Genomic DNA, 114399 nt, shown 5'->3' with positions numbered 1-114399 from the left:
TCCCTAGGCGGAGCAAAATCTTCTCCACAGGGCAAAATTGCCAAATGGCAGTGATTAAGAATGCTGCTATTCCTTGGTAATCAGTTTTACTTCTGAATCCCAAGAAATTTGAGTTTGGAAATAAGCAAATTATCTTCATCTTCACAATTGATAAATGAGAACACATGAAACAACTTTGGAGAAAAGGGTAGAAATGATAGGAAGAGCAGAATGGATCTGGGGGACCGCATGCCCTCAGCTCAATGGCAACTACTAAAAGACCAGCTGGATGGACTGACCTTCCCCAGGTTGACCCAGCCTTTTGGGTGTAAACCCCCCTCCCCCGGGCACATACCACGCTGATGCTTGTCCTCTTTCTTCTTCCCTCTTTCTCAGCATTAAAAATGGAAGAAAGATAGATCTTCACATAAAGTGTTCAAAGTATGATAATCTGGTCATTTGTGGCTCATATAAGAACTCTGTGTTGTTTTGTTTCTTTTCTTGGCTATCCATGCTATTCTTGGTCATCTTCTCCATCACAAAAGTTCAAAAACATAAAAAGGCATTTTTCCTGCATGTTCCAAGATCAAATTTTGCATCCATACACAATCTTCACAGCTGCTCTGCCAAGGGCTAGTTTGTGGTATAGGTAGTCAATCAGATCAATCAATCAGAGTAGAGCTGGAAGGGACCTTCAAGGTCTTCTAGTCCAACCCTCAGCTCAAGCAGGGGACCCTCTATCACAGTGATGGCTAACCTTTTCCAGACCGAGTGGCCAAAGCACGCATGCATGCACCAATGTGCGTGTGCGCACACTCCCAAAATGCAATGCGTGTGCAGCCCTCCCGCATGCCCTCTCCCACGCATTTGCGGCAGAGACCCGAAGACCAGCTGACCGGGGGGAGGTGCACGCACATGTGCAGCAGAGCTGAGCTAGGGTGAGAGGGTGGCTCTATCATTTCAGACAGGTGGCTGTGCAATCTTCTTAAAACCTCCAGTGATGAAGCACCCACAACTTCTGAAGGCAACTTCTGTTCCACCAGTTAATTGTTTTCACAGTTAGGAATCCCAAAGATGCTTTTTCAAGAGGCAACTGAACTTTCTGCTTTTTCTTTGAAGACGTTTTGCTTCTCCTCCAAGAAGCTTCTTCATCCAAGAATTCCTCATTCTTCAGAGCTGAAGAAGCTTCCTGGAGGAGAAGCAAAACGTCTTCAAAGAAAAAGCAGAAAGTCCAGTTGCCTCTTGAAAAAGCATATTTGGGACAACTATGACTTGTATGACTGAGAATCTCCATAGTCATAGTTAGGAAGTTAGGTTGCTTCTCTCCTTGATTAGTTTCCATCCATTGCTTCTTGTCCTGCCCTCAGGGGCTTTGGAAAATAGCTTGTTCCACTCCTCGGCCCCAGCCATGCGTTTTCAAGCCCGGACTGCTTGGAGTGAAAAGCTATTGCGATAGCCTGGGCTTAAAAATGGTTGGGGCCGAGGAGTGGTCCTCCTTAACAGCAACATTCCCCATGGGCACTGGCTTGCCTTCCCCTCTGCCACCAGCCGTGGGAGGAAGGTAAGGTCGAGAGCCCCGTGGGGACGGTGGGCAAGGGCGCAGCAAGCTCCGGGGAGGGAGGGGCTAATGCGACTTACCTGTAGGCAGGAGGAGGCAGCTCATTTGGGGCTCAGGGCAGGCAGGCACCACATGGGAACTTGGGAAGGCAGCTTAGGCAGGCAAGCTGCCCAGGAGATGAGGAGTGACTGGGCAGAGTGGGTGGGTGAGGCGAGTGAACGGGCGGTGACCAGGCAACTAGTTCGGAGGCATGGTCAGCCAGCGGTCGCTACCAATTTGCCGACTCAGGCCAAATTATCGCTACCGGTTCGCCCAATCCAGTGTGAACCGGTAGCAAACCACCACTGCTTCATGTGGTTTTGATTGTATGCTTCTGTTTATACAACCAAGAATTGTATTAACTTTCTTGGCTGCTGCCACCCACTATTGGCTCATGTTTAAGTGATCGTCCACTAGGACTCCAAGATCCCTCTCACTGTTTTGAGCCAGGTTTCGTCTAATCTATACTTATCTTTGTTTTTTCCTGCCTAAGTGTAAACCTTGCTTTTCTCCACATTAAATTTTATTTTGTTGGATAGGGTTCATTGTTCAAGTCTGTCAAGATCATTTTGGATCCTGAGCTTGTCTTCTGGGGTCTTCTCAAGGACGACTCTTGAGTATGATTTTTGTCAGCCAGTTACAAATCCATCTGGTGGTGATATTGTCTATCCCCAAGAAGTAGGTTGTGGTCTACCTTGTCAAATGCCTTGCTGAAGTCTAAGTATGCTATGTCCACAGCATTTTGCTGGTCTACTAATTTAGTTACTTTGAAAAAGAATGAAATAAGATTGGTTTGGCATGATCTATTTTTAACAAACCCATGCTGGTGTTTTAGTTCACTTTATTTATTTCTAGATGTTCACAAATCTGTTTTTTTATGATCTTTTATGATCTTTTCCAGTATCTTCCCAGGTATTGATGTTAGGCTGATTGGTCTGTAGTTTCCTGAGTCATTTTTTTTTCTTTTTTGAAGATGGAAACCACATCAGCTCTTTTCCAGTCCTCAAATAATTCCCCAGTATTCCAGGATTTTTGAAAGATATGGTACAATGGTTCTGAGATAACATCTGCCAGCTCCTTCAGAACTCTGGTGTCAACTCACAAAGCTTTCCTGACCTGCTCCCGAGTTGCCATAGGCAGGGGGATGGGAAATCATGCCTCGCAGCTGCACCATGAAATTTACACCTCAGTCAAGACACATCCTAGCCATCCGAAGTCAAGGCCATCTCCACAGAGACCCGCAATGGCCAGAGGGAGTGACTTCTATGACCCGCAAAATTGCTTCATTGGGGAATGTGACTGATGACACACCTTGGGGGAAATGGGCAACAGGATCAGAGGCAAGGCACAAACTGGATGAAGTCAGAGTTGGCTTCACTTAGTTTGTGCCAACATGGCCCTCCTAATAAACAACTGGATTTTTCTTGCTAAATGGCTTGGGGGTCCTGCTTTTATTAGGTCATTGGTCGGAACCCTGACATCTGGGATGTAATCTGTCAAGCCCCAGTGATTTATATTCATCAAGGTCTGATACCGTGTTCCCCCCACAAAATAAGACTGGGTCTTATATAAATTTTTGCTCCAAAAGACACATTATGTCTTATTTTCTGTTTAGGTCTTATTTTGGGGGAAATGCAGTACTAAACGCCTCCATCTGCTGACAATCTTAACTGGGGCTTATTTTGGGGGTAGGGTTTATATTATGAACATCCTGAAAAATCATGCTAGGGCTTATTTTCCGGTTAGGTCTTTTCGGGGAAACAGGGTAGGTGTTCTCTTACCATTTTCTTGCTTATTTTAATTTTTAGTTTGTCTTTTACAGTAGCTTTATTGGTACATTGGGCTATAATTTCTTTTTGCGTGAAGACTGATGCAAAGAATGAATTAAGCAGCTCTGCTTTCTCTCTACTGCCTGTTATTTCCTTGCCATCTTTTCTTTTAAAGGGACCTACTGTTTCCTGGACTTTTTTCTTGTTATTTATATGTCGAAAGAAACTTTTTTAAAAAAAGTATCTTTCACTTTTGTTGCAAGTCTTTGTTCATTCTGAACCTTTGCTTTCCTGATTTCATCTTCGCAGATTCGGGCTATCTGCTGATACTCTATGCTAGTTATGTGCCACTCTTTCCATTTTTTTACTTGTCCTTTTTGTCTTTCAGTTTATCAGATAAGTGTTTGTGCAACCATGCTGGTTTTTTCTTGGATTTTTTATTTTTCAGTGGTATTGCCCTGGACTGGGCTTTTATGATTGCATTTTTCAGAGTTTCCCATGCTTCTTGAGTTGTTTTCCCCTTTAGGATTTTCATTCATGGAATCTTTCCTAGGGTCTCTCTGAGTTTGTTAAAATCAGCTCTTTTAAAGTTTAAGGCACTGGTTGGATTATTTTCTATTGCTTGTGTTTTCATTATATTGAATTGCAATATGACATGGTCACTTTCACCCAAGGTTCCGTCAACTTCCACTCCCTCTAGCACATCTTCTCTATTAGTAAGAATTAGGTCCAGTATAGCTTTTCCTCTAGTTCCCTCCTCTACCTTTTGGACAACAACGTTGTCAGCCAAGTTAATTAGGAATCTGTTCAATCTCCCACTTGCTGCAAAGTCTGTTTCCCAGTTGATATCAGGGCAGTTAAAAGTCTCCCATTACTACTGTGGTATGTTTCCTATAAACATTTGTTAGTTGCAGCCACCCTTCTTTTCAATAATAGTCATGAGTCTTCCATTCATGGAGTCTGTCAGTTTCTTGAGCTGTTGACAGTCAACTTTTTGTGCAGCAGGAACCATAGCCTCCCAGACACTGTTCAGAGAGATGTTCTGTTTTCCTTCACTGTAAATCTCCCATAGAAGAAGGGCCCACAAATTCTCAATAGGGTTTAGGTCAGGTGAGAAAGGGGGCCGTGTCATTATTCTTTCATCTTTAAGGCCTTTTACTGGCCTGCAGTGGAGTACTTCTATGCATGCTATGGAGCACTGTCCTGCATAAAAATGGTTGTCTTGAAAGATGCAGACTTTTTCCTGTACCGCTGCTTGAAGAAAGTGTCTTCTAAAAACTGACAGTAGGTTTGGAGGTTGATTTTGAGTCCATCTTCAACCCAAAAGGATTCAAGTACCCCACCTCCACCTTGCTGGCATCTTGAGTCAAAGTGGAGCTCTGTGTCAGTTACACTAGCTGGGCTGGCTTGAGCTAAATTTTAAATTGATTTTAAATTGGGTTGTTTTAATTACGGCCAAAATATTTAATTATTTTAATACTGTTTTGTATGCTCTGTTTTTACTTAGGCTGTGCACCGCCCTGAGTCCTATTTGGAGAAGGGCGGTGTAGAAATTTAATTATTAAATAATAAATAAATACTGATTCAGCCACGGGCCCACCCATCTGGTCCATCAAGAGTCACTCTCATCTCATCAATCCATAAAACCTTTGAAAAATCTGTCTTCAGATATTTCTTGGCCCAGGCTTGCCGTCTTGTTCAGTGGTGGTCGGGTTTCAGCCTCCCCTTACCTTGGCCATGTCTCTGGGCACTGAACACCTTGTACACCTGGGCACTCCAGGTAGGTTGCAGTTCTGGAATATGACAGCACTGGAGGATAATGGGTTCCTGGTAACTTCACAATTGATTCTTCTCAAATTTTTGGCAATTAAGGTGCTTTTTTTTTTTCTCGACATGTTTCTTGGGACCCCGTTGACTATTTGCAACAAAACATTTGATGGTTCTGTGATCACGCCCCAATATCTTAGCAATTTCAAGAATGCTGCATCCCTCTGAAAGACTTTTTACAATTTTTGACTTTTCGGTCAGTTAAATCTCTCTTTTGGCCCATTTTGTCTGAGGAAAAGCAGCTGCCTAATAATTATGCATATCTTGATATAGAGTGTTGATCTCCTTAGGCCACACTCTCCCTTATTACAAATACACATCACCTGATATGCTTATAGCCAAAAAAATATTCCAGTTTATATAGCTTGGAGGTGGAAAATATGCATAAAAATATGGTCAAAATACCCACTGGCTTAATAATTGTGCATACAGTGTATTATACAACCATTTTTGTTAGGTCCGTTTCTTTTCAATAGTTTGTATCCTTCCATCAGAACATTCCAGTCCTGAGTTTCATCCCACCAAGTTTCAGTAATGGCAACTATATCGTATCTGCCTTCATGTACTAATACTTCAAATTTACCCTGTTTGTTCCCTGAAGTTTGAGCATTTGTGTATAGGCATTTGAGTCCTTTATGGGTCTTGGGTAGGTTTCTTATATCTCCTGCTTTGTATCTGGGTTTTCCATCATTTCCATCACTCTCTACTTCACTGTGCTTTTTCCTCCTCCTCCTCTCCCCTCTTCCCTCCCCACCTCCTTATATGACTGATTATCTAGTGGTTTTTGGTTCAAATTAGGTTCTAAAGGTTTTGAAGCTTGCCTCCCTCCCCCCTCAATTTTAGTTTAAAGCCCTTCTGAGAAGATGAGCCAGTCGTTTCCTTGACTTACGACCACAACTGAGCTCAAATGTTTTGTTGCTAAGCAAGACAGTTGTGAGTTTTGCCCCCATTTAACAACCTTTCTTGCCACAACTGTTAGTAGCAAAACTGTTAAGTGAATTGGGCTTCCTCATTGTTTTTGCTTGTCAGATCACAAAAGGTGATCACATGACCCTGGGACATTGCAACTGAGATAAAAATGAATCAGTTGCCAAGTGTCTGAATTTTGATCACGTGAGTGTGGGTGTGTGGGGTGCTGCAACACTCATATGAAAAATGGTCAGGTCACTTTTTTCAGTGCCATCCTAATTTTAAGCAGTCACTAAACAAACTGTTAAGGCGAGGACTAGTTGTATGTTTTTTGACAGCCTGTTCCTTGACAGTTAATGGGTGATGCTAAAAGGCACAAACTCTTCAACCATTTCAGTATCTTCATTTCAACCATTCCTAAGGTTGGTTGTTCTAATTGTTGCTAGTGTATCAACTTGTATCTTAGTCTCATTTCGTCCCTGGGCTTCTTGATTTTTTACTTTCATTACTAGATCTGGCAGTTCCTTTATGTCTTCAGCTGTCCGTGTAGTGTTATTAATCCAGCCCAGGTTAATGTTTTTTCCTCCAGTTTTAAAATCCCACAGCTTCTTCCAGTCCAACTTCCCTTCGTGTATATTCAGCATATAGGTTGAATCAAGAGAGAACACACTGCCTGGCCTCGCTCAGTGGGCAACCTGGAGCCATCTTCCACCATGTCTATGGAGATTCTCAGTCATCCCAATCATGGGTGTCCTAAAGGTGCTTTTTTTTAGAATTTTTTTTCCCCTTGAAGATGTTTCACTTCTCATCCAAGAAGCTTCTTCAGTGCTGACTGAATGCTGGGGAATGGAAGGAGTTACATTCCTTGCATTATCTGGTCCCCAGCACTCTCTGAGAGTCGTTAAGGACAGGGGAGTTTATCTGTGCCCTTAGGGTCACAGTGCAAATGGGTGTGGATCCTTCTTGGAACAGCTGGGAGGACTGTGTTGTAGATAGGAGATAGATGGTGTCGTATTCCTCCCCCTCTGTGGAGTTTATTTATTTATTTATTTATTATTTAAATTTTTATACCGCCCTTCTCCCGAGGGACTCGGGGCGGTGCACAGCCATACTAAAACATGTTTATCTATAAAATTTAAAAAACAGTTTAAAACATATTAAATGATTTGGCCCTATATTAAAAACTAAAACACCCATTAAAATCCATTCTTAAGCCAGCCCAGCCTGTTGAAACAGTAGATGGCACGGCGAAAGGTGCGAAGGTCGGGGATCCGACGAATCTCCGGGGGCAATTCATTCCAGAGGGCAGGTGCCCCCACAGAGAAGGCTCTCCCCCTGGTGGTCGCCAGTCGACATTGTTTGACCGACGGCACCCTTAGGAGTCTCTCTCTGTGGGAGCGTATTGGCCGGTGGGAGGCTATCGGTGGCAGAAGGTGATCTCGTAAGTACCCAGGTCCTAAGCCATGGAGCACTTTAAAGATGATGACAAGCAACTTGAATCACACCCGGAACACCACCGGGAGCCAGTGCAGCTCGCACAGGAGCGGTGTTACATGGGTGCACCATGTCGCTCCCATAAATCACCCGTGCAGTGGCATTCTGGACCAGTTGGAGCCTCCGAGTGCTCTTCAAGGGGAGCTCATGTAGAGAGCATTACAGTAGTCCAGACGGGAAGTGACGAGGGCGTGTGACCGTGCGTAAAGCATCCCAGTCCAGAAAGGAATGCATCTGGTGAATCAGGCGAACCTGATAAAAAGCCCCCTTGGCCACAGCCGTCACATGATCTTCTAAAGACAGCCGGGGATCCAGGAGGACGCCCAAGTTACGAGCCCTCTCTGGGGGGGCCAAGATCTCACCCCCAATAGTCAGCGATGGAGCCAGCTGGCTATACCGGGACGCCGGAACCACAGCCACTCGGTCTTGGAGGGGTTGAGTCTGAGCTTGTTTCTCCCCATCCAGATCCACACGGCCTCCAGGCATCGGGACCTCACGTCAAGGGCATCATTGGGGTGGTCCGGGGTGGAGATGTACAGCTGCGTATCATCAACATACTGATGGCACTTCATCCCAAAACCATGGATGATCTCACCCAGCGGCTTCACATAAATGTTGAACAGGAGGGGCGAGAGGACCGACCCTTGCGGCACCCCACAATCAAGGCACCTCGAGGTCGACCTCTGTCCCCCCACCAACACAGATTGTGTACGGTCAGAGAGGAAGGAGAACCACCGCAACATGGTGCCCCCCATTCCTAACCCCTCCAACCAGCGCAGCATGATACCATGGTCGATGGTATCAAAAGCAGCTGAGAGGTCTAATAGGACCAAGACAGAGGAACAACCCCTGTCCCGAGCCCTCCAGAGATCATCAACCAATGCAACCAATGCCGCATTTCATTGCAGCACGTTTCCGTGCTGTACCCCAGCCTGAAGCCCGACTGGTACGGATCTAGATAGACAGCTTCATCCAGGTACTGAGCAAGTTGTCGCGCCACCACACTCTCAACAACCTTCACCACAAAGCAAAGGTTGGAGACTGGACGATAGTTTGCTAATACAGCCGGGTCCAGGGAAGGCTTCTTGAGGAGGGGCCTCATCACCGCCTCTTTCAGGGCAGAGGGAAAGAGGCCCTCACTCAAGGAAGTGTTAATAATCACCTGAAGCCAGATTCATGTGACCGCCCGGGAGGCCAGCACCAACCAGGAGGTGCCACAGGTCCAATAAACATGTGGCAGCACTAAGTCTACCCAGAATCCTGTACACGTCCTCGGGAATCACATGGTCAAACTCCTCCCAGATAACATTCTGAAGACCCACCTCCATCACCCCATCTGAACCTACCCAGTCGGAGTCCAGACCTTCCTGAATCTGAGCGATTTTATCATGCAGATATTGCACAAAATCCTCAGCCCTATCCTGTAAAGGGTCTTCCCAACTGAAGTAGGGGTCACCCTAAACAGGGCGGCGGGGCGGTTCTCTGGAGACGCAATAAGAGCGGAAAAATAATTAGATTTCGCTGCTCTTATCGCCACTAGGTAGATCTTAATATGAGACTTCACCAGTGTTCAGTCAGATTCGGAACAGCTGGCCTTCCAATCGCTCTCCAGGGGTCTTTTCCGGCGCTTCATCTCCCTCAGCTCCTCAGAAAACCAGGGAGCCAATTGGGATCGGCACCAGGTCAGAGGCCGCAAAGGCACGACGCGATCCAAAGTTCCAGCAGCCGCCCTATCCCAGGCGGCCACCAGTTCTTCAGTCGAGTCGTGAGCCAGAGCCTCAGGGAGTGGCCCAAGCTCCATCAGGAACCTATCTGGATCCATCAGGCGCCTAGGATGGAACCACCTAATCAGTTCCGTCTCCCTGCGATGGAGGGTAGCAGCTCAAAAGTCCAGTCAAAGGAGTGATCTGACCATGACAAGGGCGTGATGACTATATCCCCTATTTCTAGATCATTCAATCACTGACCAGAGACAAAAATCAGATCCAGAGTATGTCCCCCCCATGTGAGTGGGGCCTTGAGTGGGTCAGGTCCATGGCCGTCATGGAAGCCATGAACTCCCGAGCTGCCTCTGACATTTCACCAACAGATGGCAGGTTGAAATCCCCCATGATTATAAGTTGTTTTGTTTCTCCAATGTACAGATCTGTATGTCTCACTGCATTGTATTGTACATATCACATTGCCCAGTTTGTGCCTGGGTGTTTTATGCTTGGAGTGGACAAGCTTCTTGTGTATTGTCTATTCCCAAGTGTATTCTTGGGTTTAAAGTGTGCATGTACGCTGTGTTGGTTGAAAATCCTCCTGAGCTTTTCAGATATTTCTGCACGGCATGGAATGACAATGTTGCTTCATTTGTTGTTCTCTTCTTTATCTGTTATGGAGGCGCTCCTGCTGGCTCTTTTTCTGGATTTGATGAAATCCCAGTTGGGATAGTCACAAGTTCTGAAGGTTTCCTTGATGTGTTTTAGTTCTTTTCTTTTCCCTCTTTACTGGTAGACAAACTTTCATGCTGGTGGTGTAGGGTTCTGAACACTCCCATTTTGTGCTCACCACCCACTTAGATCTCCACCTCTCTTCTGTACTTTTCAGTACCCTGCTTCCATCTTTCTTTCAAACAACCAGGTCTGTCTGTCCATTGGTGTCCTTTACTACACCAATTTGAGATTGGAATCTCCTTCTGAGTTGAAAAACCTTCTTCCGTGTCTGTTTCTACCTTCAGTGTTGTTATAGATGTAATATTGTGCCTTGTCTTTTCTACCAGCTTTCTCAAACTGCTAAGTCTTCCCAAGTTTTTTTTCCTTCTTGACTTTGGCCTCTTTTTTCCTTCTTGACAATTTCCAGTTTGTTCTAACATCCAGCATGCCTCCTTCTGTTTCTTCATCTTTAGCACTTTATTTTCACTTTCACATTTGATACCCTTCCATGGTTCCTCTTTACACATCAATTAGTTCAGAACTCAAAGCGATTCCTGGTGTTGTCTTTGAAAATGGGAGTTATAAAGCCATGGTGGTGCAGTAGTTAGAATGCAGTACTGCAGGCTACTTCTGCTGATCACCGGCTGCCAGCAGTTTGGCAGATCGAATCCCAGCAGGCTCAAGGTTGACTCAGCCTTCCATCCTTCCGAGGTCAGTAAAATGAAGACCCAGATTGTTGGGGGCAAGAGGCTGACTCCGTAAACCGCTTAGAGGGCTGTAGAGCACCGTGAAGCGGTATATAAGTCTAAGTGCTATTGCTATATGCTGAAGAGCATATTGTGGAAACTAGAAATCTTTATTCTTTTGCTTTAGTCCGATTGGGAATTTGCACATGAGCAGTTTGCAATCTGTCCCAGTCAACCCAGTCCATGTTTTGCTATTATAATTGCACTTTCTCATCTCTCAATATAGTCAATATGTATCAATATAGTCAGTTTGATTTCTGTCGGGATTATTTTGATTTGAAGAATATGTTTGTTAGCAATGAAGAAATCATTGTCAGTTTGATATAAAATGACAAATTGTTTTCTCGTTTATCTATTCTAAACCATTTGGTCTAGCAGTTTTTCTCATTATTTCCAACTTTGGCATCATTCAGCATTATATCATCAATCACCTTAAATTGTTTAGCCACATGGTAATAATTGGTAAAAATACATTGATCATTGTTTTCTCATTACAAGATGCCTTTGCTTTTGGTGTCAAAAAAGATGGTTTGCCTCCCGCATCTTCCTGTGTCGCAGCTGCCCATAGGGATGTCTACCTCTTTAGCTGGAAAGACTTTGGGCCTTGGCTGACCGCACTGGGTGTGAAGAGCTTTCCGCCACTTTGGCTCCTCTTTCCCAGGAGCAACACACACATCCCAAGGCAGTTTAGCAGGGCTTGGAAGGAGAGATGGAAACATCTACTATGTATCAAATTCTCACAGGATCAAAATGGGTGACAAAAAAGGAAGACAAACAACAGGTACATGTTGCATTTCTATTGGGTACAAAGATACATAGAACAGAAAGTCTATTGTACAACAGCATTAAAAATTGGAAGATTTTCTTGACACTGCAGAAGACAAGAGAAAAGTATGGGCAAAGATGATCTCCCCATCTTACAATCTGTGGGGCCCATTTGCAACAGTTCATTCTCTTCTTGCCAGCTGACCGAGTGGAGGAAAATTTCAGCAGCAATTGAACCCCACAGAAAACAGGGCCCCCAATCTTCCACTTGGGGCAGGGGTTACATTGTACAAACTGTAGTAGTAATTCTCATTTCCTAAAACTCTGGTCTATTTTTCCCTCAGAACTGCTATCTGGGAGGGGGGGGAGGGAGAAGAGGAACAGGGCGCGTCGGGAAGATGGGCCTTGCACTCAACAGTGAGCACCCCTCCCAAATCTCTTTCCTGAAGTGGAAAGGAAGCTACTAGCAACAGAAGAATTTTATATTAATACTTAAAATGGCCCTGATTTAGCATCTATCTAAAAAATTTAAGTTTATGATTGCTTTTAAGACCCAAAGTGGCACAAATTAAAATAACGAATTGGCTATAAGTGAAGAAGGGTCCAAATGAACAAAATTACCAAAAAACCTCCGAGGACACCTCCTCACCACACGATTCTGTAGACAAACGATCCATCAAAAGTGCTATTAGGACATACTTCAGGCAGCCAAAGAGTTGGACCCAGGTTGTTCTAGTTCCTGGGCCCATCGCCTAGGTGGTCTGGACTGGGAGGTTAAGCTTTGTCTCCTTGAAAGTTACACACAGGAGAATTAACTTTGCCACCCAAAATTCACCAGGCACAAACACAGACAGGAATGCTTAGCATGTGCAAAACAGTTAAGGAAGCAAAACCTTTGGATTAAATCTTTAGTACATACATACACTTGCTTGTGTCTGTGTGTTTATGTGCATGCACATATATAATTATAGAGGCAACTGTGAAGTCATAAGGCTATTGAGACATCAATTCTGGAAGTAGCAAAGTCCTGGAGATGATGCCTCCTCCATCCACACCCATGAAGGGGGCACCTTGGTCTCTCTCCCCATGTCACAGTAACACATCAGCTTTATTCCCCACCTTCTCTCCCCCAACCCCACCCACCCCGCCTTGCAAACTACAAACTAAAAAGAATAATCTACCACATTATCAAACTCCTGAGTCTCCAGCACTGGCTTTAAAGGGCAGATCTGGTAATTTTTTTAAAAAAGAGAAAATTTCAGGAAAAAAAAAAATCAACCCTCAAAGTCTCACTGGGATTTTTGCTTTGCATCTGCATTAGTATGGCACTCACTGAGAGCTACAACAGCCAGATGTTGCAGTGGGTGGAGGTCAAAATTAGCAAGCTTCCCCAGCTTTGCTTCCCACCTTTTAAAAGGATCATGGCTGGATTTGCCACACCCCTAGATGTTCACACAGCACCACGCGGAGAACAGAGTCAATCTCATTTATAGATCTAAATATAAAAGGTGGATGTTGCTGCTGTACATCATGTTGGATAATAGAGATATTATTTTAAAAGCCAAAAAAGCATTCAGTATTGTCAAAAGCTTTAACCTGAAAGCCCCGGAACAGTTTTCATCTGAGCACGGGGCTTCAAAAGAGGAATAGATCCACCTGGAGAAAGCTGCAACCTGCCCACATTTCCTTCACCTTTACGGAGCAGAGTTAGCAGCTTCCTCTGCTGGCTGCCTGGGTGCCAGGCCTGTGCTCAGTGCCCCAGGCTGCTCAGGGGGCCCTGGGTGGCCCATTGTCTGGGCCAGACCACAGCCCTCTCCTGCCTGGGGGCCCTGCAGGGCCAGCTCCTCCGGAATGCCATGGGGCTGATCCTTGACCTCTGTCCCCGTGGTCAGAGACGCAAAGGCACACAGATCCTGGACCTTTTTATTCAGGTCATTGCGTTCGGTTTGCAGGGCCCGACACAGCTTCTCAAGGCGCTGGATTTTCACTTGGAGCCCTTCCAGTTCTTTGTCCCGTAGGGTTTTCTGCATAGGAACAGCAGCATCAATTTCAGAGTCAGTTTTTGGAAGGAAGCATCTGAAGGAAGTTCAGAAGACAAGCCAATGGCCAACAATCTCACCCCAAGTGGGCTGGGATTAGCCCAGCCCACTTACTTCAGCAGACCCCATTTGTCAAGGGATTTTGGTTGGAGCTGTCAAGGAGAAGACCCTTTTGCACTGTGGCCCCTGCCCCAAAGAACATCCTACCCTCAGAGGTAAGATCTGCTCCCCCACTCAGCCTTCCAGAGGGGCCTTAAAACTTGCCTTTGCCGGTTGGTTTGGAGCGCCGATGGAGGCACTCCTTGCTGTAGATGGTCGGCAGGATAAGTCCTCAGCCCTGCACCATCCATCTCCTTGGTCTCAGATTTTAGGTAACTTTAAAAACTTTTAACTGTTTCTAGATTTACCTTTATTTTTATTGTTTTTAAGTCTTTTGTGAGAAATAGATGGCTTAAATCTCTATTTAGGAAGGCTGTCCTGTTTAGCTACGTTCCATCCCCACCCACCCCCCAATGCGAAAACCTCGGTCTCTCCAGAGGAGAGGGCCACATTACCTCTTCCGCCATTTCTAGAAGGGCTTTGTTGCTGCTTTCCCACCGGGATCTGTACATCGTTGTTTCTTTCTCCAGCTTCTTGATCTTCTTGGTCATCTATGCAGTGGCAACAGAAACAAGGAAAGAGCAGTTACAAAGCGCCTCCTACTTTTCCAAGACTCTGTGAGCTGAGCCTGTCCTGTTGATCTTCAGTAAACCAAGAACTGGGATTATGGAATATTAAAGACTAGATTGAGTGATGTGGTTCTTGCTCTTGCAATCAAAGGCAGCTGAATATGGATCAAATCACTGATTTCTTTACAAGGAAGATAGCCTTGTATGGAAGTATAGAAACAAACAAGAAATGAAAATATTTCACTGAGTCCTGATAGGTACAAAAACAGTGGCAATGCTACAAACTTGTCTTATGAGGAAAAAAGCACTTTTCTTAGAAACGAGGAAGTGAACACTCCTAAGTATTTATCAAAAGCAGCTCCAAGCATGATAACGAATTGTCAAAAGAATTTAAATTTTTCTGACATTGATAATGCTGCAAATATATTCAAAGTGAGAAAGTACTTACAGAGAAGCAATGTGCTAGAAAGCAGGAGATGGCGAGTTCTAGTCCCGGCTTAGCTGTGAAAGCCAGCTGAGTGGCTTTGAGCCAGTCTCTCTCAGCCTAACCCACCTCACAGGGTTGTTTGTGGTAGGGAAAATAAGAGGGGTGTCTTTTGGATATTTTTGCTGTCTTATTTGTAAAAATAATAAAGGTGGGATATGACTAAATAAATGGATGGATATATCTTGGATGGGATGGGAATATAAGATTCTGCAAAACATTTCTAAAATTTTAACGTCTTCATCTACAAGAATTGGCACCGGTCAATCAGAGACTCCCCCCTATCCCACCCCGCTCCTGCCCCAATAGCCTTGATCCACTGTATACCTTCTCCATTTCTTGCTTGAACGTGGTGAACACTTCACTGCTTTTGGAAAGGGTGTTTTGAAACTCTTCAAACTTCTCTGTATAAAGAGCCAGCTGAATCAGAGAAAGCAGAGAGGAATGATTGCTTGGAACATTCATGTTTGCAGCTGTTCTATAGGGTCAGGTGGGAGAAAGGAAACTAGGATGGCACCACGTGCTGGCAGGAGGACAAATTCCTCTTCTCCAATCCCCGAGAGCAGTGGCTGTAGCCAAGTCCCATCCCAGGATGCCTATGGGTTCAGGCGGTGTTCAAAAAGTCAAGATGGCAGTTGCAAGCAACTAAGTATATAAGAGCTCTGGTGGCGCAGCAGACTAAAGCACTGTTATTAACATCAGCTGCCTGCAATTACTGCAAGTTCAAATCTCACCAGGCTCAAGGTTGACTCACCTTCCATCCTTTCAAAGGTAGGTAAAATGAGGACCCGGATTGTGGGGGCAATAAGCTGACTTTGTATAAATATATACAAAAGTATGAAGGCTATTGCTTAACGCATTGTAAGCCGCCCTGGGTCTCCGGAGAAGGGCAGCATATCAATCAAATAAAAAAAAAAAAAAAAAAAAAAGTAAATCCCTGATCCTGTTTTGATCCTGCACCACTACCTAAAAGCTACCATTTGGACGTCTGTCACAGATGGCTCAGATCCATCCCAAATTTGGTTTGGGAAAGACAGTGTCTCATTTCTCAGAGCCTTGCAACCCCAAAATAAGTTCCAAGCTCCCTTTCTGGGAAGTGACAAACATCCCTTAGGCTAAAACAGGGATCTCCAACCTTATAAGACCTGTGAACTTCAACTCCCAGAATTCCCCAGCCAGCCATGTGCACAGGTCTTAAAAGTTGCCAAGATTGGAGATTGCTGGACTAAACCAACTGAACCAGAGCAAAGATGCCCCCTGCCACCCCACCTGCTGCTTAAGATGCGCCTCCTGTTGCTTCATCAACTCACACATTCTCTGGGACTCCACGGCCTCTTTCAGCAGCTGCAGGAGAGAAGGAAGAGGAGAACAAGAAGGAAAGTTAGTGCCACCCCTGGATGAGGAAAAAGAAAGTCTCACTGACTGGCAGGGACTTTCCTTCCATAGAAGGCCTGCTTCTGCTCCCCCCAGCTGCTCTTCAGCCTCTGCTCCCAAAGGGTGGAATCCAAGGATGAAGGCAAAAGCTTGGCATCTGCTCCTTCTAGAAAGTTCTTTCCAAATCCGGATCTCCCTGCTTCACTGATAAATGGGTCTGATGAGGACAAGATATGCTGCCACCAATAAGGAGATCTCTTTGAACACTGTGACTGCATACAGGCAGTCCTCAGCTTAGGACCCCAACTGGGATAAGAATTTCCATTACTAAACAAGGCAGTTAAGGGTTAAATGAGTTGTATCTGATTTTATGACTTTTTTGCCACAGTAGTTAAGCAAAACATTGCGGTTTTGCAGGGAACCACACGGTTGTTAAACAATCTGGATTTTGGCCACTGATTTTGCTTGTTGGAAGCCAGTTGGGAAGGGTGCAAATGGCGACCACGTGACCCCGCAACCATCCTGAATGGATGCCAGTTGCCAAGCACCTGAATTCTGATTACATGACCATGGAGATATCGCAACGATTGTTAGTAAGAGAACAGGTCATAAGTCACGTTTTTCAATGCCCTTGTAGCTATGAACAGTCGCTAAACAAGCAGTTGTAAGTCAAAGACTACCATAACTGGTTATTAGAACTCCTGACAACTCCACCAGTGTCTCCTGGGATTTTCTGCCTCGGCCTCTTCCACGGCAGCTCAAGATCCTTTCTCCTTTTCTTAAGCTGCCCCAGAATCTGCTCTCTCCTAATACTTTCTAAGCCTGTTTGAGGAGGGCAACGTGGCCGTCCCTGGGCTTTCTGTTGGTTAAACAAAGACGCAACCATGCAAAGCCTCACAAAGTCCTTTTCCCGTTGGTGCCTCTCCTCCGCCTCTTTCAACATCTCCTGAGCCTGCTGGAGTTTGGCGTCCACCAACTGCTGCTGCAGGTCCTTGTGTTTGAAGACCTTGTCGATGTGCTGCCAAGAGAAACACAACAGGCATCAGCCGAAGGCAGCCGCAGCTGAGCTCAGCGCCAAACTCCCAAGCCTGATCCGAAGGCAAAGATCCTTCCCCAAAGGGAGCCTTGCTTGTACCAACACTGATTCAGACCTGTGAGAGAAAAGGCTGAGATATTTTCTGGGCATGAAATGGTGCATTTGGATACACACGGATAGAGTCATCCATGACAACATGGAGACACAGAAAGGTTTTCCTGAAGGGGGCAACCAACTAAGGAAGGGCAAAGCTTCTTTCAAGCTATGCTCAGTCCCTGGTGACCCAGGCCTCCTGTGCGAATGGCAGCAGTATGGGGGAGGCTGGCCCCTGCCTTCGTCCAGCATGGCTTGGGAGCTCCATAACGGAACCTGCAGCCCCAGCATCGCTGCAGAAGAATGCCGCAGAGCTCGCATTAGCAAAGCAAAGCAAAGCAAAGCAAAGCAAGGTGCTCCATTGCTGGGCTCCGCAATATGATCACTGAAGCAGTCGTCTTTTTTTAAGCAGCCACAATTCAATGGGGCCCTTTGGAAAATGGCAACTGCTTCCAGAATTGTGCCATGTGGCCCAGCAACGGAGGGGCCTGACTTCCCCTCCCCTGACCTCCTGAGATCTTCAAAGAGTAAGTGAGAGGGAGGGTGAGGGGCCCAGTGGAATGGGAAGCAGGCCCAAGAAGTGGAGGGACCCCAAGGGGTGAGAAGTGGAGCAACGGGTGTCTCAGGGGGTGTGGGACGGCCTCCCCCACGAGAGGCACCCCATGCTGCACTTAATGACTGCATCAGGGAGAGCAGGGATGGGGAAGTCACCATTTGACACCGTAATGGGTAACCTGCATTATGGCCATAAGTCAAGGACTACCTAGACACTCTCATTTCTAGTGCACAGAAGAGCTGTGGAATGACCAAGGAGCCAACCAAGTCTTGCAGGAAAAGGCTTCTCTGAGAGAGGAGACCCATCTAAGGGGCTGGTGGTACAGATGAAGAGCAGGCCGAGGAGTGGGGGGGTGCCACCCCTCAGCTTTTCCCTCCCTGCTGCGCCTGCTCACCTCCTCTCGCAGTTCATATTGTTCTATGAGCTTCTTCAGCCTTTCGGCCAGCTCCATGTTCTCCTGGCGCAGTTTGGAGTTGCGTTCATTGTGCTGTTCCATCTGTAGCTGGATGTCATTGAGCATCACCTGGAAGTGGGATGTTACCTCCTTCCTCTTCTCTTCCTCCTCCCGAGCTCGCTGGACACCCTCCTCCTGTGGAGGCAAGTTGAAGAGCCTCACAGAGCAGAACAACAACTCCAACAATACGACTTCCGGTCGGCACCGCAGGCTCCGTGGACGGTCTTTTAAGACTGCCAGCCCTGCGTCTTCGTAAAAGCCGCTTTTACAGCGCAAACCAGCTGTCTGGCGGCTGAAAAACCTCCCCTTTGGGAAAAGAAGGAGAGGAGAGCTGGTGGGAGAGAGTAGAGCTCCCCCAAAGCCCTCTGGAATATTTCCAGAGGCTTGGAGGGTGAGAGCTCCCCAGCCAGCCCGCCAAGAAGCTCTGAAGCCAGGATGACTCTGCAAAAGCAGAGCGAGAAGCTGCGATCTGATCCTGCTTTCAAAAGTGAGTTTGACTGATTACAAGCGCAGGCAGAGCGGAAACAGGAGAACAAGCCTTAAAAGTACAGAGCTTAACTCCGAAGTTACTTTGTTTCAAACTGAATTTCATTGAGCTGGAGGCTGAAGATGGCGTCTTTGTTATGGTTTTGAAAGTGAAAGCCAGAAACGAAAGTGCTTATTGAGAACTTTGCGCTGGGAGAGTGGATTAGCTCCTTATTAACTGCTGGGAAGTGAGAACTTGTGGAGAGAAAAAAAAAAAAAAAACCTATCCTGCCTGATAAATTTGAGACTATAAATTACAAACATTTTAAAGTTGTTTAAGGGTCTTTGTGGCTTTGGAAAAAAAAAAAGATCTCTTTAGAAGGGGAAAAAAATGGCTTCTAAACAAGTGAAACCAGGAGTTGTTAAAGGAGGGGGAGGTTCTCCAGTTGTGTCAGTGGTGACACAGAAAGCACAACTTCCGGCTGATTCACAGAGTCAGAGTCAGGAGGCAGCACTTAATGATTTTAAAGAATTTATGAAAGAAGCCATGAATAATCAAGCAACAGCAATGAAAGAAGCTATGAATAACTTAACATTACTTGTGGAAGGGAAATTAAAGAAAGTTGAGGAGGATATAAGTTCAATTAAGAAAGTGGTTGCAGAGAAACACGATGAAATAAGAGATGATATTGTTTATGCTGTATCAGGATTGTCAAACCTTGTTATCCAGCTTGATGGGAAAGTTGAAGAAATTAATCAAGCCAATTTAAATTTGGAAAGCAAAATGGGAGATGTTATGACCAGAACAGAGAAAGTGGATGATGAATTGGTAATGTTACAATACAGGTCCATGGAGTTTGCTTTGAGATTGAGAGGCCTGAAAGAAAATAGTAAAGAAAATTTAAAAGATATTTGTGCTGATGCTATTGCAGAGATAATTACAGAAAGACCAGAAGATGTGGCAAGCCAAACTGATAAAATTTACAGGGTTAATTCCTGGCTGGCAAAACAAAGACAGCTGCCAAGAGATGTGGTGATCTATTTTACAACCAGGAGGATCAGAAACGATATTTTACAAGCTTCCTACAAGAATAAAGTTCAGGTGGCTGGGCAAGAGGTGGTGGTTTTGAAAGAGATTCCTCCAAAGATGCTGAGAAGTAGAAAAGACTTTGGCTTTTTGGTAAATGAGCTGAGAAATCAACAAGTGGCATACAGATGGGACGTTCCAATTGGTCTAATAGTGACTTATAATGGAGAAAGATACCGGTTAAACACAGTCTGGAAGGCAAAAGACTTCTATGTAAATGTTTTAAAGGCTGGATACCCACCCTCACGGGGGGGGGGGGGAGAAAATGGAGATGTTACAACAAGAAAAAGATGGAAAACAGATACAAACCTATGCTGAAGTTGCAGCTGGAGGAATTATCATGGAAGAAGATTTGGATCTTGGGGGCTTACCTCCAACTTTGGAACCACCTAAGAAGGGAGACCCGAAAGTACAAGGCCTGACCCGATCAATTTATAAACTTCAAGAACAACAATCAAAAAGGCAACAATCTCAAGATTTAGCTCAAGAAGTTCAAAAAACAGAAGCAGGGGGGGGGGGCTAGGCCGAAGAGTAAGGTGGAGGAGGAGCTTCAGCTGATGCTCATATGGCTCCAAAAGGCTAAAGATGGCAACTAAATTCCTAACTTGGAATGTCAGTGGCCTAAATTCACCACAAAAAAGAAAGAAAGTATTTCACTACTTGAAACAATTTAACAATGACGTTATTTGCTTGCAAGAAACACGTATTAGATTATTAGATCAAAAATATTTGATAAATTAAAGATTAGGTACACATTTTGTGGCATCAGTGCCAGAGAAGAAAAATGGGCTAGACATACATGTAAGGAAAGGACTATCAGCTAATCTAATTGAGGCAGATGATCAAGGAAGATATATTGCAATTGAATTATCAACACAGACTGGAAAAATGCTTTTTATTGGAATATATGCCTCTAATCAGCAACAAGACAAGTTTTATAAATTTCTACATACTAAAATAATACAATGGGATTTTATATTTTAATAATATAAATATAACCTTTTATATTAATGGGTGACTGGAATGGAGTAATAGACACACAGAAAGATAAAAAAAAGTTTATCAAAGACTTCAGCACGTGCAAAATTACCTAAATCTTTTTTTGATATGATGGAAGATATAGAACTGAGAGATATTTGGAGAGAACGTAATGTGGAGGAAAAAGATTTTACTTTTTTTTCTGATAGACATCAATCCTTCTCCAGGACTGATTTTATACTAACCACAAATGATTTTATTTCCAGGGTGAAGAAGACGAAGATATGTCCAAGAACTTTAACTGATCACAGTCCGGTTTGGTTGGAATTTGAACAGGAGAGTGGAGAAAGGAGGTCTTGGAGGTTACATGAAAATTTATTTAGATATGAAGAAAATGTGAAGGAGCTTAAAAAACAAATGAAAGAATTTTTTGTAATTAATATGAATAAGGGAACTTCCATGGAAATGGTCTGGGATGCTAGTAAGGCCTATATGAGGGGTATGTTAATACACATGAATAATAAACATAGACTAAAACAACAAAAGAAGCGGAAAGAGATAGAGGAAGAAATAAAAAAGAAAGAACAATTATTTATATTTAATCCAGGAAACAAGAAAGTAAACGAAACAATAAATATATACTACGAGGGCAATTTAGTATGTTAATGGCTGATCAGGTGGCAACTAGCTTACAATATGCTAAACATAATACATTTTGTAATGCCAATAAACCAGGTAGGTGGTTGGCCTACATGTTGAGGAAAAAACAGAAATCACGAGTCATTGGTAAGATAGAATTTAGAGGTAAGCAAGTTTACCAACAGAATATGATCAAAAGGCTTTTTTTAGAATTTTATACAAAGTTATATGCTAGTGACTCAATACAAGGTATAGATATAGATAGATACTTCAAGGAAGGGAATATTCCTGAATTAACGTTGGAACAGAGGGAAGGATTGAATCAACCAATAACTTCTGATGAGATTACTGATGCAATTAAGCAATTAAAAATAGGGAAAGTTCCGGGAACAGATGGATTAACAGCTGTTTATTATAAGAATTTACAGCTTGAAATGGTAGAACCGCTTAGAGTTCTATTTTGTAAAATTCAATTAGGGGGAGGAGTCTCACCCTCTTGGCGAACAGCTTTTGTTTCACTGATTCCGAAGGAAGATCAAAATTGTACTAAACCTGAAAATTTTAGGCCAATTTCACTTTTGAACACGGATTATAAAATTTTTGCTAAGATATTAGCGAATAGACTAATGCCAGTTATGCAACAAACAATTCATAATGATCAATCAGTCTTTATAAAAGGGAGGCAAATGAAATATAATGTTAGACAAATTATAAACCTATTGGGATATCTGGGGAAAAAAAAACAGGTCCCTGCAGCGTTCATATTCTTGGATGCAGAGAAAGCATTTGATCGATTGAACTGGCAATTCCTGTTTAAGATAATAGAAAAAATGCATTTTGGGGAGTATTTTATACATTCAATTAGAGCAATATATCAGGAACAAACAGCACAAATAATAGTTAATGGAGGTTTAACAGATATGTTTAAAATTGAGAAAGGTACGAGGCAGGGTTGTCCCTTGTCGCCATTGTTGTTTATTTTAACTTTAGAAGTTTTGTTGAATAAGCTACGTGACTGATAAAATAAAAGGAATTGTAATTAGACAGCAGGATTATAGATTAAGAGCGTTTGCAGATGACCTGGTTGTTACTTTATCTCAACCTATAGAAGCGGCTCCCTATATGTTGGACATAGTAGCTCAATATGGCAAAGTATCTGGATTTAAAGTAAATATTCATAAGACAAAGATGATAACTAAAAATATGTCCATAACTCAAAGAGAAGACTTAGGGAGAATAACAGGGTTTGAAGTAGTTAAAAAGGTTAAGTATCTAGGAGTATATATTGCAGCCTCAAACACAAAATTGTTTAAAAATAATTATGAAATTCTTTGGCAAAAAGTACAGAAAGAAATGGAAAATTGGAAAAAGTTACAACTATCATTACTGGGAAGGATAGCAGCAATAAAAATGAATGTACTACCTAGGTTTTTATTTTTGTTTCAAATGATACCAGTGCTTAAAACAGATGGAAATCTGATGGAATGGCAGAAAGGGGTTAATACTTTTATTTGGGCTGGGAAGAAGCCAAGAGTGAAACTGAAAATGATACAGGATATACGTGAGAGAGGAGGTCTTAAAATGCCTAACTTAAGATTGTATTATGAAGCAGCTGCTTTATCACAAATTAGTGATTGGTTTAACTTAACTGAAGAAAGAATGTTAAACACAGAAGGTTATGATTTGTTATATGGATGGCATGCTTATTTGTTATATGAAAAAAAAAAGTGGATAAAGTGTTTAAGGGTCATATACTTAGAAATGTGTTGTTGAGGGTTTGGAAAAAGTACCAATATAAGCTAAATTATAAGATACCCATATGGGCAAATCCCAGACATGCAATAGAAAATATAAGTATAGAGCAAAAAAAAGAGGTGATTATTTATAAAGAGCTTCTTTTTTTGGAAAGGGGTAAGTTGCAACTGAAATCTTTAGATGAATTAAAAGAAGAAGGGATAATTTATACTTGGTTTCAGTATGGTCAGCTTCAAGCTAGATGGAGGGAGGATCAAAAAATTGGGGTTATGCAAAATGAGGAAAATTTGGTGAAACAGATTAGAGATCAAAGTCAGATGCATATTAAAAGGTTGTATAATGCATTACTGGAAATAGACTCAGAAACTGAAGTGGTTAAGGATTGTATGATAAAATGGGCACAAAACTTTCAGGAGCCAGTGATGATGGAAACGTGGGAAAAGATTTGGGTCAGAAATGTTAAATTTACGCAAGCACAAAATTTGAGAGAGAATTTTTATAAAATGTTTTATAGATGGCACTTAGATCCTAAAAAATTATCATGTATGTACTCGAATTTGCAAACTAAATGTTGGAGATGTGAATGTAATGATGCAACCTATTATCATATATGGTGGACCTGTAAGAAAATCAAGGCATTTTGGATAAAAATTTGGTGGGTGATGCAGAATATTCTGAAAAGAAGGTTGAAATTTACTCCTCAATTGTTCCTATTGGGTATAACTACGGACTGTACAGTATCAGAGACTAAATTGATTTTGAATTTAATATCAGCAGCTAGGCTGTTGGTAGCGCAATATTGGAAGAAGGACTCTTTGCCTACTATTGAAGAGTGGATACTGAAAGTAACGAACCTAGCAGAAATGCCGAAAATCTCAGCATACTTGAAGGACTATACACAAGAAAGATACGTATCGGAATGGAGAAGATGGATTGATTATATTCAAAATAAGTATCAGACAAGAAAATATCAAATAGCTTATGAATGAACGTTAAGTATTAGAAGTATTATGTTATCTATAGTGGAGTTAAGGTTTCAGGGGGGGAGTTAGTAGTCTGAGGATAAGTAGGTTAATCTAGTTTATGATTGTTAAATGAAATACCTTGTATTTTGCTCTGGGAAGTCTGGGGGGGAAGTTGGGATGAGGGGAGGGAAAGGGTGAGGGGAACATGGGGGGGGAAAGAAAATTCTTGTTTTTTTGGTAAAACTTTTCAATAAAAAAAAAACAAAAAAACCTCCAACAATGCAAGGAAGTCCGGCTCACAAACTCCGCGGGAGGAGCTGCTGGGCCAAAGCGGCCAGGCTTCAAGAATGATGAGCTGCAATCAGCCATTCGGAAACCAGCCCTTCCTCCTGAATCCAAGTCAGACTCTTTACCTCTTTCTCCCTCGTGGCCTGTTAGTGCCATGTTGGGGCAGCGGCTCTGCACAGCCTCCCGTGGGCTGGATACCAACGGTCTGGGATGGCCCTTTGGGCAAGATGCTGGCTATTCTTTCCATTATATGGAGAGAGGATTTTTATCATTTTGTATTTTGAAAAATATGCACTTGTCTTATTCATGATACTGTAACCCTGGTCGTACTTGAGGTGAAGGACAAATATATACAGATAGTCCTTGACTTACAGATCTGAGGCTGTGATTTCAGTCATAAGTCAGGATGGTTGTAAAGTGGGTCATCATGTGACCAAGCCTTTACTCCAATGGCTGTTATGAAAACCCTTTGTTCACAATGGGGTGAGATTTTGCCACAAACCGGAAGTAAATGTCTCTTTTTGTTTCTGGAAAAAACATAGTGAACTGCAGGCAGGTGACTGCAGGATGCCACAAATGGCTGTAACGGCGGGCCTTGCCAAGTGACCAAAACACGATCATGTGACTGGCGGGGAACAGAACTTTGGGTCGCAAGTCCCTTTTTAGGGGCCCATCGTAACTTTGGTCGCTAAAGACTGGCCATAAATTAAGGACTATCTGTCATCAGCCTCTCTGGCTCCCAAACCTAATAACCCTTTTCCTCTGGCTCAACACTCTATTCAGGGAGGAGGAAGAAAGCCTCCTCCTCCTTCCTGAACAGTGTTGAGCCAGAGGAAGGGATGCCCTTCCCCCCAAAGGGCCAGACGATGCCTGGAAAATTCCTGAAATGAGCTGCCACCTTGGGCTCTGAGAGGGGGGGCATTGGTGTGTGGGGGGAAGGAGAAGTTAAGTTAGGCTATGACAGTTTTCTCAGCTGGCATCAGGCAGCCTTGGGTACCTTGAGAGTACGGTTATGTCTTTGTAGCTCCCGGCACAGGCTTTCCAGTTTGGTGCGAGCCAAAACGGCCTTGTTGTGCTCACTTCGGAGATGGTCCTTCTCTTGCACCAACTGAGTCTGCTTCTTCTGCAAGATTTTCATCTGCTTCTGAGAGTTCCGGTGCTCCTCCAGCTGATGGGACAGAAGGGGAGGAAGAAAAATAAGGAATGAGTACATCATGTAGCAGAAATGACTGAAGAATCTCCATGAAAAATGAGAATGTAAGGTGATGTCAAAAAAGCCAGTACTTTAGCAACAAAATTGTCAGCCCTTTCAGGTAAGCCAGACATGTAAAGGAGACACCCTAATATTGAACTCTACTTTATTGAGGTAGGCAGGAATAGCAGAGCATTTAAAGCAGGACATTGTTACTCCTTTGCTTGCTCCCTTATACTAGGGTAACAAGATCCAAGGAGGGATCAGAGTGGGGTTTTTTTCTCACGCTAACCTGTCTTCCCTGGCTGAGCTCATGTTTGTAAAGTTCACCACGTATGTTCTACAACAGTGTTTCTCTACCCAGTGAGTTTAAGATGTGTGGACCAACCCCCAGAATTCCCCAGGCTTCTTAAAGTTGTCAAGATTGAAAAACAGGCTTTACAATTGTGGAGGAGAAAGGTTCTGACAGAGGCATCCCTTTCCTGCTGCTAATGTGTTTCCTTCTTTGATTTGCTCTGCCTTTGCCAACCAAACAACCCGACTGTTCAGTAATTCAGCAAGCCTGCTGGGGAAGGAGGGCGGCTGATATCAGCCAACATATCTAGAGTGAATCAGAATGGAGATGGCCCCTTTTACTGAGGTATAATTATCTAGATACTAGTTATTTTCAGTCTACATTCCCCTGGAATATGCATAAATGCAGACATGTTACGTTAAATTAATCAGCCTTTTTTAATCATCATTCATTGCTAGGTTTTTCTGAACATGGATGCTAACACAAAACACAGAACTGTGTTCCAGATTATTTTCTCTCTTGCAGCTGCCCAAGTGACGATGATCTGAAGGCATGCAACTCCCCTTGGGGGCAACCCATTTCCCTGCATACATGACAGAGGAGAAAATTCTCCAGCCTGCTCAGTTGCCTCTCCTGCCTTGCAAGGCACTGACCAGTTCCGCATATTTCTTGCAGAGGGCTGCCAGCTTCTCCTCAGATGTACTGAGGGTGTTGAGGGTCTGCATCAGAAGAGTGATCTCCTTGCCTGGAAACAAAGGACAAAGCAAAATCTCATCAGAGCAAGCATAAAGACATGGTGGCAGGGCAACATTACAGAGCTGGAAACAGCAACGGCTTAGGAACTAAAAAGGCTCTAGAATGTGGGAAATAAAACTAGACATATTTCAGTTACAGACTACTATAATTGCTCAAGCTAAGGTAGCTGGGAGCCTTACTATATTTTAGTTACACAACCACCTCAAGAGGCAGGTGGCTTGTGGAATGCCAAAAATCACCCCAAATGATTTAATATGGGTTGCCCCATCCAAGATTAACATTTTAACTGCTAATGCTCTCCTTGCAAGTTTCCTTAAAGATACAGAGAGCTGGGATGATTTAGCAACTGGAGCTGGGTGTGTGTAAAAGGGTAGCCTTTCTGGGCATACATCCCTTCCCCAGACCTCCTCATTGTCTGCTTTTTGGAAGAACAAAGGGAATGCAGGCCTGTCAGCAGAGAACTTCCTACCAAGCCCTCTGGGCTTCTTTTTCTCCTGGACTCGTTTTTGGTCACGCTCTCCACTCTCATCACCAATTCCCCTGGGACCCTCCTTTTCGCCATTTATCTCAGGGCAGCTCTGCTCCTGGTCCCCGTTCCGGGGGGACTCGCTTCGGCACTTCTCCGGTTCGTCCAGCTCCACAGACTCATTCTGGCCGTTGTCCTCTCCAGGCCCTTCCTGGTTGGAGTCCCTGCAATAAGTGCTCAGAATATCCTCCAGCTGTCTGCTCAGCTCTTCAGAAACATCGGGGACTGGCTGGCAAGGCAAAGCCTCCTCTGCCAGATGTGCTGCAGATGGTAGAAAGCACCATTCAACATTAAGAGGGGAGAAGTCCAAAGAAGAAAACAAAAATCAGAACACAGCTGTCGAGAGAATTAGTTAAGGACAGGGTAAGAATCATCCCTCAAATGATGGTGGCGCCCCAAATTCTACATTTAAAGAGAAATAAAACTAGTCAATCTCAGGGAAACAAACCCTCTTCTTTCTTTCTCTGCTCCTCGTTCACTGGCATTTCAAGCCTGTCATCAGCAAAGTGTTTCAAGCCAGAGAGGCCAAGTTGGTGGCGACAATCTCCACTTCCTACAATCCCTCCAGGAGCCTCGGCTAAGTCACTATCTTCTGGCCCCAGAGCATCCCTTATTTGGGAAGGGCTGGGGGGTAGAAGAGAAGCTTTGCTTTCACCATCTTGGTTCTTCATTGTACCTCGCTTTCAAAGCCACTTTTGGCAGTTTCTATGTAAAACAAAAACAATTTTGAGATGGTTATTCGCTGTCAGGCAACAGCACACATGCAAATAAAGACTAAATAAGAAGTAGAACAGCCAAAGGAACACTAATGTTATAGCCAACAAGTGGCAATTTTAACAATTGTTTGCTTTCCACAAATTAGTACCTATTGCTGCAACACATTGCAGAATATCAGTGATTGATCAACCTAGGAAGTAGTATGACCTCAGATCTGGTGAGTTCTTGTAACTGGGAACTGCACTTATTTTGGCAGAAGAATATCACAAAGTGAGTAAAGACATGACACGCACTCGGACAGTATCAGAATATCTGCATCTTTTCCTTGAACTGGGGGGATTCTTTTTTAAAGTTCTTGCATTTCATGGCTCTATTTCTCTGCCAAGGATTTAAAGCATAGGATTCCTTGGGCCACAAAGAAAGACCACAGGGCTGGTCCCCAGGGCAAAGGTTACACCACTCCTGCCAAATGAGGTTAGTCATTTGCCATTGTCAGCACTTTGGAGACTCACAAATTCAGGGATCCTCTTAGTCGCTTTACAAGCATCAAAAAGTGAAGGCGAGCTCACTTCTGCACAAGCCCCACAAGGGAGGGATCTCAGTAAGAGTCTGTGAGTCTTCCAGGTATTTAGAGACAAAGCCCCCCTCCCTCTCCAGGGAGGTCTTTCTGGATCCGCCTCCTCGGCCACTCCAAGGGGAGCCCAACCTCTTCTGCAATTCTCTTTTTTTTCCCCAGCCCCCGGCGCCCCCCTTTTTCCCGCACCCCAAAGCCCACTCCTGAAATAGCCCTTTAACGCCCCTTCTATTTCCACCCCCCACAAAGTTCTCAGCCCCCTCCCACACAGCCAGGACCCGTTCTACCGGCGTTGGCGGGCGGGGGGGAGGGGGCTGCGCTAGGTGTGGCTGGGAGCCGCACTTGTAAAGGGGCGGGGGGGGTTCCTCGCCTCCCCCGGCTGCAGCCCTCCCCCAGGCCACGTCCCCCTCCCGCCCCCCTCCGCTCTCGCCCCCCTCCTCCTCCCGCGGGAAGCTCCACAGGCTTCTCCCCACCGTATATCACGTCACTCCCTGCCACCGTGACGTCACGCCCGAGAAGTATGACGCGTTCGAAGCGACTCGGCGAACCAGAGGACCACCTGCTCCGGCCCTCCGCTGTCCTGGCGCGGCTGCTGGGCCGCCTTCTCCCCGCTGCTTCGTGGCTCCCGGGTTCTCGTTCCAGTCTCTCTCCGCTTGGCGGCTCCTCAACGCTCCGCAGGGTTCCGAGGAAGCAGCTCCAGCCCGGACTCGCACTGCGCCTGCGCCGCTAAACGGTCAGCGGCCAATCAGCGGGAGGGACCGAGAAGAGCATGCTGGGAAACGTCGGAAGAAAAAGCGCCACCCGAGGCGGGAATCTGCATTGGACTACAACTCCCGGCGATCCTCGTTCTCCGCGAAGGAAGCGGTTGGCCCGAAACCACAATTCCCAGCATCCCTCGGGGTGGAACCGGTTTCTTGCTTACCGTGAGCAGACTTCAGGCGGTAATAATAATAATGCATTTGCAACAGGCTTCATTTGGAATAAAACAGTGATCTGACCCTAGTCTAAAGCAGGCATGAGCAAATTTCATCGTGCGCCGCCGGTCGGGCTCGCCTCGAGGCCCCGCAGGATCCGCTCCGGCCAGGCAGGCCCGAAGCTGCCTCCCCCCCCTTTTTTTTTTTAAATCTCTTTTTTTTTTTCAACATGGCATTGAGAAACGAATGGACAAAACGCCTCAAACGTTGTGAACCTGTGTTTTTTAAATTTTAAAACTTCAAAGACGGCTGAGAGAATTCTGGGAATCTTAAACTGGCAGGTTTGAAAAAAATTGCACAAACAAAACCGTTTGGAAACAAAGAAACAATTAAGAAAAAGCGAACGGAAAAAGAATCCTAACCACCAGGATCCATCTATCTTCATCCATGCACCCATCCATGCTTCTTCCTTGCTTTGGCAATCCTGCCTGGGGAATTCTGGGATTAAAGAACCCCTCACACCTCAAGAGGACAAAAAAAGGGGATCTTTAGGATTCTTTTGTATGGGTCATTTCAAAAAAAAGGGTTACATATATTCCCATGGAGAGGTTTCTGTTTTAATGCCTTCATCCTCGGTGACAATCGTTGTTTTTTTATTCCAGTAATAATGTTTCTTATTGGTTTAGTATGTTGTTAATCATCCAGAGTTGCTTGTGTGAGATGGGTTGCCATAGAAACCAACTTAATATGTCAGGCAATGCTCTCCCTGTTCTAGAACCGTAATGTTCAGGTTAGCAAAAGGGCTCCCAGCAGTCCTGAGCATCGCATAATCCCAGGAGCGCATATTAATCAGGAAGAGGTGAGAGCCCAAGGCAAGGAGGCTGGCGGGTAAGAGCCATGGCGAGTGGGGGGTCAGATGCCATGGACAGGTGCTAGAGTGTGCGGGCAGGGGTTCATCCATTCACGGACAGGAGAGCAGGTGCACCTGACTAGGAAGGTGCTGGGACCAAGAATTCTGCACCAGATGCCACCCCCAGCAGAGCCATCCTCCTGCTGGGCAGCAAGGCGGGGACATTTGTGCAAGGCCTCTCCTGCGTGTGAAGGACAGGATGCACAGCAGTGATTCTTGGGGGCGACTCTGGTGAGAGCTGCCAAAGGTCAGATGGCAGAGGAGGTCATAAATGCGGACCAATTGCCACGTGCCCAAATTTTGAACCCATGACAGCAGGAATGTGCAACAGCCAGAACTTCTAAGACAGCCATCCATTTTTTCAGCACTGTTCTAACTTTGAATGGATGCTGAACCAATGGACACAGCCTAAGGATTACCTATATTATCTTTAGATAAGTTGCTTTATATGAGGATCTCAGCAATTGTTATTTCCCTCCAATTTTAATATAGTTTTGTTTAATACATTTTTCCACAAAAATCATTTTCATGGTGTTTACATATCTGCAACAATTCCTCCCTGAGCTCCAAGGCCTTTCTCCTGAGTGGGCAATGAACTATGGTTTATGGTGGGGACCAACTGGTGATTGTAAGTTTCCCCAGATTGTCACATCCCTGGCCTAACACCAGGTGTTAGATGTTTCTTTTTTCTTTTTGGGAGCATATATATCTTGAGGGTGGGGGACATCAGCATCTTCATGGCCATTGGTCATTCTCTAATTTGGGCAGAGCTGACTGGTGCTACATTGGCAGGATCAGTCTCTGTAGGGGCATGTCAGGATTAGGGTTAGGGTTAGAAATATCCCAGATATTTCTGCAGGGATGCTGGCTTTTTGGTGGGAGGAAGAGGGGAGGGATGGAATGATCTGTATATGAAGTTTCTTTTTCTGTTTCTTGCATTACTGTGTTAATCTCTGTATGAAGTTTCTGTTTCCCTGCAATGATGTAGTGTGGGAGGGGTTTGGTTAGCATTGCTTTTAAATAGCTGGTTTTAAGTGAGAAGCTTCAGTTCTTGCCTAGATTTCTTGTAATCACAAACCTTTCAATAAAATCTTTTGGAACGACTGCAATTTCAAGAGTCCTGCTTTCTTGGGGAGATTGGAGAGGCAAGACCTTACATTAGACAAGAACTGCAAACTAGTCAACCTGGAGAGGTAACAGCCCTACTGTGAGGACTGTGCACACCATGTCTGCCCAGGACAGTGGCCACAAAGAGGCTGAAGAGCGGGGGAGAACCCTACTCCCAAAAATCTCAATTGAGGCCCTCAATGCCTGGGTCGAGGAGAACATTGCCTCAAGCACTGCTGCCAAGCTGAGGTGGTCCATTAGTGTTGGGAAGATGGACGGCTGGGGTGGCAGAACCAAAGATGTCACCCTCACCCGTGGGAGCCAACGATCTGGTTGGAAGCAGGAGATGGGACACTTTTACGACAATGATGAACTGGAAGGAACCACAGACTGGCCTAACCAACTCCTGAGGGAAGCCATGAACCCCATGAGGGAGGCCATCCATGGCATGCGGATCCAGGATGACCAGGCTTGCGCTGCAGGCCAGTTAGTACAAAAGGGGACTACTGATGAACGAAAGGGATCCCCAACCCCGGGGGCATTGGCTGAAACCATGGGGGCTACTGATGAATCCATTTCCACCATGGAAGATCCATCTAGGAAACATCTCAACACAAAGCAAGGCTTGCGACTTGACGAGGTTTCCACCCTTAGAACGGAAAGCGTCTTGGCGTCAAATTTGACGGGAATCCCCAGCAACTGGGATTTTTCCTCGCACACGTACTGACCTACTTGCAGGAGTATGGGAGGAATCTCCCTACAGAAGGCACCAAATTCAGGGTTGTCACCCTGGCTCTAGAAGGATCAGCTGTGCATTGGATGGTGAGCCTCCATAATGTAGATGCACCGGAGCTCTGCAACTTCAACCGTTTCATGACAGCCCTGAGATGGAGATTTGAGGACCCGCTAGCCGACCGCAAGGCTAAACACCGCATAAGGCACATCAGACAGGGACGCCGTCCAGTCACTGAGTACATCAAAGAGTTTCGTAATCTGACTTGCCACGTAGATTGGCCAGAAGAAATACTCGTGCGTTGGTTCAAAGATGGCTTAAAAGATGACCTGTACAACACCTCCGTTGCCCGTGGAGCCCCAGTCCGCCTGCACAGCTGGTGTGTCTTGGCTGAGGAAGCGGAAATTGACCAAGCTCGAAACCAGTACCACGCAAACTGCTCCTGGAAGAGATACCCGCTGGAAGGGAGAAGGGAGGAAACCAAATCTTGCTCTGCTCAACCGTGCTCAGCTGCCTGCTTCCATTGCTGGAAGGATGGTCACCGTGCAAACGAGTGCCATGTGAGAATGTCCACCCATGTTAAATCACCCTGGGGGAGGGGCCAGCTGTCGGTCCAAACAGGTGTGTGAATGGGTAGCTCCGCAACACACAGCCAGTTTCCAACCATCTGGTGGGCTTTTTAAGTTGAGGGTCCTGGAGGGACATCCGAAGAAGAGGGGCATTCTGCAGATCGGGAACGGATCATGCGCCATATCAGGAAGCAGGCGAATTCCTCAGAGACCGGACATGGAAGAAGACGACCAGCAATGGCCATCCAGAAGAACTGACAGCTGGACAAAATAAGCGAGAAGCAAGCGGAACAATGGTGGATCAGATCTGGCCGAAATCAGTTTTGATCGTTGAAAGGGAAGATTAAAAGTTGAATGCTTTCAAGGGAATCCTCTGGTGGATCAGAAAGAGAAACTGCTCCAGCTAGAAGGAGGGGTGGAGAGGATTCCCCCTCCCAAGGGAAGAACAGCAAGGAGACATGTGGGAAAAGATAAGATCCAGAAAGAAAAGAAGGCAAGGGAGAACAAGATCGATTGCAATAGCAGGAAATACTATCTTGTACACTGGATTAAATAAAAGGTTTCTATTTGGATTTTTAAATAGCTGGGAGAAGAAGATTTGGATAGTGACAGTGGGAAGAGTTAACAGTTTGAGAGTTTGGTGAACAAAATGGACTCCCCCTTGGACAGTGATGGCACTTTTTCGGAATAGAAGTAGCAAGCAGGGAGACACCTGCTGGTCAAGGAGGGAAAGTATTTGTGGAAGATATTTGTTAAAGTGGAAACTTGAAAGAAAAAGGATTTATATTGGCATTTAGAACTGCATCTGCGGACAATTGAATATCTTAAAGCAAAAGAACATTTAATTAAAGTAGAGGGACATTTTGCAACATCTTAGAGCTAAACTGGAGGACATTAAAATTGTGAGAATTTGGAACTATCAATATTTTTGTCAATTATCTTATTAATATATTATGTCCATTAAGTGTTAAGAATCAAAAGTATCATTATTACTACGATTAGTAGCAACATTGCTGAGGTTGTCAGTGATACAGAACAATTGTGAATTGTTATAAGCTTTGTTACTGCTCCCAATATTGACCTAGGACTGTGAAGTTTAACATTGTTATACTTTTATACAAAAGCTAAGTATATATATAAAATAACGAACTATAACATTAATAATTTACTATTATTGGAGAGGTGGAGGTCTATATTGGCGGGAAGAGAAAGTGGGAGAACTTGATAAAAAGTGATTTTATGAAGAAGCTGTTAAATAACTGTCTGGTTTGACTCTGCAACCCAACAAGACAGACACAGACTTCAGAGGATAATTAGAACTGCAGAAAAAACCATGGCTACTAACCTGCCTTCCACTGAGTGCCTGTATACTGCACAAGTCAAAAAAGGGCTGTGAAAATATTTACAGACCCCTCACATCCTGGACATAAACTGTTTCAACCCCTACCCTCAAAACAACGCTATAGAGCACTGCACACCAGAACAACTAGACACAAGAACATTTTTTCCCAAATGCCATCATTCTGTTAAATAAATAGTTCCCTCAACACTGTCAAACTATTTACTAAGTCTGTACTACTATTAATCTTCTCATCATTCCCACCACCCATCTCCTTCCACTTACGACTTTATGACTGTAATTTTGTTGCTTATATCCTTATTTATATTGATATTGTTTGCTGATTGCTTATTTGTACCCTATAACTATCATTAAGTGTTGTACCTTATGATTCCTGATGAACGTATCTTTCCTTTTATGTACACTGAGAGCATATGCACTAAGACAAATTCCTTGTGTGTCCAATCACACTTGGTGAATAAAAAATTATATTTTATTCTATATGACGAGTGTTACAAATTTAACGAACATTGGGACAGGGAGGAAACAAGGCACCCAGGCAGCAGGGGCATTATCGAGCCCATCAGGCCAACGATCGATTGAGGAGATGGAGCAAAGGGAGAGATCAAATTCATTTAAAGACTTACAAGCCATGTTGCAAAACATGCAAGAAGCAATGATGCGAAACCACAGCGAACTGAAGAAAAAGGTTGGGGAAGTAAGGAATGATACAGGAGAATTAAAGGAAAAGATGCAGATGATGGACAGAAAATTTGAAGCCTTTCAACAACAGATCACGAAAAACAAACAAAAATTACAAGAAATGGAAGTAAGAATGGAGAAAGAGGAAAAAAGAGTGGACAAAATTAGCGAAAATAGGGAACTGGAAAATAGGGTCTTATTTTTAGAATCTGAAAAATCAGCCCATTATTTATGTTTCCAGAACGTTAGAGAAGAGAGAGGAGAAGATCTCCCGGAAATTATGGCGGAAATACTAGGAAAGCACTTGGAATAGGAAAAGAAGAGATGTCAACGGAAATAGACAAAACGTAGAGTTCAGACAAATTACACAAGACATAATTTACCAAAAGAAATGCATGTCAGAATGGTGAAGAAATCAATTTAGGATGAAATATTGCATAGGGCATAGGACCCAAAACATTCTTTAAAATGGTGGAGGAACAAGATAAAAGATATTTAGAGAGAGAGAGATCAGGACATAAACCAATATACATACTATTCAAATAGACATAGATCATGGACCAGAATCTATATGGTTTGGATGTCAACAAAATTACAATCCAATGTGAAAGAAGTCAAAATTGATATGAATCTTTGGGCGGACCATAATCCTATGAAAATTAGCCTGATAGAAGAAGAGGGAAACAAGGTGGATACTAAAAAGATCGATTTTAAAGGATGAAGAATTCAAAATAATGATGGCCAAACAATAAAGTTTCTTCTTTAAAGAAAATTAAAAAGATACAAATTTATGGGACACAGCTAAGGCATACATGAGGGGAGTTGCCATATCTTATATGGCAAAAGAAAATAAAATGAAAAAGCAAAGATGGAATTGCCTGGAAGAAGAATACAAAAGATTGGAGGAGATATTACAAGATGAGCCGCAAAAGGGAAATATAAAACAACAAATTAAACATAAATTGAATCTACTTGAGAAAAAAGATCTGGCACAACAGATAAAAAGGACAAAGCAATTTTTTTTTTTGAAAATACCAACAAACCAGGTAGATGGTTAGCATATAAACTGAAAAAACAGATTGAGAAGAGATGGATCAATAAATTACAAGATGAAAAGGGGAACATACGCTACCAAAATGAGGAGAAAAAAAACCAGGAGTTTTATGAGAAATTGTACAAAAGACTGACTGCCACACAGAAGGGAGAATCTTGAGAAAGTGGAACTACCAAAAATCCCAGAAGAAATAACGATGCTGGAATTAATGGAGGCGGTCCAAAAACAAAAAAATAACAAGACACCAGGCCCAATAGAATTATATAAAGAAATGCAAGTAGGACAAGTCTTACTTGAAGCATACAATGCAGTGCTAGAAGAGGCGAAGATACTGTCATCTGGGTAGAGGCAAATATTGCGCTGATAGAAAGAATTCAGATAGGACACTAATTAAAAATTATAGGCCCATATCTCTTCTAAATACAGACTACAAGATATTTACATCAATAATAGCCAACTGTCTAAAAAAGTTCCTAAATGAGTTTATTCCAGGAGTGAAATGCTCCCGATTAGGACCGGATCGCCTGATCCGGTAGGGTAGTGGTGGGGGGTGGTTCGGAGAACCGGTAGCAAAAATCCCTGCCCCCCCCCCATGCTCAGCTGAGCCGCACAATCATCAGCCTTTTTTTTTACTTTTAAAAGCATTTTTTCTACAACCTCTTAGGCTGAAAAAATGCTTCACTTTGTCATTATGACATACTGCGTGTAGATTAATGAGGAAAAAATTAATTTCAGCAACTGTACAATCAGGCTGCAGCTTAACAAAATTGACAAAACTGAAGGGGGTCTGAATACTTTCTGAATGCACCGTATATAGCAGGGCTGTCAAACTCCCAGCCTGTGGGCTGGATGCGTCATGCGCTGGCCACACCCACACCCGTTTTAGCGAAGGGGAAAATCCCAATATCTCATGTGACGCCGCTATGATGACATGAGTTTGACAATAGAATTTCAGATTTGCTCACATCACAAATTTGTAAAAAGGCAAGGCAAAATACCACATTCATCATTAGTTCTTTTCTCTAATGATTCCTAGCATGAAGCTAGTTATTTTCACAGCTTCCACCCATACAGTCAGGTTGGTTTATATTGGGGCAATGAGTTTTCTGGGATTTGGCCTCTGCACACCCCAACATTGAATTTGAAACGAAACACTCAAAATGTGAGCGAAGACTTTCAGCTTTAATTCAAGACAGAAGCATGGCATAAACCATTGGGGAATTAGTCTTTCTAATACACCCACCTACCCAGGTTTTGGTGAAGTTTTATGGCCAGAGGTGGCCTGTTCCCTCATTAGTCCATGACCAATCAAGTGGGTAAAGGCCTCGGGTTGGTTTCTGAGTGTTACATTTATATTTGAATAACAAAGGGACCCGCTGGAAGGGAGAAAAGTTACGATACACTCGGGTGTAAATTTCCTAACGTGTTCTCCTTCCTTCTGTTTTTGAAAGCATCCTAATTTTCCTGAGAAGTAAAAAACATTAGTTTGTAAATAAAGGGATCTTAGATGAATATGGCCATTAAATTTGCATTACTTAAATAGAGCTTCAGAATTTCCTGCTGCTTTGTGCAATTTGAACATTTTTTGCTCTCTGGAAAATGTGGTTTAAGCCAAGATATTGAAGTAAAAGATGACAACCCACACGCTGCAGATTCATTAAGAATATAAGTTTAACAAACAGCAAATGATATATGGTATTTCCCAATTCCCAATTAAGGTTATTTTCCAGCAATAAACATTAAATATGTGAATATGTTTAATGATTTGTGAATATGTTTAATGATTTGTAGCATTAATCTTTGCATTCTGGATTATTTTGGAATACGCACATCAGATCTGGAAGCAAAGAAGGTGCTTTGGAGCACGAAGGAAAAGCTGTTGCGTAATTCTTGAAAGGCCAGGCCCATTTCTAGGCCTGTGGAGCCAATGTGCAATCCTGGGGAAAGGCCATGGCAGATGGGTGTTGTGCACATGCCCCATGCATGGGTTCTGAAGTGCTGCAACAGATCCTAATAAACTGCTCATTGGCTGCAAAGGCAGTGAATGACCAACGCATAGAAAGGCCTCCGTAGTGTGGGCAGAGAGTGTTCTGGGTCCTCTCTATCAAACAGTGTCATCTAGCAAGGCTCCGCAAGTGCCCCTTCTCTATCGGACAGCCTGCACTCTGGAAGAGCATCCCCATGGTCCCATCCTACAAAGGCTTCAAAGTCTTTTTAAAATATGGCTTTGCTCAAAGTTAGGTTGTTTGTGACCCCTGGCCCTGTTGGAGTAGTATTTTAGGCACTTTTTAAAAATTCTAGGGTTTTTTTTTTTTTTTCTTTGCCTGTTTTTGCTTTCAATTACATAAGTCACCCAGTTATTTTTGGAGTCATGCACCTTACATCTCTCTCTCACTCACACACACACACACACACACACACACACACACACACACACACACACACATTTAAGAGCATGGCATTTCATGGCAAATATTAATTTCTACCAACATGCAGCATCTCAACCTTATTTCAGCAAAAGGGATTTCTTTGACACCTTTGGCCCTTTGAGAGCCAACTCAACCATGATTCCCAAAAGGCCTTTTATGGTTCCAGGAATGGCAATTGTGACATGGCTGCAAGAAAAAAACCACATCCTTCAGTCCACTCATGTGTGGATTGCAGTCACTGAATGCAGAGATGAAGTTTATTAAATTTCCTTGGCATTTTTTTAAACAATGAAAAGCAAACCTCTATTACAAAATACAGCCCAAGGCTTTCCTGTTCGACTTCACCCCTGCCTGAATCTCTGCTCTTGAAGGCTTTGAGAACCTTCTTCCCATGAGGGAGAGCAAGGAAAGGGCTGTGCGCACTGTCTGAACTTTCCTTAAGACACCCGAAGGGACCTCTCAGCCACGGGCTTCTCTCTGGAAGGAAGAACCAGCCAGGGCCCAGTCAGTCTCCAACAAAAGCCCGTTCACCAAATTGGGTCACTCGTGCAACAGGCAAAGAGGGGGCCCAAGAGAATTGTAGCTGTGAACTTTGTATAGCCAACTCTCTAGGCCGGCCTGCCCCAGAATATCATCCTCTCTATCAGCACTCCGGAGAATCAGCCCCCCGCCTCCCCAGACCAAATGAGACAAATGTCTACGTGTATATATAATATATAAAAAATACAGAGCTTTGACTTCTTCATTTTGAAGTAAATGTACACGATACAGTTGTGAACAGGAGGTAATTCTGAAAGACACAGGCCATGGGACGGGTGGCATGGAGAGCAGATGATAAGCCCCCCCCCCACCCCGCTCTACCACACCCAAGTCGCCCCCACCCCAGTGGTCCAAAAGAAAGAAAAATTCAAAATAAAATGGCACAAACCAAAAGGCTCCAATGAGTTTTGCAATTTTGTTTCTTCAAGTAAAGATGCACAAAGGGGTTTCTTCTCCCAGTTCACTTCAGTCAGTAGCAAAAGTTAAGTCCACCTAAAAAGGCAGCTGTGCTTTTGAGTTCTTTTTTGTGCCTTCCCCTTAAGACTGGAGCATCAGGAGCTACTGCTCTTTTGGATCTTTAAATTGCCCTCCCCACCTGATAGGGGAAGCCTTCCCAAAGCTTGATGGGACAGTCCAATTCAGCCTGCATCTCTGTGCAGAATTTCTTTTCTTTTTTTTAATAGATATATGTAAGTAGAGGAGAGGGAGAAAAACAGCAGCAACTTGGCCCAATTCCCTCAAAAGGTGCTGTTTGGCAAGAGGATGCCTCCCCCCCCCAAAAGACCCCATATGGGCCAAAGTGGTGCATTAGACAAATTAAGAAGAGTCTCTAATAAAAATTAACATGTGCAAATTGTTTTAAATAGTTGAATCCAAGCATCCAGATTAGATTCCTTGGTTACAATTCAGATTATCTTGCCTTCTCCCAGTGGGGGAAAAATCATCTCTCAAGTACCCAAGTGAAAAATCTCATCTGAGGAGAAAAAAATAATACACCACACAAAAAAAGAAACCTGGAGGAAAACCACAAACTAAAAGGCATTTACACCTCCCTCCTCCATCCACTTCAGCACCTGCTTTTTTGACACATTCGTGCAGCACAAAAAATGGGAAGAAAAATAGTGCATAAGTGTATCTCCTCTCCAGAAAAGAGTCAACTGATGCTGCTGTGTGTCGCGAAGGAGAAAGCTGTTTGGCAACGGGTAGAGCGGGCAGGGCCGCTTTCCGTGTGGCAGAGAAAGAAACGGGGCTGGGGGTGGGAAGGCTCTCGCCAGTTGACTTTCCATCAAAGGGAGGGTCTTCTTCCCCTCAACTCCACACACTGGTTATAGCTGGAAACCTTCCATGGGGGCCTCGGGCTGCTGGAAAATGAACTGCTGCTGAGCTTCATCCACTTGGGGGGCCAGAGTGGAGTCATCATCCTCGATGCCAAAGTAGTGTTCGTACAAGTCGAAGGCCTTCTGGTAGATCTCTTGGTTTTCGTGGCTCTGGAGAAACTCTATTTTATCCAGGCCTGAAGGAGAAAGACATCATTTACATGGAGTTCCCCATCAAAGCTCAGGCGGTTTACATAACTGAGCCGTCAAGGGCAGGCAGTCCTCAACATTTAGTGACTGTTTGAAGCTACAATGGTGCTGAAAAGCACTTTTATGAGCAGACGGCATGCACACCCATTGGTGCAAATGGAGTTGCGTGCGTTCACAGGCATGCCTGCCACTCCCACTAAACCATCTCCTCCACCCCACCCCCCATCCCACCCAGCCGGAAAGGTTGGGGACTGCCGGTGTAAGGGGTAGAGAATCATTTTTATTAAACATTGAGGGTTGGGGAAAAAAGGGCAGAGACAGAAGTGAAGTCAGATGATACCCAATAATACATTGCAAAGCTTTTTTTTTTTTTTTTAAACAATTTGAAAAATTAAAATTTTAGCTTGATGCTGGAAAGGCAACCTCAGGGCATTAGGGACGCCCCACTAGGAAGGAATTCCACAAAGGGGAACCTCAACTGAGAGCCCCCTTTTCAAATAGCCACAGCACATGTTCAAGACTCGGCCCTCACCGTAAGCTTCCTCAATGAGGCTGCAGTAGGGGTTGATGCCAGTGCCGCTCTGCTTGGCCTCCTGCTCTCCCAGCCGCAAGATGTTCTCCAGGCCATTCAGGGCCACCTGAACTATCTTAGAGTCCATGACGGTCAAAAGATCGCAGAGGGGTCTAATGCAGCCCAGGTTTACTAAGTATCTGGAAACAAAGCAAAAAAAACCCAGAAGACTAAAACTAAAATTGAACATTCTTGGAGATTAATTTGCTTGCTGAGAAGACATGCCCTCTTCTCCAGTTCCTCTTCTGAAATTCAAGCTACGACTCCTATAGTTAGCAAACTATAAGAGGAAAATAAAGTATCAGCAGGGTACTTTTTATCATTGCTGGTGGACATGTAATCAGGCACAAAAATTCTGGAGGATGATATGGATGTGGATTAGAGAAATAATAAAAGAAAATTTTGATTTTGACCCAAAAGTTTTTCTCCTGGGAATTTTGAAAACTGAATATGCAAAAAAGAAAAAGTATTTAATTATACATATTCTGACAGCCGCTAGAATTTCCTTTGCCCAGTATTGGAAAGAAAAACAAATACCACCTCAAGAACATGTTATTGGAAAAATATTGGAGTGCGCCGAAATGAACAAATTGACTTCAGAAATTAATGACAGAGAAGATTCAGAATTTTATAGCGTGTGGGACATGTGGTACGAATGGATGGGGAAAAGAAATAAAGAAGGTAATAGAGATTAAATATTAACCAATTAACAAAATCTATATGAATAGTATTATATTTAGTCTTAGAGAGTTGAGCACTATTATCTTTAAGTGTTTCGAAATTAAATCTAGCTTCAAGAAACAATATCAAATAAAAGACAAGTAATAATGCATGTAGATGTATATATGTATATAATTGCACCAATGAACCGAAAATGTACTGATTGTTTCACCATATGTTATAATAAAAATCAAATAAAAAAATAAATAAATAAAATAAAGTGGTACTATCACTTCTCATGCTCTTGATGCCGTCTGTTGGCCTTTCTGGCAGTTGCAGCCCTAAAGTGGTGGCCCACTCTTGCCTCATCATCAAAACCAAATCTTCCATTAGTTAGTTATAAAGGGGAAATGATATGGTGGAAACCACGTGTCTTCCTTCCTTGATTTATATAGCCGCATACCTCAAGAACACAACTTTCTTCTCAGGCTTTCCTACCTTTCATTACTTTTCGTCTCAGCTGACAGATAGTGAGGCAGAACTTCTTACCTTTAACGTTTCTCATTCCTTATTCACAATTTTAATGTTGTCACCTGCCCAGAGTTGCCTTGTGACAAAATTGGCAGCAAACAAATTTAATAAAAAAATAAAAATTAATGACTGGAAGCTTCTTAGAAGAACAACTAATAGTGGGGTATCTCATTTTATTCAGGTATCCAATTCTTGATTTTTTAGAAAAAAAATAATTTTAAATTTAAAAATTAGAAAGAGAGTAAAACTTGTTTGTGCCAAAAACATTACGTTGGCAAGGGTACTTGCCCCATGAACTCTACGGGTTCTTTTGATTTTTTTGTTTTCACAGACCTGTTAATAAGAGAGAAGCACAAGTACAAAAAAAAAAAAAAAACCCAACTCTGAAGTTAAAGTTAGGCCTTACTTAATCTGCTCTGGCGTTCCTCCTGAAGTGGCGTTTGTGATGGCCCAGGCCGCTTCTTTCCTTGTGCGGAATTCTGCCTTCTGCAGGATCTCAATTAATACTGGGAAGATGTTTGCATCTATGACTGCCTGCAGGGCCAGAGGAAGGACAGGATTAGCTAGAGGCTGAGCATTGCACCCTGTTATTAAGCTGGTTATTAAGACCAGCTGCCTGCAATTACTGCAGGGTTCGAATCTCGCCAAGGCTCAAGGTTGACTCAGCCTTCCATCCTTTCTAAGGTAGGTAAATTGAGGACCCAGTTGTGGGGGCAATAAGATGACTTTGTATAAATATACAAAAGGATGAAGGCTATTGCTGAGCACACTGTAAGCCGCCCTGAGTCTTCGGAGAAGGGCGGCATATAAATCAAATTAAAAAAAAAAACCAATCACCTCGAGGCAGGTGAGGACAGAGCAGCAGTACAGGCATTCCTCACTTAATGACCACTTGTTTTATGACCACTGGAAGTTATGACAGCCACCACATAGATACTTTATGGCCCATAAAGCGGTCCTGGATGCACGACCACCCCTACAGTCACATGACTGCATGTCGGCTGAGTCAGCTTCATGACCAATTGTGGCGTTCCACAGTCAGATAACTGTGATTCACTATGTTTTTTGCTGGTTTCCGGCAAAAAACCCTTGCCCATTCAGATGAATGAGTTTGCTTAATGACTGTGGTGTCTGCTTAATACTGTTTCAAAAAGGCTGAAAAAGGACTATACCAGTATATTGGTGGCTGGATCGGAAGTTAAAAGCAGTATGTTTCTTGCAATAGAGATTTCTCAATATGATTAAGTATCTTACCGCATAATCTTCTTCTATCCCCTTGGAGGAATATAAGCAAGGTGGGGCAGCATTAAAGAAGACTTTCCTGAGCTGGATAGACTTCCAGATGTATGGTCATCAATCTCCAGAATTCTCCAACAAGCCTAGCACTGTTTTTTTTTTTTTTTAATTTGATTTATATGCCGCCCTTCTCCGGAGACTCAGGGCGGCTTACAGTGCGTTAAGCAATAAGCAATAGCCTTCATACTTTTGTATATTTATACAAAGTCAGCTTATTGCCCCCACAAACTGGGTCCTCATTTAACCTACCTTAGAAAGGATGGAAGGCTGAGTCAACCTTGAGCCTTGGAGAGATTCGAACCAGCAGTAAATTGCAGGCAGCTGTGTTAATAACAGGGTGCTTTAAACCACTGTAGTACCAAGGCTGTTGAGAATTGTGAGATTCAACCTAGCTATTGGGAAGGCTACCAAATTGGTGAAGGCTGAAATACAAATCACCTATTAACTGAAGGATTTGTCTTTTTGCAAATGACACAACGGCGTGTAATAGAGTTGATGTTTCTGGAGGGATTCGTAACAAGGAAAATGATTTGGCACGGCTGGAAAATTAGTCAGAAATGTAGAAACAGTCATTTAAGCCTCAGAAGTGTTACTTCCGTTGGCTTATTACCTGTATCTGAGCTCTGTTCCCTGCTGTCACATTGGAGATGGTCCAGCAAGCTTCTTTCCGGATGGACTCTTTGGGGCTGCTAAGCAGATGAAGGAGACAAGGCAAAGCTGAGCAATTTAGGATCACCTAGAAAGGAAAAGCAAATAAGCACCCTGTTTCAAAACTTCTGCCTACCTCCATGCAACAAAATGGGTGGATGATCTGGGGAGAGGAGAAAAGATATTCCCTAGGAGACAATTAGACAAGAGAGGGTGCCCCCCCCCCAATAGATTAACAATCAGAGGAAGGAATTTAGGAAGTATCCACCCTAATGGATCAAGCAGGGGCAGAGGGAAGCAAGACTGATGTCAGCCCTCCTGCTGGATAAACCAGACAGGAAACATGAGCTCGTTCTACTTTACTGTAAGGCTACATTAACAGAATCTTGCAAGTCTGAAGATACAAATTTGCTAGCACCACTTTTAATCCATCTGATGCATTCCTACATTTCTTCCTCTGACCGTTAAGCCCCTGGGTGCTGCCCCTGCTCTTGTTTTCTAGGCACCATTTTTTCCCTTCATCCCCCAAGATCATCCATCCGTTGATTGATTAATTACAGCCATTTCATAGGAAACAGCCCTATTAAACTATTACAATACAATAGCAGAGAGGATCATAATTTGGTTACAGATACAGGAATGCTGAACCAGAGCAAACCTAAGCTAAAGATCAGCTGGCCTCAAGAGAGTCTTCATTATTTATTATTTATTATTAATTCAATTTGTATGCCGTCCCTCTCCGAAGACTCAGGGCGGCTTCTTTACTCTAAAGAAAGCAGCAGGGAGATTTTAATCAGGAGAAAATTTGGAGAACTACCTTCCCAAATCAGATCAGGGCTTGATCATGAGGTACCATCTGAAGGACATGTATGACTGGATGAAGCTGCTTAGCGTGTTCCCATCAGTCATGGTCCCTTGGTTATGGGACCAAATAAGCTTTAGTTACCCTTATGGGCAATAAACAGACATAAATGGGTATAGCTCTCTTTGGATTTCACATATTTCTGGACCACCTAATTTGGTTTGGCACCATCATGTTATGGTAATGCCAGTAATATTTTTTAATTAAAAATACTTTTAAGACTTCCGGTTGAGGTGTGGATCGAGGCGACACGAGGAAGGAGAGCTCCGTATCCTGTGTCGAATTTCCAGTGTTACGGTGCCCGTTACGGGAAAAATCGGTCTTGAGTAGACCGATAGAGAGAGGGTGACTTTGGCGGAGCTGGTGAGGAGAGGTGCGGTCTCCCGCCGCGCTAAGAAGAACCCTCATTTCGAACACAGAAGAAGACGGCCGATATGGCCGACCCAGAGATCTAACGCCCCAAGTGCTAAATCGGGAAGCAAAAGAGTGAGTATGGGGTGAAGATTGGCGGTGCGAGCGGGAGATTAAACATTAGAAATAGTGCTATAGGTAATAACTGCGAGGAGTTGACAACTTAGAGTCCGGAGGAGCAGCGGAAGGAAAGGGAGACTCGGAAAGGTGCAGACGGCAAACAGCGAGGAGAGCGAAGTGACGCAGCGAAACCTGTCCTGCTAGATACAGACAGAGGAATAGAAAAGGACGTTTGAAAGAGCGTGCAATTTGAAGCTGGGAGAAGAGAAGCGATTTGAAGCAGGATGTTGGCTTTCCTTTTAATAAAGCTGCACTGACGGAGAAGGACAATATAGGCAACAAATAAAAAGGGACAGAAGTAAAAGTTGCAGGACTAAGATTGCCATTTTGGACAGTGAGGGTGAAAGACTTTGAACTCCGTTTTTGGCTCCTGCTTTCTTCTGATTCTATAAAGAAGACTCTATCTCAAACGGATATATAACGGTTGGTGTTGGAGAGTTACCAGAGGAGGACTAGTGTTAATTACAGTGGAATATTGCATTGATTAATTGGTGAAAAAAAAAAATCCTTGTATTTTTATATTTAATTTATATATAACTACTTATATATTTATATATTTACATAAGAGCTACTACTACTTAATAACTGTTCAACAACTTATCTATTTAACTATTTAATATTTATGTTAATTACAAATTAGTATTAAATATTGATTAAGCATTAACTATCTATAAAACAATCAATTTAAACTTTAATCAACTTATATATATAATTGTTTAGTACTGTTTATATGTTATAATATTTTGTCTGCTGCTTTCTTATACATGTTTTGATTAAGATTTTATCAATATTAAGCCAGTTAGAAAATTAATTAATTAACACTTTATATTATTTATAAGGATTTTTACTAAGATCAAGATTAAGATACAGCTCGTGTGAGAATCAATTAGTGAGATATACCCTATCTAAAATATAACTTGTAAGGTATAGATTGAGACTTCTTATTTAAATAAAATAGGAACAGAATATACTTAGACCTATTCAAGAATATTAGGAAACAGTAGTCTACAAAACAAAGCCAGAAGCGAATGCTGATTTGGGAAAGAATAAGAATAAGAATAAGAATAAGAATAAGAATAAGAATAAGAATAAGAATAAGAATAAGAATAAGAATAAGAATAAGAATAAGCACTCGTCATTTCTCGTCTGGACTATTGTAATGCTTTCTACATGGGGCTCCCCTTGGGGTGCACCCGGAGGCTCCAACTGGTGCAGAATGCGGCTGCGCGGGGGATTATGGGAGCGACAGGGCGCTCCCATGTGACTCCTCTCCTGCGCGAGCTGCATTGGCTTCCGGTGGACTTCCGGGTGCGCTTCAAGGTGTTGGTGATCACCTTTAAAGCGCTCCATGGCTTAGGGCCAGGGTACTTACGGGATCGCCTTCTGCCACCAATAGCTTCCCACCGGCCGGTTCGCTCCCACAGAGAGGGCCTCCTCAGGGTGCCGTCGGCCAGACAATGCCGGCTGACGACCCCCAGGAGGAGAGCCTTCTCTGTGGTGGCACCTACCCTATGGAACAATCTACCCCCAGAGATACGAGTGATCTCCGACCTCCGGATTTTTCGTCGGGCCCTAAAAACTTATTTTTTTCAGCTAGCCGGTCTGTCCTGATTTTAGGGTTAGTTTTAAAAATTTTAATATTTATTTTAATTGACAAGTTTTAAATTATGGGCCAAATTTATAAATTATTTTAACTTTATTTTTTAACTGTGATGTTTGTATAGATGTTTTTTATCTGGCTGTTCACCGCCCTGAGTCCGAAAGGAGAAGGGCGGTATAGAAATTCGAATAAATAAATAAAGAATAAGAATAAGAATAATTTTATTTCTATACCGCCCTTCTCCCGAAGGACTCAGAGCGGTGTACAGCCTATTAAAAACACAAGACAACATCAGTTAAAATAATTTAAAATTATTAAATGAGTTCAACTCAATTTAAAACCCCAGGAATTTAAAACCCAATTTAAAATTGTTATGTTGATAGCCCAGCCTGGCGGAACAACAGGGTCTTGAGTGCACAACAAAATACCCGGAGGTCGGAGATCTTACGCACTTCCGGGGGCAGTTCATTCCACAGGGCTGGGGCTCCCACAGAGAAGGCCCTCCCCCTGGGTGTCGCCAGCCGACATAACTTGGCCGATGGCACCCTGAGGAGACCCTCTCTGTGGGAGCAAACTGGCCGGTGGGAGGCTACTGGTGGCAGAAGACGGTCTCGAAGGTACCCGGGTCCCATGCCATGGAGTGCTTTAAAGGTGGTAACCAACACCTTGAATCGCACCCGGAAGACCACTGGGAGCCAGTGCAGCTCGCGCAGGAGGGGTGTTACATGGGCACAACGAGTTGCGCCCATAACCACCTGCGCGGCCGCATTCTGGACCAGCTGGAGCTTCCGAGTGCTCTTCAAGGGGAGCCCCATGTAGAGAGCATTACAATAGTCCAGCCGGGAGGTGACAAGGGTGTGAGTGACCGTGCGCAAGTCGTCCCAATCGAGAAAGGGCTGCAACTGGCGGATCAGGCGAACCTGATAAAAGGCCCCCCTGGCCACGGCCGTCATATGCTCTTCTAAAGACAGCCGTGCGTCCAGGAGGACACCCAGATTGCGAGCCCTCTCTGTGGGGGGCAAAGATTCACCCCCAATAGTCAGCGATGGCACCTGCTGACTATATCAGGACGCCAGAAGCCACAGCCACTCAGTCTTGGAAGGGTTGAGTCTGAGCCTGTTCCTCCCCATCCAGACCCGCACGGCCTCCAGGCAACGAGACATCACATCAAGGGCATTGTTGGGGTGGTCTGGGGTGGAGATGTACAGCTGAGTATCATCAGCATATCATCAGAATATGCTGATGATACGCTGAATATCATCAGAATAGACAGAATTCTAGAAAAACAATACAAAATTTTGAAGGAAATGACATCCACCACAGTAACCACAGTTAAAACAGGAAAGAAGGTCACTTCAACACCAATTGGACTAACAGCTTCTCCAGCAACACAAAAGACATTAGAAGGGATGTTCTTGACTGATAAGCAAACTTCCACCATGAGTATGCAGACTGTCCAGACAACATTAGTGACAAGATAAGAGACTATATTAAAAATGCAAGAGTGCTTATCTAGAAACCATGAGGAAGCTAGGAGAGACCTGGACGAAGTCAAAAATTCGGTCAAAGAAGATATACAAAAATTAGATGAAAAAATGGACTCTATTCAAGATATAATACAAAAAAAAGACCAAAGGATTACGGCCATAGAAAAAAAACCGGAGCAAACAGAAGAGAAGCTAGAACTATTGGATGAGAAGATGACAGGCCTCAACAAAGGTCTAGAGTTAGAGATGGAGAGAGCGGCATTCTATCTAAGGTTCCAGAACTTGAGAGAAGAAAGAGATGAGGACCTAACCCTAATAATGTCAGAAATGATCGCAGAAGCTCTACAACGAGCTAAAGACGAGATTATTAATGAATTGGATGAAGTGTTTAGAGTACATATGAACTATGCGAGACAACACAAATTGCCAAGGGAGGTCCATGTACGTTTTGTGCGGAGGAAAGTTAGAGATATTGTTTTCAGAATAACAAAAGAAGAACCAATGTGTTATAAACAGAAAGAAATCATAACATTAAAACAAATACCAAGAAGAATTAGAGAATGGAGAAAAGACTATGGATTCCTCACGGCATTACTAAACAGAAAACAAATATTATTTCGATGGATAATACCAGAGGGAGTATTGGTCACGTGGCAGGGGAAAAAGATAAAAGTTGACTCTTAGAGAAGGCACAAACCCTACACGATCAGGTAATAGAAGTAGAAAGAACAAATGGCAGAAGAGAAGAATTGGAAAAGAGAGGCAAGCCAAAACAAAGACGAGAAGATCAAGAAACCCCATGTGAGGAGAGTATTAAGGAAAAAGAAAAAGAAGAAGAGGGGGAAATCCGAGGAAAAGAAGGAGTAATGACAAGAGCACAAAACCAGGCTAAGAAAAAGGACAGGAAGTAAAGGAACAAAAAAGGAAAAGACCAACTTTAAAGAATGGACCGGAATCTTAAAATTATATCATTAAACATAAATGGACTTAACTCGCCAGTTAAAAGAAATCAAATATTTAGGAAGTTAATTAAACAAAAAATAGATATTGTATGTTTTCAAGAAACCCATATAAGAAAACAAGATGAAAAATTTTTACAATGTAAAAAATTAGGGAAATTATTTGTATCCTTAGCAGACGAAAAGAAAAGAGGAATAGCAGTTTTTGTTAATGAAGAGATAGAAAGTAATTTAAAATATGCAGATAAGATAGGAGGAATCCTGATGATTGAAGTAAAGGTCAAAGGTAAAAGTGTGCTGTTAGTGGTTGTATATGCGCCAAATAGTGAACAAAAAGAATTTTATCAAAAACTGCACGAAAAGATTATAGAACAAAATATAGAAAATGTATGTCTGTTAGGAGACCTCAGCACAATTGTGGATCCAAAAAAGGATTATAAGAGCGATCAAAATAATAATAAAAAAAAGAAAAATTTGCTGCCAAAAACATTCTTTAATTTAACAGAAGAACTAAACTTAGTAGATATATGGAGGCTATATAATCCAGAAGAGGAAAGGTACACATATTATTCCAACCCCCACAAATCCTGGTCAAGGATAGACATGGCATGGGTTACAAAGAGTTTAATACAAGAGATAGATTCAGTAGAGATCGTGACGAACGATTGGGCTGATCATAACCCAATAACGATAGAATGGAGAGGGCAAAGAAAGAAAAGGAGCAGATGGATGATGAATGTTCAGATAATGAAAGAAAAGGAGTATACTGAAAGGATAGAAAAAGAATTGAAGGGGTTTTTCAAAGATAACAATAAATATCAGACATCCCTCCAAAACCTGTGGGATACAACAAAGGCTTACATTAGAGGCTTAACAGTAGCCTATAATAGTAAACGGAAAAAAGAGAAGGAAAATGAATACAACAAAATTAGAGAAGAGATTAAAAATTGGGAAGGGAAATTACAGGAAAGGCCAGGAGATGAACAAATAAGAACTAATTGGATGGTAGCTAAACACAAATTGAATTTATTTGAGCAAGAAAAATATGTCAATACAATGAAATTTCTAAAACAAAATCAATTTGAACAGGCGAACAAACCGGGGAGATGGATGGCTTACAAATTAAGAAAAGAAAGAGAGAAACGAACAATTCATCAACTGCAGGATAAGGATGGTAAGTTATGCCAGAACCTAGAAAAGAAGAAAGAGATTGTAACCCAATTCTTTCAAGAACTGTATACACAGGATAAGGTGCCAACAGAAGAAATAGACCAATATTTAAAAGAGGAGACAATGCCAGTAGTAACCGAAGAAGAGGAAGAGATACTCAATAGAGAGATTACTATAGAAGAACTGCAGGCAACAATTAGGAAGCAAAAAAACAATAAAACCCCAGGAACGGATGTGTTACCAGTAGAATTATATAAAGGACTAGGGAAATCACTGAATTGGATATTATTAGAGGTTTACAATGAGGCACGGAAAGAGGCAAAGTTACCAGAATCTTGGAGGGAGGCATATATCTCGCTAATCCCGAAGGAGGGGGCAGATACATCACAGATAAAAAATTATAGGCCGATTTCCTTACTAAATTCCAATTATAAGATTTTTATGAATTTGATGGCAAACAGATTAAAGACAATATTAAACCATAGAATACACTCGGACCAGAACGGATTCCTGCCGGCAAAACAAATTAAAAACAACATAAGGACAGTGATCAATGTAATAGAATACTATGAGGTGCATCCCGAGAGACAGGTAGTCCTGATCTTCCTGGATGCACAAAAGGCGTTTGATCGGGTCAACTGGAGCTTCATGACACAACAAATAAAGAACATGAAATTTGGGGAGAAATTCGAAAAGATGATAGTCAAAACAGAGAGATACACAGATACACAAAACAGATACACAAAACAGAGAGCAAGGATATTATTCAATGGGGAACTAACACATTTTTTTGAAATAAGTAGAGGAGTACGACAAGGATGCCCACTTTCACCACTACTTTTTATTCTAACGCTAGAAAATCTACTTAGAAGAATTAGACTTAACAAAAATATAAAAGGACTTAAGGGTAAAGGAGAAGAATACAAGGTTCAAGCGTTTGCTGACGACCTTGTATTCTTCATAGAAGACCCATTAGAAACAGAACTAAAATTAAGAGAAGAAATAGAGAAATTTGGTAAGGTGGCAGGTTTAAAAGTGAATAAGGATAAGACTAAAATATTAACTAAAAATTTAACAGCAAAACAATTAGAAGAATTAGAAAAACAATCAGGATTACAAGTAGTCAAGAGGGTAAAATATTTAGGTATTAATCTGACAACTAGGAATGTGGGTATAAAAGATAATAATTATGGGGAGTTAGTACAACAAATTAAAAATGATTTAGAAAGATGGGGGAAACTAAACTTATCATTGCTAGGAAGAATTGGGGCGATTAAGATGAATATACTCCCGAGACTCCTCTACTTATTTCAAACTATTCCAGTTAAATTAGAGAAAAACTTTTTTACAAATTTGAACAAAATAACATCAAAATTCGTATGGGAGGGAAAAAACCAAGAATAAATTTAAATATATTACAGGATGATAAATCTAGAGGGGGTTTTGGCCTACCAGCTTGGGAAAAATATTATAAGGCAGCGAGTTTAACATGGATTAAGGAGTGGGTCAATTTGGAGAATTACAGACTATTAAAATTGGAAGGCCACAGTTTGTTAAAGGGGTGGCATGCCTTTTTGTGGAATGCCAGGAACAAAACCTATAAACATTTTAAAGACCACATAATAAGAAATTCACTGATTGGCATTTGGTTCGAAATTAAAAACAAACATTATATGAAGGTTCCCGGCTGGATATCTGCATTGGAGGCGGCAACACACCCCAACACATTAGCCCCCCATAAATTAATAAGATATAAAGAATTACTGGATCCCCAAGGAAGATTAAAAACACGGCAGGAATTCAGGGAAGAAGGCATAGAAATGGATTGGTGGCCCTACCTACAAATACAAACTAGATACAATAAAGACAATGAGGAAGGAGGAATCGAAATAAATCCCAACCGACTAGACAAACTATTAGGAGCCAAAGATGGAAATTCGATTTCAAAGATTTATAAATACTTATTAGAGTTTGACCTAGCAGAAAATCTAGTCAAAGGACAAATGATAGCTTGGGTAAGGAATATTAGCAAAAATATACAATTGGAAGAATGGGAAAGGGTATGGGAAACCAACTATAGAATAACAAAATCTGTAGCATATAAGGAGAACCACTACAAGATGTGGTACAGATGGTATCTAGCCCCTGCGAAATTGGCGAGGATGTATGCAAACCTTAATCCAACGTGCTGGAAATGCAAGCAAGCACAGGGAACCTTCTTCCATGTCTGGTGGCTTTGCCCAAAAATTAAGAAATATTGGATAAAAATAAAAATTTGGATATCAGAAATAATTGCGGAGGATATTGAGTTAGAACCAGAATTTTTTTTGTTAGGAATGATTAAACGAAACATTAGAAAGGAAAAAAAGTACCTAATATTACATATAATTACGGCAGCTAGGTTAGCCCTAGCACAAGTTTGGAAAACAGATCAATTCCCATTGGAGCAGCAAATAATTCAAAAAATTTACACATGTGCAGAAATGGATAGACTAACATTGAAATTGAAAGATAAGGAAGACTCAAAGTATTTTAAGATATGGGACAGTTGGTATGAGTGGATAAACCAATGGAAAAGAAAGTAAAGTCAAAATTTAGTATGGAATTAAAAGTAATTATATACCGTCATTAGGGGAAAAAAAGGGAAAATTAGGTTTGTATATATGTGTACTTATATACATTATATATACTTTGTTTGTTGTTTGTTGATATTGTTGATTGTATTTTAAGGTTGTGAATGTTTTATACAATTTTATTCTTTTTTAAATTTAATAGAGTTTGTTTTTAAAACTTAAAAAGAAATACTTTTAAAATATATATAAACAGGGAAACGGAAAAGCAAAGTACCAACTGCTAGCATCAATTTTACTTACAAGACTCCCACCCAAGAAAACAGGCAGAAGATTGGCGGTGGGTGTTTCAAAGGAGAATTTAGGGAATGAGCTCAGGGATCTCCTTGGGGGGTGGGGAGATGGGATGTCTCTGAGCAATTCCACTCTCCATATTCCAAATTTGCTTAACAGCCCTAAACTTTACTGGCTGCCACAAGTGCCACCTTGTCCCTTGTCTTTTTGTCTTGAGTCGTGAACCTTTTAAGGGCCCCACATTGAGAGGACTGACATCTGAGGAGTGGCAAAACAACAGCGTGTGTGTATATCTGGTAATTTTCATGAGAGACCAAAAGATCCACTTATTCTCCTAAGCCCTTGCTGTTACACTGTAGCAAAAATAGAAATACCCAAATAAAAAAATAGCAGAAAAGAAAGTAATTCCTAGTCTTCAATGAATTGCATCAACAAAAGCAAATTTAGTGTCCCCCACATCAATGAGTAATTGCAGTCCCTGACATTAAGCCAATCTCTGTTTTAAATCATTGTTTGAGTACCAAGGCCAGTATCACGGCCAGATTCCACAACCTCTGTGATTATTGACCGGAAGCAAAAGTCCTGGAGCTTGATTTCCCCACATTGGTGGTAGTTATTTCAAAGGAAGATTTAGGGAACAAATTAAGGGGCCTCCTGGGGGGGAAGCCTGCAATGGGCTACACAAGCCCACTCCCCATCACCTGGGTTTGGATATCGTCCCCCGTCACAATGTTGCCAACTGCTCTCAAAGCTGGGGAAGCCACCTTGTAATCGCTGTGCCTGTGTGCAGAAAAAGACAACAACACACTCAACGTTCCTTAAGTTTAGTCTTTCTTATTCCTCAATAATGGATTCCATCAGAGACATCCCAGCGAAGTCTATTTGTGCAAAGCCAGGATGCAAGCCAGGAAACCCCATCGAGGCCAGTGGGAGAATCAAGGAAGACCCTCAATATTATTCAGCTGTAATCCACCACGTGCTCCTCCGGGCTGCTGGCTGAGGTGGCTCAGCAACATCTGGAAGATCATAGGCCAGTGGTGGGATTCAGCCAGTTCGCACCACTTCGGGAGAACCGGTTGTTAACTTTCTGACCAGTTTGGCAAACTGGTTGTTGGAAGAAATCATTAGGGCAGAGAACCGGTTGTTAAATTACCTGAATCCCACCACTGTCATAGGCCATGCACCTGGTTTATATGGCCAGGGCACATTACACCAGCCCCTGCTTTCGTCAAAATTTTCAGGCCAGGCCAAGGTCTGGAGCACCACAGTCAAGGTTCCCATGTCAAATAATAGCTCTAAGCTACAGATTCTCTGGAATTCAGGTAGTCCTTGACAGAAAATCATAATGGAGATTGCCATTACGACCAATGGTTCGCTATGGATATGTTCTGCCAAAAGATTTTCAGCAAAACCATCATAAAATGCAGTCATATGACCATGGGACATGCAAATGCCATATATGCAGCCATGTTGCCGAATGCCCAGAGTCTGGACATATAACCAGGCCGGGGCCCTGTCTGTCAGAATCGACTCACAGGACTGGAGGGCACCTTGAGGGTCTTCTAGTCCAACCCTCTGCCCAAGGTAGGAGACTTTATACCATCCTGGACAAGTCTCTCTTGAAAACCTTCAGAAATGGAACACTTTGAACCAGCGGTGGGTTTCAAAAATTTTTACTACCGGTTCTGTGGGTGTGGCTTGGTGGGTGTGACATGGCTTGGTGGGCGTGGCTTGGTGGGCATGGCAGGGGAAGGTTACTGCAACATCCCCATTTCCTCCCAATCAGCTGGGACTTGGGAGGCAGAGAATAGATGGGGGTGGGGCCAGTCAGAATTTTTACTACCGGTTCTCCAGAACAGGTCAGAACCTGCTAAAACCCACCTCTGCTTTGAACCCAGGTTGTAAGTCCCCTTTCTGGGGTCAGCTGTAACTTGAACGGTTGCTAAGCAACCAGTCATAAGTCAAAGACTACTTATAAAAAGCTGGACCTGCACATACCAGATCTTTGCTACCTTAAAGCAGCTTCCCCATCCTGCTTCCGTGTGCTGGGATTCCTACAGTCACACCTACTTGGAACACACTAGACTCAGGATGGGTTAAGCTGGGACTTTAAGTGCATCCCCTCCAGCTCACATCTTCCCTCAAGCTCTCCCAAATGCACCTCAGTTCACTCAGCCCCCTTCCTATTTATTCCACTGGAGATGGGAGTTTAGGAGGACAGTAGGGACACCCACACTGTTCTATCGCAATGACAGATTGCAGCAATCCTTTGCACTCAATGTGCGTTCTCACCATCCTCTCCCCACCTAGGAAGTGGCTGAACCCTCTGCTGACGCTACCCCACAGTTCAAAAGAAAGGAAACCGCCTCAGTATCATTGTCCTCTTTTGAAAATTGGATCAACTTCAGCTACACCCCCAATTAATGTGTCAGAAAATATTCAAGTGTAATTCTTGTGAAATTGATTTAACTTGAAGGCACATGACCTACTGACAACTTTGTAAGGCAGTCCAGGCAACAAGCACACCCAGATGTGCTAACAGGGTTTAAGGTTTTATTCACAGAAACATGCAAGTCTGAAGTCTGTCTCTCCCCCTTTGGCTTTCCAGTCCAAAAACCTAGGAGGACCCTCCCGAGACATTTCCCAGGCCCTTCTCCTTCTGTGAGGGCACAGCTGCCTCTTAGCCCAGTGCTGCCTTTTCTGCAGCTTTTCCTCCTGCCTCCCGAGGTCATTCCCACACAGACTCTTCATATCTGACTTCACAAAATGAACACAGCCAGAGTAGTTTGCAAACCATTATTTGTGGCATATGTGAATCTAACCAATTACTCAATAAGCTATAGCTAAGTGAACCATAATTTAGCACTTTTACACTTACATTAGCAATTCCACCAGTCGCCGGCACACTCCTGAATCTATGACCGCCTGGATTTTCTCATTGGGTCCATCCGACAGATAGGAAAGTGCCCAGCAGGCATCTGCAAGCAAGTCCGAGTCACTGCTGAAGAGCAAGCGAGACAAGACCGGCAAACAGGATGACACCTGCCCAAAAACACAATTGCAAGAGATCGTGAGAACACCGGACCAAGAGGTCAAGAGGAAGTTACAGGCATTTCAGCAGTTCTCCACAGAGTTTTAGGTGTGTAAGATCAAATTTCTTATTTCATGCTCAATTCAGAAATACAGCTTGTATATTCAAATCAATGTCTCATGCTATAATCACACTGAACGCTTATTTTAGAGCTGGTAAATCAGCCCTCTATCCATAGATGCAGTTGTTTATTTATTTCATTTAGCATATGGCATATCATACATGGACTAGCATTTTACATTAACATTTCACCTTCGCTACTGGTTTGGAACCAGGAGCACATGCACTTGCTTCGCTCGCTCATGGCGCTTCTCTCTTCTTCTTCTCATCTGCACATGTATAAAGCGTCCATGATGACGTCCGGGTGGGTGGGCAGAGTCTCCCGCCGCTGCTACTACCAGTTCGCCCGAACCAGGGCGAACCGGTAGAAACCCACCACTGCCACAGTCCCACTGAGTGGAGGATGCCAGGCCCCATTGATACAGAGTCCCTGGCAGACGCCGTGCAAGGTGCAATTCCAATTCAAGTTTGTCCATTGCTGATGTAGTTCAAAGCCTGGCACCTTTTTTGTGGGGTCAGCGATATGTCTTCCTTTGCCTGGGCATTCAAAGGCCCATTTGGCTTTCCACTGGGAATCGATGTTAAAATTGTTGGGCAGATGTTGTGCAAGGGCTAGTAGGGACTTCCTGAATTTGAGTCTTCTGCTGATAAATGAGGAAGGTTGGCATGCACTAGTAGGAGTGAGTTGTTCATAGTTTTTCTGTATTCTCTCAGTTGTGCACTGAGCCTTCGTAAAGCTGGCATTGCTATGCGGCTCAGAACAGGAAGCCAAGTTGGAGTGGTTTTAATACATCCACTTATAACCCTCATGATGTCGTTGAGTCTGGCGTGTGCTGATGACCCGAGGGTGGCAGCTGAAGCTCCCCATTTAGTTCCACATCGCTTTTGGAGCATGTTGTTTCTAGCATTGATTTTTACCGCTGTATTCTCTAGGGGTATCTTATAGAAGACAGCCTGATCCAATGTTACCCGAAGATAGTTTGGATGGGGATTACAGGGGAGTAAGTTGTTGTTTAAGTAGACCTTGAGGGTTTCATATGCTAGATACAGCTGTAACTCTGGCTTAGAGTTATTACTCACACCAATTGTCTTGTCTGTTGGAGAATAAAATACTAAACTTTGTAAGATGCTCGGCCTGCAGTCAGCACTATCAGGACTTGAGTTACAATGAGCACATGGCAGAAGGCATACCTTTTACTATTTTCACAGGTACTACACTTCGGGTGCTTTTAAACACAAGAAGGAGAGTTAAGTGATAGGAGCAAGATGTGAGTTTTAATCCTGAGCCTAAATAAAGTAGTGTTTCTCAATTGTGCTGGCTGGGGAATTCTAGGAGTTGAAATCCACACATCTTCCAGTTGCCACAGTTGAGAAGGTCTGTGACACACAAGAGATGCCTGTGGCTGGGAAAATAAAGTAATACACATTTGGATCTTACCTTCTCAAACTCTGGGGGTGGGTTCTTCCCTCTGCAGAGATTCGACAAAGCCCAGACCGCATTTCGTGTCATTGTCAACCTAGTAGATTTTGTGAGGAGCCTGAAATATAACCAAATGATTCTTAAGTCCACATTACGGCCTTTGGCCTTAAACCAAGCTATTTAAGAGCTTGGCAACTGTATCCTATAAACAGTCCTAGCGGCTAGATGGTTCAGGGAAAATAAGAAAATCAGTTGTGGTTCTAGGACAAGTTTGCCCCACTCAGCACTTGCAGCCTAAGGAAATGAAGGAGCCACAAAGTGGTGGAATTTCTCCCAGTGGCTACTCACAACAACAAAGGAGGAAGGATGCCACAATTTAGGACATAATCACGGCAGGCAGAGCTGTCTCCAGCGATGTTCCCCAGTGCCCAGACAGCCTGGAAGAAGAGCAGGGGCTTCAGGACTCAGTCCTTGAAGGGGGTACGTTAAGAGCAACAGTGAAGCAGTCAGTTGGACCTTGCAAATGAATCACTGACTTTAGTCACTTCCATGCTTTTTGTTATTATTGTGATGAACGCAGCGCAAAATAGTCTAGGCAACCTTCTCAACCTAGCAGCCCCGGCACATGGAGGAAGCCTGGACAATGCATCACCTTGCAGTTGTCCCTCCTCAAGATAGCTACTACCCTGTATTTGATTATTTCATCCCATTCTATAACCCAAGCCTTCCAATAACTCTTAGGGGTCTGTGCTTCTTTCTTGCCAACTGGCCCAGCTCTCATGCCATACAGAGCAGCTTGCCTTACCCTAGGTAGTCCGACGCATCTGTGACATCACAGCAGCAGTTGAGCCTGAAGGTTAGACACTGAGTCCCAGGGTGATAAGAGAGCCAGTTGGGCCATCATACCTCATAGGGTTGTTGTGAGAATAAACTGAGTGAAGGACCCCTACCCCAATGTATGCTGCCTTCCAGGGGAAAGGCAAGTAATCAGTGTGATGTAATTACACCATAATTAGACTATGGAACATAGAATAACTGAGCTGGAAGGGACCTTGGAGGTCCTCGAGTCCAACCCCCTGCTCAAGCAGGAGAGCCTGCACCATTTCAGACAAATGGCTGTCTAGTCTCTTCTTAAAAGTCTCCAGTGATGGAGCACTAACAACTTCAATATAACTGTAAACCTATAATGTGGTGGGATAGTTGAAGGTGTAAACAAGCAATACAAAGTGGCTAGATCGGTCAAAAACATTTCCAAGCTCCAGACACCTCCCCTACTTAAACAAACAAATTTTTAAAATCTTGTGAGAATCAGTCATTTCAATAATTTTTAAACTGGGAAGCTGCTGCCCTTTTAGGACACCATCGATCGTCTTTTGTGCACAACTTGAGCTGGCTATTCTGCTGCAGAAATGCTTGAGAGAGAATGAACAAAAGCTCAAGAGCTGCCATGAAATCAGTAGCCCAGGTCTGAGTCTCACCTGCTCTTGGACATCTTCAAAATCAGCGCTCAGCAATTCGATGAAGATCGGGACTGCCCCGGCCTCAATCACTATCTTAGTTTGTAGTGAGTTACCTGAGGCGATGTTGGTTAATGCCCACGCAGCTTCAAACTGGAAGAGAAGCAGCCAGTGAACAACCGACAATCAATGAGAAAAAAGTTGTTTGGGGATTGAACCTCAACAGATCAAACCGGAGTTCCTCTGGCTGCCATTTCTAATCTGATTTCAACTGAAAGCTTCCAGCGGACAATTAGTTGTGGAGGAAAGTGTGTACCAGCTCTAGAAGCCATAAAATAGATGCCATTTCACTGACAGTGGGGAGGGAGGAATTCACCTGTGGCAGGATGGCAACAGCCTCTTTGAGTGGCAGTTCTTTCTTCAGTGGTGCTGCTGCACCACAATGAACTTCCCCCACCCGAGCATGCAAATCAAAGGCTGAGGCACAACTGAGGAGGGGCTGCCTGTTTGCCACCACTCACAAGACCAAAACCAAGGAGAAAAGCTGGAAGGAGGCCAAAAAGACTAGGAAGGCAAGAGAAAGCCACTCCGGAGCTAGATCCCAGTGGAATAACTGGTGTCTGGTTTTCAATCATAAACTGCCCCTCAGGAAGGATCTGAATGGATTGTTATAGTAAAGCATGATTAATAATGTACATGTCTTTGAAGGACTGACAGCCTATACTTATTCAGGAATAAAGAACTAATAACGAAGTATTCCTTTCACACATATCCCTTAACAATCCCTTTTTGGTATTGTTTTGTAGTGAGATGTCTTTGGTCAATTGGATCACAACCACAGAAATAAGCAGGACAAAGACAGAGCAAGCTGTAAAGTTGATTAAGATCTTCAAGAAATAGCTGGCCCTCCTCTTACCTGTAGTGTGCTGTTTTCACTTCTCTTGAGGAACTCAACAAACCTGTCCACAACTCCCTGAGTACTTATCACCTCATCGATTGGAGGATTGGGCTCTAAAATAAAATTTAAAAAGAAACTGAAGAACGGGAATAAAGTTAAATACGTATCAAACAGTGTTGGGTAAGGATTGCCTATCGTTTGGGGGAGCGGGGATGAATATCACAATCCCAGCTTGCACATAACCCTGTGCAGATATGCCATCACCAACTTGACCATATACACATTTAATCTCTCCATCTAACTGCCTGCCCAGTTGAGGTTGTGATTCTGTATAACACAATGTATGCTTGCATTTTATCTGTGTTTAGCCAAGTATGTTCATTGCACACTACTGGGCATGTCAAAACTTAACTGCTGAAATTTAAGGCATTTAAATAAAATGAGTTGTAATTCAGTACAATTAAAAAATGAGCAGCTCAGATAGTCTGCTCCTGCTGTTAGATTTCATCTGTCCAGTCTACCCACCTATAGAAAATGTTCAGATGTTTTTGGCAAAGTATTTGAACAACAAATATATCTTGAGGACCTAACAGAAACACTAAATTAATCTCACCAACTCTTCTTAAAAAGAGTTACAGTTGAATGTACCTTTTGAAAGTAGCTTCCTGAATCGCTGGGTAGTTACTAACTGAAGATCAGGATCTTCAGAGAACAACATTTTTACCATCTCCATTGTGATCACACCCTCCTGAAAAGATCAGAAGTTAATCCATCACCAAATTTAATGCCCACCTTTCATAACAATTCTCAAACTTTAGATTTAATACAGGACTATTCCAATTTTCAAGGAGAAGATTCCAGGCTAAGGTTAAGAAGAAAGACATCTAAATCCCAGGAAATTCTTTTAAAAACCTTCTCAGAGATACAATAAAGCATATTGTACCAAAGCAGATAAAAGGGATCATCTAACCCAACCTGAGGTCCTGCAGGGGTAGCTGATAAATCCCCTTTTCTAGCTAGAACCTGATTGCCAATGCTCAAAATGAAATTGACAGGTTGATTTCCTTAGCTTTTGAGGCAGAAAATATTTACAAAGTGCACGGAAGTTTTTTAGTATATGTAGATGTCTTACTGATATTGAACAAGAGAGAGAAGTAAGAAGGAAACACGGTATATCTCTACTTACACTTCCAATTGTAGAGCTGACCAAGGAATCTACCAGGGGACTGTCAAACATAGCAGCATCTTCATTAATTAGCTCCACATTTCTCCTTTTAAAGAGCTGCAATGGAAAATGAATGAAATCATAGGGGAACAAACCAAACCTTGATTCTGAGTGGTCACCCGCAGATTGCTAAACAGCTGCTCTGCACTTCAGTGTTGTAACCCAACACTGGTAACCATCCTGCCTTTTGATGTTTCAATAAGCAGAACCCCACCTCCTAATTGATGCTTTCTGTTCTGCAGGTAAGGCTTCTATATATGGCTTAATTGAAAAGTAGCTTGACATGATTATTCTTATTCTTTAGTACTATTACAAGGCAGCACCATCATTGAGCCAGGTCGCACAAGGCAAAACTTAGTCTGGCTTGGCACTCACGATCTACAAATGTAGAGGGACGCGCAATTTCATACTCCCCTATCATAAATCACTCCAAACTGTTCTCATGGCTTCATTACTCTAAATAGTTCTTACCCCTTCAACTGCCAACTGCATGTAAGTGACATATAAAATTTATATTAAATTCATACACACGCACAGAGTGTTTTAAGAGCAAAGAAGCCAACAGGAAATACTACTGCCTTGTACCAAGTGTCAGCAGATCTAGGGCAGCCCCTTTCTTCCTTTTCTGAAGATCAACCAGAATGAGACATAAAATAAAGCTTGCACTTTAAGCCATGAGGTGCCTCTGAACAGCTGCTCAGCCCAGAACTGCTCTCATTAATCTTTTTGTCGTCCACAACGCAACCTTCGGGTTTCACTACCAAGCAGACACATATTTTTCTCGCTACCTGAGCAAGTGGGATGACAGGAATTCCAGTGCCGGGTGTCAGAAACTGACCCTGGTTTATATTCTGAGATAGCAATTTACTGTCAGATCCTGAACAACCTTCAGCCCACTCTACAATACAAGTAGTTCTCCACTGATGACTGGCTGCTTAATGATCTTTTGAAGTTACTATGGACATCCAAAAGGTACTGCTATATAGCCCAGTTCTGGCAGCTGCATCCCCAGTTGTCACAGGACCGCATTTGGTTGCTCAGCAGCCAGCTTGATTGATGGCCATTTGAAGCATCTCACAGTTATGTGACCGTGATTTGTGTTTTTGCAAAAGTGCCCCATAGAGAACAATGGGTTTCACTTAACAACCCCAAATTTATTTACCAACTGATGCAAAAAAAGTTGTAAAATTAGATCTGGTCACACAATGTCCCACTTTATGGCCATCACACTTTATGATCGTAATGGGCTGGTTTCATTATCATCATAAGTCGAGGACTATCTGTATTGCACAAAGAACAGTCAGCCTGTTACAGCTGTTCATACTTTAAAGACTATTTAAATAATTTCACTGGACTTGTTTGCATTTTTATTGCTTTCCTAACCTCATTTTATAACACCAAAACCATAAATAATCTTAGCTTAATTTTATTATTATTAGCAGAAAAGATTTTCTAATTGTCTTCTCCCATTTCCTGTTACACCACCAGAAGTGAAATGGTACAGGACGCTTGCTTGAGCAGGGGGTTGGACTAGAAGACCTCAATGTCAAAACTGCTCCTGTTATTATCTGTTTTGCTGTTCTTCAAAGTATTGACTGCCAAGTATCAGCCAAAAATGACAAGCAGAAGCAATACTTCTACTCCACTCCACTTTTGATTGAGTGGGCAATCAAAAAGAGGAAGCAGGGATCCCTTACCTGTTGCTCCCGTTTCTGTTTGCGTAGCTGGATCCCCTCCTCTTCTCTCCTCCGGCGCATCTCCTCTGGGTTCAAAGCTTTGTTTTTGTAACTTTTCATTCTGTAATTGTTCTCTTTTGCTGGGCTCGCCATGGTTTCTGCAGGCCAGGGGAAAAAAAAACAGACACCATCTTTTTTGCATTATCAATAGAAAATAGGCTACTCGCACATGCCCTGAGGCTGAAGGACACCAAAGGATGCTATCCTCTGGAGGTCTGTTCAGATTCTGCAATGAGTCACTCCACTGCATGGATCTGAAAAAATCCTTGGCCTTTACCTATAGTGGCACACCTTAAAACCCTTCAACATTTTTCAATTTTACAGGGCCTTTTTAATTAATCTGTACAAATGCAATTAGATAAAACTTGGCTCAATAGCAGTAATGCGAGAGGGATTTTGGTGTCTTAGTGGACAATCACTTAAATATGAGCCAGCAGTGTTCAGCAGCCATCAAAAAAGCCGAGGCAATCCCAGGCTGCATCAACAGTGGGAATCAAGATCACGTGAAGTGTTATTATCGCTTTATAAGGCCTTGGTAAGGCCACAGTTGGAATACTGCATCCAGTTTTAGTCACCACAATATAAAAAAGATGTTGAGTGTCTGGAAAGAGTGCAAAGAGCAACTAAGGTGCTGAAGGGCCTGGAGGCTAAAACATATAAAGAATGATTGCAGGAACTGAGCGTATGTCTGTCTAGTCTAGTGAAAAGAGGACTAGGGGTGACAGAATAGCAGTCTTCCAATATTTGAGGGGCTGAGATTGCCTGGGCCTATTATGCCACTAGGGGCTTTAAAGGTCAGAAGCAACAGCCGGAACTGCCCCTGGAAGCAGACCGGGAGCCAGTGCGGTTCATGGAGCAGAGCTGTGAGATGGCCTTCCTAGGGACCCCAAAGACTGTGCTCACTGCCGCCCTTTGCACTGGCTGAAGCTTCCCAATGGACTTCAAGGGTTGCCCCGTGTAGAGCCCATTGGAGCAGTCCAGATGAGATGACTGGGGCTTGAGTAACTGAGCGCAGGGAGTCCTGATGCAGGAAAGGTCACAGCTGGCGCACAAACCACAGCTGTGCAAAAGCCTCCTGGCTATGCCTGACAGCTGCTCTTCGAGCAGAAGACACGAGTCCAGGAGAACCCCTAGGTTGCAAACTGGGTCTGAAAGGGGGGGGGGCGTCCTGAACTAAGGATGACAGACATTCAGATCCTGAGGCTCCATGCACCCAAAGACACTTAGTCTTGCCGGGATCCAGTCTAAGTCTGTCATCCCCCATTCAAGCCCCCACAGCCTCCGAGTACTGCAAAAGGGTTCCCACTGCATCACTCACTTCATCCGGACGGAGACATAGAGCTGGGTATATTATCAGCGTATCAAATGATCTGACTCAAAGACTTCAGATAGATGTTAAAGAGGAGAGAGTTCTATGCCCTGAGGGACCCTGCAAGGATCTTTCACTCCCTATCAATACTGATTGGGAACAGCCTCAGAGGAAGGAGGTGAACCAGAGAAAGACTGTGCCTCTCAGGCCCCCTCTCTTGTGTTCCATAGTTAGGAAACCATGGTCAATGGTATCAAAGCCACTGATGGATCAAGGAGAGTGAGAATGGTGGCTCTGCCCCCATCCTGCTCCCACCAGACATCGTCCAGGAGTGCTATTAAGGCTCCGTCCCACAGTCAGTCCCGAATCCTGACTGAAAGCGGTCCAGGGAATCCGTTTCATCCAGGAGCCCTGGAGCTGCTGAGCAACCACCTTTTCAAGCACCTTCACCAAAAAGGAAAGATAGTAGACTGGACCAAAGTTGTCCAGGCAGGTGGGGTTGAGTGATGGTTTTTAAGGAGAGATCAAACCAGGGCCTCCTTAAAAGATCCCAGGAATGGCTCCTCTTAAACAGCATGAACCATCTGCTGCTCAGTGTCCTGGAGGCTTTTATCAGCCAAGAGGGCAAGGGTCTGATTGACAAGTGGTTGCAGAGGACTCTGTCCACTGCCTTATAAATACCAAATACAAATATCAATACCAATTGGACAATGGCAAAAGGGGATCATATCTATCATTTCCATCTCCTGCCTACAGGCACTATAGAAACAACTGTTATGACACAAAATGCTAGACTTTGTTGAGCATTGGCTTGATGTAAGATTTATCTGTTCTTATAGGATATCAGTCACAAATTACTACACTGACAAGCAACTCGGTGATTTGCAAATCATCATAATTCACTACTGTCACTCCAAAGCACAATTTGCTTTCCAAAGGAGTATCAATGGGCCCTCCAAATGCTCCTGAGAGCCCACTGGGAGGTAGGCTGAGCTCAGCAATATTTGGAGGCCACCGATTTCCTATTTTAGAAGCTTGGTTCCCGCTGGGAATGTCTAAAAGGTGCCCCAAAATGCGGATTGGTAAACACTAATCAAATTTCAGGGGATACCATATTTAAGAAACTGTCAGGAAAAACTGAAAAACTTCAAAATTAAACAGAAAACCAGAAAAAAAAAGCACGCATAAGGCACAGAGAGTCAACACCTGTTTATCTGATGCTAGACTTTCAATAACTTTCAGCCAGTCTTTAATCTGGAGCTTTTTTTGCTCTCTCGTGATCTGTCCTGATTAATGATGTCATAACAAAGATACACAATAATGGCACCGCTTTTCCATGGCAACAAGGTATGTCACAAGTGGTGATTTGTGACTTCATTGCAAAGCCGGACTACAGAACACAACGAAATGAACTAGGAATAAATAATCAGATAAATAAATGTGGGTTTACTTGGGATAACTGCAAAACTAATCCTGGTAAATTGTCATCAAAATGAATTGGCAAAGGTCAATCTATATATATAAAAGCAAAAGCCACTCACACATTAATCACAAAATCTCCAGAACCATAAAGCCTACAAACTTGAAATTTGCCACGTATGTTCCTCTTGGCTTCTAGGTGCTCACTAAGAAAGGATTTTTCGAAATGACCATCAGAGCATTAGTATTCCCTATATTATTATAACACGCTCTGATGCCAATTAGTTAGATGTTCTACTCCCCCTCCCGACTTGAAAATAAACTAGAGAGAATGGGATAGCATAGGACAGGCTTCTGTGGGGCCAGCCTGAGGGAGAGAAGGGGAGAGGAGAGGATCTATGGGGCAAGCCTAAGGGAGAGAAGGGATAGGAGAGGACAGGAGAGGCTTCTGTGGGCCAGCCTGAGGGAGAGAAGGGGAGAGGAGGATCTATGGGGCCAGCCTGAGTTAGAGAAGGGGGTAGGATAAGAGGCGCTTCTGTGGAGCCAGCCTGAGGGAGAGAAGGGGAGAGATCTATGGGGCCAGCCTGAGGGAGAGATCTATGGGGCCTTTTTGTCTTTCAATTTGTCAGAGATCTTTGTGCAGCCATCTTGGATTTCTTGTTTTTGTTTCTCAGTGGTACTGGGCTTTTATGATCATATTTTTCAGTTTCCCAAGATTCTTGAGTTTATATAATTTATATAATTTCTTTTGGGAGAACATTAATTCATTTAGAACAAAGCATCCAAAATTCCGCAGAGGGACTTCAGGAGTGTCAGGGACTGTCTGCTAAACTCGGGAAGTTCCCTAGGGCTTATCCCCAATGCAGGGGGGAGGAAAACAGCCTGCCCTTTCTCTCATCACCTTTTTAGCCTCTCTGGTGTCCAGTCACGGCTGCCTCGTTCCCTCCTGCCTGCCCACCCAACTCACAAAAGCTAGCTACACCCAGACATCCGGGGAAGGTGGCATTCGACAGCACAAACTGGCTTCTGTGCGAGAGAGGATGGAGAAGGATTCGGAGATTGAGGAAGTCATCACCAGTTTAAGAAATGTGCCATCCTTTTGTCGCCCAGTTGCATGAATCCAGGCAAAAGTCTGACGGTGCAGCCTGGAAGAGCCTCTCTGCCAGCCAATCTGGCAAACAGCAGAAGCAACAATCGCATGGTCACAGTGACAGCACAACATTACAAATCTGGTGGTATGATGCTCTCCAAGACTGTTCCAGCTTCTTTGTTACAAAATATAGGCGACAATTTAAAAATATGCTGATGATATTCATCAACTGTGTCACACAGAGAAGTCACAGCCAGATCCAAGGGAACCCAGTCCCTATGTATTTTAACCGGCATTTCTTTACAACTAGATGGGGTTAATTTGATGGCAGCCAACCCTAGTCTCAAAGCTCGACCCACCCACCCAGACAGTCAGCCAAAATCCAGGTCTTACAGAATTCTTCCCAGGTGGTTGCACAAGTAGGAGCAGTAGTAGTAGCAGATCTGTGAGTTGTCTGGTTTGTCTTTACTGGGATCAATTGCTAAGACTACTCTCCATTATTTTACTCCATTATTTTGCTATACTAATGTTAGTGTGTACATTATTGTTTAGTGTGTACATTAACAGCCAACAGTTTATTTTTCACCAAAAAATGGTAAAATGTATGTAGATAAAGATTAACTATTCCATAATTAATCTTTCTCATAAGCCAATTTACATAGAAGAAAGAAATGATGTGTTTCTGTTATTTCTCAGCCTTGGCACTGTCAAAAACACTGTAAAATAAACAATTCTTTTATCTTACACTTGTAAGATAGAGCAAATCCAATACTTCACTCTGAACTTAAATTCATTCTGAATGTATGATATTACTCATGCTACATTACAAAACCATATATCATAAATACATAAATTCTTAAATACCGTTCATTATTGTAAACATCTTAAGCAATACTAAATATGTATTCAGCAATTCTGGCTCAGAATAAACAAATGATATATTAGTTTATTCTATGCACACATTTGTTTCATATCATTCTGGGGGTCACCAAACCAGAGCAATTCAATTATTCATTCATCAACATTGGATGCAAATTAGGAGTTATTTACAAAGTAAAAATATTAAGAAAAAAAATCATTTAAGACTCTAGCTAGTTAAGAAAGAAGCTAAAATATCTACTTTGCAAATAAAGTTGCTCTCTGAAGGTGATGGGTGGTTCAAAAATGTGAAAAATAAAAACTTGAGTGCTACAAGTCAACATGGCTCATTACATCCTACAAGAAAGTATAACAATAAAAACACTATATTAGCAGATCAAAATAAGAGAAAAAACTCCTGCCATGACAATAAATTAAAAAACAAAGGCCATTCAGTTCCAGTTGGCACTGGGCCACCTCCCAATGGCCATCCAGAAGAGCAGTCTCTTCTGCCCCCTTGCCCAAGGCCATCATGGAGAACAGCCAATTTTTTTCACCAGCATTCTTCATTTTATTTTCTATGTGGAAATAACATATTCTGGCATCTGGAAAATGCCACACAACCCCTAATGTATTCTGGGGAAATATAGACTTTATATAGGATCAGTGGTTTCCTGTTTATTTTTTTTTATGAAAGGATTTTTTTTAATAAAATCAGATGAAGAAAGATGCCAAGGCAGATGGCACTCTAATGCCTATGAGTAAGGTACAGAAAATCAAAGCATTAACCAAATCATGTTCTGGCTATTCTTATTCTTCAACTCTTATTTGCAGAAACAGTTTAATAAAAGAGAATATTTGTAGGTCAGGTTTGAAATGGGAGGTCCTTGATGTTCTTTGAGCTTGGCTTTTTTCTTGCAGATGTTTCATTACCCAAACTAGGTAACATTATCAGTGCTGTTTTCTAGTTTGGATAATGAAACTTCTGCAAGAAAACAACCAAGCTCAGAGAATATCAAGGACCACCCCCTCACCCCAGAAATAGTTCAGCAGAATTGATCAAGCAGTGTGTGTTAACATGCATGTTAACAGTAGTGGATTAGGGTGATATCTATAGGAAGTCACTTCCATGAACCTTTTATTCAAATCAAAACACCTCACGTGGATAGAGAAGAAGCCACAATCTACAGAATGGTTTTTCAACTAATCATAACCCGCTCAACCCACCCATTAAAGTATCCCCTTTAACTGGTTTGTACATGTCCACATACAGGTAGTCCCTGACTTACAACCACAATCGAGCACATTTATGTTAAGTGAGAATTTGTTAAGTGAATTTTGCCCATTTCATGACATTCCTTGCCACTGCTCTTAAGTGAAACACTGCAGTTGATAAGTTACTAACCTGGCTGTTAAGTGAATCTGGCTCCCCATTGACTTTGCTTGTCAAAAGGTTGCAAGAAGTGATCCCATGACCCTGGGAGATTGCAACAGTCTTAAGTATGAAGCAGTTGCCAATTCATGTGATCTGAATTTTGTTCACATGATCAATGAGATGCTGCAAAGGTTTTAACTGTGAAAAACAGTCATAAGTCACTTCTTTCAGTGATGTTGTAACTTTTAATGGTCATTAAATGAACTGTTGTAAGTCAAGGACTTTCTGTACATAACTGCATAGTCTTGCTTTTGCAATTGCACCCCCAAATATCCTTAATATAAAATTCAAATAACCCTGTACCATCCACAATTCAAAAGATATTCCTGAATGGAAAGATTTCAAGAAAACAAGAGAATATTTCAAGTATTCTTCTTTCATGTAAACTTTATTTCATAATTATAACTGATAAATGCAGGATACTAAGAATTTAAGTAGATTCTTAAATTACTGAGTATTTTGTAAGCTTACTAGTAAGAAACTGGTTTTAAAACCTTCAGTTTTACAACATAAAGAATGGTACCAACTCTGGATGCAATGCCCATTTAGTTCCTTGTTATTAAGGGATATTTTTTAGGAAACTGGAAAAACCACATAGCACTTTTTAATAATCCATTTTAAATTAGCTTTCTTTTCCATTTCTGCCAGGACACATAAAATGGCATTACACAATAAAGAGAAGAAACATAAAAAATTAATCCAGCTGAATAAAAGGAATGGAGCCAGCGATCTCAGTATGCAGAGGCAATCAAGCTTTTACAGGTAGTTATCGACTTAGAACCACAATTGAAATCTTCCACTGCTAAGAAAGACAATTATGTGAATTTTGCCCTATTTTACAATCTTTCTTGCCGCAGTTAAGTGAATCACTGCAGTTTTTAAATTAGTAACATGGTTGTTAAGTGAATCTGGCTTCCTTATTGACTTTGCTTGTCAGAAGGTCACAAAAGGCGATCACATGACCCCATGATACTGCAACCGACATTAATATGAGACAGTTGCCAAATGTCTGAATTTTGATCACGTGACCACAGGGATGCTGCAACAGTCGTAAGTGTGAAAACAGTCATAAGTCATTTTTTCAGTGCCATTGTAGCTTTGAATGGTCACTAAACAAGTGGTTGTAAGTTGAGGACTACCTGCAAGAAAGGACAGAGATAATCATAGAATTTATTTGCCCCCTGGTTGTGTTTCATTTCCTCAATTTCTACTACCCTGTTACTCTATGCCAAGAAGTTTTATAAATTATCCATCGTGAGGAAAAAGCTCAAGAGGGGACCTACTCTCTGATTCTGAGATTGCCGTGAAGGATAATACTCACTCGAACTACCCAAATAAATTACTGAGGGCTTCACCACCTTGTGCACATTTACCATAATTCCTTACACAAATCAGACCCCTTTTCTGTAACCTTGTAATGCCTACTTTGTCAGATGACTGTTTTTTTTAAAAGTCTCAGGTGGAAGCCCTTCCTAAGAGGAATATTGGCATGCAGAGGTAGCCTATTTGTTTCCTAAAATTACTGAGAACAGCATACAGCTGCGCCACGCCTAAGAACTTCCCCTGTAGCATCACTGCCCATTGGTGTAAATGTACCCTAAACTGACTTAAAGACTACAGAAACCAATAGTGATTTCCTCTGTTATATACAGCCAGGTCCAGAAATACTGGGACATTGACACAATTCTAACATCTTTGGCTCTATACACCACTACAATGGAGTTGGAATGAAACAAACACAATGTGCTTTAACTGCAGACTGTCAGCTTTAATTTGAGGGTATGTACATCCAACTCAGGTGAACGGTGTAGGACTTACAGCAGTTTGCATATGTGCCTCCCACTTGTTAAGGGGCCAAAGGTAATGGGACAATTGGCTTCTCAGCTGTTCCATGGCCAGGTGTGTGATATTCCCTCATTACCCCAATTACAATGTGCAGATGAAAGGCCCAGAGTTCATTTCAAGTGTGCTATTTGCATTTGGAATCTGTTGCTGTCAACTCTCAAGATGAGATCCAAAGAGCTGTCACTATCAGTGAAGCAAGCCATCATTAGGCTGAAGAAACAAAACAAACCCATCAGAGAGATAGCAAGAATATTTGGCATGGCCAAAACAACTGTTTGGAACATTCTCAAAAAGAAGGAACGCACCGGTGAGCTCAGCAACACCAAAAGACCCAGGAGATCACGGAAAACAACTCTGGTGGATGACCGAAGAATTCTTTCCCTGGTGAAGAAAACACCCCTCACGACAGTTGGCCAGATCAAGAACACTCTCCAGGAGGTAGGTGTATGTGTGTCAAAGTCAACAATCAAGAGAAAACTTCACAAGAGTGAATACAGAGGGCTCACCATAAGATGTAAACCATTGGTGAGCCTCAAAAACAGGAAGGCCAGATTAGAGTTTGCCAAACAACATCTAACAAAGCCTTCACAGTTCTGGAACAAGATCCTATGGACAGATGAGACCAAGATCAACTTGTACCAGAGTGATGGGAAGAGAAGAGTATGGAAAAGGAAAGGAACTGTTCATGATCCTAAGCATACCACCTCATCAGTGGCATGGTGGTGGTAGTGTCATGGCATGGGCATGTATGGCTGCCAATGGAACTGGTTCTCTTGTATTTATTGATGATGTGACTGCTGAGAAAAGCAGCAGGATGAATTCTGAAGTGTTTCGGGCAATATTATCTGCTCACATTCAGCCAAATGCTGCAGAACTCATTGGACGGCGCTTCACAGTGCAGATGGACAATGACCCAAAGCATACTGCAAAAGCAACTAAAGAGTTTTTGAAGGGACAGAAGTGGAATGTTATGCAATGGCCAAGTCAATCACCTGACCTGAATCCCATTGAGCATGCATTTCACTTGCTGAAGGCAAAACTGAAGGGAAAATGCCCCAAGAACAAGCAGGAACTGAAGACAGTTGCAGTAGAGGCCTGGCAGAGCATCACCAGGGATGAAACCCAGCGTCTGGTGATGTCTATGCATTCCAGACTTCAGGCTGTGATTGACTGCAAAGGATTTGCAACCAAGTATTAAGAAGGGAAAGTTTGATTTATGATTATTATTCTGTCCCATTACTTTTGGTCCCTTAACAAGTGGGAGGCACATATGCAAACTGATGTAAGTCCTACACCGTTCACCTGAGTTGGATGTACATACCCTTAAATTAAAGCTGACAGTCTGCAGTTAAAGCACATTGTGTTTGTTTCATTCCAACTCCATTGTGGTGGTGTATAGAGCCAAAGATGTTAGAATTGTGTCGATGTCCCAATATTTCTGGACCTGACTGTATTTCACAGGCTGGTAAATGGTTATTATCCAGTCATCTCTGCAAACTTAAAACCTCCTATCAGGAAACCTGCTAACTGAATGTGCTAGGGCAGTATACCACAAATAAATCAATAATAATAAATGAAATTGGTGAGATTCTGATTTTTGAGGCATAAAAAAGCAACATGCCCTTTCATATCCCCTCTCTGACACAGACCTGTAGGCTCCCAACAAGTCACAACTTTCAGCACTTCTGCAACACTCCTAAGCAGATTCAAAGACTGAGCCTTGTACACAAAAGCTGCATCCTCCCCAAGTAAACCCCCCCCCACAAACAAGGACACTAGCAAGAAAATAACTCACCCGATCACCATATTTTATGGTGTTTGTGTCCTCATACAAAAATTCTTGTATATGCTACATATTTGCATACTATGCAGAGCAAATTTTTGTTATAAAAATTTATACGCTATATATGGTCTATACTCTAGACCATCTCTTTCCTCTAAATTCAAAGCATACTTAAAAAAAAATAACATGCAACCACTTTTGGTTGCTTTCAATTATCTGATCTTCAATCAGTCTTTATCCCAGTCCACTATTCCATCTTGTTTGAAGGCTTCTATCATTGTTCCGCTGCCAAAGAAGTTCCCCAATGTAACCTCAATGATTACAGACCAGTGGCACTCACTCCTATCATCATAAAGTGCTTTGGGAAATTGGTCTGCTGGCACATAATTTCTGGTCTTCCGCAATGATTAAATACCAGTTTGCATACAGAAGAAATAGATCTACAGAGGATGCTACAGCCATCACTCTTCACACTGCTCTGACTCATTTGGAACAGGGGGGATGGACTATGTGAGGATGCTTTTTGTAGATTTTAGCTCTGCATCTAACACAATACTTCCACATAGACTAGTGTCTAAACTTATGGATCTTGGACTTTCTTATTCAATCTGCCTTTGGATTATGGATTTCCTGTCTGGCCACTCTCAGAGGGTCAGATTAGATAATCACACCTCTTCAGCCCTTATTCTTAACACTGGTACACTACAGAGTTGCATGTTGAGTCCCTTACTCTATACTCTTTATGTGCATGACTGCATTCCCACTCACGCTAGTAATACTATTACTAAATTTGCAGATGATACAACAGTGGTGGGATTCATCTCTGGGGGGTGGGATGAGTCTGCCTATCGAGATGAGGTGGACTGTTGCTTTTGTGGTGTGGCGACAATAAGTTAGTCCTTATCAATAAGACCAAGGAGCTTATAGTGGACTATAGAAGGGATAGATCAGACATCCAGCCCTTACTTATCAATGGAGACAGAGTGGAGCAAGTGTCCAGTTTTAAGTTTCTGGGTGTTGTCATTAAAAGAGGAGCTGATCTGGAAGGCACTCACATTGCAGCACTGGTCAAAAGGGCCCAGCAGAGATTATACTACCTGAGAATTTTCAGGAAACAACAACTGAATAAAAAACTGCCAGTGACCTTCTACTGCTGCACCATAGAGAGTATTTTAACTTACTGCATCTGTGTATGGTTTGCCAATACAAATCATACTTGTAGATAGGACAGCACTCCAGAGGGTTAACATCATTGCCCAGAGGATCATTGGTTGCCCTCTCCTCTCCTTGGAAGAGCTTTATGGCTCCTGCTGCCTTAAGAAAGTTCAAAAGATTCTTAAAGATCTGTCACATCCGGGGCACCCTTTTTTTTTTGGCAGATGGTACAGGATAATAAAAACAGAGACAAATAGACTGAAAAACAGCTTCTATACTAAGGCAGTAATTATATTGAATTCTGATGTATAGTGCAATATTAATGCAATATCGGGTTTTCAATTCAATTGTATAGAATGTGAAGGATGTGTGTTTGTGTTTTATTTTTATAGTTATAATGTCCAGTGAAGATGGCATTTAATTTCGTTGTACGAGGTGCAATGACAATAAAATAAAACTTATCTTGTAACTATAGTTCAGGGGTTCTTACCAGATGACGGGAACTACAATTCCCACAATCCCACGTTTAAGCGAACTATGGAACGCCGGAGGGCAACTATTGTTTCTTCTCATGAACGCATCAGCCTAATGGCGCAAACGCTCGCAAGGGAAGGCAATTCGGCAGCAAAAGGTCCGTGCCGCCGTCTCTTCGAGCCCCTCCAGGCCGAAACCCCATTCACCACGACGCGCCCAAATGGGGAAAGGAGCCCCTGGGAGGAAGCGGGCACCGCGGGGGGAGGGATGACGGGCGTGGGGCGGCCTCGGCCACTCTTAGGCTCCCGGTCGCTTCGGAGCCTGGGCCCGGCTTCCCCTGCCGAGGGTGGGAGCGAAGGCTCCCCTGGGCGAAAAGCGCAGCGGAGGGAAAGCGGGGAAGGGACGGGAGAAAGAAGCGGCAAAGCGGCTTCCGGCTTCTTCACTTCTATTCCTCCCCAGCGTCCCCGCTCGTCTGCGGCTACTCGGCCTCCCGGCGGGACTGCAGCCCGCACCGGAGTCGGACGCCCCGCGCCGAAGGCTGCGCCCTCCCGCCTAGGGGGGTCCGAGCGTCGCTCTTCGCCCCGGAGGCCCAGCGCTCCGCCGGGGACCGGCCTGGATCTCGTCGGCGCCTCCGGACGCCCCGCCGGCCACGCCCCTCCGCCTGGAGCCGCCGCCAAACGCTGGGCGGCCGCCGGGGCGCCCGGGAGTGGGCCCCGACCTCACGCGCGCGGAGAGAGAGAGAGAGAGAGAGAGAGACTCCGCCGGCGGCCTCACCCATGTCCGCCGCTCCGTCCCGTCCCTCCTTCGCCGACAATATGGCGGACAGGCCAATGGGCCGAGCAGACGGGCCGGCGGGGCGGGGGGAGAAAGGCGGAGCTTAATAGGAGCGACGGCGGCCGAAGCGGGACGGCACACGCGGCGAGCCCTCGCGCCGAAGCTCCACCCCCGTAACGCTGCCTCCCTGGGATCGCTGCGGCTCGGGGCTCGCGGGCGCCTCCCAGCGGCCGGGCGTCGGCTGCAGGCAAAGCGCTGGTGGGGAAGGGAGCCCCACGCGACCCCCGCCCTCGGCCTGGGGGGACCCGCCGATCGGCTGACGGAGCATCATCTTGGGCGCGTCTGCAGCATCGCAGCCCAACTGCGCGCACCGGGAACACGTCCCCCCCCGGCTGCTGTCCTGCTAGGCCGCCCCCCGCGAGCCCCCCAAGTCTCGGGGCCTCCGCGCTGTTGGGATGCCCAAAGGGGCGGGGGCAGCTTTGCACCCCCGTCCAAAGCCCCACATCCAGGACCCTCTGGGGGAGAAGAGCAAGAGGGAGACTCTTCTCCTAACTTTTCCTCCAGGAAAAGAAATTATTTTTAATTTAAATTCATTTTATTTTTATTCTGCAATGTTTTTATCGAATTTAGAAACGGCCCATCTCCCTCACAGAAGAACTCTGGGCATAAAACTGTATACAATATAAAAAATTGAAATAGAGGCAAGGATAGTTAAAATTTGACATTAAAAATAATTAAAATGCTGGGGGAGGGCCTTAAAGACTCTAACCAAGCCCATGGCTGAGCCCCCAACAAGATGGGCAGGAGGGGGGGCTCAAGATATTTTCAAAGGCCCAGGAGAGGGGACCCTCCTCGTCTCTGAGGGAGAATGTCAGTACAGGAGAATTATTAATAGCAATTGATTAGCTAAGCAAGCTATTTACTACTGTGTTTCCCCAAAAATAAAACCCTGTCTTATATTTTTTTGAACCCCGAAATAAGGGCTTGGCCTTATTATTGGGGGAGGGGATCTTATTATTTTGGAGGTGCAGGAGGCAGCGAGCGTGGCCACTTTGTGGCTACTGTTATGTTGCTACAGCAGTGCAACACAGCCGCTTGTCGGCTGTTCGCTGGGGCAACCAAAGGTGGGAATCTCCCCAGCCTTCTTGGAGTCTGTCTGCCTGCCTCCCATCCATCCATCCATGCCCCCGCCTGCAAACTCCCGCCCCGCTCCTGCCTCTCCACCAGGCAACCCCCAGCCGCCCCAGACATTCAAAGCCCACACCTGCCCGGCTCCCTTTTCCACAGTCCCCGGCTCTTTATCGAGGGCGGTGGCAGGTGGGGCAGGGAAGAAGCGAGACACGTGGAGCGAGACGGGGCTCACTCCTCTTGCCGTCTCTTCTCCCCCCTCACCAGGGAGACACGAGATGTATGTCTTACCTGCCTTCCACTCCATCGTCTTGCCATTGTGTGGCAGGAAGCACGTTGCACAGTAAAAAAAAAACTTCTCACGAGTTCAATCAAACTTCTCAAACTCGCAAGGAGGTTTTTTTACCATACAACGTGCTTCCTTCCACACAATGGCGAGACACGCGACAGAGCTAGAAGGCAGGTAAGATGGCTCCATGTACCCCAATGGCAACAACAGTCTGGCTGCTTCTCTTCCCCATCTCTTTACCGAGGGGGGTGGCAGGTGGGCCGGGGGAGAAGCAAGACCCATGGAGCGAAATGAGGCTCACTCCTCTTGCCGTCTCTTCTCCCCCCCCCCCACCTCACCGGGCATGGCAGGGCTTTCTGCCCCTGCCCAAATTGGATGCAATTTGGGGGTGGCAGGTGGGGAGGGGTGCGGCCGGGGAGATGCAAGATGCATGAAGTGACCTCCCGTAAAGGAAGGCATGGAAATCCATACACCTAGGACATCAGAAGAAGCCTTGCGAGGAGACATTTTCGGGACATGTTGTATTTTCGAGGAAACACATTTTTTTTAATATATTAAAAAAAATTATATATTTTTAAAAATCTGGCCTTTTTTAAAGGTTTTTTTTTTCTCAGACAAATGTTCATGTGACTACAATTAAAATATACAATGTGATAAGCCAAGATCACCAAACAGAGACTGTCATACTTTGGTCATGTCATGAGAGTTGACTCGCTCGAAAAGTCAGTCTTGCTGGGAGTGATCAGTGGCAAAAGGAGAAGGGGCCGTTCTAGCACCCGCTGGCTGGACACTATAAAGGATGACACTGGGATGACATGGCGGATCTGAAGGAGGCGGTGTAAGACAGAGGGGCCTGGAGACTGCTGACCCATAGAGTGGCCGCATTCAAATTCTCAGGAGAAGTTCTGGAGGAGAAGCCGGCCTCTTTGATTCAAAAGCCACCCTCCAAAATCCACTGGAGGCCAAGAGAGGGAAGAGAGAGCCAGAGTGGAACTGCCCCGTCTTTCACTTTTGGAAACCAATTGGATCCCCACAGACACTCACTTCAATTCCCACAATCGCAGACCTGGGAATCAAGAGGAAGAAAGAGAAGCTATGCAGTTCTGTCTTCTGAGAGGGACAGAGGAAGAACAGCCAAGAAGCAGATTCTATTACTGGGACTGGTTGGTTCACATTATCCAGTGGGTGGGCCAGCCCCATTATGGATGGACTGGGGAAACTGGCTAATCTCTACAAGGAAAAACTCTGCACACTGATGGATGCTTCCTTTTATGATTCCCTGAGGCCAGGCCTTGAGCTTCCCACCTCTGTTGAAGCCTCAACTCTGCTCCCTCTGGTGTCAGTGGAGAATAGGCTCTGCAGATTTCCAGGAAGGACAGTCACAGAAACATTTTAAGGTGTCCTTTTATTAAAATGTGCGTCACTGTTCTGTGTGGCTTGCTTCACTGTTGTCTGGCTGTCAGTGTGTTTTCTGGGACAGCCGCTGTGGCCTCAGCACTTGAGCCGACCTGGGGGAGTCTTCAGGTAGTTCGTGGCCTGTGGCTCCCACCCATGGCAATGTAGACATCAATGGGGACGTTGGGCAAGGTCAGGCAGTGGCACCCTGGACATCTTCGCAGCTGCCTGCCCGGGAAAGAAAGGGAGGGAGAACCATTAGGTTTGTTAGAAAGTGCAGATGCACAACTGCCCAAGGCAGCAAAATTGGTCCCAGAACGTCCTCCTTTAAAAAAAAAAAAAAGGGGGGGGGCTTTTCTGGGAATAAATTGCTTTCTAAACTTCACCGACTGAGCTTTCCTAATGTGGTAGGTACATCATTTGTTCCAGCTCTCCCTCTGGCTGGAGGTCAGTGCAAAGCGACAAATCTGATCCATTTGGCATTCACAAAGAGGGACACCCAGAGCTGTAAGTGGGCCCAAGTCCCCCTTTTTTAATGGCTTCTTGCCTTACTAAGGTTCACTGGCAACTTGCTGACTTTCAGCTGTAAATAATTTGAAAAATTTGATAGGGGAAAGGGGCAAAAGCACCCCCAAAGAACATACCCCAAATCCATCCCTCTAGCTCAGTGTTTCTCAACCTTGGCTGCTTTAAGATGTGTGGACTTCAATTCCCAGAATTCCCCAGCCAGCAAGGGTTGAATTCCACATGTCTTAAAAATGGCCAAGAGTGAGACACGCTGCTCTAGTGCCACCACTGCAGGTGACTCAATATGATCTCTGAAAACTCTACAAAATTAAAAATGCAAGGAGGAAATAGCCTCACTAAGGGAAAGTTCTATGGCACATACCTTGCTGAAATAAAGTGAAGATGTGCAAGAGTAGCCATGAAGGGAGGGAAGAAAGAATTTGTTCCTGAATTAAAGTGCTTTCTCATAAAATATTTCCTACTGCTATTCAAAAATATTCATAAAGGCTGCATGGAACACACTTTGACTGTGCTGCCTGAGAGCCTGAATTCCTCCGCAGTGCCACCACCTAATCCAGGGGAGAAAATCTGGTTGACCACAGGGTGCCTAAGGCCCACCTTACAATGTTTGAAAAGATGGGAAACTCAGGTGCTGCAAAGCAAAGGACCAATTCAACACAGTTTCTACTCATGCTGCTAGATGCCTGGGCGTATCTATTTCCTAAGGCGGCTTGCCCACCCCAACCCAGGGGGAAAAAAGAAAAATTGAGGTAGTAGAAGGGGAGAAGCCTCTGATGGAACCATTTTAGCAGTTTGCCTATTCTGCTCGATAGATCTTTGGGACCAACCACATCAGCAGGACAAAGAACCTCCACCGGTCATTGCCAGAGTGGTTCTAATGCAAGCTGCCCCTTGGCTACTTGAGAACCACGCCACGGCATTGTTGTGAAAAGATGGAACTTGCCCTGTGAGGTCACCATGGTCACTTGGGCTTCCTTGGGGTTAGGGATGGCTGCCAATGCACCTCTCCCCATCCCCACAGCCCTGCCAATCACTATGTGAGCATTTCCACCTCGTGCCTCTGCCCCCGTCTGCTGCTTTTCCTGCTTCAATCCGACAAGCCCCTAAATTCTTTCCAATAAGCTACTACTATACAACTAATGATACAAACCGAGTTTCTTTAGACTATTTCTAGGGAAATAGCCCCTTTCTAAAATACATGTTAAAACTCTCCCAACAAATAATCTTTTTCCCCCCATAAATTGTAACTTAATTTTTTTGTTCCGCATGTCCCATCTAGAGGCACTGGGACCAGAATTTCCATGGCTAAGCAAGGCAGTTGTGAAGTGAGCTGCAACTACTTTTACCATCTTTTTTTGCACGATTATTAAGCAAATCGCTGCAACTGTTAAGTGAATAATGCGATTGTTGAATAAATGCAGCTCCCCACATTGACTTTGCTTGTCAAGCAGGCTGGGAAGGTCTGGAGATCATATGACCCTGGCACACTGCAACCATTATATAAATGCCAAGTATTGAGCCCCCAAATTTTGATCACATAAATGTGGGGATGCTGCAATGCTTGAGAGCGCAAGAACCTGTTGTAAGTCACTTTTTTCAGTGCCATTGTAACTTCAATGGTCACTAAATGAATGATTGCAAGTTGAGGACCACCTGTACTCGGCCAGGTGTTCAGCTCTGGACTGGCTTTATAAGCAAAAGTTAACATGGCGCTTGGTGATTGCTGGAAGATCCAGCTCTGAACTGCCATTTACCCGGCACCCTGAAAAGGACATTAGTGTATCCCTGTGGGCCACTTCTCTTTCCAAAGGGAGACACACACCCTTTCCCAGTCTTAGACCAACTGGTTGCTCAGAGCAGAAAGTACATGGAATGAATGACTGTCATGCTTCTCCTTAAAGTCCAAGGAACAACATGGGCAGCTTTGCTTCTCTCTGTCGACTCTGTGCTCACCTTGTTGCAGCGCGCTCGGGGGCAACGGGCTCCTGAGTTTCGGGGGCCGTTGCCAGGCTGGGAGAATCTCCTGCCTCTATTGGAAATCTCCGAGCTTGTGGGGTCTCTTGGGAGCTCATGTCCGAGCCCCAGACCTGTCTGTTGAAGAGGAGAAGGGTGAGCAGGACGAGGGTCCTCCTTTGTTCAACACTACACATTACCCCACTTCGGACACCCCCAAATCAGTGGTGGGTTGCTCCCGATTCTGTCTGGTTCTTCCAAACTGGTAGTAAAAGCAGCGGAAGGCTCTGCCCATCTGCCCGGACATCATAAGGTATGATCTGTGCATGCGTAGAAGCATGTGAGCGAAGTGAGCACGCACGCTCCTGTTGCGAACCGGTAGTAAAGATAAGTAGAACCCACCCCTGCCCCAAATGGGCTTAGAACTGCCTTTGGAAAGGGTGGCTATGAGGACAAGGCAGAGGACTAAGAAGAGCAACCCAACGCCACCTAATCTGGCAAGACACAGAGAGGCCCAAGGAATTTCTGGGGGCCCCACACTCAGATAATCATCAGCCCATTACATGACTGTGATCTGAGAAATTAATTTTAGATTTTCAAGTCTTATTTTTTGCATACAATGTCTCAAAATTATTTTAACACATAAATGGGTGTGGAAAAAGTTGTTGGAAGTCAGTTGACCAAGTTGGAAATTAAACCAAAGGATCCCTGCATCTTCTCTCCAGTGGTCTCCCCCAGAGTTTTGTCTGGTTCCACCATTATATCGTCCAGGAGATAACCTCCTATGGAGCCACTTCCTGGGTTTGCTTTGTTTTATTTTGAGTTGGCTCCTTTGGGTCTTGTTTTTATTTTATTTTGCTCTTCTGGTCAGCTGTCTTATATTTGACTTTTAATTGTAAATCACCCATGACATTTAGGAGTCAGCCAGCCTATAAATTAAAATTTAAAAATATTTTTAAAAATGTAACAAATGGATCCTATGCATGGGAATGTCACCAAATACCTAGTACTTCTATATTCCTGATGAATGTAATCCAGGCTTGATGGGACCTCACCATAGGCTATTAGAAACTTCTTCCTAACCAAATCCATGACCCAGTTGCCCTCCAGCTACTCCATATCTGGACAGCTTTTCATCATACAATGGCTCTACTGGTTATTTAAATCTGACCATATGTCTTTTGTGGCACCTGGATCCCAGCACAGAAATCTCCTGTGGGAGAAGCATCCTAGCTTGGTGGTTTCAAAGCCAGGCTTTGGGGTTGAAGCCTGAAGGCCTTCCTGGTTGAGGAACAAGATCATTAACAAGGCTCAACACCAGGGAGCCCCAGTGGTTTCCCTCGGAGCCTCTCCCGGCCCACAACTCTGCCCTAACCTCACCAATCGAAGGAAGGCGGAGGAGGGCTCCCTACAGTCGACCTGGCAGCTTGAAGGGCCTCCTGCAAAGGGCAGGCTGGGAGAGAACCTAGAGGGAGGCCACGACTCCACTCCCATTGTGAGGCAGAAGGGCGGCGCCTGCATCACAATGGGGCCTGGTCTTCTCACTGCTTGGAGTTCTAGGCTAAGGAATGCCAGACCTCCCCCAAGTCATTCCTCTCCTGAGCCTCTCACATCAAACGTGGGCTTCTTCTTGCATTTCTCCAGACATCCATATGGTGGGCAGGAATGGAGAACCAACAGTCTCCCGTGAAGAAGCCAATAAGGTCAATAGGAAAAGCCCCAAAACCTGGCTCTACTGCTTGGCCTGGGGCCACAACGGGCTCGCTATGTTGGGGGTGGCTGACCAGGTAAAGAAGATTTTCTCCCTCAGGCCGCCCATCATCTTGGTTTTCAACTTTTACTTTTTTTATTCATTTTTTTCTACTTTTGTTTTTAAGCACCTTTTAACTTTATTATATTGTAAGTCACCCAGAGTCACTGTGCCAGTGAGATGGGCAGCATAGAAATTTAATAGGACTGAGCAGAGCACATCTTGAACACCAACAGCAGTCAGAGAACATGATTGAAACGCCTTAATTTCAGAACACGTGGACAGATTTAACAGTAGCTGCAACTGGGAAACTGTGACCATCCTAGACCAAGCCAAGTCCAAAAACACTAGGGAATTTCTGGAAGCCTGGCAATCAACACGCACATAGACCCAAACAACATCTATATACTATTCAAAGGAGACAATTAAAAAGCCAAAAGGAAAACAAAGAGAGATAAACCCCTCTTCATCAGCAATCAACATGCAGATGAGCACAGCCAACAGCAACATTAACATTAGACTAATAATCAAGAAACAAGCAATACTCTGATAAAGGAACCACCAATTCACCAACAAGCTGACAGTAAACAACAATCCAATCAAGGAAGCATCAGGACCACTCCTACCAAGACTGACAGGGCAAGCCACTAGTATATAAAATCAGAGCCAACCCCAGTCCTTACTAGCACTGATGGCATTACCTAGTTTGGGTAATGAAATATCTGCAAGAAACAGCCAAGCTCAGAGAGCACCTAGGACACCACAAATTAAATAAACAATTTTAAAAAACATGTTGAACCTGCAGAGCAAAATTTACCAAGGAGACTAATATTTCCCACATAATGTTGTGTTCTACCGGCATTTGCTTATACTTATATAGAGCAAGTTCACAACAAAAAATGGGAGCACCTACCAACCCCCACCCCCACCCCCGCAAGGTTAAACCCCCAACTCTCTGATTGTGGATTGCCAGCCATCCTGGATTACAGCAGCTACACTTGTTCTGGGGCTTTTTTTTTAAAGAGACTTTGCCTAAGCTGGAGAAAAATAACAGAAAGCAAAGTCTGCTCTTATATTGTCTCAGGAGTGGAGATTTCTTAGGAGAAATGTGATGCCTGTTTTAGTTTCTCCAGATCTGAACTGTCATAACATTCACATACAACTAATGGCTGTGAATGAAATCCATGCTCTCAGTGTTCAAGATGGCAGTTTCCAAGTTGATCAAATCAAATCAAATTATTATTACAATCTTAGACCAGAACAATTAAAAGCACTCGGTAAATATACAAATATATACAAAATATACAAAAATATACAAAAATATTCTAGTATAAAATAATAAATAACTAAAATCTATAATAAAATTCAGTGTCAATTATACATGGTCTGACTATATGATAGTTGCAATCCCTAAACTGTGTGGCCTGTTGTAGGTTCAACGCTAAAAGGGAAATGACTAAGCAGTGCAAAGGGTTAGCCACAGTTGTTATATACATTGCTATGGTATAGAAGACACGTATTTGCAACGAATCCCCAGTGCTGCTGCGCAGAATCTGGCCACCTGTGCTGTAGTTTTGGCCTTAAGCAGCCACTGAAGATAAGTAGTGTCCAGGGGTGGGGTCTACTTACCTTTAGTACCGGTTCACAATGGGGCGTGCTCTACTGCGCATGCGCAGAGGATGTCAGGGTTGGTGGGCGGAGCCTCCCGCCGGTTTTACTATCAGTTCTATAGAACCGGTGCGAACCGGGGGCAACCCACCACTGGTAGTGTCGGAACGGCCAGGATACCTAGCAGTTATTGGCAGAATATGTTTTTTCCTAATCTCCGTATAAAAGGAACATCTAAGGAGCATGTGACCCACAGTCTCCACCTCTCCTGATCCGCAGGGACAGAGTCTTTCCGTGACTCTGACTTTTATACTGGCCATACAGGACGGCCGATGGAAGCACATGGCACCATACAAGTGCAAATGCTTTTGGGTGGTTTGCTGATTCCAACTGACTTAAGATAGCTGGCAGGAGCAATAACACATCTAATGGCCTCTGGAGCCAGAAACAGCGGAGCTTTCTCTAAGTCTGCCTGCCTCTTGATGTCCTCTACCCTTTGCCGCAAGGTTTGTCTTGCTAGATCATAGTCCTTCTTGAATATTAAAGCTGGGGAGAAGCCTAATTTGGCAAGGTTGGACTCCAGGTCAAAAGTAGTCATGCTACTTAAAAAGCCACTCTAAGAAGTCCATAGAACGAAGCTGTAACCTCTTGGTAACTGCTACCACCAACTAAGGAAAACCTGTTTAAAAACGAGGAGTCTGAAGATGAAACTGGTTAGGGGAAAAAACAGCTGTTGCCAACTTGAAGAATGGGCTTAGACAATTTTGTGATGGACCTAACATGAAACTGAGCTTTGAAAGGATTTATAAAGTAAATGTTTACTTAAACATGACAAAGATGCTTTAGGCCAGTGGTTCTCAACCTGTGGGTCAGGACCCCTTTGGGGGTCGAACGACCCTTTCACAGGGGTCGCCTAAGACCATTGGAAAACACATATTTTCAATGGTTTCAGGAATAATTTTATGGTTGGGGGTCACCACAACATGAGGAACTGTATTAAAGGGTCGTGGTATTAGGAAGGTTGAGAACCACTGCTTTAGGCTAACAGGAGGACTTCCTTGCAGCAGCCATCCCCAGGCCATGACTGCCCACCAGTGGTGGGTTGCTACCAGTTCGCCCCAGATCAGGCGAACCAGTAGCGGCGGCGGGAGGCTCCACCCACCCTCCCGAATGCTTCTGCGCATGTGCAGAAGTGTTGCGCACACACGTGAGCGCTCACGCCCATGGGCGAACTGGTAGCGACAGGTTTTGAAACCCGCCCCTACTGCCCAGGATTCAGCTTCTCTCATGCCCATCTTAGGTAGTTTGTCTACAAACATAATCACTCTGCTTACCTGACAGCAAGAGCAAAATCAGGGTGCAGAGATGCTCACCACTCCTACTTTGGAATTGCTGTGATGCAGTCTGAGTTGGCTTTTTAGAAGAAAAGATTGGCTTAAATGTTCTACTTCTATATCTGCCTACCACAGGTTCTCTTATGTCCTTATAGATGAATTCTACAGTTCTGTTAATTTAGACAAGATTATTAGGGTTCCTTGTTGTGATGTTTCAAATGTTTGCCCTAACAATTTGATCTCATCAAGACAGGCAATATTGAAGGTGTCACAAAGAAGAGGAGGTCAACCTATTTTCCAAAGCACCAAAAGGCAGGACAAAAAGCAAAGGATGGAAATTAATCAAGAAGAGAACCAACCTAGGACTAAGGAGAAATTTCCTGACAGTAAGAACAATCAACCAGTGGAATGGCTTGCCTTCAGAAGTTGTGGGTGCTCCAACACTGGATGATTTTAAGAAGGGACTGGACATCCATTTGTCTAAAATGGTCTAGGGTCTAGGTTCTCCTGCTTAAGTAGGGGGTTGGACTAGACGACTTCCAAGGTCCCTTCTGTATTCTGCTAACATAATTCAACTGTAGCCGCTGTGGTTGCTGATTGATATACCATCATTTCTGTTGGAAGCAGAAAACATCCACATGTAGTAGTTTAGGTTGAAAGATGGCATCTTTATCCACACCAGTCACAATTCAGAGATCCAAACCAAGATTCATTTTTATCAATATAAGACAGTATGGACCAGGTTCCTCTATAATCTTGTGCCCTCTGGGTATAGTAATTGCAATTCCCAGCCAGGACTGAGGAAAGACTCTCTTCTGAATCATATAGAATCTCCCTATACTAACCAATTCAATTGCTGAATTTCGATGGCTGATTTAAAGCTCAGTCTCTTCCCAGTACATCCAACAAGTACAACTCCTTAAGAAATTATCTTCTTAAATATGACAGAATTTGAGGGACTTGTGATACTTACTCTTAAGGCTTGCCTGATGTAGCTAGGCCCAAACCCTGCCAAGTAGCTTCAAGCCAGCAGACTTCCATGTTGTGGACAACTTAACCATCCATGTCCAACCTGATAACGATTAGCCTTACCTACACTACAATACGAGCTACAATGGTTTCTTACCCAAGGCCTCACAGCATTTGGGCCTCTTGTTAGGTTAACCCATCATCCCCCTGAAGGGTCAGGCCTGGAGCAACTCTTCTTCTGAGGAGGATGTGTGCCTGCTTCTCATTGGTGCCAAGTCCCTACCTTCCCCTCTGGTCTTCAGGTAACACAAGGTTGCATCACAATGGAGGCTCAAGTTTCAAGATGTCCAATCTCAGTTTCACCCCTCATCGAAGGACCTTGTCTGGGCAGGAAAAAATGATCTAGCATCCTGGGCTGCAGCCAATGCAGACCCTGGTCTGGGTGGAGAAGGACAGCGATGTATAGACTTTGTGATGACAGGATGTCCTGAGAATGACAGACGAGCGAGTGAAAGACACGATGGAGGAGTTTCTTCTCTCCCATGGTTACCAGATGGGCAAAACCATTGGAGAAGGAACGTATTCAAAGGTCAAAGAAGCCTTTTCAAAAAAACACCAACGAAAAGTGGCTGTGAAAATTATAGACAAACTGGGAGGACCAGAAGGTAAGAAGCAGAACACAAAAAGTTAAAGCAAGACAGAGCAGATGGAATGGGATAGGGCATGTTTTTAGAAATAACTGGATTTCAGTTTCCAAGGGCCAAATTTTCTCCACTGCAATATTTTTTCCAATAAAATTTGTCGTTCCTCTAAAGAAAATCTATATCGCCATAAGCATAGAATAAAATCCACTATGACATCAATACAAATTAGATAATTTGTGTCCTTCCCGTGATGTCGTCATAATATATGTGATTTTACTTGCTGCTCCCTGCCCCACAGATGCATTGTCCCTATAAACATAGATTTGTGCATTCTTATTCTACCATCTATTGTATATTTGCAGTTTTGCAGACTTTTGTCCCTTTGGCATCTATCTCGCCAGAAGATATTTATCTGCCTGAAGGCAACAAGCTATAAGTACCATTTCAGAAGCCTTAGAACAAGCATGTTTAATGTGGCTCCACTCTGCCCAGAGGCTACCGTGTTCTAGTCCAATCTGACTCTGCTGATGAAATGTATGCCCCTGACCTAGGAAACAAAGGAAGGGGAAGCTGATGGGAGAAAGGAACTTTTAAGAAGGCTGGAGATTTACATTGATAGTAGTGTCTCTTACTTCAGTTGTATTTTGAACCTTTCCAGTTGACTTTCCTATTCTAGTTGGGCTCATGGCATCACAGGCAGAAAATTCACATTTTTTTCAAACATATCTTTAGCACTGTGGAAACTTTTAGCAAATTTGATCTCATGCAAAAAAAAAAAAGATGACAAAGAATGGAATGAATGGGGACTAACCAGGGGGGTTTATCTTCCCCAAAACTTCCTTGGATGTGATTATTTATGATCAGGGTAACTTCCAGAATACACGGCTGCATGAATAATACAGGCAACACTTTTTAAAAGACTTGCAACAAAAAAACATTTAAGCACGTGTAAAATAGATCACAGCCTTCTTGTTAAGATAAAATAATGTAGGATAGACAGCATCACCACTAGATGGATATATAGTTGGCTGAAAAACTGCACTCAATGTATAGTCCTTAAAGATGGTACATCTACATGGAGGGAAGCAAGCAGTGGATATCACAAAGGTCTTAAGCCAAGGGTGAAATCCACTTACCCTCACTACTGGTTCGCAAAAGTGAGCGTGCGCGCCTCCCCCATGCATGCGTAGAACCTTCTGCGCATGCGCAGAGGGTCAAAAACGGGACATCATGGTGTCCGGCTGGGTGGGCAGAGCTCCCGCCACTGGCACTACTGGTTCTCCCGAGCCGGATAGAACTGGCTGAATTTCACCACTGTCTTAAGCCCAGTACTAGAAGAGAAATTTGCAGATGACATCAAGCTGGGGGAATAGACAACACTTTGGAGGATAGATTCAAAATGCGGAAGGATCTTGACAGACTTGAACATTTGGTCCTCTCCAAGAAAATGCAATTTGGTGGTGAGAAAAGTAATGTCTTACATTTAGGCACGAAAAAACAAATGCTCGGGTATAGAATAGGTGGTACCTGGCTCAACAACAGTAACTGTGAAAGGATCCTAAGTGTCCTAATGGACAACCACTTACAGTAAATATGAGCCAGCAGTGTACTGCAACTGCCAAAAAAGCCAATGCCATCTTAGGATGCATCAACAGAGGGATGGTATCAAGATCGCACGAAGTATTAGTACTGCTTTATACTGCCTTAGTTAAGACCACACTTAGAATACTGCGTCCTGTTCTGGTCACACAATACAGAAAGTTGCTAAGACTCTAGAAAGAGTGCAAAGAGCAACAAAGATTATAAAGGGTCTAGAGGCAAGACTAAAGCACACAATGAATGGTTGGGGGAGCTACGTAAGTTTAGTCTAATGAAGAGAAAGATTAGGGGTGACAGGATAGCAGTCTTTCAATACTTGAGGGGCTGGCACTGAGAAGAAGGGGTCACCCTATTCTCCAAAGCACTGAAAGCAAGACAAGAAGGAACGGATGGAAGATTTTTAAAGAGAGATCCAACCTAGAATTAGGGAGAAATTTCCTGACAGTGAGAACAATTAATCAATGGAATAGCTTGCCTCCTGGAGTTGTGGATGCTCCTTCACTGGAGGTTTTCAAGAAGAGATTGGGCAGCCATTTGTCCAGAATGGTATAGGGTCTCCTGCTCAAGCAGGGGGTTGGACTAGATGACCTCTAAGGTCCCTTCCAACCCTGTTTTTCTATGTTCTAAGCTAGCAATCATGTACAGGTCCAGGAAAATACCAAGGGGTATTGGTTCACCTTAAATTAGCCCTTACCCTCTGACGTTCCAGGTCAAATTTTAAACTTCAATATTCCATCATTCCAACCAAAAGGGCTGGAGAATCCTTTTGAGATTTCATCTTTGAATGACAACCATAGCCTTATAAACTCTTGTCCCAAAGGAGGCTGACTGCCCTGCCTACTAATGGCCTTTGGCCATGATCATCTGCAGGTTTTACAAGTTCCCCCACCATCTGAAACTTTCAGACATATAATGGGATGAAATACAGCTGATAACCCTTTAATTATTTCAACTGCTGTACATTCAAACTATATTTAATCCAATGGATTTTGGGGCTGGCCCCATCCTCTTCTTGGGCTTTGACACAAATTCAAAGTCAACTACTATATAACCTTCACTGCAGTTGTTACATATTCAGATTTACCATGGTTAGCACAATGAAGGTTTAGCTAGCCAATTGTTGTTTTTTGAGTTCACCTAACATAATGATCTATAAATCAGGGATACTTTCTCCCAATAATCTATGCAAAAAATTTTTATTAATTTGAGGCTGCACGTGTCTAAGATACAGAACTATTTTCTTCCACCAATTCCTGAGATCATTAACCGGGGTGGTGGTGGTGATGTAGGAGCGGGTATTTTTAAACCCGTCTTGCAGAGTAGGAGCAAATGTCAAGGCATGCTCTCTGCTTCACCTGAGAAAGTCCCAGGAGGAGTTGGGTATCACAAAGTTTGAACGCCTTCATGATAGATTAAAAAATCATTAACTAACGTGTATGTTTATTTCTTGCCCAACCTAAGCTTGCTGAAATAATTGGTTTTATTGAAGGGAGCCATGCAATTTCATTTCAGGGCTCACAGCATTGCGAAGTTTGAGAACCTCTGTTCCCTAAATGCCCCCTCCCCACAGACCTGACTGGGTGCTTGAGCTGAACAGCACTGGGATGCTATGTTATACTTTTAGTCATTTACAATTCTGTACAATTAGAGAAGCATGGAAGAAAGCACAAGGATTCAGGTCCAGGGTGAATCAACATGAGAAAAATGTTTCCAGCATCGTCAAAAAAAAAAACCCTTCTCCCTCTCAAGGGAAATTATGACGTTGGGATCCAGGAACATTACAAGCAGCATAATGTTCATCTTTCATTAGCTATGATCTTCAGACTTGTGCTTAGGCCAACTCTGTCTTTTGCCTCCCCAGAGTTTATCGAGAGATTCCTGCCTCGAGAGCTCCAGATTGTCAAGCGCCTAGACCACAAGAACATCATCCGGGTGTATGAGATGCTGGAGTCCACAGATGGAAAGATCTACCTGGTGATGGAGCTGGCAGAGAATGGCGATGTCTTCGACTGCGTCCTGCAAGGAGGACCCCTGCCCGAGAGCCGGGCCAAAGCGCTCTTCCGTCAGCTGGTAGAAGCCATCCGCTATTGCCACAGCTGTGGGGTGGCGCATCGTGATCTCAAGTGTGAAAATGCCCTCCTGCAGGGGCTCAATCTGAAACTGACAGACTTTGGATTTGCCAAGTTGCTCCCCAAGAACCGCAAGGAGCTGAGCCAGACCTTCTGCGGCAGCACAGCCTACGCGGCCCCCGAGGTGCTGCAGGGGGTGCCCCATGACAGCAGGAAAGGTGACGTGTGGAGCATGGGTGTGGTCCTTTACGTCATGCTTTGTGCCAACCTGCCCTTTGACGACACGGACATTCCCAAGATGCTTTGCCATCAACAGAAAGGGGTGTCCATCCCTGGCCACTTGGGGATCTCCGAGGAATGCCAGGACCTTCTCAAAAGCCTCCTGGAACCAGACATGATCCTGAGGCCTTCCATCGAAGAAGTGAGTTGGCACCCATGGTTAGCAAGTTCCTGAGGACGGGACCATGTCGAAATTCTCCCCAAATAAAAGGGGACAGGCTGTTTCCAAAATGCTCACATATATTTTAACGTTATGCTCAGTTTCTAGTCTATCCTTAATCCACCGAGAAGGGAGGCATTTTAAATATTCCCCTCATCAGGAACTGCATGCCCTTATTCAAAGATGCCTGCAAAGGTGGTTTCAAATAAGTCAGAAGGCCAAGAAAAATAGAGTGAAGGTGTCTAATCCTAACCCTTGCTGAAATTTCTTTCTCAAACTCAGAATCACTTTGAAATGTTAAATCTAAGAAACCTCCCATAGGATTCCAAGACTGTAGATCCCCTCCCTGTCTGTTCTTCAATAGCATGCCATCTATTGGTCTCCAGAATATCCCAATTGGAAAAGGGAAGGAGGTGCCATCACGCACCAAGCCAACTTATTGATCCAACCAGCATTGTAATCCAAATGAGCTGCTAGAACACGTTCCCAACCTGGTGCCTTCCGGATAGGTCAAAATAACAAATCTCAGGATTCCTAGCCAAAGTTTCCACATATCTTGGAGGGAATGAGTGAGGAGGATGTGGTAGGAGGCAGAGCTTTTCTGAGCCCCCCAAGAGAGAAATAAAGAACCTGGGGACTGACGGGAACTGAACTTGGTGGCAATTTGAAAGCTTTGCTATGGGGCATCTTACGGAAACTTCACACTTGGGAGTTCAGCTGTACAAAACATGGGTTCCAACAAGCGATGGCCTCTCCAGGATTTGTTTTGTGGTACACAAGATGTTTTGAATTTGAAAAGTATCAACCTGGAAACCCCACTTTAAGTGCAAACCAGGCCATCTTGAAAACTTGGGGAACAGATCAAACTGTTGTTTCAAGAGCAAAGGACTCTAGAGGTTGAGACACCCCCTCTCAAATTAACAAAAGAACCCGTTTCCCAGAGTAACTCACTCAAAATGGGGCATTTCAAATTCAAAATGGTTTGAATTCTAATTATTTTGAGCTCCCTTAGCTAGCAAATCTCTTGGGAGAGCTCCCAAATGCTAGCAAGGTTCCTGAAAAGTAATGTTTTCCATTGTAGCACCTATTAGAGGTTTGGTCCCACGAGGTCATCCCCTTCCGTCAGCACAGCCAATGGTCCGGCTGGCTTTGGAAGAGAGCTGTAGTCCGACACCCCTTTCACTTGATGAACTTGGCAAGGCAGGTTGCAGGGGCTGAGCCTCTTCACCACCACCTGCCTTGGCCTTCTGGCTGGCTGATCAGGAAGTGTGTCTATCAATCAAATCCTCTGGGCGCTGCCAAGTTCCATTCTGGCAATGCTCCTTGCCCTCATTGTGTCTGGCACAGAATAAGGCCCAGGCTACCTGAGATATTTGCTTGAAAACTTAAGAGGATGAAAAGAAAAGAATCACAAAACCAATATGGTCATTTCTGTAGAACTTCTTTAATTGCCATTAATGGCAAATCTGTAAAATGTGAGGAGAAAGTCGTAATTACAAAACTAACAGTTGTTAGTCACTTGTTCACCCCAGCTAGAAAACAGTCCAGGGAGATGCCATATAATTTAAAAATGAGATAATATTGCACACAACCAAGAAAAAGAAAATAATTAAGATGAAATCGGAGCCCTCGGATGTCTCCCAGCACCAATATTAGACCCCAGAGCAATGTTTCTCAACTTTAGCAACTTGCAACAAATGGGAACCCCTCCCTGTTGATGGCAAAGCATCTCGAGGTGCCTGTGTCATCAAAGGGCAGCCAGCCCACAGATCCCAGAAGGTGGAGAAACGCTGCTCTAAGGCTACCCTATATTCTCCCGATCCAGAAAGCTTAGTTTGTTATATCCAAAAAGTAGTTTTCTCAGGAGAGTGATGGAACTTGTACAATGCAAATATCTTTGTTTTTTTTAAGCACTAAATTATTCCAGAACTGCAAGCTTTCATTTGGTTTGCCATGGAGCAAAATCCCAGCTGTCATTTTAAATCAGAGCGGCTGGAAGCTCTTCAGACTAAGCCATGTTAATGGATCGCCACACATCTACCCATGCTCCTTCAATTTCAAATGGCCATCTGCATGCAAAGTAAGCCGCCTTGTGCTGGCTGAATCACATCCTTGCTCACATTTCCCATGGATGACCAACTTGGAAATCTTTCCTCCTCTTTAATGTCTTCTAGTTTCAGGGCTGACTCCTAAGTCAATTATCCTTCAGACAGATACTGACTTTTGTGATCTGGTGGCACAGGGGAGCCCTGAAAGCCAGTCTTTTATCTTATCAGAAACTCCTCAGTAACTCTGAGACCAAACAGCATCCACAGGCACCATGTTCCCCTTCTCAACCCTGCACATGCTGTCACCTTCTCAAGGGGTTTCCTCTTAGCTGCTGCTTATAACAAGAAAGAGGGAAGAGAAGAGCAGCAACAACTCCTTCCTTCCTCTCTGGCCCTTTGGGAACCCATTTGAACGTTGCACTGCGGGAGGGAAAGGTGTGGTCTGGACACAGTCAGAGTAGCTGTCAGTTACTGGCTGCTGCTGTCATGCAAATGCACTGGGACAAAAGGAGGCTGGATGGCTCCAGTCTGAATCCATCCCAAATGAGTGAAAGCAGGGATCTTGGCCCACTTCAATGAGCAAGCTGGCACTGGTTCCATTCAAATTCAGTTGGGTATGTTGAGGAACATTTGTTGGTATATTGTACCCCAAGAAGATAAATCTGCCTTTTGGACCCCCTTTTTTTTTAAAGCATGATGAGTTTTAAAGTGAGACTTAATTATAGTCAGACTCCATTGCAAGGCAGCAATAGCTAAATCTGAAGCAGATCAAAAGGGGGGAGCACCACTCTGCCCCCCATTTTCCCTAAAAGAAAAAGAGAAGATGGCTGTACAGATTATTATTTAGACAGAACGTAGATAAGGAAGCATCTTTGACAAGGGTGGAGAACAACCAAAACTCTCAACACAAGCACGTTCCTTCCCAAGGATTTCTATCTATGGAAGAGGATATACAGATGCTCCCAACAGCATCAATGCAAGGGGAAGACAGTTATGAAGCTTTGGCAAGTGAAGATGCTTCCAGGAAGATCCAGGGTGCCTCTTCCTAATGAGGCAAGGGATACTTGAGTCCAAGCAACACTGTAGAGCACCAGCTGAAGGGATGTACTATCCCCCACTGGATCTCCCCCTGTCAAAGAGATCTTAGCCATGATTGTGACAACCCAGGAGGAATGTCCCCTGTGCCTCTTTCCCCCTCCATAATTGGAATTTATGCAAGATATTCCATGGGATTATATAATGGCCTCGGAACAATAATTCCATTTGTAAAAAGTGCTTAACTTCCCAGGAAAAATGGACAGGCTTACATTTGGGGATAGGAGAAGAGAAATGGGTTCATTTATGCAAAAGTTAATTCCAAACCAGGCACTAAGAGTCTTGTGGGGGGGGGGTGTCTATAGGAGCCACAAATGCCTCACAGAGTTTCTTCTTAAGACTGGAGTTCACACAGGTAAGCGAAGAGATTTGCTCCTTCAAATCCTTAGAAGTTGTGTGGGTTTCAAAACACACAACATGGCATAGTTAGCAAGCTATCAGACTGAAAAGAGATAGGTAGAATAATCCTAATTATTTCTGAAGATCACTCAAACAGGGATAATTCACCCCACCCCATACAAATCCACTCTAAAATGCCAAGAGAGAATGAAATCAAATCCATTCTGCTTGGGGAGAGGGACTGTCTGAAAGAGGCCTCCGGTGCACAAACCCATTGCACCGTTGCTCTTCAGTCCCTCTGTACAACTTAGCTATCGTCAAGATCTGAGCAAGGGTTCTAGCCCAAGTTCCCAAAGAGGACTTGCGCAGAGTCCCAAAACACTTTTACAGGAGAGAAAGGAACCAGTTGGTCTGTGATTTAATTCACACTGGATGGTGCGGGTGCAAGGGGGAAGGGGCAAGGCTGAGTCCCAGGAGCCCATGGAGAACAAAGCCCCTTGTTATTCCCAGTCCTCCCATTCTTCGTCTTCCATCTGCAAACGGGAGAGAGAAAGAGACAGACAGTGTTCGACAAAGGTATCATTTTAGAAAAGAGGTTACAAAGAGATTGAGTGGAAAGGAATTCCACAATGTACCAGAATGGATCATGATTTAAAGAATTTTAGCTGTTAAACTGGTTGGCCAATTTAACATTCAAGCAAGATATTTTTAACCAAAGATTATAATTTTATCTTGCCCACACTTTACCTTCACTGATGTACCTGCTCAAGATATTATTTCCCCAATCAGAATGTTTACTAGGAGCATATATTTAAATATAAAAGGCAGCTCAATATGAATGGAAAAAACTTTTACATGAATAGATACATACATTCATCCGAAACTCTTTCCCATCTGTATTGAGCTTCCTTTTGTGTGTTTATGCATGCCATATGTACATAGAAAAACAAGCCAAATAGGAGCTCAAGGCCAATGCTGAAGTGAAGTTTCTGTTTTCTTTTTTTAATTTAATCATGCTTATTTATATCTTGCAAATCCAACTAGCGATAAGTCGAGCAATGAACTGCTAGCCCAGAGCTCCATCCCTGCCGATGCTTTTCTTGAGGGAGGAGCTTCTTTTCCCACCTGGCATTAGTGTTTCTAGACCACCAGAGTTTCTGTAATACCGGCCTGACAGAGGGGAAAAGTCATCTACTCCTCAGCCTGGATCAGCCAATATAGTTGAATCATCATGTACCAATTAAAAGAGGGGGCAGGAAGAAAGAGGCAGGTGGATTGGACTGTTTAGGATTCTGAAATACGAAGCTCTAATTTTGGCTAGCACTGGTTCTTGGTGGCCAGAAGCAAATTCCGAGAGCTGCTTTAGCGCATGGCTGCTTTCCTTTTTAAAAATAATTATTGGTTGGGAAATTTTGGAATACATCTTAAAGTGTTCTTGCAAAGTTTCAGAAATAGTGATTTATCAAAATAACATATTCAACATAACAAATTTCCAGTCCCTTGTTAACAGAAACGTGGGAACCCCCCAAAATCTCTTTTGAACATCCTTTTAAGGCTGCAATTCTTATGGACGGTCAGATAATCAATGGGGACAAGACTCCAGAGAAAGTATGGACAGTCGGTATTCAACATCCATTTCTCTTGCATGTCTGAGAGTAGAGTCATCTGACACACTCCCGACTTCAGTTCCTTATCAGGAAAATGGGAAGCTGACCAAATGCTGCTGCTTTTTGCCATCCTACATATAACTAAACCCTCAAATTAACAGGCCAAAGTGGGGAAGAGTTGCCCATGCTAACCAAATGTCCTTTAATGAGATTTTACGAAAGGCACATGTCAAATGCCAAATGGATTTTGTTCCGCTCAACTAAGGTCCAGCAAACAGAAGGTAGCATGCAAGCTCCCCATTACTTCCTCAGCTGCATCAGACTATCCCCAAGCACTTACCTCTGCCGCAGAGATGTCTACTTTGGCAAGGGCCAGCTGAACCTCTTCTTCTGTCATGTCCAGGTCAAAGTCCTTTTCCCAGTCCTCACTTATATCTGTGCTAGAGCCTGAAACAGGAAAGAAAACACCACACATGCTCCGCTGCAAAATAGCAATAGCAATAGCACTTAGAATTATATACTGCTTTACAGTGCTTTGCAGCCCTCTCTAAGCTGTTTAGAGAGTTAGCTTATTTCCCCCCAACAATCTGGGTCCTCATTTTACCCACCTCTGAAGGATGGAAGGCTGAGTCAACCTTGAGCCTGGTGAGATATGAACTGCCAAATTGCAGGCAGTCGGCAGGCAGCAGAAGTAGCCTGTAGTACTGCACTCTAACCCAAGGCGCAGGTTTTTGAAATCTAACAATGAACATTTAGCAAGCAGCCACTGAACCATTGCATGCAACAATTAGTGGATGCCAGCTTCATGAAAACTACCTTGCAAGCAACCTTCTTAAATGTAGCAGCCTGGCTATTTTGCCAGAATCCTCAAAGCTTGAAAAGGATCTTGCAAATGATTAATGAGGATAATAATACAAAGATATATATTAGATTGATAATACAAGAATTTAGGTAAACTGTAAGCTATGAATATGGTGAGGACGCACAAAAGACTTGTAACCAACTGACACACTGTGTGCAATTGAAGATGGTTTTATGTTTTTATGTATGTTTGTTTAAAAATAAAAAATAAAAATTCAAAAAAAAAAAAAAAGAAAGAAAAGAATCTTGCACTGAAACAATTCCAGCTGTCATTTCTCTATATAAACATCCCTTCTTGCCCTATTGGCAGTCTCTGTTTTCTCCGGTCTCAGGCCCTGAGTGCTCCCACCACCACTGGGAACGCCCAAGGTTACATGGGTGTATGACCAGACCTTACCACAGCTTTTACTTCTGGTTTTCGGGAAAACTGGCCATAGCAAACTGTTGATTCGCTTAAGGACCATGGCATTCACTTAATGACCACAAGAAAGGTTATAAAACTGGGTCCGTCGTGTAGGTGACCCACTTTATGATCATGATGACTTACAATTGAGATGGGCAAGTTCCATGGTTTCCAGCCCCTCACCTTTCTTCCCGTTATTGGACGGTGTGGACTTCCCACTGTCCGAATTGAGCTCGAAGAGTCGCAAGTCCAGAGGTGCGTCCTCTCGCAGAGTCTCTGTCCTGTTGCCCGACTTGCTCTCTGCACGCTCCTTAGGCTGCTCTGAAGAGGCCTTGTCCTCCTGGGGAGGAGGAGAAGGTGGTGCAGGCTTCCCTGCTTTAGCCAAGGAGCTTCCCTGTTCGTCTCTGCAAGCTTCCTGCAGCTTCAGGGAATCATCCCCAGCTCCTGCAAGTGGGGCTCCAGTCTGTAAGGGGGAGGCAGGCCCAGCGGTGGGATTTGTGATCTGAGTCACCAGAGAGACGCTCTCGCTGCTTTCTGAGGGGGTCGCCTCTGCTGGGGTGGGGCTCAGCGTGGCCCACATCTCCACTGAGGCCTCCAGGGTCGGAATGGCTTCTGCTGCCAAGACGGGGGAAGCCGGCAGTGCAGGCTGGGAAGACTCTGCCTGGATTAGAGTTTGTGAGGAGGAGGAAAAGGATCCAAGAAATTCCTCTGTGTCGAGAAGAAACATAGGAAACAATGTCAGGAAAACAAAATGAGGTAAATAAACATAGGTAGTCCTCAATTTACAAACCAAACTGGAACCAGAATTTCCTTTGTTAAGTAAGGTGGTGGTGAAGTTAGTTGTGCCCGATTTTACAACGTTTTTGCCACAGGAAAGGGAATGACTGCTGATATTAAGTGAATCATGCTGTCGTTAAATGAATCGAGCTTCCCCCAGACTTCAATTGTCCAAAGATTGCAATGACCATCATGTGACCCCGGGACACAGTAACTATTATAAATACATGCCAGTTGCTAAATTCTCATCACATAACTATGGGGATGTTGTGACAATCATAAGTGCGAATACCAGTCATAAGTCATTTTTTCAGTGCCATTGTAATTTAAAACAGTCACTAAGCGAAGGTGAGGGCTACCAAGATGATGCTCCAACGATAGTATCATTCTCCCTGGACATAGTAGAATAAAATAGGAAATTTTCTTTCTCTACCCGCGCTTCCTGATCTTAAATCCCTTCCAAAAGTCAAGGCACCTTTAATTTTATACATTAATTCCAAGCAAGAAGGCTGACACTAGTATTTCCCAGACAGTATTTCTGCCCTCGGGACCTTTTCTCTTGCTGCTTCCAACGGTAGGTCACTGCTACATTTAGAGGCTGAGCAGGCAATTCTTGGGAGGCATGACAAGCAATGAAAGGAATTCCTTCTCCCTGCTTCCAAATCTGCCTGCATTTATAACTGAGACCACAAGGTAAATACACTATTTTCCTTGATTCTACCCAGAGTTTTGGCTTCATTCAGACATAATGCTGGACCAAGATTTATAAAACGGGTGTACTGAACAAGCTACACCGGTGTAAAACATAGTTAACAGCAGCTAATGGAGATTCAGATTGTGAGCCAGTCAGGGGTAGTGAGCATCCATGAGGCAGCCTCAGGGCATGAAGCGAATCGGGACAATCCTTGGCGCATTCATTCTATCTCAGTCCTAAGAAGGCAATTCAAAATAAAATCTTGATAAGAAAATTGCAGGAACTAGTTCAGGCAATTATCAGCAATCAACACTATATTTAAGCCTCTCCACAAGAGATTCACACATTTCATAAAGTCAAGAGCCAATTGATGCCTGCATATGATTTGCAAACCAGGCTTTCACCATTACTCTGTCAATTGCTGGATACCTTTGCTGGACACTATTAACATCGATGCTGCTTGAGAACCCAAAAAGGAGGGTTGCGCAGCTAGCAGAGTAAACATCCTCTCCATGCCCCCCCTGCCCCCCCGCCCCAGAATTTTGGTATGGAAAGGGAATTTTATGGGACAAAAATTCTTTACTTTTCAATCCCACTGACTGTCCTCAAACGGGTTCAAAAGGTTAGCTCTGCTCACTTTGGTGGCATGATGAGAGGCTCACAGTGCCCCTAAAGAGAAAGATGGTCAGTTGCCTAGAAGATCCAGCTATACCTTGCAGCCCCCAGAACAAGAACTTTTCTGAGGCAGGCATTTCCTCCCTCTTCCTGGTTGCTTAGGCATTCGAATGACTCTGTTACTCACTGGGGGCCTGCCCCCTTTTCTTGGCTTTGGAGGGCCACTCTTTGCAGGCTGTATCCTAAATACCTTACCTGGCCGTTCTCTGCTGATGCCAACTTCAATCCCCCCCCTCCTTTGTATTCTATCCTTCCATGTCTTTGATCTGCAGAGAAGTCATCAGGGCAGCTCTGAATGGGGCAGACCTTCTTGCAGGCAAGGAACTGAACAGCCGCCTAGCAGGAATCCCGAAAAGACCAGGCCCTTTCAATGAATGGTCAGAGCTTAGGGTTCCCTTACCTTCCTCCTCCTCCTCCCATCCTGGGTCTTCTGAGTGAACACTCTGGTCTGCCCGCTGCTTCAGAGCCTCCCTTCGGAGCTCCTCCTAGGATGACAGAGTATGCACACAACCGTCAACAACCCTCCAACTGGCTCTGCTGCCAAATGGGGACAGAGAGCAAGGGAGGGAGCGAGCGAGCACGCACAAAGCCACAGCTTCCGGGCAAAACCCATTCTCCCGGGCAAAATCCTGCTTTTTCTGAAAACTCACCTGCTCCAACTGGTGCACTTTATAGAAGTACCGCTGCCAGAATTCTGAGTGGGAGACAGCCCCCGGCACCTAAGCCCATCAGAGGGAAGAAAAGCATAAACTTTCCTAAACCGTTATTGCCTCTGTTTAACCCAAGATGCAAAAGAGCCACATTTACAACCCCACCTTTATGGATGTGTGCATTAACCATTCCTCCAGGGACGACCCATGAGTGGACAAAGGGCACAAAAAGGATTGCATATAAATAAGCCGTTCCAGCAATTCTAAGAGCAAAACCCAGAAGATGAAAAGGAAGTTTGCTCCCTCAATTCTGCTGCTTCTTGGCATGAAAAATCCCAATGCTTTCCAGCATATTCTGCAGAGACCAAAGCCTCCATATCACACGCTAACCTGCTAAACAAGTTAAAGGAACATATAATGCCAGAGATATTTTCAAGCAACAAACCTCTCTGTGTTGGCTTGAAGAAAAGACGGAAGAACCCAAGGAGCCAAGCTTACCATTTTGGAGTAGAGGGAACGGATGGATGGGCTCTTTCCCAGCAACTCCGATATCTCTCCTTTCTTCTCCTCCAAGCTGAAGTGCAAAAGCCAGGCCTCAAATAGCTCAGGTGGTCCTGCAGGAGAAAATACTATGTCTACCAAACCACTACAGCTATGCCAAGATGAGCAAGGATAATAGTCACAATCACACAAGCCTCCTCAGCCCATAAAACTAAATCTCATTTTCTCCACTGGCAAAGCTGGATCTGTGGCCACAACCCTACCTTCTCATCAAAGGACAAGGACTTCTCAAAGCGATCTTTCTTCTTTGTTCGGGAAGCTACAGACTTAAATAACAGGAAGAGTCTGATGGATCAAATCAAGGTTCTAAAGAAGCATACTAGAAAGAGGAGGCATGGGAGACCGAGATGTACTGTGAATTCCATAATTACCATATGCAAACAAACATATTATTATACTCGATCTTTTATTTCCTAGAATAAAAAAATCCTAATTCATTAGTCTTCCTTACCGAGAAATTTGCCAACATGCTTGGTCTACCACAGAAGACAATATACTATCACCTTCAATGCTAAACAGCAATGTTCACACGCCACCACTACCCACTACAGAAGAGGGGAACGTGGGACATTTTCCCTCTCTGCCCTCCAGCTTGGAAGCGATGGAAGAGGCAAACATCCACAGTCAAGCAAACCCCGCAGCCATTCCCAGCCTGGCCAATTTCCTGTGGTTTTCCAATCTCCTAGCCAGGAAACCATTCAGAGAATTGGAGTGGAAGGCACTGGGGTCAGGCAAAGGGAAAGCAATGAGGAAAAAAATAGCAAAAAATCCCAAAACACACTTAAAATGCAACTTGGATCTCACTTGCAATGATTTTTTTACAAATTTCTCAGAATTTTACCATGAATAACTTTGCTTGTAGCCATCCAAACATGCTTTGATCAGTTGTGGCTGAATGAGTCTCAACCTCCACATTATAATATCACCTGCCTGCCAACCTCCCATCTATTGCTCTGGATCTACTTGATCTTTCTGTTGTAGACTTGAGAGCTAAAGATTTGTTTTTTGTAACAGCAACTTGTACTCTTGAACAAGTTTGCTGTTTGCTGTTATGAACACTAAAAACACGATATGAATTGCAGTCATTATCTTGTAGATGGCTCCCCTATTTTCCAGAAGGACTTAATTCTATGTAATTCCCCACTCCGAGCTTCCCTGCCTCCGATTACCTCTCCACTTACCATCAGGTTCGTTGCAATAAGTGGCAGGGTCAGACTGAAGGCTATAGAGCCGAGCCTGGAAGAGAACAGACAGGTAAAATTATATGAACAAGAGGAATTCACAGTAGGGGGGAGAGCTCTATTTTAGGGTCAGAGGGACTGCAATGTACCTTGGCACTGTCATACAACTCTGTGGTCCCAGATGGAGTTGCCATCAGGGTTATGACATCACAGTCAATGGTCTTATCTGGCGAGGGTGCAAATGTGTCTGAAATAACACCCAAGAAGTTGGAGAGTCCTTTTCTCACTTTTTCCGTTGCCCCCGAAGAGCTTTCCGTCTTTACATACACAAAAAGAGATAATGAAACAAACAAAATTAAGCCACAGGAAGCAGAGATTGTAACATCCTACAAAGTTTAACCAAGAGTGAAGTTATATGTCAAAGCAATACTGTCTACTTGGTATTAAAACAAAAGGACTTCCGGCTGACGTCACGGTGAGATCAGAGGTGAGGAGTGAGTCTCCCCGCCCCCACGCCGAGTTCTCCCTGTTGGAGGGCTCCGAAAGGAGCTAAAGCCATCCTGTAGGGGTGGTGAAGAAAAGAGCGGCGCCCTGCAGGTCGCAGAAAGCAGCAATTCTCCTGCTTCACCCAAGGCTTCTTCCCTCTCATCCACAATGAGAAGAGGTAGCCATCATGGTTGCCATGAAGCTGGGACAGCTGAGGCAACAAAAGAATGTGCAGGAGTGGTGTAAATGAACAGTGACTGGAGCTGGGTGAGAAGATTCCTTTTTTATTTAGACCCTAACTTTAAAAGAAAAAGAAAGAAAGAGGAAAAGCCAGGAAAAGAGACTTTTAAAACTACTACTTAAAGTGACGAACAACCATAGAGAGAAAATCCTAGACCCAAAAGAAAGGAACCAAAGGGAGAAAAGCTAAGGACCTTTTAAACCATAGAAAATTGGATTTTTAAACTGGGTAGGTATTATTTTGGAAAGTCATTATAAAATGCTGGAATTATCTACTTGAATTTACTTGAACAGCTGACTTTGCTTCCATAAATTGAATTAAATTTGGATTAATCAATTTATCAGACTTGAAACAATGCTGAAACCTAAGCTGATAGGACCATCTACTGGTGATTGGAAAATATACCATACCTCTACAAGTCTAGGAATTCCTGATATGAGAAATAAATAACATTCATCTGGAGGTTTGTGGTGATACTTACTGTTCTATAACTATTTACTTTATGACTACTGGTGACTCTATTGTGAGAATAAGGAAGACTCTTAACTAAAGTAAAGTGACCTTTGACCATGGAAGCTGCCTGGACTACTTAAATGGAACTGCTTGATAATCATGAGATGTAAAGAATTATTGAACTTTCTGTGGAGCAGCATTGGACTTGAATATATTGTTTTTGAATTTGAATAAGAGCCGGACTTATTTTAATAAGACAAGATGCTCTCTCAGGGGGAAATGAGTGAGATTTCAAGAGATATGATGTTGATGTTGCAAAGCATTAGGGGTATTATGACAAAGAATCACAGAGAGATAAAGAGCCTTGGTAGTACAGTGGTCTAAGGCACCCTGTTATTAAGCTGGTTATTAAGACCAGCTGCCTGTAATTACTGCAGGTTCGAATCTTGCCAAGGCTCAAGGTTGACTCAGCCTTCCATCCTTTCTAAGGTAGGTAAATTGAGGACCCAGTTGTGGGGGCAATAAGCTGACTTTGTATAAATATACAAAAGGATGAAGGCTATTGCTGAGCACATTGTAAGCCGCCCTGAGTCTCCGAAGAAGGGCGGCATATAAATCAATTTTTTTTTAAAAAAAAAAAAACCCTAATGCAAGGCATAAATGGGAAAATAGAAAATATGCTACAACTGAAGCATGAATGAAGATCAAAGAGTCCAGGAAAGAGAGGAGACAGTAGAAAGAATAGATGGAGGAAAAGATAAAACAGACAAACAAGGAAACAAAACAAGGAGAAGGAGAAGACGATAAAGATAATAATGACTGATGAAATAAAGAAAGGGAAAAGTACTTTAAGAGATTTAAAAATGGATTCGAATAAGATACTTTTGAAAAGGAGATAGGGGTTTGGGTGGACACTCTGGGCACCTAGCAACTTAGGAGGATAGAGATGGAAGAAATATTTAGACTGAATGGTGAAAACACTGATGCTGATAGAGACAAAGATCCAAGAGAGGAGTATGGAAGGAAAGCCAAAAAATGAATAAGAATTGAAGTATTGAAACGGGCAAGAGATGATGGATAGAAAGGAATTATTATTTTCTAATATAACGATGGCCTGATTAAAAACTGAAATAGAGGTAGAAATAAGAATACACACTTTTATATAAAGCAATAGTTAGATGGAAAGATTAGAAGTTGAAAGATGGTATTATTAGATATGTTTAAACAATAAGATGACTGGTACTTGAATGGCGTATTGTGACTTTGAACCAAATAATGAAGGACTATGTTTTAATATATAAAGGTGTATTAACACTAGGATTAGTAATGGTGGCCCGACTAGAAGCTAGAATAGAGGTAGAAATAAGAAATGGGGCTATTAGCAGATATAATTTTCATATAATAGAATATAATAATTAGAAAGATTAGAGGTTGAAAGATGGTATTACTATGTATGCTTAATATCATTGGCATTAAAATGGAACATTGAAATATTGAATAACTACTCTAAAACAAACATGTATATCAATACTAGGATTAATAAGTTTGACTAATGTAACAAGTATTATTATCATCATATACTTTATTCATTAAACATGAAACTCAGTCAACTGAACATTCAAAAATGCATCACAAATACCATTGACTGGTGCTAATGGTTGATATGGGTTGCTGCCAGCATCCTAGGTATCAACCAAGTACCTTAAGATGTACGATGTTCCGAGTAGCACCGTTTTTTGCAGTTCCGCTGGTGTTGTTGCCGGAAGCTGCAATTTCTTGATGTATTAAGAAAATTCTTAGACATGGTACAAGTGGCCCGATGATGATGATTAAGGCTGTTTGTACCAAAATGAACTATACCCAGAGGCACATTGTTCATGTATTCAGATTGATGTATATTTAAAAATAAAAATCCAATAAAACTTTAAAAAAAAGAAAATAAACTCTACAAGTATTTCCCCCTTGCTATGCATCCCTATATCTCCGTAACGGACCCTTTACTTACAGCCAACTTTTCTTTGACCACACTGGCAGTAGCAGCGATGGTGCAAGCTGTATCATGTTGGACCACCTGGGTAAATTCTGTTAGATCACGTTTCATGAACTCCAAGGCCTCTGTAGACTGCAGAGAGAAAGAATGGGTGCACTGACTCTTGTGTGATAAATCAGAGCTTCTGCAGAATTTCAAACAATTGCTGTTACTTAAACAAGGAGGTGCAGCGATATGACAATGGTGGAGCCAGAAAACTCTGATCACTCCAATGCATGACCAGTAAGAGAATACAACGGAATCTTTTAAAAAATCAAACTAGATATCGGATGGCTTAGTTGTTGTTTTATTACACAGTTTCTACTCCAATATATTAAGTAAAATACACTTTTCCAGTTTGAAAAAAGGCTCAAATTAATAATAGTGCCCAATTAGTACTCATGTATTACAATTCCAAGATTTATGCTCTGAATGGAGAACACCATTTCCAGCCAAGTTAGCATGTTCTACTTTAATGTTTTAAAGTTAAGCATCTGACCATCAACAAGATGGAGTTCTGGATGCTTTTTAAATTGTATTTAATTGATGGGGGAAGCCTTTAAAAGACAAAATAGCTTAGAGTCATTACTGGATTTATAACATCATGAGTAAGGCACTATTATTAACCAGACTTCAGTACTAGATGAAGCAAAGGCAGGTGATTTTTTCAAAGCAACCTGGCAAGTTTGTCAACAAACAGGAATTTCAACTGGCATCTCATCGTTTGAAGTCCAACACTCTGCCACATGCGCCAAACAAATTCTAAAACTTATCTGGAAGTTTGGGGGAGGGGAAGAGAGGAGAAATCAGGGAGAAGCAGTTTCCAGCAGACTTAGTTTCAAGTCTGGACTCCTATCCCAGCCCATTCTAATGCAAAGAACAAGCAAAGTCTTTCCTGCAAAACCAATGACTGACAGAATACAGAAGTTAAAAAATAATGTTTTCAAGGATTCAAGCAATCAATATACCTCAAAATTAAAAAAGCACCCCCAAAGTTGTTCCTTTAGGCCAAGAGGTTGCTCTTTATTTATTGCATAATTCCAAAAATTCTGCCTACCTTGTCCCTGACCGTTTGAAGGCTTTGCTGTAGCCAGCTCCTCCACCAGCCTCCATCTTCCCTGTTACAGGAGAAACATATAAAACTGAATAGTTTCTAACTATGTTTTAACATTTGGTGAATTACTTGAATCCTGTCAACTGGAGTACCTTCGACAATCCTAATCATACCCCAGGACCTTGTACGAATTAATTTTGCAATCATTATTTGGTATATTTGATTTTTTAAAAACCTAAATGAGATATTAGCAGATATTAAAATATTTTTTTCTTTTAATGGGTAACAAACTTGAGTGATCTCAACGAGGTTTGTTTCTAAATAAATCCAATTAGAATTGAGGGGCACAGCAATGAAAAGCAGGACATCAACTAATAATATTTAAAGACAATGACAATACAAATGTCTAGGGTGATACTGACTGCGTCCTGTAAGGTATGACACTAGTTTTGGCATCAAATTCAAGCTTCCTAAATTTGCCATGTGTAAAAAAAGCAACAAACAAAATAAACATCAATTGTTCTAGTAGCACAAAAGAAAATTAGGCAGTGAGCCCACACTTCAGCATGTAACTTAGTCTGGGTAATTTAGCCTGAGAATGTAGGCTTACTGGATTCATCACCCTCTAAGCCAGAGGTGAGGAATCTTGGCCCTTTTGCGACTTGTCCACTTCAACCGCCAGAATTCCTGAGCCAGCCAGCTGGGAGTTGAAGTCCACGAGTCATGAAAGGGCCAACCTCTGCTCTCACCCAAAGTTTCTCAACCTCGGCCACTCTAAGATGGGGGGACTTCAACTCCCAGAATTCCCCCAGCCTGGCTGTGGTTGAGAAACGCGGCTCTAGTAGAAGCAACGTTCAAACCCAATTCACCGTATGTCAGAAAGGAGCAGATGCCCGAACGACTAAAGAACCGTTTCCAGCCCATTCAAGCCGGCCAAGAGGATTGAATTCAGCCCCGGGCAGCGCCGCCAGCCCCTACCGCCATTCTCCCCGACCACCAGGCGGTCAGGCTACCCAGCGTGGATCTCCGGGCCCCTCCGCGCACCGCCTCAGCGCCTGCCCCGCCCCCGCCGAGCCCGCCTTCCCGGCGCCCCCTCCTCACCCCGGCCCCCCGCCTCTCCCCAGAGCGGTCCCGCAGCTCATCTTCCGGCTCTCCCAGCAGCGCCAGCGCCTCATTTCAGAAACCAGAGCGCGAAGATCCCGGAGAGAAGGGCCGAGCGCTCTTCACATGCCCAGAGAGCCCTCGCTCCCTTCCCCCGCCCGGCCCACGGCGCCCTCCTTTGCAGCGGCGCCGCCCCCGGCGATCTCGCTGGAGCTCACCCTTCCGCCATCTTGGCCGCTGACGTCACCAATATTTACTGACCTTTGACACGCCATTGAAGCTCCGCCCCCCCGAGGCTCAACAGCCGCAGCTTCCGGCCGTTCCGTGACCTCCCGTAACCACAAATACGTTTCCGGGCACCTCTTTTACCACCCGAGGTAAAGAAAAGGAACCATAAAGGATTCTGAACGGCGCGGATGCCCTTCGTTGCATTCCAAGCAGAAGAAGCCGACCTTTTCCGGACACTCTCCATCCACGTTGTTTTCGCAAAAGGTTTCCACCCGCTTCTGTAGCAGGAACCGGAAGCCAGCGCAGAGAACGGCTTCTGTGTTTAGAAAAGCTCGATGGTCCTTTCCGAGTCGGCTGGCAGTTGTAGCTACGGCAGCTGCCGAGGGTAAAATTATTTGCTCGAAAAGCTCTTAGAATTCCCCCCTCTACATTGGCAGTTTCCAGGAGAGTAACGGGGAAACGGGAAGGTGACGATTGCGCACCGCGCGGAAAGGAAAAAAACCTAGAAATGTGTGGAGATCTAGAGCTGTCTTTCTGTAAGTCAGTACTCGCGTGTCAGTTGTTCCTGGACCGAAGAGCACCTGGAAATAAGAGAATAATAGAATAACAGAGGAAGGGACCTTGGAGGTCCTCTAGCCCAACCCCCTGCACAAACAAGAGACCCTGTGCCATTTCAGACACGTGGCTGCCCAGTCTCTTTCAAAAAGACTCCAGTGAATTGGTTCATTGTTCTCTCTGTTAGTTCTAGGTTGCATCTCTCTTTAATGAGCTTCCACCCGTTACTTTTTGTCCTGCCTTCAGGTGCTTTCCCAAATAGGTCCTGCCCCTCTTCTTCGTGGTGGCCCTTCAAACACTGCTGTCATGTTGCCCATAATCCTTTTCCGTAGACTAGACATGTCCAGTTTGTGCAACCATTCTTCGCATGTTCTAGCCTCCATACGCCTAATCCTCTTTGTTGCTCTTCTCTGCACTCTCTCTCCAGAGTCGCAACATCTTTTTTATATTGTGGTGACCCAAACTGGATGCAGTATTCCAAGTCTGGTGTTATGAGTGCATTATAGAGTGATATTAACACTTCAGGTGAAAAAGGACCCTAGAAAAATATATTTTGCCAAGTATTTATTTTCTGGTGGCTTACAACATTAAAATGAAACCATAAATCACCTCCCAGTTATGACTGTATGACTGTAACTTTGTTGCTTGTATTCTTACGATTTATATTTATATTGATTGTTTCCTAGTATGATTTGATTGCTTATTTGTACCCTATGACTATCATTAAGTGATGTACCTTATGATTCTTAATGAATATATCTTTTCTTTTTATGTACACTGAGAGCATATACACCAAAGACAAATTGAGATCTGGAGACTGGCTAGGCCACTCCAGGACCTTGAAATGCTTCTTACGAAGCCACTCCTTCGTTGCCCGGGCGGTGTGTTTGGGATCATTGTCATGCTGAAAGACCCAGCCAAGTTTCATCTTCAATGCCCTTGCTGATGGAAGGAGGTTTGCACTCAAAATCTCACGATACATGGCTCCATTCATTCTTTCCTGTACACGGATCAGTCGTCCTGGTCCCTCTGCAGAGAAACAACCCCAAAGCATGATGTTGCCACCCCCATGCTTCACAGTAGGTATGGTGTTCTTTGGATGCAACTCAGCATTCTCTCTCCTCCAAACACGACGAGTTGTGTTTTTACCAAACAGTTCTACTTTGGTTTCATCTGACCATATGACATTCTCCCAATCCTCTTCTGGATCATCCAAATGCTCTCTAGCAAACTTCAGACGGGCCTGGACATGTACTGGCTTAAGCAGGGGGACACATCTGGCACTGCAGGATCTGAGTCCCTGGTGGCGTAGTGTGTTACTGATGGTAGCCTTTGTTACACTCAGGGCTGTGGAGTCGGGAGATAAATGTTCCGACTCCGACTCCTCAGTTTTTTGTACTTCCGACTCGGACTCCGACTCCAGGTACCCAAAATTGACTCCGACTCCTCGACTCCGACTCCACAGCACTGGTTACGCTGGTCCCAGCTCTCTGCAGGTCATTCACTAGGTCCCCCCATGTAGTTCTGGGATTTTTGCTCACCGTTCTTGTGATCATTTTGACTCCACGGGGTGAGATCTTGCGTGGAGCCCCAGATCGAGGGAGATTATCAGTGGTCTTGTATGTCTTCCATTTTCTAATTATTGCTTCCACAGTTAATTTCTTCACACCAAGCTGCTTGCCTATTGCAGATTCAGTCTTCCCAGCCTGGTGCAGGTCTACAATTTTGTTTCTGGTGTCCTTCGACAGCTCTTTAGTCTTCACCATAGTGGAGTTTGGAGTGTGACTGTTTGAGGTTGTGGACAGGTGTCTTTTATACTGGTAACAAGTTCAAACAGGTGCCATTACTACAGGTAATGAGTGGAGGACAGAGGAGCCTCTTAAAGAAGAAGTTACAGGTCTGTGAGAGCCAGAAATCTTGCTTGTTTGTAGGTGACCAAATACTTATTTTCCACCATAATTTGCAAAGAAATTCTTTCCAAATCAGACAATGTGATTGTCTGGATTTGTTTTCTCATTTTGTCTCTCATAGTTGAGGTCTACCTATGATGACAATTACAGGCCTCTCTCATCTTTTTAAGTGGGAGAACTTGCACAATTGGTGGCTGACTAAATACTTTTTTGCCCCACTGTACCTTTAGAATATTATGAGGCCCACTCAGCAAATGGCCCTAGTCTTTTTAGATGCCCAAAAAGTTGTTGGTGTTGGTTCTTACCTTTAAAGTGCTCCATGGTTTAGGACCTGAGTACTTACGAGACCACCTACTGCAACCGATAACCTCCCACCAACCAATACGCTCTCACAGAGTAGGCCTACTCATAGTACCATCATTAAAACAATGTCATCTAGTAGTTCCAAGGGAGAGAGCCTTCTCTGTGGGGGCACTCACTCTTTGGAACAAAATACCCCCTGGAATACGAATAATCCCAGATCTTCGCACTTTCCGACGTGCCCTGAAGACCTTTCTGTTTCAACAAGCAGGGCTAGCATAAACATCTAAATTCTATGCCAAGGTCTTAGCAGATACACCAAGTTGACTCAATTTATTATTTACTGTTTATAAAAAAAAATTTTATATGTATTTGAAATCTTAATCTGTTCACCGCCCTGAGTCCTTCGGGAGAAGGGCGGTATAGAAATTCTTTTTTTTTATAATATTTTTATTAATAATAAAAAAACAAACCAACATAAATACATTAAAACAACATACAAAACGAACAAACATCAATTCAGTCCAATGACTGACTCTTAGAAGTTACTACAGCGGTGGGTTATTTTCATATTTCTATTAGTATCTGTATCTACATTCACATATTTACATAGTTATATATGTATGTATATAATTGACTCCTTATTTACTTCTATGCATTTCTATTGAATAGTCAAAAATTATCTTTATATTCCTATTTTTGCCTCCAGCCAGCTGTACCATCTTTGCCATACTAAATAGTAATCAGTATCGTCTTTCTCTTGTATTTCTTTTGTGAGCTTATCCAATTCTGCACATTCTGTAATTTTAGCTATTATTTTGTCCTCTGTGGGTAACTGTTCAGATTTCCAATGTTGGGCAAAGAGTATACATGCTGCTGTGAGGATATGGATGATCAGATATTTTATTTCTTTGGTATATTGTGCTGTGATTATTCCCAATAAAAAGATTTCCGGCCTCATTTCCAGTTTTTGTTTTTGTTTTGTGATTTCTTCAATCGTTATTTTAATTTGTTGCCAGTATTGTTTTGCCCTTCGGCATGACCACCAGAGATGATAATATGTCCCTTTCTGTGATTTACATTTCCAGCACATTGGAGATGTATTTGGGAACATCTTGGCCAAGCGCGCCGGTGGGAGGTGCCATCGGTAAAACATTTTGTAAAGGTTTTCCTTATAGGGTATAGACAATGTCATCTTATAATTTATCTTCCACAAATTTTCCCACTTATCCAGTTCAATAGCATATCCTATATTTTTGGCCCATGTTATCATATTCTCTTTGACGACCTCCTCTTCTAATTTGTATTTTAGTAGGTACTTATAAATTTTGGTAATCATTTTCTCATCTGTACTTTGTAATATTTTATCCAGTTCATTTGGTTCATTTTGGAATCCGAATTGTGCCCGATCAGTTTTGTATCTTGATTCTATTTGCATGTATGGCCACCAATCAATGTCTATACCCTGGTTTTGTAATTCTTGTCTTGTTTGTAATTCTCCTTCACTGTTCAGTAGTACTTCCGGCGGTGACGTCAGTGTGTTAGGGACGAAAGGAACGGATCTCCGTTCTCCAAGTCCCTAATATCTTCGATTTAGGAGCCGATTTAGGCACTATTGACCTCGGAGAGTCAATAGAAAAAAGGGGAAACTCCGAGGACCTCAGGGATGACAGCAATCCCCCCAAAGGTTCAGGAAACCCCCCTTAATCCTGATCGGGGAAGAACCAGCCACCCCGGCTGGCCAGAAACGTTGACAGCTGACTAAGAGGGAAGCGAAAATCAAATAAAGAAGACTTCGGTGGAAGGATCGGGAAGAAAAAGAGCTCAAAAGGTATATTTACAATCCATAACGTGAGAATCGAAGGCGGAAGAAGATAAAACTCCAACTAAGAAGCGAACCATAGCTAAACAAGCAGCGACTGAGAAATAAGCGGAGACGGATTCCATCTTGACAGTGACAGCGCACAAATTAACAACCGGTGAAATCGGAGGAAATCCAGAGGAAACCCAGGAGGAGAAAGTGATCCCAGAGAAACTTGGACTTTGGATATTTTGCTACAGAGGAGAGACGGAATTTAAGGAGAGAAAGGGATAAATTTGACAGATTTTGCCCTTTGTGGAGGTGACAACGAGGCAATCAACAAGCAGCCAATACCGGAAGAGAGAGCGGCAGAAAAACTCCGTTTAAAGTGGAAGCTAGTGACTTTTGGAGCTAAATCAAACCAACCTAAGTGGAATATTTTTCTTTGGACTTTTGGATATTTGGAGATTTGGACGAAATTTGGACAGCATTTAGACATTTGGACTTGGACTTTTTTTTTTGAAAGGTGGATGCTTTGGAGTTTTGGTGGACACTGGACACTCAATTTAAAAGTATTGGGACATTAGACCTTGGAAGTAAGGATAAGAAGGATACAAATTTGGGAAAAAAAAAAAAGAAGAGAGTGCTCTAGAAGAAGAAGAATCAATTGCAAAGTATAATTAATTGTATTAAAAGCTGATAACAAATTAGTGATTAATAAGCATAAAAAGTATTAATATTAAATGTACTGTTCTTGAAATCTCATATATAATCTTATATACCACATATACAACTGCTAACTTAGTTTTATACTTACTTTAAATATACATATACTTTAAATATATATTTATACTTAGCTTTATATTTTATCTTGGTAGTTAAATATCATATTGTTTTGCATGTTTAGTTTTGAAGAATTATATTAGACTAAGTGAATCTAGGATTGTAATCAAGGGTAATTGATATCGATAAATAGTAATTAATAATAAATTTAAAGAAGATAGTAAGTAATTAATTATAAGGACAGTTAACTGATGAATTGCTGAAGTATTAGACTTTTCCCTCCCTCCCTCCCTCCCTCTATATTTCATCCCCATGTTTAGAGAGTAATATAGGCTAAATAGCCATTAAGAATTGAAGAACTCTGTAAAACATTTAATTTAATTTAATTTAATTTCCAATTTATATACCGCCCTTCTCCCTGAGGACTCAGGGCGGTGTACAGCCAAGATAAAAAACATAGAATACAAATATTAAAACATTTAAAAATATATATAAATTTTGGCCCGAAAGTTAAGAATCACAAACTAATTAAAAGAATTTAAAAATTTCTTCTAAGCCAACCCGGCTTGCTGAAAAAGATAGGTTTTCAGGGAACGACGGAAGGCATTGAGGTCATGGATTCTTCTTATCTCCGGGGACAACTGATTCCAGAGGGTGGGAGCCCCCACAGAGAAGGCCCTCCCCCTGGGGGCCACCAGCCTACATTGTTTGGCTGATGGCACCCTGAGGAGGCCCTCTCTGTGGGAGCGCACGGGTCGATGGGAGGTCGTCGGTAGCAGCAGGCGGTCTCGGAGATAGCTAGGCCCTATGCCATGGAGCGCTTTAAAGGTGATAACCAACACCTTGAAGCGCACCCGGAAGACCACCGGGAGCCAGTGCAGCTCGCGCAGGAGCGGTGTTACATGGGAGCGCATGTAAACATTGAAAAGTAAAAGATAGAACTTATAGATAAATTTATATATAGATAGTGATTGTGTGACAAGGAAACTTATCCTAGTTGTTTACCTCCCTGGGATTACTGAAAGCCATAAATTGAATATAAATACCAAAAGAAATATAACAGCCCAAATAGTAATCAGTATATGAAACTCTGGGAGAAGATAACAAAAGAAATACTAATGGCAATTACAGGCTCAGCAATAATTACTAAATCAAGTAAGAAAATACCATCAAACCAGATGTTACTCACGGCCTCTCCAGCACAACAAAAATCAGTTGAAACTACGGAAAAAGATAAAGCAACCCCCATTCTTAGTATGCAAAACATTCACTCCGTATTAACGATGATCCAGGAAGGAAGGAATAGGATACAAGAGACCATGGCCCACAATCATGAGGAGACAAGGAAAAATCACGAGGAACTTAGGACGGATGTGGGAGAGATAAA

At 43.4% G+C, this 114399-nt stretch overlaps 5 protein-coding genes across 6 annotated transcripts; 1 reads left to right on the top strand and 4 right to left on the bottom strand.

Annotated features, from left to right (window-relative positions):
* Nucleotides 1-12652: 12652 nt before the first annotated feature.
* On the bottom strand, nucleotides 12653-29145 carry TXLNA (taxilin alpha). Its single transcript, XM_070949743.1, has 11 exons — nucleotides 28918-29145; nucleotides 27602-27858; nucleotides 27097-27414; nucleotides 26525-26616; nucleotides 25382-25552; nucleotides 18148-18342; nucleotides 16967-17086; nucleotides 15964-16038; nucleotides 15022-15114; nucleotides 14097-14192; nucleotides 12653-13527 (listed from the first exon to the last, which is right to left on the bottom strand). The coding sequence occupies exons 2-11, from the start codon at nucleotides 27822-27824 to the stop codon at nucleotides 13198-13200; spliced, it is 1713 nt and encodes a 570-aa protein (XP_070805844.1). The 5' UTR covers nucleotides 27825-27858; nucleotides 28918-29145; the 3' UTR covers nucleotides 12653-13197.
* A 9923-nt stretch (nucleotides 29146-39068) lies between these two features.
* Nucleotides 39069-75550, bottom strand: KPNA6 (karyopherin subunit alpha 6). The gene is made up of 14 exons (XM_070950063.1): nucleotides 75476-75550; nucleotides 63295-63431; nucleotides 61559-61654; nucleotides 61021-61120; nucleotides 60391-60485; nucleotides 59496-59627; nucleotides 58366-58454; nucleotides 58036-58135; nucleotides 56325-56488; nucleotides 54148-54226; nucleotides 43936-44061; nucleotides 42436-42563; nucleotides 40800-40978; nucleotides 39069-40254 (listed from the first exon to the last, which is right to left on the bottom strand). Exons 1-14 carry the CDS (start codon nucleotides 75477-75479, stop codon nucleotides 40067-40069), a joined length of 1617 nt encoding a protein of 538 aa, XP_070806164.1. The 5' UTR covers nucleotides 75480-75550; the 3' UTR covers nucleotides 39069-40066.
* Nucleotides 75551-78299: 2749 nt separating this feature from the next.
* On the bottom strand, nucleotides 78300-85522 carry FAM229A (family with sequence similarity 229 member A). 2 transcript variants are annotated; one of them, XM_070950187.1, is made up of 3 exons: nucleotides 85461-85522; nucleotides 80769-80906; nucleotides 78300-78515 (listed from the first exon to the last, which is right to left on the bottom strand). In XM_070950187.1, the coding sequence occupies exons 2-3, from the start codon at nucleotides 80885-80887 to the stop codon at nucleotides 78413-78415; spliced, it is 222 nt and encodes a 73-aa protein (XP_070806288.1). In that variant the 5' UTR covers nucleotides 80888-80906; nucleotides 85461-85522; the 3' UTR covers nucleotides 78300-78412. The 2 variants fall into 2 exon arrangements, with proteins under 2 accessions (XP_070806288.1, XP_070806287.1); XM_070950186.1 differs by lacking the exon at nucleotides 85461-85522 and having other exon boundaries at nucleotides 80769-81247.
* Nucleotides 85523-86922: 1400 nt separating this feature from the next.
* On the top strand, nucleotides 86923-91195 carry TSSK3 (testis specific serine kinase 3). The gene is made up of 2 exons (XM_070949863.1): nucleotides 86923-87094; nucleotides 90534-91195. The coding sequence occupies exons 1-2, from the start codon at nucleotides 86923-86925 to the stop codon at nucleotides 91193-91195; spliced, it is 834 nt and encodes a 277-aa protein (XP_070805964.1).
* A 1410-nt stretch (nucleotides 91196-92605) lies between these two features.
* Nucleotides 92606-107582, bottom strand: BSDC1 (BSD domain containing 1). The gene is made up of 11 exons (XM_070950185.1): nucleotides 107436-107582; nucleotides 106338-106398; nucleotides 105257-105373; nucleotides 102221-102388; nucleotides 102072-102126; nucleotides 100828-100943; nucleotides 100330-100398; nucleotides 100080-100164; nucleotides 97717-98241; nucleotides 96610-96716; nucleotides 92606-95195 (listed from the first exon to the last, which is right to left on the bottom strand). Exons 1-11 carry the CDS (start codon nucleotides 107507-107509, stop codon nucleotides 95163-95165), a joined length of 1410 nt encoding a protein of 469 aa, XP_070806286.1. The 5' UTR covers nucleotides 107510-107582; the 3' UTR covers nucleotides 92606-95162.
* Between the last annotated feature and the right edge of the window lie 6817 nt (nucleotides 107583-114399).

Source organism: Pituophis catenifer, unplaced genomic scaffold (genome assembly GCF_029215685.1).
Source record: "Pituophis catenifer annectens isolate HBS135680 unplaced genomic scaffold, rPitCat1.0.hap2 SCAF_9, whole genome shotgun sequence".
Lineage (NCBI taxonomy): Eukaryota > Metazoa > Chordata > Lepidosauria > Squamata > Colubridae > Pituophis > Pituophis catenifer.
The sequence above is the reverse complement of the archived record's forward strand: the minus strand, read 5'-3'. Positions and strand labels throughout refer to the sequence as shown.

Bases quoted from the DNA above. Each gene is read 5' to 3' on its own strand.
- TXLNA (XM_070949743.1), bottom strand. From the start codon at position 27,824: ATGAAGAACCAAGATGGTGAAAGCAAAGCTTCTCTTCTACCCCCCAGC. The intron at 26,617-27,096 runs GTAGGAAGTTCT...CTTTGTTTCCAG, and splicing joins AAAGAAGCCCAGAGGGCTTG to GCAAGGAGATCACTCTTCTG. The intron at 18,343-25,381 runs GTACCCAAGGCT...TTGCCTCCACAG, and splicing joins GACATAACCGTACTCTCAAG to GAGGAGGGTGTCCAGCGAGC.
- KPNA6 (XM_070950063.1), bottom strand. The intron at 58,455-59,495 runs GTGAGACTCAGA...CTCTTCTTCCAG, and splicing joins TTGAAGATGTCCAAGAGCAG to GCTGTCTGGGCACTGGGGAA. The intron at 58,136-58,365 runs GTGAGTAGCCAC...GTTATATTTCAG, and splicing joins ATCCTTCCTCCTTTGTTGTT to GCTCCTCACAAAATCTACTA.
- FAM229A (XM_070950186.1), bottom strand. From the start codon at position 80,965: ATGTGTAGTGTTGAACAAAGGAGGACCCTCGTCCTGCTCACCCTTCTC. The intron at 78,516-80,768 runs GTGAGCACAGAG...TTTCCCGGGCAG, and splicing joins CCCGAGCGCGCTGCAACAAG to GCAGCTGCGAAGATGTCCAG.
- TSSK3 (XM_070949863.1), top strand. From the start codon at position 86,923: ATGACAGACGAGCGAGTGAAAGACACGATGGAGGAGTTTCTTCTCTCC. The intron at 87,095-90,533 runs GTAAGAAGCAGA...TTGCCTCCCCAG, and splicing joins CAAACTGGGAGGACCAGAAG to AGTTTATCGAGAGATTCCTG.
- BSDC1 (XM_070950185.1), bottom strand. From the start codon at position 107,509: ATGAGGCGCTGGCGCTGCTGGGAGAGCCGGAAGATGAGCTGCGGGACC. The intron at 100,944-102,071 runs GTAAGTGGAGAG...TTTCTCCTGCAG, and splicing joins TTATTGCAACGAACCTGATG to GACCACCTGAGCTATTTGAG. The intron at 100,399-100,827 runs GTAAGCTTGGCT...TGATGGGCTTAG, and splicing joins GTTCCCTCTACTCCAAAATG to GTGCCGGGGGCTGTCTCCCA.